This window comes from Lontra canadensis, unplaced genomic scaffold (assembly GCF_010015895.1).
Source record: "Lontra canadensis isolate GAN:19392208 unplaced genomic scaffold, GSC_riverotter_1.0 scaffold23, whole genome shotgun sequence".
Classification (NCBI taxonomy): Eukaryota; Metazoa; Chordata; class Mammalia; order Carnivora; family Mustelidae; genus Lontra; species Lontra canadensis.
The window spans coordinates 21,605,309-21,749,487 of NW_022631017.1; the positions used below are offsets into that span (position 1 = coordinate 21,605,309).

At 37.2% G+C, this 144,179-nt stretch overlaps 2 protein-coding genes across 8 annotated transcripts; one reads left to right on the forward strand and one right to left on the reverse strand.

Annotated features, from left to right (window-relative positions):
• Positions 1–1,224: 1,224 nt before the first annotated feature.
• RNF146 (ring finger protein 146) lies at positions 1,225–22,590 on the forward strand. Of its 7 annotated transcripts, XM_032862485.1 has the most exons (4): positions 1,344–1,492; positions 3,090–3,155; positions 11,730–11,837; positions 20,834–22,590. In XM_032862485.1, coding segments are annotated over exons 3-4 (1,083 nt in total). In that variant the 5' UTR covers positions 1,344–1,492; positions 3,090–3,155; positions 11,730–11,835; the 3' UTR covers positions 21,915–22,590. The 7 variants fall into 7 exon arrangements, with proteins under 7 accessions (XP_032718375.1, XP_032718374.1, XP_032718376.1 ...); XM_032862484.1 differs by lacking the exons at positions 1,344–1,492; positions 3,090–3,155 and adding an exon at positions 1,225–1,337; XM_032862483.1 differs by lacking the exons at positions 1,344–1,492; positions 3,090–3,155 and adding an exon at positions 1,241–1,325.
• A 1,532-nt stretch (positions 22,591–24,122) lies between these two features.
• On the reverse strand, positions 24,123–70,674 carry ECHDC1 (ethylmalonyl-CoA decarboxylase 1). The gene is made up of 5 exons (XM_032862490.1): positions 70,451–70,674; positions 67,358–67,500; positions 60,636–60,688; positions 59,226–59,306; positions 24,123–24,840 (listed from the first exon to the last, which is right to left on the reverse strand). The coding sequence occupies exons 1-5, from the start codon at positions 70,668–70,670 to the stop codon at positions 24,432–24,434; spliced, it is 906 nt and encodes a 301-aa protein (XP_032718381.1). The 5' UTR covers positions 70,671–70,674; the 3' UTR covers positions 24,123–24,431.
• Positions 70,675–144,179: the final 73,505 nt, after the last annotated feature.

Below are 144,179 nucleotides of genomic sequence, written 5' to 3' on the forward strand. Positions count from 1 at the left end.
CCCTGCCTGAATTCAAATCCCGGCTGTGTCTGTTTTGTAAAATGGGAATAACAATAGTACCTACCTCATAGTTTATTGTGAGCTATTATGTGTAAAGCACTTAGAATGGTGCCGTTCAGTTAGTTAGTATTATATCTTAAAGCTGGAATTTTCAAGTATATGTCAAATTTTTGGTATTATTTGTTCGTGGGGTGTGTAGGATAAAGGAGTAAGACAGAGGATTAAGCTTAAAGCTGGAGAACCTGCTCTTCAACATTATCACACTTACAGACGTTATAAAAAATATTATTTTGCTTACACTAAGCATCATTGGGCCAGATGGCAACTCTTCAAGAACCAGTTATATATCGATATATATGAATAAAAACCTTGAAATATATTGATTTCAGAAAAAAAGAGTACGTAAACATGTCTACATATATAGTCAACTAGAAATTTCCAAACTTAATGACGTCTCAAAAATGCAGCAGCACTGCAAGTAAGATACTGCCATGGAATGTTGGAATATATACTCTTTTAAAGACAAAACGCATGCTATTCCACCTTTTTACTATAAATTGAGAAAATATAATCAGTTCCGAGAAAGACAATGTACATGCTAAAATGTAATGGAGGATACCACCACGGTTTTGACAGTTAAAACCACATGAACGCAACAAGAGAAGCCATTCCTTCAATTTTAGATTCTTCCGACTAATCTCTTCCTCCAGCTACCTATGCTCTCTCTAGTCTAAGAAAAATGGGTCCAAAAGGAAATTAAGATCTATTTTTTTTTCCGATAAAATTGCTCAACCCTTCAGACGGTGAACTAACTACAACTCTCAAAGAACCCCTTCGTTGTGGCTGTTACGAGAACAAGCAGTACTCTGCCAAGGACTCTGTACCCCCAAATCCAGCTAGGCGCCCGAAGGCTTCTCTTGGGAGCGCGGGTTTCTGAGCAGTACCACCTGCTGGTTCTACACGCGTCTTCCTTGCTTTGCCCCACATCTCACTGGTGGACCGCATTCTTTCGATCTCCGGCACCTAATTACAAATAAAGCACAATACAAAGCCGTTAGAACGATCCAGGCAGAAACTCCAGGTCTCCAAAGATAGTAACAAGTAGATAACCCAACCCCTCGCTTCAGTGTTGGGTCGCGGAGAAACACCGCGCGGAAGGGATACCGCGAGCACCCCGGTACGAGGCTCTACTTCCGCCCCGCGTGGCCCCGCCCCCCTCGCGACGCGACGGGCCGTCACGTGACCGTCGCGCGCGTTCCCGGCCGCTGCGGGCTCCGAGGCCGAGGAGGAAAGACTGCGAGACGGCCGCGGCTGCGGCTAGAGAGGTTGGAGTTAGGGTGAGGTTCTTGCGGGGAAGGGTCAAAGTCAGCCACTCTGACGTCCTAGCCCAGGGAAAGGCGTGATGGCTCGCGGTGTCACCTCCAGGAGCGACGCGCTCCGGGTCGGCCCTACACTCCGGGCCTGAGAGGGGCGGTGGCGAGGTCAGGGGCCGGTACGTAGGTGGACGCCCTTGGGCCGGCGCGGCCGCGGCTCTCGGCGCCCAGGCGTGATGGGGCAGTTCAGCTCTTTCCGCCGCCCCCACCTTGGTTGCTGTCGCAGGCGAGAAGACTGTGACGGGCGCTGCGTTGTCCGCCGCCGCCGCAGCCCCTGCCCTGGGCGACGGCCCGGAGCTGGTCACGGTCGGGGTGCGAGAGGAGGAGCAGCGGCCATTACTGCGCAGCCTCTTCCGCCGGGGTCCTCGTCTCTGCCTTTGGTGGCAACCCGGTTCCTCTCCTCTTCCCTTGGTGGTGGTGTCAGGCCTCTACTGGGGGACCTTCCGTGCTCAAGATTTAAGGGCGGCTATGGTTTGAAGGGTATCCTGCGCCCTGTCTCCCGTGTGGAGGCCTCTCCCCGGGACTTGGGTCAGATCGCAGCCGGGGCGTACAGTTCCCTGTATTTTGCCTTTTTCCGGAGTGTCTTTGGCTACTTCCTTCTCTTCCCTCTCTCCCTCCTCCTCCTGCTCAGTGTCTGGGTCTTGCCTAGTAGGAAGAGCAGTCCCTCCACCTTTCCCTGATAAAGCCCAGCGCTGCGTATTCTCGTTGTTTTGATGAGTAGTAAATCTTCGGTACAATTAAGAGATCTCTTTGCCAATTGAGCCCCCCACTCAGTGCATCTTAAAAGCGGAGGCTGTTGCTTTGTTCTGGTTGCTGAGTACGAATTCTCTCTCTACCTACCCCCCCCATCCCGTCTAAAAGAGTACGGGTCTTCCATTGTTGTCGCTGTTTTATTTTCCGTAGGGATCTAGAGAAGGCTGTAAAACTGTTTTGCGTTTACACACACATTTTGGCAACTGGAGCTTTCTCTTGTTAATCATTTTCGTGTATGTTTTTATTTTTCTATCCTAAGTGCCAGTTTAGTCACACTTATCAAATTTCGAAAAGTACTTAAATTTTAAGTAATATTTTTGTAATATTGGAACAGTGTGGAATTAAGGGAAGAATAAAGCCAAGAAATGGTAGAAAAAGCATTGTCTTTATAGCTTGACATTTCAGGCGCCTGGGCACACTCCCTCCCCTCCAGTGTGTGTACTTTTTAAATAGGATGAGAAAGTATAACATTGGCACTGAAAACAGTGTATAATTACAGAAATTGGAGGACTTAAGACTTTTTGTCTTTTTAGCAAATGAATCTTTGTTTAGACTCTGAAAAAGACGTGGAATATAGGACCCATGAGGAAATTACCCACAGAAATAATAGGATTTATGATGTTGGCTCTGCTGTTTTCATGACCAGCAAATACTGTTTGTCTTGAGTGTCTGAGTGCTCCAAAAACACATGAAAATAGGTCAAGCAAATTTAAAGAGAAAACCAGAAAAGTGAGTGCTACACTAGAAATAGATTTTTGGGTGTGTTTGTTTTAGCCTTGTGTATCTTAAATTGAAACATTTTGTTAAACCCGCTCTTTGATTTAGAATTTATTTTTCAAATGGGCCAATGTAAGTTGTAGGCAAAATTAAAATAATGGTAAACATTTGAAAGTTTTTATTATTCACTGCATGTTAAAAACTTGGTAGAATTAAAATCATCAGGGAAACTATTTTTCCAAACAGCTAGTCATCAGACATCAGGATGAAAAAGGAAATGGCGTTTTTCTTTTAGGAGTCACGTGTCAACTGGTAAAGTATTTTGTTTCAGTTTCCACTGATTTGAATTGTTAGAAGACTAGGACAGATTTTTTTTTTTTTTTAATGGATCCAGAAATGATTTTTTAACTTAATATGGAAGGAAAAGTTAGTATTTAGTCTTTTCTTTTCACAATATTAGTCTGTTTATTTTATGTATTAGCCATTTACTGGCATGAAATGCCTGACGTACTGTCAGCTGAGTAGTTGAATTTTTTTTTTTCCCCCCAGTGTCGGTAACAGAGGGTGCTACCTTTTTTTTACATTCCCCTCCCTTGTTCTTGATTGTGCCTAAGGAACATGAATTTGTGAAACAACAGGTTGGACAAGGAATAATCTTTGTGGATATGGAAACCATTTTATTAACATTCTTCTACAGCCACCTGTGCCTATTTATGGAATATTTAGTGTTTATGGCTTACTACCTTTTGGATTAATTAAAATAAAACCTATTAAATTTATGTTAAAGCATTTAGAATTACAGAAAAAAGAGAGAAGGGTTAAATACCAGGGAGTTAGGACTTGACCAGGGTCACACATATAATTAGCAACAGAGCCTTTCTCATTTACAAAATGGCTACAGGCTTTGAAACGTCTGTTTGATGAGATTATTATTTTTTTTAAAGATTTTTATTTATTTATTTGACAGATCACAAGTAGGCAGAGAGGCAGGCAGAGAGAAAGAGGAGGAAGCAGGCTCCCCACTGAGCAGAGAGCCAATGCCGGGCTGGATTCCAGGACCCTGGGATCATGATCTGAGCGGAAGGCAGAAGCTTTAACCCACTGAGCCACCCTGGTGCCCCATGTTTGATGAGATTAAAAGACAGTATTTGTTCACATTCACATTTCATGTTTTGCTTAAAATAAAATGCAGAGGCCACAGTTGGTGGGGAGATGTAAAGGTTTAATGCTTGAATATGAGGAGTGTGAAGGTTATAGATTGCCATACAGTAATGTTTTATAAGGGGAGTAGTAAACAGTAAAGGAAGTAATTCTTTAAGATAGTGTAGTGTTGGGGCTCCTGGGCAGCTCACTTGGTTAAGTGTCCTACCCCTGATCCCAACTCAGGTCTTAATTTTAGGGTCCTGAGTTCAAGCTTCATTTTGGGCTTGAATAATTTCAGTGTATGGGTTATCCCCATACAGTAATAGAAGAATGTGCAAAATATAGTGGAGGGAACAATTTTGGGGAGGTAGTCAGAGAAAGTGGTAGTATAGTAGCATTCATAAGTTATAAAAGCTGGATTATACTAGGAGGAGGAAGTACAGAACTACAAAAGGGAGGTTTCGAGAAGTATGAATAATTTGGTATAAATAGACTATGAATCTGTGAGAGTGGTGGTAGGAGATAAGTAAGACTAGAGAGAGATTTAGGTTTGAGGTCAAAAGCCTTTGAATGCTGTCCTTAGGCGCTTTGCCTTTATTGTAAAGGCTGGAGAACCAATATGGGGCTTCACATATGGGAAGCCCATTTTGCCTTCTGAACATATCACTCAGAGGCTTTTCCACATGGATAAAATAAAATCATATCAAGTATTGGCCCCCATTTAGTTGAAATGATTTTTGACTAAAGACTTCTGTTTCCCAGTATGACCTGTGTTTTCTGTAAGCTGAGTTTTAGCAGGGGATGAGAGGGAAAGCTAAAAATGGAAACATTAGGGCATTTAGGTATTTCTCTCAATTTGAGACTCTTAAGAAATACTAAGATGTATCTGCTAAATTATATCCCTTCTCTCTGTTTTTTCGTTCACTGGTCTTTGGTTTTTCCTTTTTTTTTTTTTTTTTTGAGTTTCTATTCTACAATTTGGAAGTTTCATTGAAATATTTTTCTTTTCTGTCACTGCTAGCTTTTATATAGAACATTTTCTGTTTTGTGTATTTTGAATTAAAGAGTAAAAACTTTTATTAAACAGCTGTCAGTAATTGGAAAATAAAGGAAGTCTTCAAATCTTTATAATTTGATATATTTTTTAAGATTTTTATTTATTTATTTATTTGACAGAGATTACAAGTAGGCAGGGGCAGGCAGAGAGAGAGACGGGGAAGCAGGCTCTCCACTGAGCAGAGAGCCCGACGTGGGACTTGATCCCAGGACGCTGAAGGCAGAGGCTTTAACCCACTGAGCCACCCAGGCGCCCCTTATAATTTGATATTTTAGCTATTATATACTTTCCTTTTTCTTTGATAAGTTCTTTTGAAAAGATAATCATTTATTTGAATCTGTTATGTGGAGAAAAATGGTGGTTTTTTTATTTTGTGACTGACTTGAAAAGTGGAATTGTAATTAGTCCTAGATATTTTCAGAGAAGATAACCTTATATTCAGATAATAGAAGTGTGAATTTGTTGAGTGGTCACAGATTATAAATAGTATGGTATTATTTCATTTTCAGTTATACTTATTTACTAATTGGTTGAGTGGGTAAATGACTTAAATTCACGGACAATCTCTAAACTCTTAGATATTTTGAAATTTAGTCTGTCATCTTTTTCCCCTAGAATTTTTTTTTTTTAAAGATTTTATTTATTTATTTGACAGACAGAGATCACAAGTAGGCAGAGAGGCAGGCAGAGAGAGAGGGAGAAGCAGGCTCCCTGCTGAGCAGAAAGCCCGATGTGAGGCTCATCCCAGGACCCTGGGATCATGACCTGAGCTGATGGCAGAGGTCTTAACCCACTGAGCCACCCAGGCGCCCCTTTCCCCTAGAATTGTTAAGGGGCAGAAATATGTAATGTAGTTTCAAATCTTTTCTTTTTTTCTTTTTTTTTTTAAAGATTTTTTTATTTATTTGACAGAGATCACAATAGGCAGAGAGAGAGGAGGGGAAGCAGGCTTCCCGCTGAGCAGAGAGCGGGATGCGTTGCTCCATCCCAGGACACTTGGGATCATGACCTGACCCTAAGGCAGAGGCTTTAACCCACTGAGCCACCGAGGTGCCCCAAATCTTTTCTCTTCTTATATTACCTTTCTAATAGTCCTTTTCTGTAGAAATTTTCACCTAAAGAAAGTTGGTATTTGCATATCAAAATAGTGTGGTAAATTTTACTATAGTAATTCATAAATTATATTGAGTTTGGTGTATAATTTGTAAATCATTCATTGAAGCAAGAATTATGTATGTTTGAATTATTTATGTTTACCAAATTAATTCTGACTTATAGTTAGAATTCACTATTTTATCTTACATCTTTGGATGAAAGGAAAATCCTCCCTCTCCCCTCATTTAAAAAAAATCTTCGGTTACAAATTAGAAATTTTCTAAGGACTACTACATATGACCATTCTGAATATTTACATGCTATGCCCTGTCTTATGTCCACTTGGCATTATAATTCTCAGAGGTTATAGTGGATGGATTAGCTTGGGAGAATTGGTATCACTGAAACCAATCAATTTTGATTACAACACAAAATGCAGTTTTCTTTTTTATCTGGTCAGCAAAGGTGTGAAGAAAGTAACATGGAGTTCATTTTCTTAATTCAACAATTCTGGTAATAAATTGCCAGTTTAGTATGTCAAAAGATTGTTAATATGCAAGACATTCTAAACTGGCATTGCCCAATATGGTAGCCACTAGCCACATAGAGCTGTTGAGCACTTGGTAAGTGGCTAGTCTGAACTGAGTTAGTGCTGTAGGTATAAAATAAATACCAAATTTCAAAGAGTATATACACAAAAATATAAAATACCACATTAATAATTTATATGAAATACATTTGGAAGTGGTAATGTTTTAAATATTTGGGGTTAAAGTATGTAAATTAATTTTACCTGTTTTATTGTTCTTAATGTGGCTAATAGAAAATTTCAAATTATAAATGTGGCTTGCATCATATTTCTGTTTGGTGATGCTGTTCTGGACTTCTCTGAGATAGAGTACTCTGAAGAAAAGATTTCTTTTTTAAGGAAACACTTTAAAAGTGTTTTTAAAACACTTTTAAAGAAACACTTCCCATCTCCCTATATTGATAGCTTTGTGATTTGGGGTTAAATCCTTATGGGTTTGGGTTTCCTCATTTATAAAATGGGTATAGTCATATATACAGGGTTGTTTTAAGGTTATCGAGAGCTTCATGAACTTTCTAGTATGCATATGAACCACCTGGAGATCTGATTCTGTTGCTATGGAATGGGGCTCCAGATTTTTCATTTGTAAGGGACTCCCAGGTAAATGCTGATATAGTTGTTGGGGACACAGTTTGTATAGCTAGGATCTAGAATACTACATAGATTTTAGTTTATTTTCCTCCCCCTAACCGTTATCCATTTAGGGTCCACTTTGAAAATTATCCATGGGTTACAGGAATTGGAAAAGTTGCTGTAGCTTGCAAGATTTACTAAAACTGGTTTTATTCTTGGTTTTTTATCCTTGGTTTTTTATCCGCATTCTGGAGAATTCATTGCCAGTGAACAAAGCTGTAGGTGAATGATGTGCTTGTCAAAAGATAGAAAGATGGCTTGAATCTTACATTTGTAAGTGTATTAACTTCCCTCTTGTATATTTTAAGCTCTTTAAAGAAATGATTAGAACTTGATTATCTTTATATCTTTAGTGGCTGGGTGCCTTGTTCACAGAACTCAAATGATGTTATGTGAATAAATTTATTTCAGTATTTTATTTTTCTCAACAGTTACTTTAAGAAGTTATTCCTTCATCCAAGAAATAACACTTCAAGTCAACAAAACCTGATTGTTAGTTTACTGACCATTTAGAGATAAAAGACAGTCTTTATCTTCAGGAGGTTGATGGCTTAATAGAACAGTCAAAAGCAAACAAATAATTTCAGTGTATGGGTTATCCCCATACAGTAATAGGAGAATGTACAAAATATAGTAGAGGGAACGAATTTTGGGAGATAGTCCGAGAAAGTGGTAGTATAGTAAAATTCATAAGCTGTAAAAGCGCTACATTATATTAGGAGGAGGAAGTACAAAACTACAAAAGGGAGGTTTAGGGAAGTATGAGTAATTTGGTATAACTAGGTTATGAATCCGTAAGAGTGGTGGTAGGAGATAAGTAAGACTAGAGAGAGATTTAGCCTTTGAAAGCTGTCCTTGGGAGCTTTGCCTTTATTGTATAGATTGAAGAACCAAAATGGGCTTCACATATGGGAGGCCCATTGTGCCTTTTTAGCATATCTCTCAGAGGTTTAAATTTGAGGGGTGTTACTGAAGCACGATAGAACAGTAGTTCAGGTGAGAGGTAATACATGTCTAAACTAGGACACTAGCAATGGCAAGAGAGTAGAGGATAGATTCCAAATGTGTTAAGGATAAAAGTTGGCAGAATTTGGTTGGAGAGATGAGAAATGAGATGAGAGATGAGAAAAGGATTTTCTGTTTTTCTTTATCTGCATTCCTTGATTAAAGCATGGAAGCTGAGATGTCACTTTGTAAGATGTGTGCAGACATGGGGGTTTGTGGAGAATGTTTAGATGAGAGACAGATGTGAAAGACAAGTATTCTATTAAGAAAGAAGTTAAAATGGTTGGGTTCCAGATTGGGCAGGAAAAGAAATGAGACTGTCAACTGCCTAAGAAAAGAAGGCTGTCAAGAAACTAGAGGTCCTTGTGAAATTAAAGAGTTGTGGGAATGAGTAAGTTAGCTGGAGGGACCAGAGTTTGTAATCTAAGACGAAGATTACAATTTTAGAGAGGTAGCACTGTAGGTGGCTTATAGTTCCGCATGTATCATCATATTTTTTTGCTGGATGGACAGGGAGGTGAAATTCACTGAATTTAGGATAATAGGAATTGAAAACGGAGTACAGTTTTTCTCAAAGTGGATTCGATGGATTACCTGCATCACTTTCACTTAAGGTGAGATTGCTGGCTTAAACGCCATCTGTGTCTACTGGCCTAGAGTGTCCCGGGTTAGGGCCCGAGAACTTATATCTCTAATAAGCAGCCTCAGTGGGGCAAGATTAAGAACCTCTTAGTTAGGAGTTGGAATGGGTCATATTTAAACTGGCTCACAGTAATGTGTCAGAAGTTAGGATGGAGAGGATGATGAATAGTGAAAATTAAGTCACTGCCTTAAAGGTTAAGCTAGAAGAGCTGTAGGTAATTACATAGTCAGTGGTGAGCCTTCAAAGAAATACTGTTCTTGTTAAGAGTAATAATGATAGAATAGTAGAATGTTTCCTCCTGTCCTGTGTGTAAAAATGGGCAGTTTCTGTTTTGAGTAGCCTGTAGGAGAGAAATGAATGGCGTCTCCTGTGGTGCCATGGAAGTTGTAGGCACCTAAAGGGTAAAGTGAAAGGGTTTGTGGTGGGGAGTAGGGGTGTCAGGACAATGGAGTCCATATAATGTGTGGACTAAGTTTCCAAAGTCTGTATAACGAGAAGGTTATTTAGAAACTTTTTTTGAGTCAGTTACTTTTGAAAATCCTCTGGTTCTAAAACAGATGATTGTTCTGTTAAACATTAAGTAGGATAAGCTGGCTCATACTAAATCTCACCGGGAAAAATTTCTATAAAAGATAAATGATTTATCTTTAAACACTAAAACCCCTATATTGTGAGAGGCACATGGAACTGGAAGAATTTGACTCTTCCCTCTTGCTCGTACTGTGAGGCTTACAGTCTTTTTAGTCCTTATGTTTGCTTGATTCTGAGTTCTGTGTTGTGATGTGCCTCCAGCACTGGGCATTGTGAAGTGGCAGGAGAGAATACTAAAAGAAGTATTAATGGCTGAAATGTTTTGGTTGGTGCTTCTGGATTCCCTGAATAAGAGCCATCTTGGGAGAAGTTTGACTTAACGATTGTAAACTTGGATATGCATATACATAGCAGGAGGTTCTAGTTAATGTGATGGCCTTGTCTTTTCACACACTACTTTCTTGTAGAAAGGCAGTGGCTATGGAATATATTGCATGTGGGCTAATTTGTCCATATAGAACCTATTTGACTTTAAAAACATTTTTATTGTGATAAAATATAAATAACATAAAATTCACCATCTTTGCCATTTTAAATGTACAACTCATTGTCCTTAATTACATTTACAATGTTGTGCAACCATTGCTGCTTTACATTTCCACAACGACTTCATTTTAACCAGAAATTCTGTATCCATTAAGCAGTAACCCTGTTTGCTCCTCTCCCTTGCCCCTGGTAACTTACCTACTTTCTGTCTCTGAATATACCTATTTTCTTTTCTTTTCTTTTTTTTTTTTTTTAAGATTTTTATTTATTTATTTGACAGAGATCACAAGTAGGCAGAGAGAGGGGAGAACCAGGCTCCCTGCTGAGCAGAGAGCCCGATGAGGGGCTCAGTCCCAGGACCCTGAGATCATGACCTGAGCCGAAGGCAGAGGCTTAACCCACTAAGCCACCCAGGTGCCCCTGAATATGCCTATTTTCAATACTTCATTTAAGTGGAATCCTAATATTTGTCCTTTTGTATCTGGCTTATTTCACTTAGCAAAATACTTTGAAGGTGCATCCATGCATCCATGTTATAATATGTATCAGAATTTCCTTTCTTTCTATGGGTGAATAATACTCCATTGTATTTGTATACCACATTTTGTTTATTCTTCTGCTGATGGGTGCTTGGGTTGTGTCCACCTTTTGACTTTTGTGAATAATTCTGCAGAGAGCATTGGTGTACAAGTATCTGTTTCCGTCCCTGTTTTCAATTCTTTTGGGTATATACCTGGGAGTGGAATTGCTGGATTGTATGGTAATTCTGTTCAATTTTTTTGAGGAACCACCAAACTTCACAGTGGCTGGACTAGTTTTCATTCCCATCAGTAGTGTACAAGGGTTCCAGTTTTCCACATTCTTGCCAATGCTTACTGTTTTCCTTTTTTTTTTTTTTAAATTATAGCCATCCTAATAGATGTGAAGCAGCAGTTCTTGTGGTTTTGATTTACATTTCCCCTGATAACTAATAATGTTGAGCATCTTTTCATGTATTTATTGGTGGTTTCTGCATCTTCTTTGAAGAAGTATCTACTCAAATCTTTTGTCCATTCAAAAAAAATTTTTTGTCCTTTTGTTGTTGAGTTGTAGGCATTCTTTAATGTATTGTGGATATGAAATCCTTACCAGTACATGATTTGTAAAGATTCTCTCCCATTCTGTAGGTTGACTTAACTTGCTTGGCAATGTCCTTTAATGCCCAGAAGTTTTAGTTTTGATGAAGTCCACAATTTGCTTTTTCTTTTATTACCCATGCTTTTGGTATCATTCATATCTAGGAATCCATTGCAAAACCCAACTTCCTAAAGATAAACCCCTCTGTTTTCTTCTAAGGGTTGTATGGTTTTACCTCTTTTTAGGTAGTTGGTCTGTCTTGAGTTAGTTTTTGTATGTGGTGTGAAGTAGGGGTTCAACTTCATTCTTTTGCAATGGGCAGTTTCTGTTTTGAGTAGCCTGTAAGAAATGAATGGCACTTCCAGTACTGTGTTGAATAGCAGTGGTGAAAGTAGGTATCCTTGTCTTGAAATTTTCTCATTTTTAAGATAAAATTTGCCACTGAATTTTGTTAAGGGATCGTACATAATTGACTAATTTTACTGATCTTAATCTGTGTAGAAGTTGATGAAATAATTTCTTTTGCAGCACAGCATGAACCAGCAATGGAAGACAAAATACCTCACACTGTTTGACTGCCTGTGAAGATGATTGTTTATTTTTGTGACAGACAGCTGTGGGATTTGTAATAGAAATGTAAGTATGGCATCATGGTTTGTCCCAAAGATGCAGTAAATTAAATGAACTGATAAAATGCAATTAGCCAAGTATATGTTATATTTAGTTCTAATTATACAAAATGTGCATTTTGTATTGTTTTAGATGTTTTATTGAGTTAGTAATTTTATTCACGTTAAATTATTGTTAATGTAGATATCCAGAAATCTTATCAGGAGAAATTTCTATAAAAGTCAATGAAACAAGACAAAAGAATTTTCTCATAGAAGGCTAAAAACCTGGGAATTTTTAGATCTTCTAGGTTCTACTTTCTCTTTTCATACTAATTTACTTAAAAACCAACCTAGGCAGACAGTATCACATTCTATAAATATAAGGGACTTAACGGGACTTAAAAACACTAGTTATTAAAAGCTTGTTTAACTAAATTGAAGTGTTCTTTAAATTGATTTTTTAAAATAAAGATATAGAGAGTGTGGGGGAGAGAGGGACAAAGAAAGAGAGTCTTAAGCAGACTCTGCTGAGTGCAGAGCTCGACACGGGCTTGATCTCACAACCCTGAGATCACGACCTCAATTGAAACCACGAGTCAGACATTTAACCAGCTGTACCACCTAAGCGCCCTGATTAGTTGATTTTTAAAAAATTTAATGTATGACTGCATTTTAATTAATATTGAGTTCACTCTAGCCCCCAGTTTTACCAGTTGTGTTTTCCTATTGTTTAGTTTTTGTGAAATATGCTTCAAAATATTACATTACCATGATTTTGCCCATTTTGAATGTCATTCTATTCTTGATGTATATTTTTACATGATGAACATATTTCTATCTTCTAAGTTAGTATGAACACTTTTTACATGATGAACATATTTCTATCTTCCAAGTTAGTATGAACATTATCCAACCTGTAGGTATTATTTCACATGTTCTCTCAGTTTGACATGTAACTATTGCTATCTACTTCAATATGATGCTTTAATTATCTATTAAAAGTATGGCAATATCATTCTTAGTGTTGAGAATCTGATAAAAGAAAAGTGAAACCTATAAGCATTTTTCTTTAAAATTGGGGCAAATAGGGTGCCTGGGTGGCTCAGTGGGTTAAGCCGCTGCCTTCGGCTCAGGTCATGATCTTAGGGTTCTGGGATTGAGTCCTGCATCGGGCTCTCTGCTTAGCAGGGAGCCTGCTTCCCTCTTTCTCTCTCTGCCTGCCTCTCTGCCTACTTGTGATCTCTCTCTGTCAAATAAATAAATAATCTTTAAAAAATAAATAAATAAAATTGGGGCAAATATGTCTTTTATTTAATCTTATTCATATGTTATCTGCCCATGTGTGTGTTTGTGTGTGTGTGTGTGTGTTTAAATCCTGTAGGTTAAATATTATAGGTGCTGGTCATCAAGGAGCTAGACTATGGTCTAGGAAGTGAACCATAAATACTAATTAAACAGTGGAAGAAATGCCATATTGAGGTAATAATAAGATGCCTTTGGAACTGAGAGGATTTAGTCCATCTGATGGTCCAGAGTGAGAAGAACTTTTAGCTTGATCTTGAAGAATAAACAGAATTTTAACAAGCTGAGAAAATTAGGAAATATTTTTCAAGCCAAGGGAATGAGGGAGGGGCACAGCTGCCTAAATATCAGGGTATCCTAGGGGAGTCAGGGAGCAATCCCATGTGGCAAAGTGCGGTAGGGTGGAAGAGATGTCAGAGTTGGTAAAGGGAGTGAGTATTTAGTACCTACTATATTGCTAGGAGCTCACTGGGTATTTTATTTGGATTATTGAATTTAATTACTGTGAAAAATGGTAATAGCTCATTTATTGGTGAAGAAACAGAAGTAGAAAGATGAAATCATTTGCCCTAGGTCAGTGTTTTCCAAATTTCTCTGTTAAAAACTTGTTAAAAACACAGATTTTTAGACTGTAATGCAGATATGTGCTAATTTCCAGGGTAGAGCACACCAGCTAATTCTTTCTTTTGGAGAGGTTTGGGAAATGCTCTCCTAGGTCCATGTATTAAAAATAAATGATGGAGCCAGGATTCTAGCTAAGTCTGCGTTACTCTAAAGGTTTATGTCAATGTACTCAGAAGCCAGTGCTTAGGAATTTGGATTAGATAATGTAGGCAGTAGAAAACTATTGAAGATTGGAAAGAAGACTAATTAGACATGATTAAACTGAGAAAAAGGGATGAAGAGGAGAAAGAACCGAAGTCAGGGAGTCCACTTGGGAGGTTAGTACAAGAGTGTGTCCAAGAAGCCAGAATTGGGATTATAGGCTTTGGGAATGAAGGGCACACATTCTAAAGGTTTCTGTCATGGAAAAGAGAAGTGGCTAAGGAATAAGGGAGCATCCAGAATGGCTCTGAGTTTTAGGCAAGATCAAAAACAGGAAAGAGAACGAATGTTTAGGAGAGCAGAAATTTTGATTTTAGTCCTGTTTTATTTTAAGTTCTTGGAGAATACTGAGGTAAATTCTTTGAATACAGATTGGAAATACAGTTGGCATGTTCTCGATATTAGATTTTTGGAGTCATGGTAGTATATGTATTAAGTTGAAATATTCAATAGATTGTGTAGACACAGAATATAGTATGAAAATAGGACCACAGACAGCACCTTTGTGAAGAATACTGGTACTTAAGGGCAACTAGAGAAAAGAGAAAACAATAAAATAGGAAAATTGAGAGAAAGTACCATCATGGAAATGCACAGTATAAAGTTTTAGAAAAAGAGTTGGTGGTCATATCATTCAGTGCAGTGGGATCAAGTATATTGAGACAGAAAGAGATCATTAGACTAAGCATGGTAGTTGATATTGAAATTAGGGGTAGAGAATATTAGCCAAAATCTTGAGGGAATTGGGATGGTACTAACACCAGAAATTGAGGGGTTAGCTTTTCAAAACAACTAGCAGTACTCTGTCTTGAGCCAAGAGGAGTGATGATAAGGTAGAGTAAGGATAAAGATAAATTTCAGGGATTCACCCTTACCTAATTTTAGAATGATGGAGGAGTCCAGGATATCTCTAAACTAAGAAGTTGGGGAAGTTGTGTAATAGTCTTTGGGGGAATAGGGAAAGGAAGTTGTCTTGACTGAGTGAAGAGTTATTGATCGGAGGCTTGATAGTCTCTGGGAAATCAAAATAGCTATGTGTGTTGCTTACAACTTTTACACCATACATTTCACTATAAAAGTGGAAATTTTCATGAGTTTAATAGTTAACTTTTATTAAGTTTCCTCCTTGCTTGACCCGTCTTTTTTTTCAAATGTCTCCGTTGTAGCTTTTTTGGTGGTGGTGTCTCTTTATTCCCCATCTCTCTCTGACCATTTCTTAATATCTTTTGTAAGCTATTTTGCCTCATTAGTAAACACTGAAATAATCCAAGGTTCTGTGGTTGGGCCTTTTGTCTGCTCTCTCTGTAGGTTTAATTTGGGCATTCACTCATTTTCATGTCTCTTAAGAACCATGTATTGGTGACTCATCAGACTTTTTTTCAGTTTAGATTTCTTCAGAGTACCAGTCCAGTAAATTGAGCTGTCAACTACCTATCTTCATCCAGAGATCTTATAAGTATCTCAAAGTCATTATGTCTGAAACAGTACTCTCTTCTCAGATTCTGAATCTTGATGGGTATGCCACCAATGATCAGAAAGCAAATACTTTCATTTCCTAAGTATTTCTTGTATTCATTTGTTGGAACCTTACATCTGCATCCTCCCTCCCATTATCTTATATCTGAATTACTATAAATCCTAGTTTCTTTCTTGCCCCATGCCACTAAGTCTTCCTCCAAAAAGCTGTCCAAATGATTTTAATAAAACAACTAAGCCTATCACTTCCTTACATAAAACCTTTCAGTGAATTCCTTTTGCCTACTTAGGAGTCCATATGTAGACCAGCTTCATAGAGATCCTGAATCCTTTGAAATTATATGTAACATTTCATCAGATTTTTCTTAATAATGCTGTGATCTAGAAATGTTTAAGAACTGGAGCATCTGGGTGGCTCAGTTGGTTAAGCGTCCACCTTCAGCTCAAGTCTTAATCCCAGGGTCCTGAGATTGAGCCCTGCATCGGGCTTCTTGCTCACGGGGAGCCTGCTTCTCAGCCTGCTACTCCCCCTGCTTGTGCTCACTTACGCGCTCACATTCTCTCACTCTCTCAGACAAATAAAATTTTTAAAAATAAATACATAATAAATAAAATTTTTAAAACCATTGGTATTTAGAGAAAATGTTTAAGTTTATTAAGATAACATAATGTACAAGGTCTTCGCAGCATTTCCTCTTGGATAGTATATTTTATCATGGCCATAATTATGGAGGCATTCATTAGTAGCTAAGAGTGAAGACTGAAGTTAGTCCATTTGGGTTTGAAACATAGATTTGGAGTTGGCTCAGTCATTGATGAATGGAGCCTTTGGGCATATCACCTGAGCTTTCTATATCTCAGTTTCCTTATCTGTAAAATAAGGAAAATAGTGGACCCATTTTATAGGGTAATCTGAGGGTTAGGTGTAAAGTATTTCAAACGATAGTCTCCCTCAAATAAATAAAATTAAAAAAAAAAGCGGGGGGAGAGGGGTACAGGCCCTGAATGGCTCAGTCAGTTAATCATCTGCCTTGGGCTCAGGTCATGATCCTGGGGTCCTGGGATTGAGCCCTGCATCAGGCTCCCTGTTCCACAGGGAGTCTGCTTCTCCCTCCCCTCCTGCGCTCTCTCTCAAATAAATAAAATCTTAAAAAAAAAAAAAAAGAATTTCATTAACAGTTGATTTATTTAACCTAAATTGAAAGGGATGTAAGAATACTTGTGCTCCCATTCTGTATCTAATTTTAGTTCTTCCTGTTCCCAAAATGTTTAAAGTTATAATGAGGCTTAAATGAAGCAGTAGGACCTGATGAATTAAAAGATGCTTTCATATGCAGGTTTATGCTTTCATTTAATTTATTCACTTTATAATAATTTTGAGTTGAATGTGAATTATCCCAACTTTACTGGTGAGAAAACTGAAGACCCAGAAGCAGAGTGTGAGTGTGTGATTTTTTTCAAAACCTCTTACAGGTACATTAGGTACTGCTTATATTTGGCAGAATTGAAAGTAATGTACATAGACGGTTACCACAGTATAAAGTTTCTTGGAACAGACAAAAGTATTCTGAATCTTTTGCCAAATGTAAATCGAAATATGTGGTATTTAACTCTTGTCATTTTGGGAAGTACTAAGATTTTGTATTTAAGAAATACATAGGAGTTGTAGGGAGCTTAACAAAATGTATTGTGCATGGCCAGTTCTTTCTGGGGTAATAAGCATTGATTAACCAGTTGAGAAGCAAGTGCTTTCACTTACAACTTAGATTGTTAAGTGACAAGATTTTTTAAGGCAAGTGTTTATTTCAAAATACTTTGAAGCTCTTTTAAGTGCCTAACACATGTAGGAGTTCATATCTGGTAGAACTTACATAGGTTGGGAAAAAGTTACAGTTTACTAATTTGTGTAACCTAGAGTTTCTGGTAAAAGAGTTGATTGGAAATGGAATTAAAGGTTGAGAAAAGGTTTGGAAATCAAGTATTTCATAGTGATCCGTTCTTTCCACTAAGACTGTGAACCCCTTCCTTTTCTAGATGGATAAAATCTTTTCCAAAACTTGCTATCATTTTGAACCTTGTGTATTGTAGAACCAAGGACACAGGAGAAAGCAGTAAGAGAATAGATTGTTGGACTGGATGTGCTGTGATTTAAAGCCTAAGAGGATTGTTTCTCAAGTTTTGATGAGCATAAATATTTTTACTGACTATACCTTTTGTAACCACTTTAGCCAATTTTGAATGCTTGATCTTGGAAAAGGGCAGAAATTCTTATTCCTTGTTTAAAACAGCAGAATCAGTGGTACAGAGAGACTGTCATTCATTTTAAGCAGCAGTTAATTAATGGTTGCCAATCTCTGTGAGACCTTCACCTCTATTCCTCAGTCTTTTTACATATCACTGGTGCACTCCTCTATCATTTTCTGCCCTCTTAAAATATCTGGGTTGGGGCACCTGGGTGGCTCAGTGGGTTAAGTGTCTCCCTTTGGCTCAGGTCATGATCTCAGGGTCCTGGGATCCATCCCCACATCGGGCTCTCTGCTTAGTGGGGAGCCTGCTTCCCCCTCTCTCTCTGCCTTGCTCTCTGCCTACTTGTGATCTCTCTCTGTTGAATAAATAAATAAAATCTTAAAAAAAAAAAAAGATTACATTTATAAAATATTTGGGTTTCATAGTACTATGGGATAAAAATAAAATCACATGTTTCTTTAGCCGGGCACAAAAAGACTTTCATGATTTAGCTTCTGATTACCTTTGTAACCTCATGTCTTGCTGTTCCATTGCTTATATGACCCAGGGCCATGTATGTGTTTCTGCCTTCAAATTCTTCCACTCCCCAGACACCTCTGCACCCCATACTTTATAGCCATGTCTATCTTCTAACCTCTCTCTCATTATTACTTTTTTTTTTTTTTTTAAAGATTTTATTTACTTACTTGACAGAGATAGAGAGATCACAAGTAGGCAGAGAGGCAGGCAGAGGCCTGGGGGCAGGGTGGGCGGGGGAGCAGGCTCCCCGCTGAGCAGAGAGCCTGATGCGGGGCTCAATCCCAGGACCCTGAGACCATGACCTGAGCCAAAGGCAGAGGCTTAACTAACTGAGCCACCAAGGCGCCCCCTCATTATTACTTTTTATAAGCATCCCAACATGTTATTGCAGGAATTAGGCCATATTGTGATTATCTGCTTTGCTTGCATGTGTGTTTCCTTATTTAACAAAGTAGGCATGTATCTTTAGATCCTTCAGTACTCAGCATTGTGGGGCACCTGGATGGCTCAGTTGTTACATGTCTGCATTTGGCTCAGGTCCTGATCTCAGGGTCCTGGGATCGAGCCCCACATCATCCTCCCTGCTCAGCAGGAAGCCTGCTACTCTTTATCCCACTCCCCCTGCTTGTGTTCCTTCTCAGTCTCTCTCTCTGTGTCAAAGAAAGAGAGAAAGGAAAGGAAAAGGAAAAAACCTCGGCATCATATATGGACTATGGTAATTTTTAAATAAATGTTCATATGACTCAATAAGGCAGAAATTAACAAATTTTATATGAGTGTTTAAGCCCAATGTCATCCAGTTTAACAAATCTTGTGCCTTTCCCTTTCGCTTTAGGGCAGTTTCAACGTTCATGTCATTTTCTCCCTTTTTACAGGATTGTAACATTTGTGAAGCTTTAGTGATTACAAAGTATTTTTGTTTGATGTTTGTGTTTTTTGTGTTTTTTGGTTGTTCTCACTTAAGTTTTATAAACTCAGATTTGTAGGTAAGGAAATTTAGACTGGATTTAACAGTGCTGAAGAGTAAGGAAGAGGGAGACTCAGGTTTTTAGATTTCTTATCTAGCAGTGGTTTCATTGTGTAATAGCTGCCTTATTTCACATCACCTTTCTCCCTTGGCCATCTGCAATTTATCATTATAGTCTTCAGTGTGCTGCTTCTGGGTTGATTTTGAAGTGCACTGACAGAATTTTTATACATTCCCAAGGTATGTACAAGTAAATTCTTAAAAAAAATTTGTCAGCCAGGTGGTTTAAATTAATATTTAAAGTAAAATAAAAGGGACATTCGGGTAGTTCGGTTAAGCCTCTGCCTTCAGCTCAGGTCATGATCCCAGGGTCCTGGGATTGTGCCTTGCATGGGGCTCCTTGCTAAGTGGGGAGTCTGCTTCTCCCTCTACCTGCCACTCCCTCTGCTTATGCATGCTTTCTCTCTGACAAATACATAAAAATCTTAAAAAATAAAACTCAAAACATCTTTTTTTTTTTTAAAGAGTTTATTTGATAGAGCTCACAAGTAGGCAGAGAGGCAGGCGGGGGGAGGGGAGCAAGCCACTCAGGCACCCCTCGAAACATCTATTTTATATGATGGTATTATATTCTCCACTGAAAAACATTCATTTTCTTAGCTAATATTTGAGTGTTCTCTCTCTGCCAGGTCTTGTATGGGAATACAGAGACGAGCCAAAGTGATCTGTGTATTGCCTTTACAAATCCCACCTGCTTATGGGGAAGACTTAAATTAACAAAATAAACATACATATAAATGTAACACTGTAATTCTAATAAGTGCTAGGAGTGAGAAGTACATGGTAGTAAGACCTAGTCATGGAGACTTCCTCAAGAGGGATAAGATGGGTAGTAGTTAGTCCATGGGGGATGTGGAAGGCAGGAGGTAAAGAAATGTTCATATAGAGAAAACCTACTGAAGGGAGCGGCCAGTGTGGTTGGAAGCCTGATCAAGGGGAAGTCTGATAGAGATGAGGCTGGTGTGAGAGGTGGGTGGCAGGACCATTGCAGGGCCTATAGATCCTAGTCTTTATCCTAAAATCAACTTTTTAAGCAAGAGGTAAGGCTAGACCAGTTAAAAGACATTTTCAGTTATTTGATAAACAGTATTTACTTGGTGGCTAGGGAAGGGTAGAAATGCATAGTAGGTGGATTCAGGACATACTTAGGATAAAATTGGTAAGACCTGCTGATGTTTTGGTTGCAAGGAGTAGAAGGGCAGTTTCAGTGATGGATTTCTGGCTTGAACAAGCAGGTGGATAATGGTGTCCTGGAGTGGAGGGTGGAGCTTTTACGGAGTAAATAAGGAAGAAACAGATAATGAGTTCAGTTTTCCTTTTTGCCCTCAAGACATCCAGGAAGAAACCTAAAATCAACCATTAGAAATCTAGATCTAGGGCTCACTACCATGTACTTCTCATTCCTAGCACTTAGCAGAAGTGCACTGTTAACATCCATGTGTGTGTTTATTTTGTTAATGTCAGTCTTCTCCATAAGCAGGTGGGCTTTTGTTTTTGTTTTCCCATTGTCCACTATGTAGCACACGTATATAATAGGTGCTTAATAATAATCTGAATTGTCGAATTATATTGGAAGAGTTGAAAAACAATTTTAATAGTACATGTATTTTCTTTCCTTTTCTTAGGATGGCTGGCTGTGGTGAAATTGATCACTCAATAAACATGCTTTCTACGAACAGGAAAGCGAATGAGTCCTGTGCAAATACTGCACCTTCTCTAACTGTCCCTGAATGTGCCATTTGTCTGCAAACATGTGTTCACCCAGTCAGTCTGCCTTGTAAGCATGTTTTCTGCTATCTGTGTGTAAAGGGAGCTTCATGGCTTGGAAAGCGATGTGCCCTCTGTCGACAAGAAATCCCTGAAGATTTCCTTGACAAGCCAACCTTACTGTCACCAGAAGAACTCAAGGCCGCGAGTAGAGGAAATGGTGAATATGCATGGTATTACGAAGGAAGAAATGGGTGGTGGCAGTATGATGAGCGCACTAGTAGAGAACTGGAAGACGCTTTTTCCAAAGGTAAAAAGAGCACTGAAATGTTAATTGCTGGGTTTCTGTATGTTGCTGATCTTGAAAATATGGTTCAGTACAGGAGAAATGAACATGGACGTCGCAGGAAGATTAAGCGGGATATAATAGATATACCAAAGAAGGGAGTAGCTGGACTTAGGCTGGACTGTGACGCTAATACCGTAAACCTAGCGCGAGAGAGCTCTGCCGACGGAGCGGACAGCGTATCAGCACAGAGTGGAGCTTCTTCCATTCAGCCTCTAGTGTCTTCTGTAAGGCCCCTGACATCAGTAGATGGTCAGTTAACAAGCCCTGCAACACCATCCCCTGATGCAAGCGCTTCTCTGGAAGACTCTTTTGCTCATTTGCAGCTCAGCGGAGACAGCATAGCTGAAAGGAGTCACAGGGGGGAAGGAGAAGAAGATCGTGAATCGCCATCCTCAGGCAGGGTACCGGCAGCAGACACCTCCATTGAAGAAACCGAATCAGATGCCAGTAGTGATAGTGAGGATGTATCTGCGCTTGTTGCACAACACTCCTTGACCCAACAGAGACTTTTGGTTCCTAATGCAAACCAGACAGTATCTGATCGATCAGATCGATCAGGAACTGATCTATCAGTAGCAGGGGGTGGAACAGTGAATGCTGGTGTCAGATCTAGAAGGCCTGATGGACAGTGCACAGTAACTGAAGTTTAAATAAAGTCTTCCGCTCCATGCTCAAAGTTAAAATGGTTATCTGTAAATTTCTGCCCACATAACATTATACTCATCCCTGGTAGTGCATTTTTGGGAGTTGGGGTGGGAAAGGGTATGGGGAGGACAGACTTGTAATTAAAATGTCTAACATGTCTGTTGAGGAATTTATTTAATATAAGGAACTTGGCGTTAATAGTTGAGAGCGGTTTAGTAATAACCCAGTTTTCTTGAGGTCTGTTTATTTTATATATTTTTTAAATTTCTTCAGTTCTTTTGGTCAATGTGTATTATCTGTGCATTAGCAGTCCTCATCTGACTCTTGCGTTGTGTCTTATTTTTCTGCATGGATTGACATAAAACCATTACTCAAATTTGGCATCTATGAGATGTTGGTATTGGTATGAACAGGAAGCTTAATTAATGTGAGAATAAATATGAATATGGGATTTTAAAATAGATGAATAACAGCTATTAAATAGTAAAGTTACTGAAATGGAAATGTAAAGAAAACAGCTCATAACTCATGTTTCAGAATCTTGTCTGTAACATACTTCACGGCGTTTCCCATAGGCTTTGCTGTCTAGTCCTTGTAGTTTGAGGTTTCTCTTGACCTGCATTTTTCTTTTTGATTACAGAATTTATAATTTAATAAATACTAGAGTTTATCAAAAAATAATTTGTCTGTTGTTTGAGTCTGGAAAGAGGATGGAAACATTTTGACATTTGCGGTCAAGTCAGTAAACAGGTGGTGGTTTGAAATGGTTGCATTCAGCTTAGTCACCTACTCAGGAAAGTTTGTTTTTTTCAGAGAATATTTAAACAGAATCTACAAGCAATTGCATGGAATAAGTATGTATGGAAATAAACCTAAAGCTCGTGAGACTTGAATTTCTTATATAACTGATAGTAGAGACCATACATATTAGATTTTCATTGCCAGTCTTCACTAGTGGTCTGATACTAATGAATTAAATGGTAGGCTTATTTGTAAACAGCATTAGTAGACACAAATTTAGTTTACATAAAACATAGAATTTGTGATAAAATAGGAAGTCTTGGGTTAACTTGGTAATCCAGAATTTGTTTCTGAAAAATGGTAATGTGAGTTTGTCTTAATATATTTAACTCAGAACAGTAGGATCGTGTTGAAGCATATACAAGTTATTTTTAATATGTTTTTCAAATGTGAATTGAATGTTACCATAGCAAATAAAAACTGTCCTTACTTTGAAAGTATCTTTTATCTCTTGTTGTGATAGGTTAGAATTGGGAGTTAATTCTTCGACTTACATGCTTTTTAGAGCCTGTATTATAGAGATGATAAAAGTTTGAGTTGTACATTTGTATTAAGTCTACTTTTAGAATATAGCTAGTTATGGAAAAGAAAGGTCAGCTACTTTTCAGAAGAAAACAGAAATCTGATATATAATGCAAATGTTAGAAGATGCTTCATGAGTCCTTTTGACATCTTAGGAAGTTTTGATGTAAAGTTAAATTTTATTACTAAGTAAACAGTAGTACTTATTACTAGCTCAGAAATTCCAGGGCATACACATAATGGCCAATTTTGTAGAGTCAGTAGACTTTCCACATGATGACTGTTGTTTGGGAGAGAATTTAAAATAGAAAACTAAGTTATTAAAATACCAAATAAGGCTCCAAATTTGTAGGATGGTAAGGTGGAAAGCTTTTTTATTTAAAAGAAGAACCATAAAAAAATAATAAAAGGAGAGCCATTCACCAATTTTTTAAAAATTAATTTATTCTTTAATTTTTAAGTAATGTCTACACCTAGTGTGAGGCTTGAACTCACAACCCCAATATCAAGAGTCACATGCTCCACCAACTGATCCAGTTCTTTACCCTCCTAGCTGCTTAGAGCAGAAGAAAATGATTGATCATACCTTTTCTTATCTTGTCTCTGACCCCTCTCCACTTTCGTTCTTTAGCGCAATTTTCATTAAGTTATCTTGTAAATTATTTCCAGGTAAGACAGAACAAATACTATATAAAAAATAATCCAGGGGCACCTTGGTGGCTCAGTGGGTTAAGCCTCTGCCTTCAGCTCAGGTCATGATCTCAGGGTCCTGGGATCGAGTCCCACATCGGGCTCTCTGCTCAGCAGGGAGCCTGCTTCCTCCTCTCCTGCTTGCCTCTCTGCCTACTTGTGATCTCTCTCTGTCAAATAAAACCTTAAAAAAAAAAAAAATCCAGGAGTAGGTTTTGTGGAAATGTTTTTTCCTTTTAAAAAACTGGTCTTTGGTTGGTTATAGGGTAAGAAATAGCGTGGGAATTGATGACAACTTTTAAGCCAAGTGTGGGATATTTTAGCTAAATGTTTCAGATTACTTGATAATTACCTAAATATATTGGAAACTAGGTCAATAAGTTCACCTATTCAATAAATGATTAAAAACAAATCAAATACTAGTGTAGCCTTCAAAGTAATTCTGGTATTTAACTTCTATAAATGTTAATCACTGGGGTTTTACTTGTAGTACATCTTATTTTTAAAAACTATTTATTAAATTTTCCTTTCTTGGCAATAGCCTCTTTATTTGCAGGTCCACCCCAAACTGTTCCTACTAGGTCTTTTTCAATCTGTAATGCCTCCTCGAAACAAAGCTCTTTGCCTGAAGAAACGCATCTTTTCAAAGCTCTAATTACTTCTGGTGACCCTCTGGTAAACTGCTTTAGCCATTCTCGTGCCTCACCTAGACATTCAGTTTCATCTGTAGACTGCAAGACCTCTTCAGCCATTCCTATGTCTAGAGCTTTTTTTGAATCCAATTTGAGAGCTCCGCTTAACACTTTGAGAGCCTGCCTAGTACCAATGATTTTAACTAGTCGGGTAGCACCGCCCCAGCTTGGTATTACACCCAGGTCTTTGTGGACAAATCTGATCACACTCTCTGCAGTCATTAATCTGCAAAAGAGAAAAGAAAAAATAGTAATTAAGTATATGTGCTTTAGTCATAAAGTACTATTCATTATCTAACCTGAAATCTCCATAGATCTTTATAGGTAGATATGTTATATTAAAAACTGAAAGTTCAAAGAATCTGGCTAAGTATACAATTAAGTTTACTACAGTCTTTAATAATTCCCTTTGAAAATAATACCAGCATTTTAATTGTGCTACTTATCCTTTGCTTTGGGAAATAAGAATTTAGTTTTTATTTTATGTTTATTCCTAAAACCCCAAAGTATCTTTCTAAAGTGAGTGGTGGCCTAATGAGAAAATCTGGACTAAGTGAATATATGGGAGTAGGGAATGCTAGGGTCATACTGTGAAAAAAAAAAACAACAACAACAAAAAAAACCGCATAGTAAAGTTCTTAACCCAGCATCTATAGTCTTCAAGCAAATACCTACTAAGCACTACTAAGCACTACCTATGCCAGGTTGTCTAGGTGTGGGACTACAGGAATGACCAAAATAAAACCGTGTGTTCAGTTCACATTCCTGATAAGAGAAAAGACACTGAACAATATAGGACCAGCGGTGATAAGTGCTATTAGAAAAAATAAAATGGGGCAAAGGACTAGAGACTGAGGAGATGGGTGTTGGCGGTGTTAACTAATGTTAACTAGTCCTCGGAACAAGGATATGAGGTATAGTAATATCCCCATTTACAAAGGGAAACTGAAGCCACAGAGACTAAATAAATAGCCCACTCAAGGCCATTGCCACTATAGCAGAGCCAGAACTTACACCCAGGAAGGTTAGCTTATTAGGTGTGCTCTTAACCTCACAGTACAGATAACAGCATGACTAGGATGGAAACAGCATTGCCATTAAGAAAGCTGACAGTGGCAGGGGCTGGACTAAATGATGATTTCCTGTAGCAGGGATGCATTTTCCCCAAACAAGGTTTTTATTAATAGGGTGATTAAGAAGCAAAGTGGAACAAGAAAGGGGAATGTTAACACTAATCAGTGGACATAGTAAATGGCTTCATATTTGCCAGTTAAATATCCATATACTATTAACAGAATGCACAAAGCTATCCTGTGTAGGAAATACTGCCTGTGTTATTTTGATTGCACGCTTCAATGAGCTTTCACTGTAATCTGGAACAAAGGTAATGTCTGAATTTTAATTTTTTAAGAAAAATTATAGCTGTCAAACTACTCACTATGCAAAAGACAGCCTTATGTTAGTTCTGCTTTTCAAAGTGTAAAATGCTCAGCTGCAGGTGTTTTGATTCTATCAGCACCAAAAACAACAGACTCTTAGTCTTTGACTCTTTAATCAGGAAAAAATATTCCAGTAAATTCTCACAAAAGCCTATTTATTAACTCACTGGGACAGAGAACTTTCTCTTCACAGCTGTGAACTCCTACAAGGGAAAATCTGCCTCAATTATGAACAATTGCTTTTAAAGGCAAATAGCCATGAAAATAGTAGTTTTCAATAAATTTAAGTAGAAAGGAAGAAAGACAAATCTCTTATGAATTGAATCTAGCCCAAAACTGTGAGAGGAGTACTGCCTTGTTACAATAAACAGAAGAAAAATGTCAAAAATTAAAGTGGAATAGAAATTATAGAAATAATGACTTAGTAGTCTTAGAGATAGGAATACTGTTAATACTCAACACAGTTCTATAAAACTTTCACCACATAAACTGAGTGTGTCATGGTTCTAAATTACATCCTAAAATTGACACTGATTGATGTTGGCTCAGAAATATGCCTACAATACAGAAAAAGATTATGTCAGAAAATACATTCACTTAGAATCAGCTGAACATATGAAAGTTGGTTAAAGCCCAAAATGAGGGGATAATGTAGATGAGTTTATGACAACAAAAGTTATTATCTATGTAAGCACACTTATATTTGGAATTCTCTGCTTCTAAAGAAGTCTCTGCTTCTATACCATGTATTTTTTTTTCTTCTGCCATATTTTACAAGGTCAGGTATACTTTTTGAAATATTTTACAACTCTAACAAATCTTAAGATAATCTTTGTAAAACCTACCTGTTGTGAACAAACTCTGATATTCATGTTTTACACACCATGCCTAGGGTATGTTTATCTACTGACATATATTTAATGTACATTAGCAAATACTACCAAAATATTTATTAATGACAACATATCAATACACACACCCTAGGCATGATCTGTCAAAAATGGATATCAGAATTTAATCACTACAGGTAGTTTTTTTTTTTTTTAAGATTTTATTTATTTATTCGACAGAGATCACAAATAGGCAGAGAAGCAGGCAGAGAGAGAGAGAATGAAGCAGGCTCCCTGCTGAGCAGAGAGCCTGATATGGGGCTCAATGCCAGGACCCTGGGATCATGACCTGAGCTGAAGGCAGAGGCTTTAACCCACTGACCCACCCAGGGGCCCTGGTAGTTTACTTTAGCAATGAGAGATCACAAAACTCTATTAATCTAAAAATTAAAGTTTAAATATAAAATTCTAAATGTTGATAACCATAATCTACAAAGAAAATGTCCAATATCCAAAAATAGAAACAGCTTCCTGATAGACCTTACAGAATTATACACTAATTACATCTAGACTTTAGATGCAGTTATGCCACCTGTAATAAAATTTATTGCAAGCAATAATCTATACGGAAAACTGGAAGACCTAAATCTTAAAATTCTGAAGATTTAACAGCAAACTCAATTTATAAAATGATATTAAACTCCTTTATTTTGTCAAGAAAAAGAATTACAAGTATCTTCTGCTTATCACTATAGTTATTATTGGCAATGTTTAAAATCTTTGACATCTTGGTAGAAAGGGGATGAAGAAATTAATCAAATGTCAATATGCTCCTCATTACCATGTGTATGCAACAGTAAATTACCGGTAATAAAAACTATCACCTTCGACAGGTGTTGTAAAATCAGTGATGATACCTGAAAGTACTGTTAGGTGTGCTAGTACTTTCTAGTAAGTTAGCTATAAGTTGCAGGTCTTTGAACAAATGTATTCCAGAAAAACTATTTTTAAAGATTTTATTAGAGCACACTCATGCAAGCAGGGGGAGGGGCAGAGGGAGAGACCGAGAGAGAATCTCAAGTGGACTCCCTAATGAGCATGGACCCTGAGGCTGGGCTTGATCTCACAACCCAGGGATCATGATCTGAGCTGAAACCAAGAGTCAGACCCTTAACTTAGCCACCCAGGGCCCCCAAGAAAAATTTTAAAACAATTATCAAGTTTTACTTAAAAAGGAAGTTTTTAAGTAATGCTTAGAAAATGTTTTTTAAAATGTTTATTTTTTAAGTAAAAGTACTTTTAGTGAACCCTGTTATAAAGAACTGAGAAACAAACAATTATGTTGGATGACAGGAAGGCTTTGATGCGAAAGTGCACAGACTTGAACCAGACCGCCTGGCTCTGCCGCAAGACTGACTGCATGCTACACCTTGTGGAATACAGCAAAGACAGACACACGGTATAAAGAGGGTGAGGAAGATTAAACCACTCAACATCCCTGGGCTTCAGTATGCTTGCTTATAAAATAGATATTATAGCACTTATGCCATAGAATTATGAATATTAAATGAGTTAATATGAAAAGTGCTTAGAATATATTTGCAACAATTCATTTGAATAGAAGAAATCTTAAAGGGATTGCATACAACATACTTTATTTAAAAAAAAAAAGGCTCTGAATCTGCCTCAGCCACATCCATGGTAGAGCACAGTATTATACTTTTATTTGGAATATAAAAGTTACATATATTTTGTAGCCTCACAGTGCCTGACACCTCTTAAGCTATGCATACTCACTTGTATGAAGTTGATTGCATTAATAGGTCGGTCACTACAAGTAACCATTGTGTTTCTGCTAGAGATGAGGTATGAAGTTGTTTCCTGGACTAAAAAGACTTGATCCCTAAAGTACTGAAAGTAAAAGAACTATCTGTACTTACACTGTGAAGCCCAACAAATGATGGTATACTATCCTTCTTCAGTATCTGTTAACAGAGACTACAAAATATATACAATTTTTATCTACAGGTAAAGGTAGAAATAATACTGTGTTCTATAGATAAGGCTGAAACAAAAGAGTCCAAGTTGATTTAAAAAAAATAGACATATAGCTAAGGATAACTTAAGGAATACTGTGTCATATAAGTAAAAGCATAAATATTTTTACATTTTAAACAAAGCATTCGTGTTACAAATTAATAACAATGTCATAAATCTAAAGTTTGGAATCATTGATTTAAATAAGCTTTAGGGCCAGAAACTGCTAGTCCTTTTACAGTACCTTTTTTTAAAGATTTTATTTATTTGATAGAGACACAATGAGAGAGGGAACACAAGCAGGGGGAGTGGGAGAGAGAGAAGCAGGCTCCCCACTAAGGAGGGGGCCCCTGGGGCTTATGACCTGAGCTGAGGGCAGATGCTTAATGACTGGGACACCCAGACGCCCCTACAGTGCATGTTAAGAGCCAAAGGCAACAAAACAAGTTGTGGTGACATGAGGAAATATGTTATATAAAAAGTATATAAGTAGCAAGAGCATCTCTGATCACAAACAATACTATAACTCATGCTTAAACGTTAGCACTGATTTGTTTGCACATGTACTTCCCTGGCGCCTTCTCCCTCCTGCTTTCTACCTAACATCATACCCCACAACAAATTATGAAAACGAGAAGGTAAGAACCCACAGATGCTCTCCATAATTTCCCCATAATCTACTCTGTGAGTAGATTTCCTACTCTTAAGTGATTGACCTCATGAGGCTCCATTTATTCTATCCAGAGACTGCCTGAGTAAGGACGTATATGGTTGAATGAGTGAACTTTTGTATTCGTGTATGGAAGGGGTGATAGTAGAGTGAGGGAAGAGCAGACAGGAAAATGTTTTGGGATATCAACTCTGATTTTAATATTCAGTAAGTAAGCCTGCTCAGAGGTGAATTTTCTTGATATTACAGGATCTAAAGTAAGAATTTCCACATAATATGGTGGTAACTGCAAAACAAGCCAACACAGGCAATGTGATTGCTTCCTAAGGTGGACATCTCATATTCAAAGAACAGGCACTGCCACATCAGAAATGAAATTTGATTTTTAATTACTCTGGGATATGTATGTGCACACGGTGTGCACATCTGTCTCTGTGCAAGTGTATGTTATAGATATTTTGTTTTTTTATTTATAAATAAAGTTCATATGTAAAGGAAAGGGCAATCTGCAGTAGCTCCCTTGGGATAAGCATGCTTATAGCTCCCTTTCTTTGTAATATGCCTTAATCTAATGGGTAGCAGCTGGAAATGCGAATACCTGGAGCTAATCTATTATATTTAGATTAGTGACAACAGTGTTAGAGAATGGACACAAATTAGGCAGACTCTAAATTGCATAGGTGAGAATTTTATTTCACTAGGGTGATGGAGGAATAAAAATGTGTTTTTCATCCTGTATATAAACAGCTAAATCCTTGATCTTCCAAAGAGAAACAGGAAAAGACAATGTAGACAATTCACACACACACACACACACACACATCCCAACGAACATGAAAATTTGTTACCAAAAACCTTTAAAAATGCAAATTAAAATTTAATTTCTGGTTATTAAGTTAGAAAGCAGTTTTAAAAAATTATACTCAGTAAAAGACAGGATGCTCTCAAACAGGTACCCATCTATTGCTGGTATTAGTATAAAGTGGCAGAGTCCTTCCTGAAGAATAACTTGGCACTATGTATGAAAGACTTTGAACATTTTCATATCCTTTGATTAAGTACTTGAACTACTAACAGGATTTATTCTAAGGAAATAATCTGAAAGGTGGTAAAGCCTTTTATAAGGTAGTTACCACAGCATTAGTGATAATAAAGAAAAACTTGAAACAACCAAAGGAGGATATTTAGTACATCCATACTGATGGAATATTTTATACTTATAAAATTCATGTTTTCAAGTATATTTAAATATACTGCAAGACTGTTTTCATTTCTGGGATCTCTAGGGATCAATCAACTTCCAGACTTTTTCAGATGGTTGGCAAAATTAAGTTCCGTGAGATTTTAGAACTGAGGTCCCTGTTTCTATGCTGGCTTTCAACCAGGGGGTTATCTTCTTCTTCTTTTTTTTTTAAAGATTTTATTTATTTATTTGACAGACAGAGATCACAAGTAGGCGGAGAGGCGGTGGGGGGAAGCAGACTCGCTGCCGAGCAGAGCCCGACGCGGGGCTCGATGCGGGGCTCGATCCCAGGACCCTGGGATCATGACCCAAGCGGAAGGCAGAGGCTTTAACCCACTGAGCCACCCAGGCACCCCTAGGTTGTTTTCTTCTAAAGGCCACCTGCATTCCTTGGTTTAAGGTCTCTTTCTCCATCTTAGATGCCTTCTCCTGCCTCTAATCTCTCTTGCTTCCCATTCTGCCTCATGTCTTCATCTCTTAAAGGCTCATGTGATTAGACTGGATTCACACAGATAATCCAGGATGATATGTTTACAACTTCAGAACCTTAATTATATTGGCAAGGTCCCTTTTGCCAAATGTTAATACAGTTGACCCTTGAAAAACACTGGCATTAGGGACACTGACCCCATGCATAGGGGGTCCCCTCCATATAGCTGATTAATATATATTTTGTATATGTATTTTATACTATATTTTAACAAAAAAGTAAGCTAGAGACAAGAAAATATTAAGAAAAACCATAAGGAAGAGGAAATACATTTACAGTACTATAAAAAATCTGGGCGTTAAGTGGACCCATGTAATGTGAACCTGTGCTGTTCCAGGGTCAACTTATAACAAGTTCTGAGGAAGAAGAGAATGTGAGCAGACAGCTTTGTGGGGCCATTGTTCTGTCTACCAGATCACCTAAAAGCATAATGGAAGTACTTAAACTTGATTTTCCTTTCATTCCATTATGCTGTTAATTTTCCTGCACTGCAACAGCTGGCTCCCAATATCACCATCACCCCCTTTTCACCTCTCACCTTCTAGGTAACTTCTGGCTAACTATTCAAGGATTCCTTTTGTTTTATCGTTTTAGTTGTTAGTAAGTAAAGACTTCATGGGGCAAACAATCTCCATTAGGAAGAAAAAGTGAGTATTTGCTGGAATTACAGCATTATTACTCTTAGGTGAATGTTAAAAGCACTCTAAAACCTGTTGAGGAATCCAGATTTCATTAAGTGTAGACTGTAGACGTGCAGAGTTCCAGAACCCAAAACAAGACTTTTTTCCTCCAATATTAATTTCAAAAAACCAGAGTATAAAGTCATGATTGATCCCCTGCTGTGCTGTCACTTTAAAGGACAACATGGGTACAGAAATCTAATTAAGAAATTAAGACCTAACTATGGGAAAAAAGGTATGTACCATAGTTGGTAGAATTAATGTATTCTGTTAAGAACTTCTCTAATTCCAAAATATTTCAAATACACAGAAAATAACATACTCAAGTACTCACTACCCAGATTCTACAGATGTTAACATTTTGCCACATTTATTTCTGAACTCTATTCTCATCCCTTTTCCTTCTCTTCCTGACTTTTCTTTCTTTCTCCAGTGGCAGCTAATATCCTGAAGTTAGTGAGAATTATTTCCATGCATAATTTAACTTTTAATAAATATTCTATGATCAAATAGTAAACTTCTGCATGAAATAATAATATTTCAGTTTTATGTCCAGTATCACAAAAGACAGTGTACTCTGACTACGAACATGCTCAATATTTGGCAGGTAATTTTTATATTGAAAATGAATTCACCAGATTATCATAGTGTGATGACATAAACCATTAAGATAATTCAATTAACCCTGTCTACTCTGATTTATCACTTCCGCTGTTGAAGGACCTTTAGGGTTGTTTCCTGATTTTAGCTATTATGAATGGTGCCGCCATGAACATTCTAGGACCTCTCTGTAGATGAACATCTGTATGCATTTCTATTGGATTTATACTATATTAGGTTTCTTTTCATTATTTAAATCCAATTTAGTTAACATATAGTGCTGTTTGTTTTAGGGGTAGAATTTAGTGATTCATCAGTTGCATGTAACACCCAATGCTCATTACATCAAGTGCTCTCTTTAATGCCCATCACCCAGTTACCCCATCCCTCTACCCACCTCCCCTCCAACAACCCTCCATTTGTTTCCTAGAGCTAAGAGTCTCTTGCAGTTTGCCTCCCTCTTTGTTTTTGTATTTTTTTCCTTCCCTTCCCCTATATTCATCTGTTTTGTTTCTTAAATTCCACATATGAGAGAAATCATATGGTATTTGTCTTTCTTGGGCTAACTTATTTCACTTAGCATAATACCCTCTAGTTCCATCCACATTGTTGCAAATGGCAAGATTTCATTCTTTTTGGTGGTTTGGTAATATGCCATTACACACACACACACACACACACACACACACACACACACTCCACATCATCTGTTGATGGACATCTGGGCTCTTTCCATATTTTGGCTATTGTGGACATTGCTCCTCTAAACACTGGGGTGCATGCTTCCCTTAGAATCACCTTTTTTGTATTGTTTGGAGAAATACCAAAGTAATATAGTTGCTGGGTCTCGGGGTAGTTCTACTTTTAACATTTTGAGGAACCTCCATGTTTTCCAGAGTGGCTGCACCAGCGTGCATTCCCACCAACAGTACAAGAGGGTTTCCCTTTCTCCCAACCTAACACCTTTTGTTTCCTGACTTGTTAATTTTAGCCATTATCACTGATGTGAGGTGGTATTTCACTGTGGTTTTGATTTGTATTTCCCTGATGCCGCCAAGTGATGCGGAGCATTTTTTCATGTGTCTCTTGGCCATTTGTATGTCTTCTTTGGAGAAATTGTCTGTTCATGTCTTCTGCCCATTTCTTGACTGGATTTTTTTGTTTTCTGGGTGTTGAGTTTAGTAAGTTCTTTACAGACCTTGGATACTAGCCCTTTAATGTGTCATTTGTATCTTCTCCCATTCCTTACAGTTTTATTGTTTCTTTTGCTGTGCAAAAACTTTTTATCCTGATGAAGTCCCAATAGTTCATTTTTGCTTTTGTTTTCCTTGCCTTTGGAGACATGCCTCACAAGAAGTTGCTATGGCCGAGGTCAAAGAGGTTGCTGCCTGTGTTCTCCTCAAGGATTTCGATGGATTCCTGTCTAATTAGATCTTTCATCCATTTTGAATTTATTTTTGTGTATGGTGTAAAAAAGTGGTCCAGTTTCATTCTTCTGCACATGGCTGTCCAATTTTCCCAATACCATTTGTTGAAGAGGCTGTCTTTTCTCCATGGAATATTCTTCCCCGCTTTTTTGAAGATTAGTTGACCATAGAGTTGAGGGTCCATTTCTGGGTTCTCTATTCTGTTCCATTGACCTGTGTGTCCATATTTTTGTGCCAGTACCACACTGTCTTGATGATTATAGCTTTATAATACAGCTTGAAGTCCAGAACTGTGATGCTTCCTACTTTCTATTACAGTTTTATAGATTACAAAGTCCAATAAAAGACTCACTAGTTTAAAATCAAGATTTCAGTAGAGCTGCATGGGCTCCAGGGAAGTGTCCATTTCCCTACCTTTTCCAGTTTATAAAGCCTAACCAGTTTCTAGGCCTGTGACCACACTTCTCCATCTTCAAAGCCTGCACCAATGGGTTGTATCTTTCTCACACTGTATCAACTCAGAACTTGCTTCTATCACTAACCCCCCTTTTCTGACTCTGAACTTGTCAGTGTCCCTTTATAGCATTTTAGGACCCTTGTGGTTACACTGGGTCTACCCACCACGGTAGGGGATTAAACCAGGATAATCCCTCTGTTTTAAAGTCAGCTGAGTAACAACTTTATATCTATCTGCAACCTAATTCCTCCTTGCCATATAACATAACATGTTCACAGGTTCCAGGGCTTGGAAGGCCATTATTCTGTTTAGCCACAGATACACAGGAATAGAATTACTGTGTCATAGGATATGTGACATTCTACGTTAGTAGATACTGGGCATTGTCCATGGTACCAACTTATACTCCCATCAGTATTTTCTGAAAGCTGCAGTTGCTTCACATCCTTGCTAACACTTACTATATTCTATGTTTTTCATCTTAGCTTTTCTTGTGGGAGTATAATAAAAAGGTGTGATTTTAATTTGCATTTCTTTAATGGCTATTTAAATTTAGTGCTTTATGGCTTTTTTTTTTTTTTTTTTTTTTGGCCATTCAGATATCCTCTGAAAAACTGGAATTTTCTGCCCCTTTATTTTAACTGGGTTGTCTTACTGCTTTGAAGGAGTTCTTTATTTATTCTAACTATGTCTTTGGTCAGATACAAATATTGAGATAATCTCTCCCTCTGCAGGTTGCATTTTCATGCTTTTACTTATGTTTTTGATAGAAGTTATTAACTTTAATATAGTCTAATTTATCAATCTTTTTCTTTATGGTTAGTGATTATTGTTTCCTGTTTTAGAAATCTTTGATTACTTTAAGACCACAAAGATATTCTGTTTTCTTTTAAACAGCTTCAGTGTTTTACCTTTCACTTTTATATCTGCAATTCATCATGAATGGATTTTATACATATAAATACACTGACTAAAGAGACCATTCCTCCCTAATGCACGAACAGTGTCACATTTGTCTTAGATTAAATAACCATATATTTTCAATCTGTTTCTGAACTCTACTGGTCAGTTTTTGTACCACTGTATGTACAAAAAGCATCTGTTTAAATTACTTTAGTTTTATAACAGGTTTACTATCTGATAGTATAAGCCTTCTAACTTTGTTCTTTGTGACTTCCTTAGTTCTTCCGGGTATTCTGCATTTCCATATGAATTTTAGAGACTGCTGATACACCCACACACACACACACACACACGTACACACCAACTTGCTGGGATTTTTATTGGAACTACATTGAATCTGTGGATTATTTGCGGGGAGAGGTCAATCTTTACAATATTGAGTCTTTTATTCCATGGACATGGTATATTTCTATTTCACCATTTATTTAGGTACTCTTTAATTTCTCTCAGTATTGTTTTCCAGCTTTCAATGTAAAATTCTGACATGCCTTTTGATTTGTTCGTAGGTGTTAGGTTTTTTCCTAATGCTACTCTCAATGTACAGTTTTTTTTTAATTTTGTTATTTATTTGTTTGCTGCTGTAATATAGAAAGGCTATTGGCTTTTATTGACCTTGCAGCCAGAAAAGTTACAAAGTTCACTTATTAATTCTAAAAGGTTAGCTTATATATTCTTTTGGATCACAATGATGTCATATGTGAATAATAAGGTTTTATTTCTTAGAATCCAATCCTTATAACTTCTTTAATCTTGCCTTACTAAACTGTCTAGGATATCTAGTATCATTATGACCAGAAGTGGCAATAGTACTCTCCTTGTTCTTTATGTCAGAGGGAAATCTTTCAATATTTTTATCATTACGAAGATGTTTCCTGTAGGATTTTTGTAAATGTTTTTTATTAGACTAAGAAAGTTCCTTTCTAGTGTGTTAAGAGGTTTCTATCACGAATGGATGTTGAATTTTGTCAAATGCTTTTTCTGCATCTATCAGATTATAATGATCTGTCTCCCTTTTTTGCTAATATGGTATATTATACTAATTGGTTTTCTAATGTTAAACCTACCCTAAATTTCTAGAAAAAGCCCCTCGTAGTCATAATGCATTATCATTTTTATCATTAGATTAAATTTGTTAATATTTTGTTAAGAATTTTTACATTTATGTTTACAGGATTGGTCTGTAATTTGCTTTCCTATTATGTCATTTCTAGGTTTTGGAATAAATATTATACTCATTAAAAGAGCTGGAAAGTAAAACTTCTATTCAAATAAAGAGTATATGTAATATTGATGTTATTTCTTAAATGTTTGGAAAACTTCATTGATTAATCTGCTAAGTTTTAAAAACTAAAAACTTCAGGGGTTGGTCTAGAAGACTGCTGCCATTGATTCCTGATCTTTCCATGCATCTTCTCCCAAATTACAAATTAACAAGGAGTGAAAGAAAGCCATACCAACAGGATTACTCAGAGACAGAGAATAATGCATCCTTGATATTATCTTTTTTAAAAATTTTTTTATTTTTATTTATTTATTTGACAGAAAGAGAGAGATCACAAGTAGGCAGAGAGGCAGGTAGAGAGAGGGGGAAGCAGGCTCCCCGCTGAGCAGAGAGCCCGATGTGGGGCTCGATCCCATGACCCTGGGATCATGACCTGAGCCGAAGGCAGAGGCTTTAACCCACTGAGCCACCCAGGTGCCCTGAAATTATCTTTAATTACAGAAATAAACACCCACTAAAAAATGATTTCCTGCTTATGTTGCAAGCTGATGGGCACAAAGTGATAACAAGGCGGCTTAACATATCCATGTAAAACAGGACAGGAAAATGGAAGACTTTGAGCAAGTACAATTAAAATCACCCCCAGAATGAGAAAATGTGGTACTATGTTCTAAAAAAATGAGTACAATTTGGGGATTTGCAAGTTCACAGCACTGGCTATAGCAAAGGAGCTTAAAAATGAATAAGGCTAAAATTGATAGCTTGAATAAGCACAATTTCCGGAAAAAAAGACCCAGATAAGAAGAGAAGGGGTGATTCCCTTGAAGAAGTAAAAGAAAAAAATTAGAGGAGGAAAAATAAGAATTCTATAGAAACAAAAGAGATACAAGCCATGCTATCTTCTCTTCCATTTCCACTGTGTCACTATGCGTCTGTAAAAACTAAACTGTGAGAAATCGGCACTCTCAAATTAGGAATCCTAGCCACAAAATACTCAGAAATAGAAAATATCAAGTTAATTCTATAAAGAGCTACTGTAAAAATAAAGCAGAACATGTATATTCAAATGTTTCTGCTGATGAAAAGCACCTCCCTCCCCATGTAAAACCATGAAATAGAAGAAAGACTGGTAACAACCACTCCAAAATGCATTCAATATCTTCAAAGAGCACAGTTTATAGGAAAAAGAAAAACACTGAATCAGAAATTTAAATGCTTTTTTTTTAGAGAGAGTGCAGGAGAGTGTGACAGTGGTGGGGGCAGGGGGCAAATGGGGAAGGAATCTTAAACAGGCTCCCATGCGCAGCACAGAGCCCCATGCAAGGCTCAATCTCACAACCCTGAAATCATGACTTGAGCCGAAATCAAGAGTCAGACGTGTAAATGACTGAGCCACCCAGGCACCCCTTGAATCAGAAATGTAAAAATCAGGAATAGAAATCAGCCCCCCACACACCCAAAAAAAAAAAAAAAAGAAAGAAAGAAAGAAAGAAAAGAAAAGAAAGGCACAGGGGCTAGGAGATAAATGAATGAGAGTTGACTGCACTCAAGAAAGAAATAGAAGACAAAGACAAGAATAGGTTTAAATAAAAATTAAATACAGGGCACTGAAGAAAAGTAGGAAAACAACCAGGAGAATGAGAATTGGTTAAAAAAAAAAAAAAGAAAAGAAAGGAAAAGAAAAAGAAGTTAGAGCAATAATATATGAATAACTGGAACTGAAACAACAAATATTGAGAGTTCACTGGATACCTGGGGAAACTGACTCTAAAGAATCAACTCTCAGACATATCCTAATAAAATACTAGACTTTATAGATAGAGAAAACTCAGGGTCTCCAAGCAAAACACAAAAACAATAAAGAACTTATAAGGGCAAAATAATTATAATGCCATTGGACTTATCAAAAAGCAAAAAGGTACTAGACCCAGATGGTTTCATAGGGTTTACCAAATCTTTACAGACCATGTAGTTCTAATACAATACAGATCATACATATCTCATTTTCTGAGATAGAAAATGAAGAAAACTCCCCAATTTTTTAATGAAGTGTAACACTGATAACTAAATCTGGTATATATAACACAAAACATAAAATTAGACCAATATTATTTATGTATATTGTAGTGGGGTAGTCTCCAAGATGACCCCTAATGATCATTGACTGCTGGTGTTTACATCTTTGTACATGTGATCTTTTTTGCCTTGAGTGTGGCCTGGATCTAGTGACTCTCACCTAATAAGTAATACAGCAAAAGAAATGGTACGTCCCTTCCAAGATTAGTTTCCAAGATTGTGGGTTTCTATCTTGTCTATTCTCTTTCTCTCAGAACCCTCAAGTTGGGGGAAGCAAGCTTCCAGGTTATAAGTAGCCCTGTGGCAAGCCCAGACAAGCCCAAGAATCTAATAGTCCCAGCTAATAGTCGGTTAGGACCTGAGGCCTGCCAACAGCCACTTGAGTGGCTTCTGAATTTTGAATTTTGAATCAATCTTCCCTCAGCTGAGTCCTGATAACATCTTGATTATAGCCTTATGAGAGACTCTGAGCCAGAGGCACCCAGCCAAGTCATATGTAGATTTCTGACCCCTAGAAATAATAAATGTTCATGTTTTAAGCTATGTTTTGAGGTGATTTATTACTCAGCAATAAATAACTAATACAAATATCAAGCAAAAATCCTAAATATTATCAAACAGATTTCAACACCATATTAAGGAAATCACACACCCTGAGTAAAAGGGGTTTATACTTTAATTGATGTTAGAAAGCAATTATTATAATTAAGCATATTAATAGGTCTAAGAAGAACAACCATTTATCTTCATAGATGGTGAAAAGTCCATAGATGAAATTCAGTACCTCAAAACTCTTGAAAAAATAGAAATGGAAGGATAATTCTTCAGCATGAATCTATATACAAATATAAACCTCAATCCTAAAGCTAGCATCTTACTTAAAGGGAAACATTAAGGGCACCTGGGTGGCTCAGACACTTAGGAATCTGAATGGATTTCAGCTCAGATCATGATCTAAGGGTCAGGAGATCAAGTCCCCTGTCAGGCTCCACACTCAGAGGGGAGTCTGCTTGAGACTCTCTCTCTCCCTCTACCTCTGCCCCATGCCCCACCCCAATTCACACACTCTTTCTCTAAAATAAATAAATATTTTTTAAAAGGTGTGTGTGGAGGGGATACTAGAGGTATGTCCACAAAGACCAGGAACAAAGCGAGGATGGCAAATCTCTCTACTACTATTTAATATTGTACTGCAGGTATTAACTGAAACAATAAGAATAGGAAACTAGGGGCACCTGGGTGGCTCAGTAGGTTAAGCCTCTGCCTTCAGCTCAGGTCATGATCTCAGGGTCCTGGGATCAAGCCCCACATTGGGCTCTCTGCTCAGCAGGGAGCCTGCCTCCCCCTCTCTCTCTGCCTGCCTCTCTGCCTACTAGTAATCTCTGTCAAATAAATTGAAAAAAAAAAAAAAAGAACAGGAAACTATCAGAGAAATAATAATTGGGACAAATGAAACTATCTCTATTGTATAATTAGAAAACTAAAGAATCAATGATAAAACCAATTCAAACAACAGAAAATTCAGGAAGGTAGCAACATATAAAATTAACATAAAAATAATGTTCACCCTATACACAAGAAAGAAATTAGATGACATAAGCTGGTGCAGCCACTCTGGAAAACAGTATGGAGGTTCCTCAAAAAGTTGAAAATAGAGCTACCCTATGACCCAGCAATTGCACTACTAGGTATTTACCCTAAAGATACAAATGTAGTTATCTGAAGGGGCATTTGCACCTGAACGTTTTTAGCAGCAATGTCCACAACAGCCAAACTACGGAAAGAACCTAGATGTCCATCAACAGATGAATGGATAAAGAAGATGTGGTATATATATACAATGGAATACTACGCAACCATCAAAAGAAATGAAATCTTGCCATTTGCAACGATGTGGATAGAACTAGAGGGTATTATGCTGAGCGAAATAAGTCAATCAAAGAAAATTATCATATGATCTCTCTGATACGAAGAATTTGAGAGGCAGGGCAGGGGTTGTGGTGGGTAGGGAAGGAAAAAATGAAACAAGATAGGATCGGGAGGGAGACAATCCATAAAAGACTCTTAATCTCACAAAACAAACTGAGGATTGCTGGTGGGTGGGGGGTAGGGATAGGGTGGCTGGGTTATGGACATTGGAGAGGGTATGTGCTACGGTGAGTGCTGTGAAATGTGTAAGCCTGATGATTCAGACCTGTACCAGGGTAAGTAATATATTATATTAATTAAAAAAAGAAAGAAAGAAAGGAAGAAAGGAAGAAAGGAAGAAAGGAAGAAAGGAAGAAAGAAAGAAAGAAAGAAAGAAAGAGAAAGAAAGAAAATGACATAAAGGAAGGGAAAACTCAGTTTGCAATGGCAACAAGAGCAAAATACTTTGAAATAAACTTGCAATGAAATATTTTTAAATGCATTAAGAGAATTATAAAACTTCCCTGAGAGACATAAAAATAGACTTAAACAAATGTTAAGACATCTCCTGCTCTCGGTTTAGTGTGTGTCTCAACATTATCAAGATATCAGTTCTCTCTAAATTAATTTATAAATTTAATGTTAGTCAAATAAAAATATCAACACCTATTTCTATTCTGGAAGTAGATAAATTCATATGAAAGCTCCTATAAAAATAAATATGCAAGAAGAGCAAGGAAAATAAATTTAAAAAAGTATGAGCAGGGACTGGCCCTACCTCATATTAAAACATATTAAAAATAATTAGACATATTTAAAAATATATAAGAATAGTATCCTGGTACATGAATAGGCAAACAAACCAATGTAACAGAAGAGAGATCTACCAACAGATGCAACTGTAAGTGGAAATCTAGTACATGATAAGATCTAGTGTCTAGTATAAGATAAAATGAATATATAATATGTATATGATATGACAGTGATATCCACAGAAGGCCTTCTTAAAGAAATAGTATTGAGACAAAGGATCGCCATTTGGAAAACAGAGAAAATAAGATTCATTATTCACTCCATAAAAATAAACTAAAAAATGGATTAGATATATAAACATAAAACACAAAACTATACAAGTATTAGAAGAAAACATGAGTGAATTCCTCTATAATGTGAACATATGGAAAGCTTTTTAAAAAGTACTCAAATCCCAATGCAATAAAAGAAGAGATGGATAAATAGGACTACAATAAAATAAATGCTTTCATGGCAAAAATAAACAAGAAAACATAAGCAAAGTCAAAAGACACAACAACAAGCTGGACAAATACATTAAAAAAGGGCAAATATCCCGAATCATTCAAATGGCATCAAAAATGGCAAATAATCCTAATATTTAAAGAACTTATAAAAATTAAGGGTAAAAAAGCCAAATATTCTATAGAGAAATAAGCAAAAAATGAATAGGTAATTCATAAAAATTGCAAAAATGCTTCTTAACCACTGGAAATATGATCAACTCAACCTACTCTGGGAGAAATGCATGTTAAAACTATGCAGAAACACTATCCTTACCCATTAGACTGGCAAACATTCAAAAGCTTAACAGTAGCTTTTGTAGGCAAGGCTAAGTCAAACAGAACACAGAAAACTCTAAGAATTGTCTATTCCTTATGGAAAAGAATCTGGCAATATCTGATAAAGCTAAACATTCATTTAACCTTTGATTCAGCAGTACTCCTAGAATTTATCCTTAAAACATACCATTAATAAATAAATAATAATACTAAAAAAGTACAGTTATTCATTGCAACACTGTACATATGAAAAACAACTTCAAGCAACAAGGATAGGAAGAAAGAAAAAAATTAAAACTGAATACTGAAACTAAATGAACCTTATGACTAACATAATCACACTGAAGAAGGAAAAACAACAGGGAACTAGTACAAGTAACTTCTGAACACAGTGCAATACTTGGATTCTTTACCCTTAGTCTAGGAGACCAAAAAAACCCCAAAGACAACAGGCAAATCTTGAACTCTTTTTAGTAGCTTCTTTTCACAGCGGTATAGTCACAACAATTCTAAAATTAGCTCATGTGCATTATAAGATCAAGCAAATGAGTAAATACAGTGATGTTACTGGGAGCCAGGGGAATCAGTGTTGGAGGAGATACAACATGGAATGGGGGAGACAAGAACAAGCTTCATGAGAATAGACTGGATTGGGAGATTTCAAGTATAAATGCATAATCTGTAATGAATGAATGGATTAAATTAATGCATGCTCTAGCTTTGTTTGCTAAGACAGTACAGAAACAAAGACGCCAGTAGCAATGAGACCACCACCAGGCATCCAGATCTTGTTTTTTTTGTTGCTGTTTTTTGTCTTTAATACTATCCCCTACTCAAAGAACCAATGCTAAAAAAACAAAACCAAACAAACAAACAAACAAAAAACTAGTGCTTCTATGAGAAAATGTCTGAATCTAGGGTCAAGGAGAAGAAGATCTAAGATGCCTACAATCCTGTACTCGGAAAGTAGGAAGTACTCGACTGGATGAATGGATGAATGATGGGGCATTAACAAAAGGATACCGGAGCCAGCTTGAAAGGCTTCTCACTGGCCGAATCCGGGACAACTAACGCATCGAAACAATCAAGGACAGTAATGAATCATAAACCACTGAAAAAAAAACCAAAACAGGAATCTATTAATTCACACTGATGACAAATGTACACACAGACACACACACACACACACAGAGGGAAGAGGGTAAAGGGGGGATTTACCCTTCACCAATGACAACTGATACACATGGAGCGAATGGTGGAATTAGAAAAACACAAATCTGCAACCATCATAGTACAGATGGTTTCAGAAAGAATAATCAGGGAATGCAAAAAATCCAGTGAAGAAAGTCTGGTGAAAAACACAGTATTACACTTGTCTTAAAGCATCTCTCAAGGGGGAAAGGAGCATGCATACTAGGGAAACCAAACACTTTGGACACGGCGATCAAAATCAGCATCACCAATGATGGGCAGAAAAAACACTTGTGTGCATCCAGATGTGATACCCTGAGAATATAATATCACTTCTGCAGGGATGTTATCCAGGGACACAAAAACTGAACTGAATAATGAGAAAATATCAAAAGTCCTCAAAATGAAGAACAATCTATTAAAAAACAAAAAGCAAAACCTGACCTATTTTCTTTAAAATATCAATGCTGTGAATGACTAAGTCAGGCTAGAGAACTCCTCCAGAATAAAAGAGAGTGAAGAGATCCTGAAACTAAATGCAGTACATGATCCTGTAATGGAGGAAAATAATGCTATACTGAACATTAGTGTCTAACCGACAAAATTGGTAAACAGTATATTAGATAGAAGTACAGCATCAGTGTTAAATTTCTTGCATTTGACAACAGTACTGTAGTTATGTAAGACAATATTCTTGTTCTTAAAAAATATATATATATAAAATTGTGTGTGTATATATATATAACTATGTGTATGTATAAAGGATTAAAAGGGCAAGATGTTTGCAACCTACTCTCAAATTTCTCAGAAAAAATATATACACATATATATATATATAGATATACATACACATATATGAGAGACAGAAAACAAAAACAAAATATCAAAATGTTAAAAACCAGTAATCTAAGTGAATGGTATAGGGAAATTCTTTCTATCATTCCTGAACTTTCCTATAAGTTTGTAATTGTTTCCAAACAACAAAAAAATACAATTCTAGTTTCTGTCTTGCACCTAATTCAATAACAAAAAATTAAATATTAGATACATCATTAAAATATTTACATGGAAGATTAATCTGCAAAGAAAAAATATTATAAAATGAAAAAAAAAATAAAAGGAACATAACAGTAAAAAAAAAAAATTTACATGGGGGCGCCTGGGTGGCTCAGTGAGTTAAGCCTCTGCCTTCGGCTCAGGTCATGATCTCAGGGTCCTGGGCTCTAGCCCCGTGTCAGGCTCTCTGCTCATCGGGGAGCCTGCTTCTCCCTCTCTCTCTGCCTGCCTGTTGGCCTACTTGTGGTCTCAATCTCTCTGTCAAATAAATAAATAAAATCTTTTTAAAAAAATTACATGATTTCCCTTGCCAAAAATTGATGCTAAAAGCTAAGCAGTCTGAGTCCATCATTTTCTCTTTTCTAGGGTAGTTTTCAGGATTTTTCTTTTCTCTGTCCTTCCCCACCTCTACTTTTTAAAATTAACATATAATGTGTTATTTGCTCCAGGGGTACCGGTCATCAGGCTTACACATTTCACAGCACTCACCATAGCACATACCCTCCCCAATGCACATAACCCAGCCAACCTATCCCTATCCCCTCAACCCCCAGCAACTCGCAGTTTGTTTCGTGAGATTAAGAGTCTCTTATGGTTTGTCTCCCTCCTGATCCCATCTTGTTTCATTTTTTCCTCCCTACCCCCCACAACCCCCTGCCCTGCCTCTCAAACTCTTCATATCAGAGAGATCATATAATTGTCTTTGTCTGACTGACTTATTTCACTCAGCATAATACCCTCTAGTTCCATTCACGTTGTTGCAAAAGGCAAGATTTCATGTTTGTTGGCATCATAGTATTCCACGGTATATGTATACCACATCTTCTTTATCCATTCATCTTTGATGGACATCTAGGTTCTTTCCATAGTTTGGCTATTGGGGACATTGCTGCTATAAACATTAGGGTGCACAGGCCCCTTTGGATCACTACATTTGTATCTTTAGAGTAAATACCCAGTAGTGTGATTGCTGGGTCATAGGGTAGCTGTATTTTCAACTTTTTGAGGAACCTCCATACTGTTTTCCAAAGTGGCTGCACCAGCCTGCATTCCACCAACAGTGTAGGAGGGTTCCCCTTTCTCTGAATCCTCACCAACATCTGTCGTTTCCTGACTTGTTAACTTCAGTCATTCTGGCTGCCCACTCCCATTTTTGAGTGATGTGGAATAAGACAGAAAGTGGAATAAAGGAATGAGTGTTCTAAATACCTCAAAGCACATTCTGGAATCTTGAGTTTAAAGCCAATCTAAGAAACCATATTATAATTACTCTTAAAATATGGGGCACCTGGATGGTTCAGTCAGTTAAGCATCTGCCTTTGGCTCAGGTCATGATTCCAGGGTCCTGGGATCAAGCCTGCAAGCCTGCATGGAATTCCCTGCTCAGTGGGGAATCTGCTTCTACCTCTCCCTCTGTCCCTCCCCCGTCTCCCCAACCCCTGATTGTGCGCTCTCTGAAATAAATAAATATCTTTAAAAAGGTCCGCATAAGCGAACCTTTATTAATTTGACATATATAGGAATTACTACTGTTTTCCAAAAAGTAAATAAAAGTTAAAAAAAATAAAAGTAGTTTACAAAGGTAACTTAGAATAACAAAATTACCAATTTCATTCTGTGAAACGTGACAACTATATTCTCTATGCCAAGCCTGTATGTTGTAGGCAGAATGCCCCCACAAAGATGTCCACGCCCTAATCCCTGGAACATGTGTATCACGTGTACTTCACATAAGAAGAGACTTTGCAGATGTAATAAAGATTTACGTACATTAAAATAGGGAGGTTATCTGAGTGAGCCCAACTTATCCACATGAGCTCTTAAAAGAAGAGAACTTTCTCCAACTGGAGTTACAGAGATGCAGCAGAAAGGTAAATGAGGAAAAACTCAACCCACCATTGCTGTAGGGGGCCACATGGAAAACATGACAAGGCAGGCAGATATCCCCTAGGAGCAAAGACTGGTTCCCAGCTGACAGAAAGCAAGGAAAACAGGGACCTCAGGCTTATAAATGCATAGCATTGAAATCTGCCAGTTGTAATCAGGATGAGCCTGGAAGTGGTTTTCCCTGAATCTCCAAGGCCCAGTTCAGCCGACATACTGATTTTGGCCTTTTGTGAGCAGGGTTAGAGAGACCAGTTGAGCCCAGCTGGACTTCAGATCTATACATTTGTGAGATAAACTGATGTTTTAAGCCACTACATTTGTGGCAATCTGTTATGGCTGCAATAGAAAATTTATACTCAAATAGGTATTTTTTTAATTTATATTTCATTCTTAAGATTTTAATTAGTCAAGATAGGTTAAAAAATTAGAAGCAAATTATTTTATCACAGTTCTAGCTTTTTATTTCCTCACATCAATTTTATCTCTAAAAGGAAAACATAATGTTTGGATGACTAGATTCTGAGCACTGAGGAATGCCAATTTTGAATTCATAAGTTAGTGTTTTGCTTTTAAAAATGTTTTTATTTTTTATATTTTTTAAGATTTTATTTATTCATTTGACAGAGAGAGAGAGATCACAGGTAGGCAGAGAGGCAGGCAGAAAGAGAGGGGGAAGCAGGCTCCCTACTGAGCAGAGAGCCAGACTCGGGGCGGGATCCCAGGACCCTGAGATCATGACTGGAGAGGAAAGCAGAGGCTTAACCCACTGAGCCACCCAGGTGCCCCTTAAAAATGTTCTTAAAATGCCATTTTCTCCAAGAATGTTTTATATGAAAATTAGGACTCAACCGAATGCAATTTAATATAAGGGTCTATATATGCCAACTAGACCTGGGTGTTTCTGAACTATTCTGAAATATTAATTCATTATGTGTATGATCAGCTGGTGGATACAGGGTTTGGGGACAGGAAGAATGCTACAGGAGCTCATTTCTTTGGAATATTCATATTCAGTGTATCTCTCATCTTCTGAAATAGTTTTCCCATGGGTAATGGAAGAGCAGCAGAAATGAAAATCCTAGTTGAGTAAATTCCAGCCAATTCTCCAGTGTAAGAAAGTTAAACAAGCTAAAAAAGGGACAACATATATCCTTAAGGGAGAAACTTATCTTTTTAGTGGAATGCTATGAAAGCTTTTGGTGTTCTTTTAGAATAAGCAGATATTTTTAGAATAATTAAAGCAATTCGTCACGGAAGATAACTGACAAGGTACTGATAAACTTGGGGGAAAAAATCACCTAGAGTAACTTGTATTGACTTATCCCTTCCTTGTAACTGTGGCTAGTGAGGTAGTTCAGTATGCAGTCCTCCCTATCAGCCTCTAAGTTTGAAGAACTTATGTTTTGGGTAGGTAGGTTAAAAAGGGCTGAACAGCCAAAGACAGTGCTTTTCAAACTTCTTTTGGGAAGGATCAGTTCCTACCATTTGTTTTTCAACTTGTGAACTGTGAATCAAGAATTTTATAAAATACAGTAAAACTATATTACTATAAAAATGAAACAAAATCCCAAGACATAAAAGTTCTTGAATGTCAGTGTCTAGTACATATAGCTGCTAAACATATGTTTAATGAGTGATTCAACTAAATGTAATTTAATATGAGAGCCTATATATACCAAGTAGTTGCTCCACAAATGAACATGTCTTCATTGGGAAGGTGAGTGTATCTGGTATATTACTAGATCTGATGAGAGCAAGCACAGTCAGATATCTCACAACCAATAACGAACATATTTTATGAGACCCTAGGATACATGACACTCCTTTCACTTGGAGAATGAAATAGCAAGCAAGGAAAATTAGCAGTACTAAAAGACTAAGTAGTCTCTGATTATTTTTCCTGTGATTTTGCCTTTTGTCCTAAACCCTAACTACCCAAACACAGATCAGGAACAACTATGAAGGATAATGCAAAAGTCTAATTAAATGCTTACAGATGAACACAGGGCTCTACATTAAAGATATCCAGAGGATATCTATAAAGTTTAATTTGCACTTACTTTTACGTAGAGGATTTTTAAGTGTAATAATGCACATTCACATATAGCTTAGAATATTCCTTAAATATATTAAATTATATATTTATGTAATATTTACAATATATTCATAAGTATATATTTATATTATATACAAGTACCTGTATTTCAGGTTTAAGTGAGAAAAGTATTTAATCCTTTCACACATAGGACATTCTAAATTTAGTCTCACGTTGTCCATAAAGGAAGACCACTTCCTCTTCACAGAATCGAATGCAGTATCCCAATGCAATCTGCACTGATGACAGCAGAGGGCACTGTCATATGAAATGACCATTTTTCACTGTATGTAAGATTCCTCCTCAATTAAGAACTACTAGTTTTCAAAGAGGTTAGGATCTTTAAAAATTGTCTTATACACTAATACTACTTTAATATACATATTTATGTGAATACAAAGTGATATATTTCAATTGATAAATTGGAACCTGAGTCATAAATTATAAAAACGAAGAAAAATAATTTAATACTTTGAATGAATAAACTTAGTGGATCTCTCCTCTATTTCTATTATTATATGATGCCATTTATATAGAATTCAAAAAAAAATAAACATATCAGTTACAGGATAATTTCCTTTCTTAGGAAATAAAGTAAGTAAGAACTACTTTCATTAGGAAAAAAATTAATTCTCATAAAATTTAGGGTAATGGTTTCCCCTAGATGGAAATGAGAGGGCTGTTACTTAGAAGGGGTTTATAGGCGACTTCAGGAATGCTGACAATACTCCCATTCTTGACCTATATCATGGTAGCAGGTTCCCATTTTGTAACAGGTCACTAAACTCAACATTTATGCTTTATATATACAAACACCAAATATTTTAAGGCCTTACCAAAACCACTTCAGTAGTCAGAAAAATATACAAAAAAGGTAATCATAAAATAAATAGTAGAGAGGCGCCTGGGTGGCTCAGTGGGTTAAAGCCTCTGCCTTCGGCTCAAGTCATGATTCCAGGGTCCTGGGATTGAGTCCCGCAACAGGCTCTCTGCTCAGCAGGGAGCCTGCTTCCTCTCTTTCTGCCTGCCTCTCTGTCTACTTGTGATCTCTGTCAAATAAATAAATAAAATCTTTAAAAAAAAAAATAGTATACATGTAGAAAAACCTACTTGGCGAAAACAGGGGTTCTAAACCAGGGCCCATGAATGAGATTTCATGCAAAGTTTCCTAAGACAGGGTTCATAGCTTTCACTACATTCTCAAAAAACTAGAAGAACAATGTGCAATGTGAAAATATCATCTGGATATAATACAGGTCCAGCTATCTTATAAGTAACTGAGTTCCAAATGACAAAGAATAAAACATACCTAACATAGAAGACTTTCTGGTTAAGGAAATCATTATCTTCATTCATGAAGTTAAAAATTCTGATGTGCTTAATGCATAATAATTTGTGAATATGTGGAAGCAAAATGTATGACAACAATAGCATAAGGACAGAAGGAAATAAGGAATATACTGTAGTGTTCTTGTATTTTATGAAAAATAGCATAGTATTATTTAAAGGTGGGCTGTGATAAGTTTAAAATGCATCATATTAACTCTAAACCAACCAGTAAAAAAAAAAATCTATAGATATATGCATATGTGTTTGTGTATGTATATAAAATGAGAAAATATTTTTCAGTATTTTAGAAATATTTATTTTTCTATATATGCCAGATACTACAATTCCAGAAATTTGTATATTTTGCTTTTCTGTTTCATTTTTCTAGAAATATATTCTTATTTTATATATATGTACATACACACACACATATATGTGTGTATAGTATATATACACACAAACATATATTTATATATAGGCATACCTCATTTTATTATGCTTTGCTTTATTGCACTTTGCAGATACTGTGATTTTAAAAATTGAAGCTTGAGAGCAAACCTGCCATCCAGCAAGCCTATCAGCTCTGTTTTTCTGATAGGTCTGCTGCCTTCATCTCTCCGTGTTGCATTTTGATAATTCTTATAATATTTCAAACTTTTTCATCATTATTATATTTGTTATGGTAATCTGTGATCAGTGATTTGTGATGTTACTATTGTAACTGTTTTGAGGTACCATGAACCATGCCCCTATTAAGACCACAAACTTAACTGATAAATGTTGTGTGATCTGACTGATCCACCCACTGGTCATTCCCCATCTCTCTCCTCCTCTTGGGCCTCCCTGTTCTTTAACAGAAAAACTGAAATTAGGCTAATTAACAGTCCTGAAATGGCCTCAAAGTGTTCAAGTGAAAGGAAGAGTCTCATGTCTCATTTTAAACCAAAAGCTAGAAATGATTAAGCTTACTAAGAAAAGCATGTCAAAAGCTGAGGTAAGATGAAGGCTAGGCTTCTTATACCAGTTAGCCAACTTGTGAATGCAAAGGAAAATTTCTTAAAGGAAATTAAAAGTGCTACTCCACTGAAAACACAAATGTTAAGAGAGCAAAGCAGCCTTATTGTTGATACAAAGTTTCAGTGGTCACGATAGAGATCAAACCAATATAACATTCCCTTAAATCTAAGCCTAATCCAAAGCAAGGGTCTAACTCTCTTCAACTCTAGGACAGCTGAGAGAGGGGAGGAAGCTGCAGAAGAGGAGTCTAAAAAAGCTAGCAGCGACTGGTTCATGAGGTTTAAGGAAAGAAGTGATCTTTATAGCATAAAAGTGCAAGATGAAGCATTAAGCACGGAGGTAGAAGCTATAGCAAGTTAGAAGATCTAGCTAAGATAATTAATGAAGGTGGCTACACTAAACACATTTTCAATGTAGATGAAATAGCCTTCTACTGGAAGAAGATGCCATGTAGGACTTTCATAGGTAGAGAGCTTCAAGGCTTCAAAGGACAGGCTGACTGACTTGTTAGAGGCTAATGTAGCTGGTGACTCTAAGTTGAAGCCAATGTTCATTTACCATTCCAAAAATCTTAGAGGCCTTAAGAATTATGCTAAATCTACGAAATGTACTCTGTCTATACTCTGCAAATGAAGCAACAAAGCCTTACTGATGGCACATCTGTTTATGACACAATTTAATGAATATTTCAAAACCCACTGTTGAAATCTACTACTCTGAAAAAAAGATTCCTCTCAAAATATTACTGCTCACTGGTAAATGGAGCTGGTCACCCAATAGCTCGGACAAAGATGTATGGGATTAATGTTGTCTTCAAACCTACTAACACAATATCCATCTACAGCCTATGGATCAAGATATTATTTTGATTTTCAAGTCTTATTATTAAAGAAATACCAAAGTCTAGAGCTGCCATAAATAGTGATGCCTCTGATAGGTCATGACAAAGTAAATTGAAAACCTGGAAAGCATTCTCCACTCTAGATGCCATAAAGAACATTCATGATCCATGGGAAGAGGTCAAAATGTCAACATCAACAGGAGTTTGGAAAAAGCTGATTCTAACCCTCATGGATGACTTTGGAGAGGTTCAAGATTCCAGTGGAGAAAGTAACTGCAAATGTGGTGGGATTAGCAAGAGAACTAGAATTGGAAGTGGAGCCTAAAGATACGACGGAATTGCTGCAATCTCATGTTCAATGATGAACAGATGAGGAGTTGCTTCTTATGGATGAGCAAAGAAAATGGTTTCTGAGGGGTGTCTGGGTAGCTCAATTGGTTAAGTATCTGCCTTCAGCTCAGGTCATGATCCAGGGTCCAGGGATTGAGCCCTGTGTTGGGCTCCTGGCTAGCAGGGGTCTGTTTCTCCTCTGCCTCTCCCCTCCAGGTTGTCCTCTTTCTCTCTCTCAAATAATTGAAGAAAATCTTAAAAAGAAAAAAAAAAAAAAAGGAAAAGAGAATGTTTTTTGTGATGGAAACTACCCTTTGTGAAGAGGCTGTAAAGATAGCTGAAATAACAACAAAGGACTCAGAGTATCACACAAACTTAGTTGATAAAGCAGTGGCAGGGTTGGAGAGGACTGACTCCAACTTTGAAAGAAGTTCTACTGTAGGTAAAATCATCTATCAAACAGCCTTGCATGCCAAAGAGAAATAATTCATAAAAAGAAGAGTGAAGTGATGTGCCAAACTTGATTGTAGTCTTATTTTAAGAAACTGCCACAGCCACAGAAAAAGCATTGCTTTTTCCATTAATTTAAAATATATTTGAAATAAGTAACTTAAAGTACACGTAACAGTACTCAAATATCTCACAATAAATGTCAAGAGTTGCCTAAGATATCTGTCCTTTACCAGTCCCATCTTCAGCCTGATTACTGCTATGGTGTCCTTTGGTTCTATAAGTACAACAAAACTGATTTGAGTATTGACTAGAGTCATATGCATGTGATTTTTTCTACAATTTGTGAGGAAAAATGATTTTTTCAAGGAGTAAAGTGATTATTGGAGCTACTGAATACACTCCCAGAATTATTATGGCTAGAATTCAGGATGTCCCATTTTACAGGAAAACATTTTCAGGGGAATAGACCAGATTCAAATGAAGTAAGTTCATAAATGCAGTTGGCCTTTTAGGTTTAATTTCTTCCTTGGCTTTTGAATATACTTTTAATATTAATTTACAATTTATATAATAAATTGTATTTATATATACTTTAGATTTAATATACTTTTAAATTCATACAAAAACCCAGTTTTCACTGAATGAAATAGTCTTGTATTGGCAGAAGTGATCTATATCCCTTAAATATGAAGATTAGTGATCTAAAGAGGATCACAGCATTTTGTTTTGACTGGGCAGCAGATGACTCCACTCAGAAGCGGGCATCAAAGAGAACTGTTTCCAAGGTGTTAAGCCTGTCTCATGCCTTCTCTTATCTTCTAGAAAAGCCTACTGACTTACAGTTTTACACTCAATGCATTTTGATTATTTATTAAATGAATCCTGGTTTCCTGACTGGTCAGAAAACATTAAACTCATGAAGGCCTGATGCTTGTTAAAATTAAAGTACAAAAAGGAACACCCAGATTATTTTATTTTGTGTGGTATTTTATTAAATCACATTTAAAACTGTTGTACCATAACTCTAACTTTGAAAATGTGTAACTAACATTTTATCCTGTTCTAGTAATTCAAATTTCTTTATAGCTCAAGGGAACAATCTTGACAAAGAAAATTAAAATTTCAGTACAAATTATTGACCAATATAATATCTCCAGAGATAAAATTATATCCTTCTACATATATTGAGGGAGAGTTATATATTAAAAACATGAGACAGATGCTTATTTTATCTTTGACTATTACCATAAAAGTTACAAAAAACATACTAAGTAGTAAGCTTTTCTGAAAGAAAGGAATGTGAAAGGATGATTTTAGAATACTTTTAGTCATTAAATATTACTTAAAAATAAAATAAAAGCATAAACAAATCTCAACTAAAATCCCTGAGTACTCAAACAACTAAAGCAGTATCAGAGATATAGGTCTGAGTGCAAATTTGAGATTCAGCCTTTGACTACCTTTTTAAAGCTTTCTTATGTGCTAAAGCAATAGTTTTGAGTAACTAAAGATACATTAATTCCATTTTAGCTGCAAGAGCATTTTATATTTGTTTTGATTACAAAATTATTGTATGTCATCTTGGCTCTGGCGCTCTGATATGCTGCCCTTTTTTTAATGTACTGGGATGAATTTCAATAATCTGTTTAATTCTCACTTTCACGCACATACCAGAGGAAAAGCATTTAAATGATTCTCCATTTTTACCTTCAATTTTATAAGTCTGTTCATTTTTTAACACATACGACACAATATATTGTACCATCTAAATTAAGATATTTTTTTCCAAGCATCAAATTCTAATAATCAATAATCAGCTCTTCTTCCTTATTCCTTAAATACCTCAAGAATACATTAACATATATGTGTGCATATAGTTATACATTATAAATGTATTTATACACATAAGTATATGTATATATAAATGTATACCTGCATATGCATATGAAATGAAAATCAGGATTTAAAATACTACATAAACTCAGTTGATAAAGCTGTGGCAGAGTCTGAGAGGACTGACTCCAATTTTGAAAAAAGTTCTGTGGGTAAAATGCTATCAAACTACAGATATAGTGAAGAGAAGGGGCACCTGCATCCCAGTGTTCACAGCAGTAATGTCCACAATAGCTAAACTGTGGAAGGAATCGAGATGCCCTTCAACAGATGATTGGATAAAGAAGATATGATATATATATATATATATATATATATATACACACACACACACACACACACACACACAATGGAATATTACTCAGCCATCAGAAAGAATGAATACCTACCATTCACATCAACATGGATGGAACTGGAGGAAATTATGCTAAGTGAAATAAGTCAAGCAGAGAAAGACAATTATCATATGGTTTCACCCATATGTGGAACATAAGGAATAGCACAGAAGACCATAGGGGAAGGGAGTGAAAACTGAAGGTGGGAATATTAGAGAGGGACACAAACCATGAGACTATGGACTTGGGGAAACAAACTGTGGGTCTAACAGAGGAGGGAGATGGGGGGGTAGCCAGGTGATAGGTTTAAGGAGGGCTTGTTTTGTGATGAGAACTGGGTGTTATACACAACTAATGAATCATTGAACACTACATCAAAAACTAATGATGTACGATATGGTGACTAACTGAAAACTAACCAACTAACTAAATAAATAAATAAACGGCACTGTTTCCTCAAAAAAAAAAAAAAAGGCTATCAAATAGCATCGCATACTACAGAGAAATTGTTCATGAAAGAAAAAGTCCATCAGTGAAGTGAGCTTCACTGTTGTCTTATTTTAAGAAACTGCCACAGCCACCCCAACCTTCAGCCAATCACCACCCTATTCATTCGTCCAATATCAACACTGAGGCAAAACCCTCCACCAGTGAAAAGATCACAACTCACTTAAGTTCAGATGATGGTTAGCCATTTTTTACCAATAAAGTACTTTTTAATTAAGGTATGTACATTGTTTTTTCAGACATAATGCTATTGCACACAACAGACTACAAAATAATGTAAATATAACTTTTACATGTACTGGGAAATGAAAAATTCATTTGACTAGCTTTACTGCAATATTTGTTTTATTGTGATAGATGGAACCAAACCTGTAGTATCTCTAAGGTGTGCCTGTATATAGTAATATATGTAATAAATACATAAAAATATGTTAATATATATAACAAATTCACACTACTATTTAAATATTTGTTTATATATAAATGTGTTACTAGAAAAAAAATACATTTTTACATATAACACAAACAGGTATAGTCAATATTAGAGATAAAATGAGATCATAAAAAATAATCTAGAAAGAGGCAGGAAGAAAAAGTAAGAAAGAATAAACAATAGATGGGACAAATAGAAAACAAAGACTAAGATGATAGGTTTAAACCCTATTATATCAATAATGAAGAATATAAATGGTATAAGCACTCCAATTAAAAGGCAGAGATTATGAGACTGGAAAAAAAAGCAACACCCAAATATGTACTGTCTACTAACTAGAATTACCTTTAAAAAATACAGCATAGGTTAAAATGAAAGGACAGAAAAAGATATACCACACAAATATTAATCATAAGAAAGCTGGATGACTATATAAACAATAGATTCCTGATTAGATCCTGGATTAGAAAAAAGACATTAGTATGACAACTGAAAAAATTCCAATAAGGTCTTTCAATTAGTTAAAAGTTCTGTAACAATATTAATTTCTTGATTTGATAATTATACTATGGTTATGTATGATATTAACATTTGGGGAAACGAGTGAAAGGTATATAGGAATTATTTGTGTAAATTCTACAAGTTTTTCATAATTCCATAATTAATACAAATGGAAAAGCTAAAAATGTTTTTTAAAAAAACTCTGCTCTTCAAAAGACACAAAATAAAAAGGCTGAATGTTCACAATACTTATATTTGACAAAAAAATGTTACATATTTGACTTACATAAAAGGACTTTATCCATAATATATAAAAATATGTAATATGCATAGAAAGGCATACCACTGAGCAACAAAATGAACAAACCGCTGATATATGGAATAACACATATGAATCTTGAAAACAAATTGTAGTATATCTACACAAAAAAAACTTCTCAACATTAAAAAGGAATGAGGTAGTGATGCATGGTACAACACTGACGCATCTCAAAATAATTACACTGAATGAAAGAAGCCAGACATACACACACAAGTATATACTGAATGAATCTATTTATAAAAGAAAAAGCTAAAAATAAACCAAAAAACCAAATTAAATTTTTTTTTTCTTTTTTATTTGACAGAGAGAGAGAGAGAGATCACAAATAGGCAGAGAGGCAGAGAGAAAGGGAAGCAGGCTTCCTGCTGAGCAAAGAGCCCAATGTGGAGCTTGATCCCAGGACTCTGGGATCACGACCTGAGCCAAAGGCAGAGGCTTTAACTCACTGAGCCACCCAGGCACGCCACCCCCTGCCAAATCTTATTTAGAGTGAAAAAGTGATCAGTGTTTGCCTTGGATTAAGGTGGGAATTGCTTGGGCAACAGTATATGCAAACATGTGGAGTTGATAAAAATGTTCTCTATCTTGACTGTGGAGGTGGCTACACAGTACAGAATGTAAATTATACTATGATAAAAGTGATTTAAGACTTGTTAAAATGAAGGCTAGAAGAGAGAAGTCTTTGATTAAGTAATATATACCTTTAAGCATTCTTAATTATAGGTTTTTCTCTTTCTTTTTTATGGGTATCTTTTATATCACCATGACTATTTTCATAGCATTTTAGTACAATGCATAGATTACAAGATTTAGTTTATATACTTTGATAATCTGAACTTTGAAAAACATGAAAGTTTGTGATTCAAAGAAACAGAGCTGAAAGGAAATGAAGATGCTGAATTAATCAGCTATTTTTCCTCTAGTCTACTGCCCTATATGCCAGAAAGGAATGGCTTTTTCTTTAGTATCTGAAAGGGAGAGTCAGAATTTTAAACACTGAAAGTCCCCTCTTAATGTATGCTCCAACATTCTCCTTCCAGGCTCAAGTGTATGATGAACAGGAAAAAAGGAGTGAGGCCAGGATTAGCCTTAAGGTTGAAAATCATCTCTAGTGAAAGGAGAATTAATAAGTTTAAAACTATAGCAGGTCACCTGCATGGCTGAGTTGGTTAAACACCCATCTCTTGATTTTGGCTCAGGTCATGATCTCAGGGTTCTGGGATCAAGCCTCGCTTTGTGTAGCCTGCTTGAGATCCTCTCTCTCCCTCTCCATCTGCCTCTCCCCCCCAAATTGTGTGCTCTCCCTCTCTCTAAAAAATAAAATAAAAATAAGTTTAAAACTATGCCAAAATATTACCACACTGGCATTTCTGTAAAAGTGTAAGAGTAGTAAGGTAATCTTAAGACTCTAATCAATATCGTGTGTGCATCAGTGTGTACCCTGGTTAAGTGTTATGCTAAGTATCCACATATCCATTAGATCATTTATATTTATAAACATTTAGCAGAGATTATTTCTATTTTATAAAGAAACTAAGACTTAGTTATTTAAAGTCAAATACAATCGGGAGGGAGACAAACCATAAAAGACTCAATCTCACAAAACAAACTGAGGGTTGCTGGGGGATGGGAGGGTAGGGATAGGGTGGCTGGGTTATGGACATTGGGGAGGGTATGTGCTATGGTGAGTGCTGTGAAGTGTGTAAGCCTGATGATTCACAGACCTGTACCCCGGGGGCAAATAACACATTGTATATTAATAAAAACAATAAAAATAAAAAAAATAAATAAAGTCAAATACAGTTGACCCATGAACAGTATGGGGTTTAGGGGCACTTAGCATCCATGAAGTAGAAAATCTGCACAGAACTTTTGGCTTCCCAAAACTTAACTATTAACAGCTTACAGTCAACCAAAAGCCTTACTGATAACATAAACAGCGAATTAACACATATTTTGTATGTTACATGTATTATGTACTGTATTCTTACAATAAAGTAAGTCAGAGAGGGAAAGAAATGTTATTAAGAAAAACATAAGGAAGAGAGGCTCCTGGGTGGCTCAGTTGGTTAAGCATCCGACTCTTGATTTTGGCTCAGGTCATGATCTCAGGGTCCTGGGATCAAGCCCTGCTTCAGGCTCTGCACTTAGTGTAGAGTCTGCTTGGGATGCTCTCTCTCCCTCTCCCTCTGCCCCCACCCTTGGTCATTCTCTCCTTCTCTCTCTAAAATAAATAAAATCTTAAAAAAAAAAAAAGAAAGAAAGAAACCATAAGGAAGAGAAAATACATTTATAATACTCTTCTGTATTCACCTGGAGGGGAAGGGGTGGGAGAATGGGGGAGGATGGGGTAACTGGGTGATGGACACTGGGGAGGGAATGTGTTGTAATGAGCACTAGATATTATATAAGACTGATGCATCACAGACCTGTACCTCTGAAACAAATAATATATGTCAATTAACTGAATTTAAATTAAAAAAAAAATTGATAAGAAAATATTCACTAACTGTTCATCCTGTTTAAGAATATAATTAATGGGGCTCAGTGGGTTAAAGCCTCTGCCTTCGGCTCAGGTCATGATCTCAGGGTCCTGGGATCAAGCCCCACATCGGGCTCTCTGCTCATCAGGGAGCCTGTTTCCCCCTCTCTCTCTGCCTGCCTCTCTGCCTACTTGCGATCTGTCAAATAAATAAAATCTTTAAAAAAAAAAAAAGAATATAATTAATATTTATATTCGAGCAAAAAATAAGTTTGAGCATGTTGATTATATTTGTGGAAGGAGTAAAGCGATTTTCACCTTACCTGAAATCACATGCTGTAGTAACTTCTGCTCCTCCACCCAATGCCCAACCTTGAATCAGCGCAACACTTATTAAAGGGAGTCTGTTTATTGAAGGAAAAAAGGAAAAAATGGATGTTAATATTTTTCCTGTCAATATTAACTTACAAATATTACTCCAAAAAAACTTGGGATGCAGTAGAAACAGAATTATTAACTGTGTTCATAATAACAAACATACCGCAAAGGACAGTGGAACCCTGACTGTGTGTATCGTGAGGAACAAAACAGTGTAATTCTTAAGATATAATAATTCATACTAAATGCTATGTAAGTTTATCAAACTGCCTCCCTGAATCATTATTTTTAAACTATTAACTATATTTTTATATATGAATATACATAAAATATATAAAGTATATATTATAAGTACTATATGAAATATATACCTTACATATATTTTTATATATTACAAACTGCATTTTTTAACTACATATTGTAACTTTCTCCTAAATAAATGAATGTTTTCTATGTAATATACAGCTCCTATAACTCCTCAGGCACTGGCAATCAAGAATAATTCAATGTGATCTTATCTTACTCCATTTTCATTGATGTCACGTTAGATGGCAAAATTAAGGCTATATCCAAAGGGAGGAAATGTGGTAGAGAAGACTGAGCTCCAAAACTGTGTTATTATAAAGATTCCTACCAAACGCTTTTTTTATTACCTATTGAAATGATCGATAAACTAAGACTATATAAAGGAATGGGTCTGTGGTAAAAATAAATCTTTTCACCTTTCCTGTCTGCAAAGACCCACTTTGGAGGAGTGTGTGAGTATTACAAGGTAAATCCATATGCTTTGAAAGTATGGAATATTTTGTAGGTTCTAACTAAATGCAAAGCTGCACACCTAAAGTAATGGAAAATATATTAACACATTCTGCTTCCAAATAAAAGGGATCAAAAAACTTTAAGATTTATATAAGAAAAAGTCAAGTTTAATAGGGAAAGGAAGGTGAAGAGGAACTAAAGCAATGAAGAAAAGTATTTTAGAATAATGTTTTGATTCCATTACTCTTTCTAATCTCTCACATATGAAGAGCACCAAAAATAGAGTGATGGCCATCTAGACAACTAGTAAGTATGCTAAATAATATGGAATCTTAGTTTTTATAACTTTATAAGCTCTTTAGGAAAAGTGCTATGTCAAAATTTTTTTTATCTCTCCCTTCTCTTATCTTTTAAATACCTATGCATACTTCACTAATATTTAATTAAATGACTATTCTAGATAGCACAAATAAATAGTTCATCATTAAAATAAATATAATTTGAAAAGCAGGTATTTTTTAACTGGTGTAAAAGAGAACAATGAAGAGCTCTTTTTGTTTTTTTAGATTTCATATTTTAAAAAGAAGATACATTACCTCATCAATCTTGTTAAGGTGTTCTGCATGAACATACATAAGGCCAGTCCATCCTTTAAAAAAGAATAAGCATAAACACAAAGTATAATACAAGTATATTATATAAGAAATTTTTCAATTTTTTTCAGGATTTAGAAAGTAGTGAAGCCAAAAATAGACACAACTTTTTTTTAAATGAGGTTTTCACTTAAAACTCTTTGATGCTGTCAGAAATGCAAATGATGCAGTATTAGATTTTGTTGCCCTCTTAGGACCCCTTGAGCTCAGCTCTACATGAGGTTATTAGCAAAGACTTTTGCATGTGAGTCAGATCACATACAGCAGAAGAGTGTGAAGTTCTACTCAGGGTAAGTGGGAGAAGAGACATAAGATGTACCCATTTATTATCCCAAATTCTGATTCCCTAAGAATATAAAAATATGAAAAACAAATTTCTTAAAAGTACAGTTGACCCTTGAACAACACAGGTTTCAATGGCATGGACCTACTTACATATGGACTTTTTATAGTACAGGACTATGAATGTGGTGAATGTGTGAATGTGTATTTTCTTCCTTATGATTTTCTTAATAACTTTTTTTCCTGTAGCTTACTTTATTGTAAGAATATAGTATATAATATATATAACATACAAAATATGTGTTAATCAACTATTTATGTTATTGGTAAGGCTTCCACTCAACAGTAAACTATGAGAAGTTAAGTTATTGGGTAGTCAAAAGTTATATGTAGATTTTCAACTGTACAGGGTGAGGGGCCCTAACCCCTGCATTGTCCAAGGGTCAACTGTAGTCTAAACTTACTGCCTCTTCTTTGGTAACTCACATATGTTCTTCAACCTAGTGTAATCTAGTCTTCAGCCTTCCCTCAAAAGACTCCCCTCAAAGGTTTCAAATAATCTTCTATTTGTTAAATGCCTTTTCCTTATCCTTATCCTCCTGTCTCTATAACATGGGTATCTTGCTTTGAACAGTTTCTGTATTTTGAAAGCCTCTTATAGTTTCTAGCAATACTTTCCACTCTGATTATCTTCCTATTTCTTGGATTGTTCCTATCCAGTTTTCTTCTTTGCCTCTTCTTTTTTAGATAAATAAGTAATTTAATACCTGTAAATTCATGTATTCCCCAAAATCCAATCCATGATTCTCTTTCTCTTCTTTACCTACAAATTCTTCCTTGGAAGTCTCATCCATCCCCATTGCTTCAACTCTTGTTTCATGCAGACTCCCAAAACCTCCTAGAAATCTCACATTCTGCCAAGACTTCAAATTCAGCATGGCAAAATCAAATGGGAGTGGAAAGAGCTGAGTTTGGATCCTAGAGCTACTGCTTAATAATAACATGAACTGGAGCAAGTCTTAATTGAACTGAGTTTCCTCATCTAAAAGGAAGGAGTGACAAATAAAAAATACTTGTTCTATTTGACTTAAATGATGGTTGGAAAGATGAAAATGTACCTAGATACTCTGTAAATGATCACATAAATGTAAGTGAGTTCTGAGTTTATTTAAAAAAAAGAAAAAAAGGATCTTCTGGTCAATAAGGCTCAGAATTTTAGTATTTTCTTTGATTCTTCCATTTTATAGTTCACTTCCAATTATTTACCAAGTCTTTCGAAGTATTTCCAAAATAAATCCCTTCTTTTTCTATTTGCACTGCTGCTACCCTAGCTTAGACTTATGTTACTCCTACTTAACAGCCTACAACAGCCTTGTTTCCTAACTAGGAATGCATTTCCTAACTATACTGCATCAAAGTATATTATATTATACAAGGTATTTTAAGAAATGCTTAACAAACTGAGAAGAGTGCCAAATAGAAGAAATTCATTTCAGTTGGGCCAGGGTAGTTGGGAAAGCTTTATAGAGGGGAAGGGAAGATGGCATTTGCTAGGTCTACACAATAAGCCTCTAGAAGTTGACAAAATGCCTTCTTTATCCTCAGAAGCTAAAGCAATTTTTTGCATATATTTGCTTTTGAAGCTAAATGAATCAGATGAATTTTAGATGGAAAACTATGTTATTCTAGAAAACAAATGTACTCAATGAAAGGTAAAAAACCAACATAAATATAAACTTCCTAACTGAAAGCCTTTATCACAAAGGTCATTCTATATTATAAATTGAAAAGAAAATTAACACAAGCACAAAGAGCTAGAAGGTTTAAAACTAGACTGATTTATAGTCTATTAAAATCTACAGAGTAGAGGGGCGCCTCAGTGGCTTAGGTGGACATCTGCCTTCAGCTTGGGTAATGATCCTGGGGTTCTGGGATCGAGCCCCGCATCAGGCTCCCTGCTCATCAAGGAGGAGTTTCTCCCTCTCCCTCTGCTTGTGCTCTCTCTCTCTGTCAAATAAATAAATAAAATCTTAAAAAAAAATAAATCTATGCAATAGGGGTGCCTGGGTGGCTCGGTCAGTTGAACATCCAACTTGTGTGATTTTGGCTCAGGTCATGATCTCAGGGTGTTGAGATAGAGCCTTGCAGCAGGCTCCGAGCTCAGCAAAGTATCCACTTAAGATTCTCTCTCCTCTTATGGGGAGTGAAATAAGTCAAGCAGAGAAAGTCAATTATGATATGGCTTCACTTACTTGTGGAGATAAGGAATAACATGGAGGACATTAGGAGAAGGAAAGGAAAAGTGAATTGGGATAAATCAGAGGGAGAGACAAACCACGAGAGACTGTGGACTCTGAGAAAAAAACTGAGGTTTTTAGAAGGGAGGGGGGTGGAGGTGACGGGTGAACCTGGTGGTGGATATTAAGGAGGGCACTTATCGCATGGAGCACTAGTGTGGTGCATAAACAATAAATCTTGGAACACTGGAAAAATTTAAAAAATAAAAATTAAAAAAAAAAAAAGGTTCTCTCTATCCTCTCCCTCTACCTCGCCTCCTGCTCATGCTCGTTCTCTTTCTCTAAAATAAATAAATAAAATCTTTTAAAAAAATCTGTACAAGAAAGCCTGTTAAATTATCTCAATAAATTAATTTTAATAGGCTTACTTTCTATTATACTAGATTTAGAGTACTTAAAATTCTGGCAGAAGCACCTAGAATTGGTAGAAATGAAAGTGAAGCAGGTATTAGACTGTATCCTCTTATAATTCTTATCCAAGGGTGCCTGGGTGGCTCAGTTTGTTAAGCGTCTGCCTTCAGCTCAGGTCATGATCCCAGGGTCCTGGGATGAGTCCCGCATCAGGCGCCCTGCTCAGCAGGGAACCTACTTCTGTCTCTGCTTGTGCTCACTCTCCCTGACAAATAAAATCCTCAAAAAAAGAGAGAAAGGAAAAAAAAATCTCATTCAAAAGATAAGTTACACTAAAAATGTTTACAAGCAGTACAGAACAATTTGTTAACAATACAGACTCTAGAGCTAAAATGCCTAGGTTGAATCTGGGCTCTATTACTTACTAGCTAGTTTGGCTTTGAGCATGATGCCTAACGACTCTGTGCTTTAGTCTCCTCACCTATAATAATAGTACCTATCCCATTAGGGTAGTTAGTAGTGATTAAATAAATCTGACACATAAAGAACTTAGTGTCTGATATACAGTAATAGAACAAGAAGTGTTATCTAGCACTAATATTATCTATTATCTGTCTATCATAAATATTATCCAGCACTAATATTATCAATAATGCTATTATTAATATCAGTAATTGCACTGACAATCAGACAATGAATATGCTTTGGTTTTAAATGTTTCATAAAGTAGAGATTACACTGTACTAGCAGACATGACCTAGGAAGAAAAAAGATCAGATTTGTCCCCCAAAGCTACTGGGCCAAAAATGGTTAAATGCTCGGGCCCTTTCCTGGGCTGTAGGAAGAAAATAAGCCAATGAGAGATAAAACCCAGCTTATGATAGAATAAGTTGAAAAAAGGAAGCAATGAAAAGCTAGATCTGCTCTGATGAAAGAAGGCTGGGAGCTGGAAAGTAACAAAAAAAGGTTTTAAGAACTGCTGCAGACAGTGATATTTTCATCCAGCTAAATGATACCCTGAGACCCAAACCTACTCCTCCAGCTCTTATTTGTATGACAAAGATGGTAAGCACAATGCTCAGCCCAAGTTGTCAAAAGGAACTACTAACATTTTATTTACTCTGAGCCAGATTTATCCTGAGTGGAAAAATGCTCAGCCTATAAAAGTATCTTACTTGTCTTAGAACCATAAATTAGCCTTTCTCTTTTTTCCCTAAGTGCCTGTTGTATGGATTTATTAATTTCATCAAAATACATGGGAGGGTTTAGAGAAAATTAGAATAATTTGTCTATAAATTAATGAAGCTAAAATAAAACTGTACAACAGTAGTAGCAAAAGCAAAGAAGTCAGATGAGCACTTCATTTGAGGTCACTATAGAAATTTAAGCAACAGAGAAATAAGGGCCAACAGATTGGCAGAAAAGTAACTGAAAGGTCAGGGAGCCAAGGAAAAATACTACCTTTAAGCTCTAGATTAAGAATCTAAAGGTTTCTAAAACGCCAGACTTTTCCTTGAGGAATTATACCCATTCACTGCAGAATAAGTAGGTTTGTTTTCCCTTATCTTGAAGATTATAATTGGATTTTGATGATTTCTGATGATAGTCTACAAACATCTGTAGCATCAAATCCAACTCTTATAATTGGGTTAATGCATTAGATTTTTTTTTTCTACTTTATGCTTTTCTTTGTCCCATAACTTTCCAGGGCTAATGTGTGTATTATGCTAATCCATCTCCTTGCCTCAATGTTTCCAACCACGGATTAATTGCCTAATAGGGACAGCTGAAGCTCTTTTTTCTACTCATAAAACAAAAAATAACAAAATGAAACCAACTTAAGATACCAGCTACATTTTTTAAAAAGTAGACTGATAAATATAATAAAATGTTAATGGTTACTAACGCTATTATGAGTCTATCAGGGTTTCACTGTATTTACTTCTATTTATATTAGGTAATTTTCACTAATAAAATATTTTTTAAACTTTGAAAAAATACACTGGCAAAAGCATCAACATAATTATCTTTTTCAAAAAAATCCATTTAATAATCACGTTCAAATCTCTTATTATAATCAGAAGGGACTGTAATCCAATTACTAAAATCATCATCTATTCTAATTATCTCATCATCCTCAGAAAAGCAAATTCACCATATACCCAAATGCTAGTGATACATCTGCAATAACAAAGAGTAAGTGTATTAGATAAAGAAAAGCTTCACTTAGGGAAAGGATGCTCATAACTCAATGTTAAGAGTCTCAGAGTACCTCAGCTGTGTGGGGCAGATGCATTGATACATGCAGCTGCAACTCATACAGATGCGTGAAGCTCAAAAGTCCTGAGGCCATTTTAAATCTCAGTTTTACACATATTCATGGTTCTTTCACAGGCATATAGAAATCAGCATGATTCTACTTCTAGCTTTTACATGCATACAAAATAAAAATTCCTGGCCATATGATCTAAAGAGACAGAAACAGCCTTTTAACTAGAAGAAAGCAAAATAACCTTTCACTTTTTTAGGGTATTTTCCTACCTGACTTACATCAGACCCAAAATAATCTCATATAATAATCATATTATAACAGCAATAATATTATAATAATATCATTATATCTATCCAGTATCTTTTATGAACAAAGTAAGATACCTAGGAATTCAATCATTCCAGAGATGAAAAATTATAATCAAATAACTTGCAGGTCATATAGCTAATTCTGAGATGACCTTGGGGAAAAATCCATATAGTCAAATCTGCAGCTTAATGCTCTAATCATTTGAACACAGAGCAAATTTTAAGTCTAGTGGTGCTACAATGGATCATCTCCTGGATAATGTTTATTAAACTTACATCTTTGAAATAAAAATAAGAGCTAACTTTTTCAGACACTATCCTAGTATGCATTTTATATACATTATAGCATTGTGAATAGCTATAATCCTCACAATAGCTCTATGAAATACAGAATTCTCATTTCTAGATTAGGAAAATAAGACTTAGAAAGATTAAGTGATTTGCCCAATCACTTACCCAGAAGGCATTGAAACCAGAGTTCAAATCCAAGTCTATCAAAATTACCAAAAGAGAGCGCTTTCCTCACAATTTTATGTAAATACAGCTTATATACTATATAGGTCAGTATGACTTATGGAGTACCATTCAAACCTTATTACATACATACATCCCACACCTATAATTAAATGGCTATGAATACTTCTATTTTTTTCCTTTTTCTTCCCTTCTTTTTTTTGCCTTGGGTATATGAGTGGAAGTTCCTAGGTTCCTTGGAGGATAATGGACGACAACTAATAATGGAAGATAATTAGGATTCCTTTTCTTTCAGGATAATTCAGAAGCAAATGTTTTAACTGTTACCATTTGCTGAAGCCTACTATGTGCCAAAGCTTTGCTGGGTACTTTATATATGTACCTCATATAAAATTCCTCATCATGAGACGCTAAGGGTCTTCCACTTAAAAGAATTAAAACTCTTGCTGCTTTTAATGGGCTTTAGTGATTGCTCATCTTTTTGTCCCTCCTCTCCACCCACCCCCCCACTATTTCAAAGTATTTGCAACCTCATCTTTGAGAAGAAAACCAAAACCTCTGATTCTCGGAAAGCTCTTAAAGAGTAGCTATCATATTAACCATATGTAAAATATAAATATCTCAGTCACAGATATCTGATAAACATATGGAATCTAGTGCATAATTTATATAAATACTTGCCTCTGGAGTCGCTAATGCTTTCACAGCATTCAAATCAGATCCTGAGGAGAAAGTATTTCCTGCCCCACGGACAATGAGACCTTTCCCCTCTGTCCAATTTTCCAATTCAATCACTCTTTCCAGAAGTTGTAGCATCATAACACCTGCCAGAGAGATGAGGGGGAATCAAAGCACTTAAGATACTAGAAAAAGATAAATAATTTAGAAACTATCAGGAGTCAGATAGGACTCTTAGATCCTACATTTTACAAATATGAACTGAATGTCTCTCAAATGTCTGTTGTGGTGGTACCATGGGGTATACACCAAAGAGGTATCCTTGACAGTCCCTGCTTTCAAGTTTACAATATGTTAGTAACCTCTCTCTCTTTCTCACTGTCATAATTAAGAAATCACACAAATACATGGTTAGGCAGAAAATGAGAATACATCATACCTATCCTAGGAATAGGAAAATTGGAATGAATAAAGGGTATGGTGGTAAGAAAAAATTATTTCTTAGGTAAGAGCCAAATATAGACCTGACTTCACAGTAGTATACATTATCTTAGTTAACAAGCTCAACAAGGATTATAAAATAAACAAGCTCATAACAAGAGTGATGCCTATATTCCTAGCTCAGATATATAGTACTGCCCCAGAAGACTGAGATCTTAACAATCTATTGGGTATATGGTACATAAAACAAAGGTAAGATTCCTACTCTACTCAACTAAGAACTATTATAAAAGGATGTTAGGTCAGGAAAGGGACAGTACATATCATCTTGTTCCAGAGTTGACAAACTACGCTCTAACCCAAGGCATGCTATGAAAGTACATTACAGGCTGTTAATAAGATACCTACCAACAATCAATTCTATGATTTACAGATTAAAATTTTACCTTAGTATCATCCCAAAATTGTACTGGAGTTTCTTTATAATGGACAAATTTAAAATGGAAATAGCAGGGACTATAATTCTTATTACAATAATGTTAATGCTATCAATTCACAAGTAACTAATGCAGCTATCCTTTCTAATGGCTAATTATGACCTAATTAAAATAGTAGCCCTACCCAAGGATGTCCTGGATGTAATTAGAAATATAGTTCTTGCTCTCCAAAGATATATACAGTCTAGTAGCTCTTTACAAGAACAAACAAACAAACAAACAAAACAAAACAAAACCAAACCACCGCTCATTTAGGCTAAGAATAAATCTATATAAGTAAATATGGTTCTTCAATCATCCCTAATAGTTAAGCTTCTAAAAAAGTAATGTTGATTTTGAGTATGAGATATCTGTACCAGTACTTAATCTTGAACTCATCTTTTTAAACTTTGTAAACTAAGCATAAAAGTTGGAAGGAACCTTAATGGAGTACCTGGTTGGGTAATTTTCAAACCAGGGCCGTGGGGTTGCCGGCTCACTCATTTTCTCCCAGCTAACTCGATCAAACACCATTACCCAAATCAAAGCATCTCTGTTCATATTCGGTTTAAATACTAGCCATGAAATTAATATTTAGGTACATTTGAATACTATTTACTAATATAAATTATTTATATCTACTCAGTAAATTAAAACTATTATTCTAGTCTAATTTTTGAGAGCAGTCTTACCTTTCTAATTTTACTTATCCTAAGCTAATATTAAAATTGGGTTTTATTCTCTATAGCAGCTTAGATTTAGTGTTATTCTTTAGCAAAAGAAATATTTTATAATATACTGGATTAAATAAAGTATATTAAAATTAACTTCTCCTGTTTCCTTTTTTTATTTTACTTTTTAAAAATACAGCTACTAGAAATTTATTTTACATATGTAGGTCACATTTATGTTCACATTATACTTTTTTTTTTTAAGATTTTATTTATTTGACAGACAGAGATCACAAGTAGGCAGAGAGGCGTGCAGAGAAGAGAGGGGGCAAAGCAGACTCCCCACTGAACAGAGAGACCGATGTGGGGCTCAATCCCAGGACCTTGAGATCATGACCTGAGCCAAAGGCAGAGGCTTTAACCCACTGAGCCACCCAGGTGCCCCTGTGTTTGCATTATACTTCTATTGCATAACACTAATAGAGAGAAAGACATCTCTGAATTATGCTGAAAGGAAAGAAAAGTCATCTTGTGTTTTAAAGACCCACCACTAATAATTTACAAAGTTTACAGTCTATTGACTTTTGCCTATAGGTATGAAAATTTTTTATTGAGACATTTTTAAGCCCAGTATTTCAAATACTACAATATACAATTTACTCCGCATGATGATGAGTGCATAACTGAAAAACAGAAATTGTCAAAGTCATCCTAACTGGGTAGTCAGCAAGGTTTCTCATTAGCGCTTGCATAATATTATCAACCACCCATGAGGTACATCACTGACAAACAGAAACTGCCAAAATCATGTTGAAAAAAGTAGGAGCGCTAGACAGTCAGCAGTGTTACTTATTAGCTCTGTCGTAAGTTAGTAGTGTAATTCAAATTTGAACTTTGGTGATAATTTACAAAGTACCACATGTCCTGGACTTTTGGGTCCCTTAAATATGAAATTCATGAATGCCCAAGAATGCTACCTAGCAAATAGAAGGTATTTACCAGTATCTAAGTGTCAGGAATGAGGCAACACATCGGCAAGCACAGTGTTTTCACTGATTATTGGAATTACATGATTAAAATGACAGTCTTATTTCAAGTCACAGAAAAACATTTTAACTAAGTAATTTCTTTCTTCATTTATAGGTTTCTCTCTTCTGTTTTCAAAAATCTTTGAAAGCTCCTTCCCCTTGTCTCCCAGGGACATTAGCTAAACATGAACAAATGAAGTCATTACCTAGTCAGTAAAAGTCAATGGAAAAAATAATCAAGATTAATTTGAAAGTTTCCTTTCTATCAACATCCATATTGATGGATTTTTTTAAAAAGATTAAAATACAATTAGTAAAAATGTTCCTGGTTCAAGTGACAGTTTTGGGTATTGTGTGTGAGTATGCATATTGTAACAATATCACAACTTCGAAGAATTCTGTCACCAGAGTAGAGACAAAAATCATGTGATAGCAGCTTAGATTTAGTGTCATTCTTTAGTAAAACAAAGATCTCTATACCTGAGAAGGCATTCATTTTACTTGGATTATTCAGAGTAAGAATGCCAATGCCACTGTCTTCCTTCTGAAGGTCAACGGATCCACCAGGAAACTGCTGAAGTTTTTTTTTTAATTCTTCCTCATGGAACCCATGAGATGTATTATAAAGTGATATTCCCATTTGATGCAGTAATTTTTTCCTTACAGTCAAAGGTGATGCCTTCAAAAGATTTCCAGCCATTTCTGGAAAACAGAGAAAAATATGCAACAGTCAAAGTGAACACTTTTCTAATATTATATTTAATAGGTACTACTTCCCCAATTCTTTTTTTTTTTTAATTTTTATTTTTTATTAACATATAATATATTATTAGCCCCTGGGTACAGATCTGTGAACTGCCAGGTTTACACACTTCATAGTACTCACCAGAGCACATACCTTCCCCAACATTCATAACCCAACCACCCTCTCACTCTCCTCCCCCCAGCAACCCTCAGTTTGTTTTGTGGGCTTAAGATCTCTTATGGTTTTGCTCCCTCCCCATCCCATCTTGTTTAGTTTTTTCCTTCCCTACCCCCCAATTTGCCTCTCAAATTCCTCATATCAGGGAGATCATATGATAATTGTCTTTCTCTGATTGACTAACTTCACTCGGCATAATACCATCTATTTCCATCCACGTCATCGCAAATGGCAAGATTTCATTTCTTTTGATGGCTGCATAGTATTCCATTGTATATATATAACACATCTTCTTTATCTATTCATCTGTTGATGGACATCTAGGTTCTTTCCATAGTTTGGCTATTGTGGACATTGCTGATATAAACATTGGGGTGCACGTGCCCCTTCAGATCACTACATTTGTATCTTTAGGGTAAATACCCAGTAATACAATTGCTGGGTCATAGAATAGTTCTATTTTAAACTTTTTGAGGAACCTCCATGCTGTATTCCAGAGTGGCTACACCACCTTGCATTCCCACCAATATTGTAGGAGTGTTCCCCTTTCTTCGCATCCTCACCAGCAACTGTCCTTTCTTGACTTGTTAATTTTAGCCATTCTGACTGGCATGAGGTGGTATCTCATTGTGGTTTTGATTTGTATTTCCCTGACACCAAGTGATGTGGAGCACTTTTTCATGTGTCTGTTGGCCATTTGGATGTCTTCTTTGCAGAAATGTCTGTTCATTTCTTCTGCTCATTTCTTGATTGGATTATTTGTTCTTTGGGTGTTGAGTTTGGTAAGTTCTTTATAGATTTTGGATCCTAGTCCTTTATCTGATAGGTCATTTGTGAATATCTTCTCCCATTTTGTCAGTTGTCTTTTGGTTTTGTTGACTGTTTCCTTTGCTGTGCAGAATCTTTTTATCTTGATAAAGTCCCAATAGTTCATTTTTGCTCTTGATTCCCTTGACTTTGGTGATGTTTCCAGGAAGAAGTTGCTGTGGCTGAGGTCAAAGAGGTTGCTGCCTGTGTTCTCCTCAAGGATTTTGATGGATTCCTTTCTCACATTGAGGTCTTTCATCCATTTGGAGTCTATTTTCATTTGTGGTGTAGGACGTGTCCAGTTTCATTTTTCTGCATCTGGCTGTTCAATTTTCCCAACACCATTTGATGAAGAGACTGTCTATTTCCCATTGGACATTCTTTCCTGCTTTGTAAAAGAGTACTTGACTGTAGAGCTGAGGGCCTATTTCTGGGCTCTCTATTCTGTTCCACTGATCTATGTGTCTGTTTTTGCTCCAGTACCATACTGTCTCAATGATGACAGCTTTGCAGTAGAGCTTGAAGTCTGGAATTGTGATGCTACCAACTTTGGCTTTCTTTTTCAACACTCCTCTAGCTATTTGAGGTCTTTTCTGGTTCCATATAAATTTTAGGATTATTTGTTCCATTTCTTTGAAAAAAAATGGATGGCATTTTGATAGGGATGGCATTAAACGTATAGATTGCTTTAGGTAGCACAGACATTTCCACAATATTTGTTCTTCCAATCCATGAGCATGGCATATTTTTCCATTTCTTTGTGTCTTTCTCAATTTCTTTCATGAGTTCTTTATAGTTTTCTGAGTACAGATTCTTTGCCTCTTTGGTTAGGTTTATTCCTAGGTATCTTATGGTTTTGGGTGCAACTGTAAATGGGATTGACTCCTTCATTTCTCCCTCTTCTGTCTTGTTGTTGGTGTATAAAAATGCAACTGATTTCTGTGCATTGATTTTATTTCCTGACACTTAATTGAATTCCTGTACAAGTTCTAGCAGATTTGGAGGGAAGTCCTTTGGGTTTTCCACATATAGTATCATATTATCTGCAAAGAGTGATAGTTTGACTTCTTCTTTGCCAGTTTGGATGCCTTTAATTTCTTATCGTTGTCTCATTGCTGAGACTAGGACTTCTAGTGCTATGTTGAATAGCAGTGGTGATAGTGGACATCCCTGCCATGTTCTTGACCTTAGCAGAAAAGCTCTCAGTTTTCTCCATTGAGAATGATATTTGCGGTGGGTTTTTCATAGATGGCTTTGATGATATTGAGGTATGTACGCTCTATCCCTACACTTTGCAGAGTTTTGATAAAGAAAGATGCTGTACTTTGTCAAATGCTTTTTCAGCATCTATTGAGAGTATCATATAGTTCTTGTTCTTTCTCTTATTAAGGTATTATATCACATTGACTGATTTGCAGGATGTTGAACCAACCTTGCATCCCTGGAATAAATCCCACTTGGTCGTGATGAATAATCCTTTTAATGTACTGTTGGATCCTATTGGCTAGTATTTTGGTGAGAATTTTCGCATCTGTGTTCATCAAGGATACCGGTCTGTAATTCTCTTTTTTGATGGGGTCTTTGTCCGGTTTTGGGATCAAGGTAATGCTGGCCTCATAAAATGAGTTTGGAAGTTTTCCTTCCATTTCTATTTTTTTGGAAGTTTCAGAAGAATAGGAATTAATTCTTCTTTAAATGCTTGGTAGAATTCCCCTGGAAAGCCATCTGGCACTGGGCTCTTGTTTGTTGGGAGATTTTTGATGACTGCTTCAATCTGCTTCCTGGTTATGGGTCTGTTCAGGGTTTCTATTGCATCCTGGTTCAGTTGTAGTAGTTTATATGTCTCTAGGAATGCATCCATTTCTTCCAGATTGTCAAATTTGCTGGCGTATAGTTGCTCATAATATGTTCCTATAATTGTATTTCTTTGGAGTTGGTTGCAATCTCTCCTCTTTCATTCATGATTTTATTTATTTGGGTCCTTTCTCTTTTCTTTTTGATAAGTCTGGCCAGGGGTTTATCAATTTTATTAATTCTTTCAAAGAACCAGCTCCTAGTTTCATTGATTTGTTCTAGTGGGTTTTTGGGGTATTTCTATTTCATTGATTTCTTCCCTGATCTTCATTATTTCTCTTCTTCCGCTGGGTTTAGGCTTTCCTTGTTGTTCTTTCTCCAGCTCCTTTAGGTATAGGGTAAGGTTGTGTATCTGAGACCTTTCTTGTTTCTTGAGAAAGGCTTGCATCGCTATATATTCTCCTCTCAGGACTACCTTTGCTTTGTCCCACAAATTTTGAACCATTGTGTTTTTATTATCATTTGTTTCCATGAATTTTTTCAATTCTTCTTTCATTTCCTGGTTGACCCATTAATTCTTTAATAGGATGCTCTTTAGCCTCCATGTATTTGGGTTCTTTCCAAATTTCCTCTTGTGATTAAGTTCTAGCTTCAGAGCATTGTGGTCTGAAAATATGCAGGGAATGATCCCAATCTTTTGGTACTGGTTGAGACCTGATATGTGATCTATTCTGAAGAATGTTCCAAGTGCACTAGAGAAGAACATGTATTCTGTTGCTTTGGGATGGAATGTTCTGAATATATCTGTGATGTCCATATGGTCCAGTGTGTCATTTAAGGCCTTTATTTCCTTGTTGATCCTTTGTTTGGATGATCTGTCCATTTCAGAGAGGGGAGTGTTAAAGTCCCCTATTATTGTATTATTGTTGATGTGTTTCTTTGATTTTGTTATTCATTGGTTTATATAGTTGGCTGTTCCCGTGTTAGGGCATAGATATTTAAAATTGTTAGATCTTCTTGTTGGACAGACCCTTTGAGTATGATATAGTGTCCTTCCTCATCTCTTATTATAGTCTTTGGTTTAAAACCTAAATGATCTGATATAAGGATTGCCACCCCAGCTTTCTTCTGATGTCCATTAGCATGGTAAATTGTTTTCCACCCCCTCACTTTAAATCTAGAGGTGTCTTTGGGTCTAAAATGAGTATCTTGTAGACAGCATATTGATGGTTTTGTTTTTTTATCCATTCTGATACCCTGTGTCTTTTGATTGGGGCATTTAGCCCATTTACATTCAGGGTAACTACTGGGAGATATGAATTTAGTGCCATTGTATTGCCCATAAGGTGACTGTTACTGGATGCTGTCTCTGTTCCTTTCCAGTCTACTACTTTTAGGCTCTCTCTTTGTTTAGAGCACCTCTTCCAAAATTTCCTGTAGAACTGATTTGGTGTTTACAAATTCTTTCAGTTTTTGTTTGTCCTGGAAGCTTTTTATCTCTCGTTCTATTTCCAATGATAGCCACCTGGATATAGTATTCTTGGCTGCATGTTTTTCTCACTTAGTGCTATGAATATATCATGCCAGTTCTTTCTGGCCTGCCAGGTCTCTGTGGATAAGTCTGCTGCAAATCTAATATTTTTACCATTGAATGTCACAGACTTCTTTTCCCAGGCTACTTTCCGGATTTTCTCTTTGTCACTAAGACTTGTAAGTTTTACTATTAGATGATGGGGTGTGGACCTATTCTTACTGATTTTGAGGGGGGCAGTTCTCTGCACCTCCTGGATTTTGATGCTTGTTCCCTTTGCCATATTAGAGAAATTCTTTACAATAAGTCACTCCAATATACCTTCTGCTCCCCTCTCTCTTACTTCTTCTTCTGGAATCCTAATTATTCTAATATTATTTTGTCTTATGGTATCATTTATCTCTCAAATTCTCCCCCTGTGGTCCAGTAGTTGTTTATTTCTCTTTTGCTCAGCTTCTTTATTCTCTGCCATTGGTCTTCTATATCACTAATTCTCTCTTCTGCCTCATTTATCCTAGCAGTAAGAGCCACCATTTGTGACTGCACCTCATTAACAGCTTTTTTGATTTCACCTTGGTTAGATTTTAGTTCTTTTATTTCTCCAGAAAGGGCTTTTATTTCACCAGACACGGTTTCTCTATTATCTTCCACGCCTTTTTCAAGCTTGGCTAGCACCTTGAGAATCATCATTCTGAACGCTAGATCTGACATATTACCAATGTCCATACTGATTAGGTCCCTAGCCTTTGGTACTGCCTCTTGCTCTTTTTTTTTTTTTTTTTTGAGGTGAGTTTTTCTGCCTTGTCATTTTATCCAGTTAAGAATATGTGAACGAGTGGGACGCCTGGGTGGCTCAGTTGGTTAAGCGGCCGACTTTGGCTCAGGTCATGATCCCAGCAACCTGGGATCGAGTCCCACATCGGGCTCCTTGCTCAGCAGGGAGCCTGCTTCGCCCTCTGCCTCTGCCTGCCACTCTGTCTGCCTGTGCTTGCTCTCTCTCTCTAATAAATTAAAAAAAAAAAAAAGAATATGTGAACGAGAGAATAAAATACTAAAAGGGTGGCAAAGACCCCCGAAAAATGTGCATTATTCAAATCAGAAGAGAACCCAAATCATGGGGAGAGAAGAAAGGGGGTAAAAAGAAGTTCAAAAAAAATTTTTTTTTAATTAAAAAAATACATATATATAAGACTGGTGAATAGAACAGAACCACCTACTTGATTTTGGGTATATTTTGGTCTCTTAGAAGAAACTACCTCCCAAAATTTTAATGAAAGAAACACACACACACACACACGTAAACACAATGAAGGGATGGAATAGGACTGCAAAGATGAAAATTTAAAAATGAATTCTAAAAAAGAGTTGATAAGATAAGTTGGTTGGGAAAAGAAAGAAAAAGAAAGTGGAGAGAATTTGCTCAGACTGGAGACTAGAACAAAGCCCTGTGCTATATTTTGGGTATATTTTGATCTATTAGAAGTTGTATCCCAAAATTGTTTAGAAGAAAAAAACCCTATATGTATACAAAAAATAAAGTTGGATACAATGAAGGATAAAATATGACTGGAATAATGAAGGTTCAAAAAGATTTTTTTAATGAGAAAGGTATTGTTAAGATAAACTAGTTAAAAAACATTAAAAGAGGAAAGAGTAAAAGTTAAAAAAAATTAGAATAAAAAAATAAAAAAATTTTAACTTTGCAAGACTAAAGAATCATGGGGAGAAAGCCATGAATTCCATGCTTTGCTTTCCCCTCCTCTGGAATTCCACTGTTCTCCTTGATCAGTGAGTTTGGGTCTTGGCTGAATGTTCTTGCTGATCTTCTGAGGGAGGGGCCTGTTGTAGTGATTCTCAAGTGTCTTTGCCCGAGGCAGAATTGCACTGCTCTTGCCAGGGGCTGGGCTAAGTAATCTGCTCAGGTTTGCTCTTGGGAGATTTTGTTCCCTAAACGCTTTCCAAAGAGCTCTGGAGGATGGGAATGAAAATGGTGGCCTCCCAATATCAGGCCCAGAGGAGCCGAGAGCTGGGGACACCACTCCTCAGTGTACCCTTGGAGAAAAGCCCTCAATCACTCTCATCTCCCTGGTCTCCAACCACATTTCGAGCTCACCCAGCCTGTGACTGAGCATTTCTGTCTCTGGCACACAGTCCCAATTGGAGTCCTTAAACCCAGCAGATTCCTGCCTCCAGAGAAGGAAGGTGAGTCTCCCCGGATCTGCCACTTGTGGGGTCACTGCTCAAAAAGTGTGGCCGACTGTGCTATGGGTTACAGTTTAAGGTAATCCCGAGCTGTCCCAAGCTGAGAGATCACTCCTCGGCTCCGTCTCTGTAGCCGGCTTCCCCGCTCTAATACCTGCGAGGTTTGCTACACTCAAGACACCCCTGATCCTTCTGTGACCCTGTGGGGCCTGAGACCATACTGTTGTCGCAAGGGCTCCACCCCTGCTTAGCCTCTGGAGTGATGTCCCTCAGTGGAGCAGACTTTTAAAAGTTCTGATTTTGTGCTCTATTGCTCTGCTGCTTGCCGGGAGCTGGCCTCTCCCCTCAAAGTCTATCTTCCCACGGCTTCGCATTCACTTCTCCGCAAGTCCTACCTTTCAGAAAGTGGTCGATTTTCCTGGTTCTAGAATTGCTGCTCTTCTTCTCTTCGATCTCCTGTTGGATTTGTAGGTGTTTGAAATGGTTTGATAACTATCTAACTGAACTCCTGAATCCTGATGTCCTCTCAGCCTGCTACTCCTTGCCATCTTGATTCCTCTCCTACTTCCCCACTTCTTAAAAGCACTCTGAGGAGAAGGTAGGTATGGAAATCTTTCCCTTTCCCCTCCTTCCCAAACCAAATAATTCACAAAGTATACCATTTCAGTCTATCACTGAGAGATGATGATGTAGTTACAGTGCATTACTGGGATCCAATACACTGGGAAGGTTTACAAAAATGTTGCTGTTCTGTGTTTAGCACCATCTCCTGCCTCCTGGCAAGTCTTTCTCATGATAGAAGCTCTTCTTCCTCCAACTCTTTAACTTTTGCAAAATCAAAGAATAAATTCAGTCCAATGTTCCCTTGGAAACAGTCTCTATGCAGGAATGCTACAGAAGCAATCCTACTCTCTAACAGAAATTTCATTCTCAGCATTATTCTTGCCTTCTGCAATACTTTCATAGGAAACCTGAGGAATATGGGGAAAGAAATAGGAACATGTGCATGGTTTCTTGCATTCCCCATCATTTTGTCACTCTTCTCTTCTCACTGTATATATACATCCTAGATAATCTCATCTCTGCCCATAAGGATTTTTGCCCTCTGTAAACATTTTTGTTAATATAAAACATACTTTCAAAACAGTATACAAATCATAAGTTAATAGCTCAATGAATTTCACAACGTAAATACACTCAAGTCAGTAAGACCCAGATCAAGAAACAGAATGTAAAAGCAAAACAAAACAATACAAAGCTCAAAGGTCTGTTGTGCCCTCTCTCAGTCACAACTCCTTACAAGGATAATAATTACCCTAACTTCTAATACCCTAGATTAGTTTGTTGTTTTGAATTTTATACAAACTGAATAGTATATATTCTTCTGTGCCTGGTTTCAACTGTGTTTGTTACATCCATTATGGTTATTATGTGTAATTACAGTCAAATTTCCTATTCCTCCCATTGTGTTTTATTATATGAATATACCACAATTTATCTATTCTAATAGATAGATATATTTCTGTTGGCTATATCTAAAAATGGAATTATTTTGTTTGGCTGAAGCTGACATATTGATTGTTAAGCACTGAAGAATTTTGCAAGTTGGTTTTTGAAACCATTGGGGGCTTGAAATTGAGCATGGTGGGAGTATCAGCAAACTCTACATATCAATATTCACCTGTATCTCTCCCCTCTTTCCTCTCTTCCTTTCTCTCTCTCTCTCTTTCCCTCTCTCTCTCTCTCACACACACACACACACACAGCTGGATTCCCATTACTGAATCTGTTCATTTGTTCAACTTGAAAAGATACCAAAGAGTTTTCCAAAATGGTTGTACCAATATATACTGGTATTTCCACAGCTAGTGAATGTTCTAGTTGTTTCACAATCTTACCATCACCTGCTAACATCTTTTTCTTTTCCTTTTTTTTTTTTTTTTTCATTTTAGGCATTCTAAAGAGAAGTATGTCATTGTGGTTTCACTTTGCTTTTCTATGATGTCTAATGAAGTCAAGCTCCATTTTCATACTTGTTTCATACTTACTGGTTACTTGCATAAACTTTCTAAGGTAACTATTAAAGCTTTTTGCCCATTTTTTCTATTATTTGCCTTTTTATGATTGATTTATTGGAGTTCTATAGTCTGTAGCATTTAATAAAACGCATAAAACAACAAATCCCACATTACCATCTCCAGTAGAAACCTTATACCTGCGTACTCCTAACTCAAACAGAAATCTCCTTATTCCTCACCTCTAGATGTACACAGGCTTCTCAAAAATCATCGTCTAAATCTGAAGTCATACTTCTCCTAAAACCTGTTGCTCCTTCTTTATTCGTTTCCGTAAATATCTATAATATCACCAACCCTGTAGGCCACAGAAAAACATATCTCCTTCCCCTCCTTCATTTCCCATATGCAACCTACCTGTAAATGTCTTTTTCTTATCTTTCCCATGCTTTATTCCTTCTACTATCAACATAGTTCAAACCTCATTATATAACATACATGTCACCAATTAGTTTCACATTATTCCTTAAAATGAGAGCTATCTCTGTAATCTAGTCAAATTATTCCAAACATAGGGTTTTTTAGTAGCTTTCTACTAACAAAAGGATCAAGTCAAAGCTCACTTTGACTGGGCCCTTACTGGTAACTTAAGTCTCTCATAACATCTCTACACATAGTCTATGTGGACACCAAACGACTAGAATTCCACAAGTTTACCTTGCTATTTTATATTATTACATTCCCATATAATGTCTTTCCTTCCTCACTGACCTGGTACATACCTAATCATCTTTAAAACCTAAATTCCTAAATTTGCTCTTATAAGTGATTTCCTAAGCAGAGATAATTATTCCTTTTATTTATTCTATCCCAATGCATTATATGATTATTTTAGCACATTTTACACATCATTTTAATTTTATTTTTCATTTGTCTTTCTCACCAGACAGGAAGCTTCCTAAGAGCAGTTCTCTGAGGTACATACCCTTTGTCACTAGGACCTAGTATAAGTGCTCAACACAAACAAGGTATTTAAATGCTTAATGAAGAAAATAAATCATCAGGTTGCCAAATGGAATGTCACAAGTTTGTTTTTATACCTTTAGACATATCTCTCATATGTGAGTTATAAAATATCAGAAGCAGATGGAGAACAGGTCATCTAAAGATTACAATATGATCTCCCTTCTATTTTAAATTGTTTCACCTTCAAAGGGACATTTTTGTTAAAGTGGCTCAGCAGAATACTTATAACTGTCTAAGTATCTAAAAGTATTACACAGTGGAACACAATCCCCTAAACAGATATACTTTAAGAACTTGGGAACAGTATTTCAAAATTTCCTCATTAAAATGACTCTGAATACAATATGGAGGAGACCAAGATGTTCCTTAAACTCATCTAAAAAAAAGTAAATAAAATGTAATTCATATTAGACACAGTATGACCTAATGTGCTATGATACATAGGAGAGGGTTTAACAAAAAAGAATGGTAGTGAGTTAGGTGCTTGTTGTCTTTGAAAACAATATCCAAGAATAAGACCTTAATGCTATTCCTCCAATAAAAAAGGTGCCATAAGTGCTGTGGCTTTCAACTGCCACAACTTTATTCTTACTATCAAACTCCTTATGGTCTTAACAGTTAATCCTCTTTCTTTCCTACTGGAAGGATACTCACTAGTAAACATCAAGGCTATCAAACTGACATTTATTCTACATTTTATGAGCTTAATTTGTCAGAAAACAGCTTCATATTTTAATACTCATGGATGGAGAGGCAATATTTTTCCATTTTATTTTACTTTATTTCTTTTCAGTGTTCCAGCATCCAAGGCAATTTTTTTAAGTTTAATTCTGAAATGTTCCAAGATTTTTTAAAAATAGGAAAAATAATATAACAAATACCCATTCCTCATTTTTAGTAAATGTTAACGTTTACTCATATTCCCTTCAGCTCATTCTTTTTATTTTTTTAATTTTTTAAAATATTTTATTCATTTATTTATTTGCAAGATAGAGAGAGCCTGAGTGGTGGGAGAGGGGCAAAGGGAGAGGGAGAGAGAAAATCTCAATCAGACTCTGCACTGAGCACGGAGCCTGACACAGGGCTCGTTCCCAAGAGTCTAAGATCATGACCTGAGCTGAAATCAAGTCAGGCACTTAACCAAATGAGCCACCCAGGGGCCCCCAACTCATTCTTAAAAACAACAACAACAACTTTTCATTTCTGAAATTTTCTAACATTCACAAAAGTAGAAAGAATAAAATTTTCCAACATTCACAAAAGTAGAGAGTAGTATAGAGAATTTTCATCTCATAGCTTGAAAATCATCAACATTTTTGAAAACTTGTTTCATCTAATTGCCATCTCACATACAACACATACAACCCACTTCTGCTTCCCCTGAGTATTTTAAAGAAAATTTACAGGATAACTTTCAAATGTCTAAACACAAAAGCTGAGATCTTAGACCACTGGCAATCTAAGTAAGAAGCCCTTTCAGGCACTCCCTAAAAGGCATTAAGAGCACCTTAACTGGGGCGCCTGGGTGGCTCAGTTGGTTGAGTGACTGCCTTCGGCTCGGGTCATGATCCTGGAATCCTGCGATCGAGTCCCCCATCGGGCTCCCTGCTCGGTGGGGAGTCTGCTTCTCCCCCTGACCTCTCTCCTCATGCTCTCTCTCTCTCAAATAGATAAATAAAATCTTAAAAAAAAAAAAAGAGCACCTTAACTATAACAAGTTCTTTGAACCCAGAAGTTACTTAACCTAGAAGTGGAAGTTAGCATTCTGGAACTTAGTAAAATTTTTCTTAGAATCTCTCATCTATATTCAACTTGGACATTCATCTGTCCATGCAAAAGCTTTCAAAATTATTTCTAACAACTCCTGGGGTTATTCCTAACAGGGTTAAGGTTTCAAGGATTCTAACCAGAATCAAATTCTTTTAGGTTTTTATCAATTAATTCCTAAAACTTATAGGAAAAGAAGACCAGGGAAAGAGGCTCTACTTATTGTAGTTTAGGCTATAGTAGATCTAGGCATTGTCTCTCCATTTTGGAATAAAAATGACTAGAAATTTAAAAGAAAATATGCAGGCTAAGTGGAAAGGATGTGAAGTGCTCACATGGATGGAAATAAGCAGACAAGTATTTATTTAGAACAGAACATGTCCAGGGCATCTGGGTGGTTCAGTCAGTTAAGCTTCCCACTTTTGGTTTCGGCTCAGGTCATGATTTCATGATCACATGATGTCATGATCTCTTGGGTTGTGGGATCGAGTCCCAGGTTGGGAGCAGGGAATCCGCTTAAAAGAATCTATCCCTCTGCCCCTTCCCTCACTCCCTTCCTCTTCCTCTCTCTCCCTCTCTCTCAAAAAAACCCAGACATGTCCATGCTCCTTTCCTCCCCTGCCCAAAAAGTGACTATTTGTCTGTGGCTATAGTTATTAACCTATCAGTAAAGAATAATAAAAGCACAAGGGGCCCACTTATGGACTATGAGTAATACTGGTCTGAGTCCAAGTGACAAAACAGCACCTAGTAAGCAACCAAGCAAAGTAGTCAAAAAGTTACAAGTTGCAAAATAAAATATCTAAGTACTTAAAATGACCTTTAATACCTTCACCTGGTGCCAATTTTATACTCCTTTTCCAAAACTCATGTAATATGCTTACTCCTATACCATTCTCCCATCCCACCACCAGTCCTATCAGATTAGAAAATGATACAATTAAGATGACAGATTCTAGGGGCGCCTGGGTGGCTCAGTGGGTTAAAGCCTCTGCCTTCAGCTCAGGTCATGATCCCAGAGTCCTGGGATCGAGCCCCGCATAGGCCTCTCTGCTCAGCAGGGAGCCTGCTTCCTCCTCTCTCTCTCTGCCTGCCTCCCTGCCTACTTGTGGTCTCTGTCTGTCAAATAAATAAATAAAATCTTTGGGACGCCTGGGTGGCTCAGTTGGTTGGACGACTGCTTTCAGCTCAGGTCATGATCCCGGAGTCCCAGGATCAAGTCCTGCATCGGGCTCCCAGCTCCATGGGGAGTCTGCTTCTCCCTCTGACCTTCTCCTTGCTCATGCTCTCTCTCACTGCCTCTCTTTCAAATAAATAAATAAAATCTTTTAAAAAAATAAATAAATAAATAAATAAAATCTTTTAAAAAAAAAGATGACAGATTCTATAGTATGAATTAGTTTTAAGGCATGTAAAGCCTCTTGAAGATCTTGAAACCTAAAAGGAATGCTTATCAAACATAATCCTGTAACATTACAGGAAATTTTCGGTTAACTTAGGAGATATTGCAACATTTCTGAAATAAATTTCAAAATGAACAAAAGAATCCAATTATAACAAAGAAATACATAATGACGCAGAAAAAATGCAGAATAAATTTATATTATAGATGTTCCCACCCCCTTGATTAGTGCAATAAAAGGTACTTTATTGGTACTACATAAAATTATTGGACAGATGGGAAAATTACACAATACCGTAAAACTGAAGAAAATGAGGCAATCTCTAAATGTTGACAATTACTACTACATGCTACTGGCATCGCTGTGAACAATGATTCATTTGAAATAAATAATTTTCTTGCAAATATTACTGCATGTTATTGCCTATATCTATCTTATTTCTTTCCTTTGCATAGCCCCAGTTCTCAAAACTTATGCCTGATTCAAAGGCATAGGTGCCTGCTTTTCCAAAGGAGAGTAAAAGCTCTGTCTATGGAAAGGAAGTGCCTCTATAATTATGGTCATTAGTTATCTAGCATCACTAAAAATGAGCTATTCTGGTCAAATGAACTAATAATCTTTAACTGAAAGCAAAACTGTCCCGGACAAGGACAAATCCTTTTGTTGAAAGTATTCTTGATCTCAAGTACACAGAACTGCAATGTTAAATATTTCAATTAATTTCAAGATATTTTCATTTATTTTTAATAATAAGTGAATTGTATACCTCAAATGTACACCCACAGAAGTATAAATCTATGTACACATTTTCAAAGAGATTGAAAAAATTTAAAATAATGTGGCTTCAGGATGCCTGGGTGGCTCAGTGGGTTAAAGCCTCTGCCTTCAGCTCAGGTCATGATCTCAGGATCCTGGGATCGAGTCCCACATCGGGTTCTTTGCTCGGCGGGGAGCCTGCTTCCTCCTCTCTCTCTGTCTGCCTCTCTGCCTGCTTGTGATCTCTGTCTGTCAAATAAATAAATAAAATCTTAAAAAAAAAAAAATAAGGTGGCTTCTCAGGACTTTAGCATGAAACTGAAGAGGAAATAAAGTAATAAAGGTAGAAAATTTAGGTCTATGGGAAGTGGGACTGGGGAGAAAAACTTCAAAAATAAAACATTATTACTAAGTATGAAGTGATTATGAAAAAAACACAAGGATTTGGAGGCTTCCTAGATTATCACCCATATGTAAATATCAAGTTGCCTCAAGATCTCTTGAGCTGGCAAAAGAAGCCTACACTAAAAATCTCAGGATTTACTGAGAATGACAAGCATTGGGGCTTGAAACAAATTTAACAAAACCAGTATCTTCACGACAAGATGTATTCATGTTCATAAGCTCCAGCCATGTGAATAATTTTCTCATCTCCAGCAGAGGAGGAATAGAAGCAGAAAAATGTTCATCTTTAGCCTAGAAAGTTAACCTATAGCCTTCATAGTTGTGATAAGGATCAAATCTGCATTGGTAGCTACATTCTTAGGGTATCTCAAGACTGCCCAGATCTCTCACTGATAGTTAATACTGAATTTAATGATAAGCACCAGAGAAACCTTGCCACAGTAGTTTTATGACTACAAGCAGAAATTCAAAGAAGACATTTATCATCTAACACACCTGCCCCACATGTCTCCTCCTCCTTGAGCACTAAGCATATAACCACTAACTTCATAGAGTAAAGTGTAGTAGCTCTTTCTGCCCAAGGGTCCCGAGTCTGTGCTACTTAAACTAAGTTGCACCATACATGGTTCAAGAATTCTTTTTTCACCATTATGCTCCACCACCATGCAAACCAACCACTGTTTTTTTTCACTCCCCTTTCACTACCCTTAGACCCAAGTTCAGGAGTCAAAGTCCATTAGAAAAATAGTGAAATATACCAAAACGTACCATTCAAAATGAGTTGTAATGGGAACAGCCATCTTCCAGTAATTTGCCAAAATGATCAACACAAAGGAAAATAGGAAAGACAGCCACAGTCCGTTCCCTAGGCTTTCAGAAAACCTGGAGTTGCCTTTGGCCACATACATGCAAATCTACAAGAAAGGTGATATGGTAGACATCAAGGGGATGGGCACTGTTCAAAAAGGAAAGCCCCTAAAGATGTTACCATGGCAAAACTGGAAGAGTCTACAATGTTATCCAGCATGCTGTTGGCACTGCTGTAAACAAACAAGAGCAAGACTCTTTTTTTTTTTTAAGATTTTTTTAAATTTATTTATTTGACAGACAGAGATCACAAGTAGGCAGAGAGGCAGGCAGAGAGAGATGGAGAAGCAGGCTCCCCGCTGAGCAGAGAGCCCGATACAGGATTCGATCCCAGGACCTGGGATCATGACCTGAGTCGAAGGCAGAGGCTTTAACCCACTGAGCCACCAGGCACCCAAGAGCAAGATTCTTGCCAAGAGAATTCATGTATTGAGCATATTAAGCATTCAAAGAGCCAAACAGCTTCCTGAAGAATGTGAAGGAAAATGATCAGAAAAAGAAGGAAGCCAAAGAGAAAGGCGTTTGAGTTCAACTGAAGCATCAGCCCGCTCCACCCAGAAAAGCACATTTTGTAAGAACCAATGGACAGGAGCCTGAGCTGTTGGAACCTATTCCTTATGAATTCATGGCATGATGTGTAAAAAAAATTTAAAAATCTCAAGACTGTTAAAAAAAAAAAAAAGGAGTTTTGACAACTTCTTTGCTTCTCTAAGGACAAATTTTGACAATATTAGCAATTAAGATATTTTAAAAGAGGATAGTATACTTTATCAAATTATTTAAAATAGGCAATAATTCCATTCTAAGAAATAAAAAAGGACTTGAGGGGTGCCTGCCTGGCCCAACTGGTAGAGCACGTGACTCTCAATCTCAAGGTCACAAGTTCAAGCCCCACAATGGGCATGGAGCCTACTTTAAAAAAAATAAAAATAAAAATAAAAGGTTGAATAGTTTCTTTGCATGGAAATGACACCTATGTATAGGTTTTGATGGCCAAGAAATCACAGACTCGGATCCTAGTGCATAAACACACATATATATGATAAAAGCATTTGGTAAGATATAATTGGTAACAATTAAATGGTATTTATTGAGTTCTGACTAGTGACTAGTTGCTAACTGTTTCAAGGAGAAAAAAAAGTAACCTTACCCTAAAATTTTTTTTAGTTTTATCGAGGAAACAAAAGATGCACACAAAAAGCAAATATACTTCAACTATCTAATCAAAACCAGAATAAAGTTCCTCCTTTTACTTAAAATATAGTCTTGACATCATAAAAGGATTTTTTTTTCCTTCACCAATAAACTTTCATCATGAAATCTAAGCATTTTCCAAGGGACCTGGGTGGCTCAGCTGGTTAAGCATCTACCTTCGAGTCAGGTCATGATCCCAGAGTTCTGGGATCAAGGCCCACACCAGGCTCCCTGCTCAGTGGGGAGTTTGCTTCTCCCTCTCCATCTGCTCCTCCCCTGTTCATACTCTCTCTCTTTCTCTCAAATAAATAAAATCTAAGAAAAAGAAATCTAAGGATTTTCTATAGGCAAAAAAGGATCCAAAGACATTAAATCAACTGCAAAAAGTTATTATATTTTATTTGCCTTTATTCTTTCCAAGGTTTAAAATTCTAAGGAGAACCACAACAAAAATCAGGCAATATTCCAGGTCTCCTGGACAGTAACCAAAAGAAAACATAAACTCAGGCTTGCTTTTCTTTGTAGTGCCTTATGGCCAAAATATTGGCAGAGGGAGCCACCCTTAAATACTCTCATCTTACATATTTTCAGAGTGTCATTTCTTCAGAAGATTATGTTACTGCTCATCTATTAGCATGAAAATTGTATAGTTCCACTCCCCTCCGTGAAACAAATCTAGAAGAAAAAAAAAAATAAATAAAGCCCACACTTCCTTTTCACAATTAAAACTTACCTTCTGTCAAATTTTAAAACAACAAAAATACTCTCAACCAAAGTTCTCACTCTATTTTTCTTGAAATAAATACTTATTTTTAAATAAGTTATCGATTTATAAAAACCTTTAAAACTTTAGACATAATTCCATGTAACTCCATAGCTAGAACCACAAGCCTTTGAATGGACAAGAGAATATTTTGTACATAGGCTATCTGATTAAATCAAAGTATTTATGAGATGGTTATAAAACTATACAACACTATTGTTCATATACTACTTCCAGGAAGTACTATTACTTTTATTTCCTGATTTGAAACTCAGGTCACCTGGCCAGAATGAAAATACATGAAGATATTAAAAATGAAGAAAGCTATTGCCTGAGTCACCTAACACATACTAAAAAAGTTAGGTTTCGGAAAACACGTGTGTTTTTTTCTTAACCTAGGTAAGGGATACACACTTATTTTCTTTGTTGTTTCTTTATTATTGTTCTTTAAATACTTCTTATGCATTTTTCACTATATGTATGCATACAACATTTCTCAATTTTTTTTTTTTTAACTGAAGGATATCATTCCAAACTTTGGGGGCTACCTCTGCCTTTACCAGTAATCTCTCCCCATCTTCTAAATGACCATTTTCAAAACTAGTTTCCTAAATACTCTATTTCTTTACATTGAAGATAGCAAACAAAGAACACACAGCCATAAAGATACTAAACAAAGAACACAGTGGCCACATAGTCTGGCAGGTCTGACAACTACTAAAGAGTCCTTATTGAAGTACCTTAGAGAATTAGAAATGAAGCTCCAGTACATTAAAAAATTTTTAAGGGCAGGACTGCATCTTATTCACAGGCTTTAGCACACAGTTTCACATTTAATATTTGTGGAACTAAATGAACCTTAATATGGTTATTACTGTGTAGGCACTACAGTACCTACCCATCATTTTCTAAACTAAATGTAAGATCTCTATTTGCAAAATAGAAAAATTTATTTCACTGTTGGGTTTCTATGAAATCCAAGTCCAGGATATGTAGCTACAAATGTGCAAGGGTATGATTTTCCTTTCGTGTTTACAAAATGGCTTTGCATACAACACAATCTTTATTGTTTCATTAATAAAAATATCAATACTTTTTAAGAAGTGAAGTAATAAATAATAAGACATCATTCTATCTATAATATGTGTAGTTGGCAATACATATTTTACAAGGATCTGATTGGTAATATTCTTTGATCTTTGTGTAAAATTTCTCTCAGAAGAGGAATCTTAGGTCAGGTCTAGACTGTTACATTCTCTTTCTTGGGATGAGAGACAATTTACCCAGTGGTACTGAGGTTAACATCTAGTAACTGTTAGTGGCAAACTTAAAGAGGGAATCCGAGATTTGACCTACTTTGCCTCACTTTCTCTTCTTCACCTTCCAAAGGAGGATAGGGGTTTTGAGGCAAAAACAAGTAATTCAGTGTGTGGCTTTGTGTACTAAGCTACAAAGTGAAGCTATCTGCCCTGGAACTACTGCTTTTTGGATTTTCTTAGTTCTGTTCTCCTTTTTGTCTCTATGTCTGTCTGTCTGTCTGTCTCTCTCTCTCTCTAAGAGGCTTATGTGGTAAGAGGAACCTGGGGCTGCCTTTATCTTATTCCATTTAAAGAAGATCAAATAGAGTAGGGCTCAGGGTTCCTTATGCCTGCTTCCAGTCTAGGAAATAAGCTCTCAAGATCACTTAATCAGGTCAGTTCACAAAACTGAAAGGTATATATACAGAGCCAGAGCAAAAGGTAATACATCCAAGCTCTTGGCTGGATATTCTCTAAGCATGTCGTATCCCTAGAGACATCAGACATAGAATAGAAACTCAATGGAAAATTCAACTGAGGCAGAGGTCCTGATCTTCTCTATATTTACCATGCCTTCAACATTAAAAAAGGTGCCAAAATAAACTTAATAAGGACGTTGATGGCTATTTTCAGAAACTAAATTTGGCTGTTTTCCACAGTATTCTGTTTAGGGAAAAGAACAAAGAAATTAGAAAATAAACTAGAAAATAAGGAATAACACTTACAAAATCATTAGCATTTTTTTTATTGATAGCCTTTTTAATTACTGTGGAATAACAAAGTCAATGAACAATATATCTTCTCTCTTGTAAGGAGCCTGTTCTGTCCTTATATTACCTCTCCAATATCCAACAACAGAAGGGCAATTAGTATATATGCCATCAGATCTATTATTTCCTTATCTTGAAATCATTACAAAATTAAATACACATGTAACTAATATTTTTGCCTCACTAGACATCTTTGATATGCTGATTTTTCCAAGTAAATCTTGTAACAAATACTTCACATATCCTTCTGTTAATTCCATTTTTTTCTCTTCTTCCTCATTCCTATCCCCCTTCCACTACTAACTCACCCTTCTTTTCTCTCCTCTCCTCATGTTCCCTTGTCTATGCCACAGAAGAGTACCACAAAAACTTGAGGGCACTGCTTAAGCCTCTTAGGTTTGCTGACCTCAAGTTTAGAAATCCAGTTCTAGAAATATGATAATCACCTATTTATGTATACTTTCATCCCAATTCTAAATTCAACGACCAAATCAGACAAGAGTCTGATTGTCTCAGTGCTAAGGAGATGACAAAAATATCAGCCACTAATAAACTTCTATAGTATCTGAAAGTACATGTGAGCAAACAAGGTTGAGATTCAGGTTCTGTGTAAGCATGTGGTTAAGCAATCATCATTTCCGGACTCTTCCAGAATCATAAGGCAATGAAAAAGTTCTGAGGAATTTACGTTTTATAAACATTCTTCAGGACAAAGCATTTTGTTTAAATTTTGTCATGCAGGATGCTTTGCTGTTCTGCCACAGTCACATCAGCTGAGTAAGCTCTTAACCACGCCACTGGAAAAGGGAAAGAGGAGAGCCCTATGGACATCTAAGACTACATGTGTTACTCTCTTCCACTTTTGTTAAAGTTCTGCAAAGATTTTTAAAGAGTTCCCCTCCTTGCACGGGGAATAAGCTAGGTCTCTCATGAAAGCCATATGCAACCCATTTTACCATAAGTCAGAATTACTAAATCCAGAAAATTAAAACAGATGCATACTTAACAAGAAAACTATTAACCTGAGGCAAGTGGTAAACAACAAAAAAGTCAGAAATATTCTAGATTGTCACTACATGACTTGTTTTTCAAGCTTGTTTGTTTTTTTTTTTAAAGATTTTATTTATTTATTTGACAGAGAGAGATCACAAGTAGGCAGAGAGACAGGCAGAGAGAAAGGAGGAAGCAGGCTCGCTGCTGAGCAGAGAGCCCGATGCGGGGCTCGATCCCAGGACCCTGGGATCATGACCTGAGCTGAAGGCAGAGGCTCAACCCACTGAGCCACCCAGCACCCCTTGTTTTTCAAGTTTTGCTTTCATTTTAGGCTGTCATCATATAACCAACTTTTCAAGCTTCATTTACATGCCATCATACACACCCCTCTTCTTCATATAGCCAAAATGAACCTTCTCGTTTCTCAAATCCTTCAGGTTTTTGCTCTTCATTCATCACCTATATAACTGTGATTCCTCACCTATTACACTTTTCTCTTCCTCACAGTGACTCCACCGCATCTCCTTTAGTTCTTTAGACTGCATAAATACACTGTCCACTTGCACAGTATTTTTATTAAGCCTCATGTAATAAATTTTTAACTGAACATCCCCATTGCATTTTGCAAAGTAAGAAGGTCTTTACGATGCCTAGAACAGTGCCTGACAAATAATATAAATCAATAATAATCTGGCATACAAGTATTAAGAATTCATAATGCCACAGGAGGCTTGAGACTCTGCCCACAAACCAACTCTCCACCTACCCTATTTCTTACTCCCATCACTCACCCGGTTAGGATTCCTTCGCTCTCTGCAAGCTGTTTCTCTTCCCAGAATGTAACCTACTGTTACCCACTTCTCCTTCAGGTCAGGCAACAGGTCAGGGAAGGATCAGCCCATTTACTACTCCTCCCATTCCCAGAAGATTTCGTAATTACAACTCCCTCCTCCCCATTATTTCCTCTAATAGAGTGCTTCCCCGAAGGGATCTTCTGTGAAACTTGCCAATGTCCCGTTTATCTCTATACCTCCAGCATGTAGAGCAATAGCTGGTAAACATGCGGTCCTCGGATCAAAGTGGGGAAAGGAAAGGAGGAGGGAAGGGGGTCGATACAGATTGTTTTCTTCAAGTTCCTCTTCAGCCCTTTCAACCAGTAATTAACTTCTCTGTGGTTTTAATCCCCTGTATTTGTGACTCATGTGTGGGTGTGTGGAGCATTAAGGATTATCGAGGCTCTGAAGAATTTCAGGATGTAAAGAGCCCACACCAAAAAATGATCTGGACATTTTTTGTTGTTGAAAAGTCGAATGCACCAAACAAATAATGTGTTAATTAAGCAAAGTAATACACAGAGAGGACAAATTCACAAGTCCTCGGAGACCTCACCCACCCAGCACATGACCTCGAAAGTATTTAGAATTTAAATTTGTGTGCTGAAATCACGCCTCCCTATTCCGAACACATTCATCTTGAAGGTTGGCCCCGTTCCTCCGAACAGTTTTAGTCCCATTCCCGCCGCCCTCATTCACCTCTCGAAGTCTGCGCGCGGCTCTGGGAACTGCGTGCGCGCGGCTCTGGGAACTGCGTCCCCACGCCCAGCAGAGGACAGTGGGCCTCCGCGATGGCCTCACACGGAACGCGCCGCAGAGCCCGGGCGGGTCTCTGCTCGGAATTCGTGTGGGGAAGCGCTAAAGTCCACTACACAGCGACGAGCTAGAGTCCTCCCTCGCATGACATTTCAAGTACGGTCCTGCAGCCACTCACTCCGGCACGTCGCAGGACGGGCGGCGACCCCTTCCGCTCTCCCCAGACCTTCTTCCGCTTTCCGCTCCCTTCTTTCGCTCCCCCTGGCCTCTCTTCCCCTTGCCGGGGCCTCCCTTCGTTCCGCCGCGTGCGTTCCCCTGTCTCGAGTCCTGGTGCCTTTTCGCGGCTTCTTTACCTCTTTCGCACTTCTCCTTTCCCGGAGTCCTTTTCTGATGTCCAGCCGCCGTGCCTGATCCCGGAAATCCCGCCGCGCCGCGGAGGGCCCATTCTCCCGGGCTTCGGCGGGCCTGTGTAGACCCTCCCTTGGGTCGTGAGGGAACTTGGGGTTAATGGATCCGCTTCGCGTTTTCGGTTCTGTGACACAGAGTTAAGGGCTGGTCCCAAGAAGCCTGCGGACTCCGTTTATTTTTCAGGCTCCTGTATACGTGGGAAGAGTGGAGGGAGAAGAAAGCTAGGTTGGGGCATTTTGAAACAAGGGGAAAGGAAGGTACCAAAAGCTTTTACTTCTTGAACATATTTTCTGCGTCACTGAACGGGGGAAGTATTTGCCTCCTCCTCCTTCTTCTTCTTCTTCTTCTTCTTCTTCTTCTTCTTCTTCTTCTTCTTCCTTCTTCTTCTTCTTCTTCTTTCTTCTTTCTTCTTCTTTCTTCTTTCTTCTTTCTTCTTTCTTCTTCTTTCTTCTTCTTTCTTCTTTCTTCTTCTTTCTTCTTCTTTCTTCTTCTTTCTTCTCCTTTCTTCTCCTTTCTTCTCCTTTCTTCTCCTTTCTTCTTCTTCTCCTTTCTTCTCCCTTCTTCTCCCTTCTTCTTCTTCTTCCTTTCTTTCTTTCTTCTTCAGGTTTTTTTTTTTTTTTTTTTAACGATTACTCAACATATGCCCTGCGTGTGATATGATTTTTGGAAGGCTCAGAAGGCCTGGAATTCTGTGCCAATACCTATCCTATGGAGCAAACAGGACTGTCTTTGGAAGACAGCTGCAAAGGAAGGCCATTTTTCCCTGGGATTGGGATCGTTTTGTCAAAAGGAGTTTCGGAAGGTATAGATCTTAGTAAATAAGGGAACGTCTGGTGGGAGGAACAGAAAGTACCAAGAAGAGGAGATGATAAGCGAGTTTTAAGGTATGGAGAAGTGGATAGTAGGGAAGAAATGAGAACCAAGTTTGGACCGATGGGAAGAAGTCCAAATATTGAAAGTATTTCATTTCAATTTAATATGAAATGAGCAGCCATTACACCTTGGAGCAGGAAATTGTCTTGATTAAATGGTGATTTGGGAGAATTAGTTTGTAGAGTGGGGGTAACGATTGTTTATGCCATAAATTTGTATGTGGATATATGGTACTGCACAAGTTCTTTATATAGGTGTATGGGACTGCAGCTTTCCAAGGATGGCAGCGGTGGCTAAGAGGTTTGACCTTTAACATTTTTGTGTAGATTCCCCTGAGGGTGTTTTTCTTAAGTTCAAAGTATTTCTTTAGGGATGATACTAATTCATGCCTTGTCTTTTTGCCAGCATTCAGTTGCTAGTTGCTAGTTGCTAGTTGTGAAAATTTACCAACAAGCTGAGGAGATACAATGTTTTAAAAGTTTTTAGAATACACACACTATCAAAAGAGGTCCAAAGCACCTTAGGGATTTGGAGGAGACAAAGGAGGTCGGCAACTAGTGAAAATTCAAGGAAGGTGGCCCCAAAAGAGGGCGTTTATGCATTTTCAGTCCTATCACTAATATGCTAACAGAATAAACAGCATTTCTTTTTTCAGTAGTGTTTAAGTAGTGCCTTTTTACCCACAGGTGTGCAAGTGTAACAGGAGAGAATGAGAATTTGCAATGAGGTGTCGGGTGGTGTTGGGTGGTGTAACTGAACCAACATGAGTTCTCTCTTTGGTGAATTAGAAACTGCACAGGTTGAATTGTCACACAAAGAAAACTTACTTGCAGCAAATGAGATCGTGGGGAATGGCTTCCAAAGCCATTGATTCCCTGAGAGAGGGTAAATGGATTCCTTTTGTTTAGGGTTAGGATGAATATTTAGATAGGGAAGCCTTGTCATCCTATGTATAGGCAGGCATAAGGTCATGTATGAGCCTAAGGAAACATGCCTATACATTATGTGTTATGCAGATAAGGCTGAGGCTTATTCTTGGGTGTAGATTAGTATTATAATAAGGTAAAGGTCTTTGTAGGTCATTCTAGAGGTCACTCCGTAGTCCATCTGTGTAGGCACAAATCAGATTTAGCTTAAATGGTGTGGGTGATCTGGGCAGGTGGGATGGCAGGAGGTCTTGTCTGGGTGGTCCCCATCCCCTGGGAGAGTTTCCTTTGCCTGAGTCAAAGAGAAAGCTGGAAAGAAGAGCTTAGGGGAAAATATAAGACAAAAGTTAGTAAGTATAAACAAGTGGGCACTAAAGTCCAGGTCTTGGTGTCAAGCCCATAAATTGGAATCTATTTTGAGGTTAAACCACAAAAAAAAAAAAAAATTAACAAAGGTTAGTAAGTACAAGCAGGTGGGAGCTGGGAGGGCTGAGACCAAAATATCTGGTACTTGCTTCCCATATCCTGTAGAAAAAGGGAAAGGTTTTCTACTTCAAGACTTAGTCTTTCTTTTTTTCTTTTCCAGTAACATTCTGATTGTTCATCTGTATGTATAGCATTTCAGTGTACTTGCACATAAAACCTAGTGTCAAAATACATTTTACTCTAATAATGGTATGCCACACCACAAAATAAAAGGTAATGTACTGTAATATTAGCAGGTCGTACTGAGTTATTTTTTAACTACTGGCTCAATAAGCAAATATTGGATGACAATTTCTTTAATCATTTGCTTTTTTATGAAATACATATCCAGGTATTTTCCCCTTCCTTCACTTGACTGTTAAACTGCTTTCTTCCTTTTACTCCATATCATGTTTTATAGTCAAAACTTTTCAATACAGAGATCATCCACTATCTAAAAGTTACCATTAAACCTTTCCTAAGGCAAAATGGCATAAAGCAAAGAAGAAATTACTATTAATTTATGGAAAAATTTTTGAGCAACCCCAGACCCAAAATATAACCTCTTGTAGGCTTTTTTGATACTTAGAACACATCTTCTTAACAGATACACAATATAAATTGAGATAAAGCACATCATGAGGGACAGGAGCAGAAAAATGTTCACCTTTAGTCCAGAAGGTTGACCTATAGCCTGCATAGTTCTATTAAGGATCAAATATTTACTGGTTGCTCCATTCTTAAAGGCCCTTATGACTGCCTGAACATCTCACTGATAGTTAAAAATCAAACTGAGTGATAAGCACCAGAGAAATCCTACAAAAGTAGTTTTATGATTAGAAATTCGAGGAAGACATTTTATGACCTAATACTCCCTGCGTTTCCCCTGCTTCTTGAGCACAAGCATATAACCATCAGCTTCATACAGCAGAACTACATCTCTTTGTGCCCATGGGCCCTGTCCCCATGCCATAATAAAAGCACCTTTTGCATGGATGATGTCAAGAATTCTATCTTGAGAGCGCCTGGGTGGCTTAGTTGGTTAAGTGTTTGCCTTCAACTCAGGTTGTGATCCCAGGATCTTGGGATTAAGTCCCACCTTGGGCTCCCTGCTCTGCAGGGAGTCTGTTTCTCCCTCTGCCCCTCCCCCAGTTGGCTCATGCTCTCTCTCTATCTCTCTCTCTCTGTCTCGTGTCTCAGATAAATAAAAATCTTAAAAAAAAAAAAAAAAGAATTCTATCTTGACCATTTGCTCATGGCCCCACATCATCACAGATGTTCACAAATACAGTTCAAAGGTAAGGCAGCTTGATGCTGAGATGCGGAGTATAATTCCCAGGGAAGGAGATGGCAGTGCCACTCTTGTTGCTCAGGGTGCAGGCTTCCTCTACAATAACTTGCTGCAAAACCAATGCTGAATACCATTTTTGCTTGCCTCACTTCCTAAATAGTAAAGAGATATTGCCTGGTATCCTCCCAGCTATTTTTAAAAGAAGGTTGGCATTAGGAAAAAAACCTATCACATAGATATAACTGCTAATATTTGAGAATATTTTTAAAATATAGATTGATATATTCTATCTATGGGAATGTGTATCTAGTTATATGTCCACATTCATATATGTATGTATATACCTATAAAATCTATGTAATATTTAGCAAAATAAAATACATAAAGATTTCTCCACATTGGTAAGTATTTTAAATTGATGTTTAATGATTTGTTAATATTCTCTCACTTTTTAAAGTGTGCCTTTTATAAGCAGCATTTAATTCAATCTAAGAGTTTTTACCTTTTAGGGGAGTTTAAATCATTTACATTCATATAATATATAATCTTTACTCTGAAATTAATTTTAGAATATCTAAAATACATAAAATTTTTTAACTCCATTAAAATGGCAATATCAATATTTGATTTGGTTACTTTTTTGAAAACAGTTTTCATCTCCAACTATGAATATTTCAAATGATAGGGAAACGGAAAACATTTTTACTAAGTTGTATTTACTCTTTAGCAGATAGTGCTTGTGTGGTAAGCAGAATAATGGCAACACTCAAGTCCATTCATTTCTAATCCCTAGAAACTGAATAAATTATCTTGGCAGTCAAAACAGACTTTGTAAATAACTAAGTTTAGAATCCTGAGATAGAGGGGTGCCTGGGTGGCTCAGTGTATTAAAGCCTCTGCCTTCGGCCCAGGTCATGATCTTAGGGTCCTGGGATGGAACCCTGCATCGGGCTCCCTGCTCAGTGGGGAGCCTGCTTCCCCCTCTCTTTCTGCCTGCTTCTCTGCCTACTTGTGATCTGTCTGTCAAATAAATAAATAAAATCTTAAAAAAAAAAAAAAAATCCTGCTTGGCAGGGAGCCTGCTTCCCCCTCTCTCTCTGCCTGCTTCTCTGCCTACTTGTGATCTGTCAAATAAATAAATAAAATCTTGAAAAAAAAAAATCCTGAGATAGAAAGATTACCCTCGATGGTCTGCGTAGTTCTTGGCCCAAGATAGTCCAAAATTTCATGGCCAGAGTGAAACTATGCCCTCTAGATACAACAAGACTTCCCAACTAGACAGAATGCTTGGAGACAAAGTAGCAATTCACTTTGTTCTTTTAACCTAATAGTCAGAACCCAGAAAGTATACTGACCAACTAAATCATTATGTATGAACTTAATCACATCTGAAATTTGAAGGCACGTAATTGTTTCTCAGCTGTTATGGAAAAGGTCCTTTTTGAAGTATGGTTTCATTCCTAGATTCACTTAGCTCTGGAGTAGGATATTTGAGAGCCATATGCTTTGCAAGATACTTCAGCTAAAGTGTAGATATTTCTTTTCAAGGAGATGTTCAAAAAAAAAAGCTCAATACAATTTTATTAAGTGTTTTGGAGACTTATCCTAATAAGATGTCAATATATGGCAGACCCTAAAACTCTCTATAATGCTAACAGGAATGTTGCCACCATACTCTCTGTTCATTTCTTGGTGGTTATGTGGTCACCACAATTGTCCATTATTATCCACTTTGGGGTGGACAAATGAGCCAGGCTTTGTTGAGTCTTTTGTGTGAAAAAACAGAAACAAAAACTTACAGACAAGGAAAGCCAATAAGCTATTGACAAATGATTTAATACCAGAGAAGGATACACTAGGAGCTAGAAGAAGGATGTTGCGTACTTGGGGAAAACATATACCACTATGGAAATAATGTGGAGGTCCTCAAAAAATTAAAAATGTAACTACCATTTGATTCAGCAGTTTCACTTCTGGGAATACATCCAAAGGAAACAAAAATACTAACTCAAAAAGATATTTGCACGCCCATGTTCATATCAAAATTATTTATAATATTCAAGGCAATATTAGGAAATGACCTAACTATGCACTGATGGATAGATGGATAGAGAAGTTGTGAATATAGATATACATATATAATGGAATATTATTCAGTCATAAAAAAAGAAATCCTACCATTTGTGACAACATGGATGGCCCCTGAAGACATTATGCTAGGTGAAATTAGACAACAAAGGACAAAGACTGCATGATCTCATTTATATGTGTAACCTAAAAATAAACCAAATTCAGAAAAAGATACTTGTGGTTACCAGAAATAGAAGATGGGGGAAGGAAAAAATTGGAAGAAGGTGGTCAAAAGGTACAAACTTCCAGCTTGCCTGGCTGGCTCTGTCAGTAGAGCACACAACTCTTGACCTTAGGATTGTGAGTTTGAGCCCCACATTGAGTGGAGAGATTACTTTAAAAAAATAAAGTCTTGGGGCACCTGGGTGGTTCAGTCAATTAAGCGTCTGCTTTGGCTCAGGTCATGATCTCAGGGTCCTGGGATAGAGCCCCGCATCAGGCTCCCTGCTCAGCAGAGAATATGCTTCCGGCTCTCCCTCTGCCTCCTCCCAGCTCCTCAGGCTCTGTCTCTGTCTCTGTCTCTCTCAAATAAAATCTTTTAAAAAAGAGGTACAAACTTAAGTTATAAGGTAAGTGGGTACTAGGGATCTAATGTCCAACATGATGATTACAGCTAACACTGTTATATAGAAGAAAGTTAAGAAAGTAAATCCTAAGAGATGTCATCACAAGGAAATTTTTTTCCTCTTTTTTCTTCTTTTTATTCTACCTGTATGAGAAGCTGGATGTTAGCTGAACCTATTGTAGTAATCACTTCATTTCAAAAATATATGTAAATCAAACCATCATATTACTCCTTGAACACATACAGTGATGTATGTCAATTATTTCTCAATAAAACTGGAAAAATTAATTAATTAATTAATTAATTAAATTAATCTTGTGCATTGTTGGTGGGAATGTAAACTGGCACGGCCACTGGAAAACGTAGGAAGTTTCCTTACAAATTTCAAAATAGAACTATCATATGATCCAGTGATCTGCTTCTGTGTATATATCCAAAGGAAATGAAAATAGGACTCTGAAGAGATATCTGCACTGCCTTGTTCATTTCAGCATCATTCCCATTAACAAAGATATTGAAACAATCTAAATGTTCATCAGTGGGTAAATGGAGAAAGAACACATACACATACCACATCTACATAGCATGTACATACATACATACATACAATGGGTTATCATTGAGCTATGAAAAAGAAGGAAATCCTGCTGTTTGCAACATGATGGATGGATCACGAGGGCGTTATGCTAAGTGAAGTAAGTTAGAGACAGATCAATGTTGTATATCACTTACATGTGGAATCTAAAAAATATCCAAACTTATACAGACTAGAAAGATGGTTACCAGGGTCTTGTGGATGAGGAAAATGGGGGAGAAAATGGTCAAAAAGTACAAAATTTTAGTTATGTAAGATGAATAAATTCTGGAGATTTAATGTACAGCATAGTGACTATAGTTAATAATACTATGTTGTATACTTGAAATTTGCCAAGAGTAGATCTTAAGTGTTCTCACCACACACACAAAAGATAGCTATGTAAAATGATGGATACATAATTAGTTTCATTGTAATCATCATTTCACAACATAGATGCATATTAAAGTATCACACTGTATACTTTATAAAATTTTATTTGCCAATTCTATCTCCATGAAGCTAGGGAGGAAAAAAGAAAAAATGACATAAAGACATCTTCAACTATTACTGCTGAATTTCTAGTTCTCTAAATTTATTTCTTTTCCCAATTTTGTTAATTTTTTCTTCATGTATTTTGTGGCTTTAATTTTAGTTAAATATATGGTTATGAATGTTATATCTTCCTAAGGATGACACTATTACCATTCTTAAAATTCTCTCTTTATCTATCTCTTGTAACATTTTTTAAAAGACCAATTTGTCTTATGTTAGTATAGGCATTCCAGCTTTCTTCTTATTGTTTACATGATATATCTTTTCCATCATTTTACGTTCAACTTATTTGTGTCTATAAATCTAAATGTGTCTACCCTAGGCAGCATACACTTTGTTCTTGTTTTTTTCATCCAGTGCGACAATCTGCCTTTTTATCGGATTGTTTAATTCACTCACATTTCATGTTATGGATATAGTTGAGTGTTGTTTATTGTAAAATAACAATCTGCCATTTTACTTTCTGTTTTCTGTCACATAATTTTTATTCCTTTATTTTTTCTTCTTAGCTTTCCGTTAATGAATACTTTCTAGTGTTACATTTTATTTCCTTTTTTCATTGTTTTGTGGTTATTTTCTTAGTGGCTGCTGTAGGTCTTGCCATATACATTTTAACATATCAAGGTCTACTTCAGATTTATATTAACTTAATTCCAGTAACTACAGAAATGTTACTTTTTTAGAGTTATTTTTTCTGCCTTTTAGTGCCATTATTGTTATACATATTATATCTGTAAATGTTACAAACACAATAGTACATTGTTATAAGTGTTGATATATATAATTGTATGACTTTGAAAGAAGCTGAGAGAAGAAAAGAGAGCAAGTATATATTTATAGTGTTTATTATATTAACCTTCTTATTTATCATTCATGGTTCCCTTCATTTATCCCACACATTGGAGTTATGGGGTCTATGTGGGGTCATATCATTACTTCAATACAACTTTGCTCCCACCAATCTCCTCTTTGCTGTTATTAGCAAATATATTACATTTCTTTATGTTATAAACCTAACAATACACTTGTGAGTATGTAGTTTTATGTAGATGCTTTTAAAATCAAAAAAAGAAAAGGGAAGGAAGAAAGAAAGGGAAAGTAATATACATTTATAGAATATCTTATAATTACATAATTGTTTTACCAGTGCTCTTTTTCTTTGTTATTTGTCATATGATTTCCAGTTACTGTCTGAGGTCACTTCTTTCAGCCTGAAGAAGTTTTTTTTGTTTTTTTTTTTTGTTGTTGTTGTTGTTGTTTTGTTTTGTTTAGTATTTCTTGATAGTTGGGTTCTCTTACAGTGAAATCTTTTAATTTTTGTTTATTTTACATTGTCTTTATATTTCAGCTTCATTGTGCTACTTCCAGATTTCCTCTTTAGATAAAGATGTCTTTAGATAAAAATGTCCTTCAACATTTGACGATGGTGTTTCTCTGTATAACCCTTTGTGTTTTTCCTACTTGGAGTTTGTTGAGCCTCTTGGATGTGCTGACTAATTTTTTTACCAGAGATGGGAAATTTGGGTATTACTTCTTTGAATAAGTTTTTTGTGGTTTTATTTATTTGTTTACTTTTTTCTTCCTCTCTCCTCTCCTGGTTATTCCATTGTAGGTATGTTGGTGGGATTAATGTGTCATACATACTCTGAGGCTCTATTTTCCTTCATTCTTTTTGTTCTTGCAGGTTTTTAAAAAAATTTTTATTTATATTCTAGTTAGTTAACATACAGAACAATATTGGTTTTAGGACTAGAATTGAGTGATACATCACTTACATACAACACCCAGTGCTTGTCATAACAAGTGCCTTCCTTGGTATCCATCACACATCAGCCCATCCCCCACCCACTTCCCTCCATCACCCCTCAGTTTGTTCTCTCTTTTTAAGAGTCTCTTATGGTTTGTTTCCTTCTTTCTCTCTTTTTCATTCCCCCCACTCCCATATGGTCATCTGTTTTGTTTCTTAAATTCCACATATGAGTGAAATCATATGGTATTTGTCTTCTCTGACTGACTTATTTTGCTTAGCATAATACACTAGCTCCAACCACATGATTGCAAATGGTAAGACTCCATTCTTTTTTTTTTTTTTTAAGATTTTATTTATTTATTTGACAGACAGAGATCACAAGTAGGCAGAGAGGCAGGCAGAGAGAGGGGGGTAGGGGGAAGCAGGCTCCCCACTGAGCAGAGAGCCCGATGCGGGGATCGATTCCAGGACCGTGAGATCATGACTTGAGCCGAAGGCAGAGGATTTAACCCACTGAGCCACCCAGGCACCCCAAGACTCCATTCTTTTTGATGGCTGAGTAATCTAGTGTGTGTGTGTGTGTGTGTGTGTGTGTGTGTGTGCGCGCGCACGCGCACATGTATACCACATCTTCTTTACCGATTCATCAGTGATGGACATTTGGACTCTTCTCATAGTTTAGCTATTGTTGATAATGTTGCTATAAACATTGGGGTGCATGTACCGCTTCAAATCTATGTTTTTGTATCCTTTGGGTAAATACCTAGTAATTCAAATGTTGGATTTTTAACTTTTTTGAGGAACCACTGTACTGTTTTCCAGAGTTGCTGCACTCATTTGAATTCCCATCAGCAGTATAAGAAGGTTTTCCTTTCTTCACATCCTCACCATTTTTTTGGTTACACACTTTTATTGTTTTTAAGAGCACCTTTAGATTTGAGCTTTCTCGTGCTATCTTTTAAATAAAGTTACTTCCTTTGGCAGACATATAGAATTCTCTATTCAAAGACCTACCTTTTTCTTCTAAGAAAAAAAAATCTCTGAGCTGTGGAACTGGGGTAGAGACTTCTGTATGTATGGTACTCTTCCTTTAGGAAGAGGTACTGAGTATAGGCAGTCACTTCTGGCCCTCTTGGCTTCCTCTCCCTTGATGGAACTTTCACCCTACAGAAGAGCTAGTATAAAGGAAATCAAGGTCTCAGTCTAACATACACACTTATGTTAGAGCCTCTATCCTATGAATAGGGGCTAGGTCAGACAGGAGACTATTACTTCTCATGAAGTCACCTGAAATCTAAAGGATGGGAACAGACTGTGATTCAAATGCTCCAGATTCTCATTATTCTTACTGAGTTTTAGATTTTCTTGAGTAAATGTATATTTATTTATTGTAGGCCCTTATGCCAATTTCTATATACATTAAATGGTTGTGGCTTTTTAGGGCCCCTGGGTGGCTCAGTGGGTTAAGCCTCTGCCTTCAGCTCAGGTCATCTTCTCAGGGTCCTAGGATGGAGCCCCTCATTGGGCTCCCTGCTTAGTGGGGAGTCTGCTTCTGCCTGTGCCCTGATTTCTGTGCTCTCTCTCTCTTTCTCTCTCTCTCTCTCTCCTCCTCTCAAATAAATGGATAAAATCTTTAAACATAGATAAATAAATAGTTGTGGCTTTCTGGAATAATTGTTACCAATTATGCTTATTTGGCTGTAGAATGACTCCATAAAACTCCTAGTGCTGTCATTCCAGAAATGGGACTCCTAAAATTAGTTACTTTAATTACATTGGGAAGAGAGAACTAAAACGATTAAAAACTCAAATGGTAGTGGTGAAGTGAGGGCAAAGGCTATAAACTACTCTTTTAGAAGTTTTGATGCAAGGTAGGGTAGCTCTAAAAGTATAGAGAAATACAGGGGTGGAGAGGTTTTTGTTTTTGTTTGTTTGTTTTTTAAGCTTTTCCTTGAGTAAACATGGAAGGAAAGATTAATTGGAAAAGCCATTGTATATCTTTTGATTAAAAAAAAGGTATAATAGCATGTCTTGAGATGAAAGACAGGAAACTTAAAGAAGTTACGAAATCTGGCTTTGATCTTGCTAAAGCATTGATTCTCATGTATGTGCAAGGGAATTGCACAGTAGAATTTTCCAGTGCCTTTTTTTTCCCTCCCTCAGGAGCAGATCTTAATCTAAGGGCTCAATGCAAGCAGATTATTGAAAGTTACCAGGTACACAGATGAGATCAAGTGAAGAGGGAAGAGAAGGAGGTGTCATTAATGACACTACCACAGTGGGAAAGTAGAGCCTAATCCCATGAAAGCTCTGGAAAATAATGCAAAAGGCATATACAAGAATTCTCCCTTCCTAGGAAGGAGGAGAGCTATAGATCCTCACACCAGTGAGTCACTGGTAAGTGTCTCTGCGGGTATCAATTTCTGATCATTTTGGCCTGATGTCAGCTTCAGCAAAGTGGATTCTGGTAGCCTAAAGGTAGCTCTTTGACAAAGATGCAAAAACTAAATGTGGCAAATTATGCTGGTATGCATGGAAATTAGGGACAATGCATCAACAGTGCCTACTACACAAGGGAATTTTTCTTTTTCTTTTTTAAAGATTTTATTTACTTGACAGAGATCACAAGTAGGCAGAGAAGCAGGCAGAGAGAGAGGAGGAAGGGAGGAAGCAGGCTTCCCGCTGAGCAGAGAGCACGATGCGGGGCTCGATCCCAGGACTCTGGGATCATGACCTGAGCTGAAGGCAGAGGCTTTAACCCACTGAGCCACCCAGGCACCCAGGTGCCCCACACGGGAGTTTTTCAAACCCACTTGTCTGTACTCTTCTCTTTCCTCAGCCACTACCCTGAATTCTGATTACCACTGTTGAGAAAAGGTGTGTATAAACATGTCATCAAGATGCCGCAGGATTTAATAGCCTCAGCATATTAGTTAAAGGCCACAGAAGTCAAATGAGACAAAGTTTCCACTGGGACCGAATAAGAGCATTGTGAGACTGGGAGACTGGGGGGGAGGGGGGCAAAGAAAAACACCTTTTTAGATTTCTTCAGTGAATATGATTGAGTCCACAAAAAGGACCTAAGTTTCCTGAAATTGAGATGAAAATTGCAAGAATTTTAAAAGATCCAGTCAGCACTATCTTGACATGTGGTAACATTAGACGTTAAAAGGAACAGAAGCAAAGAGTGTGAGTGGAACAGTAATCACGATGTATGGGTTGATGTGAGTTAGCGTGAGGCTAAAGAGACAGGGGCTCAGAGATGCTAGAAAGAAGAGCAGAACTGAAATGAGCATGGGATTAGGCTAAATAGGGAGGTAAGGGAAGACAAAAGACACCCTAATGTACTGAGACTCCAGAAGGGGAGGGGAAATCAGAGGTTATCTGATGGCAAAGCTTAGGTGCAAGAAATATGGGAGGAAACAGATCTGGCACAAAGAATCTAGATAGAGGTAGAGCCTTGAGATTTAATCTTCAAAGTGGAGAATTCAGAGCGGTCAGACTGACTGAAGTGGAGACAAAAGGTTTTGGAAATATGCACCTTGAGAAATCATGAGCAAAGTTCTCTCATGAGTCATTTATGTGTGTAATGGCAAGGGATCAAAAGAGGAGGAAAATCCTTGACCTAGTATTAAAGTTATAAAAAGAGGGGCACCTGGGTAACAGGCCGGTTTCTCCCTCTCCCTCTGCATGCTACTCCCCTTGCTTATTGTTCTCTCTGTCAAATAAATAAAAATGAATAAAATATTTAAAAATAAATAAATAGGGGCACCTGGGTGGCTCAGTGGGTTAAGCCTCTGCCTTCAGCTCAGGTCATGATCTCAGGGTCCTGGGATCGAGCCCCACATCGGGCTCTCTGCTCAACAGGGAACCTGCTTCCCCCTCCTTCTGCCTGCCTCTCTGCCTACTTGTGATTTCTCTCTCTGTCAAATAAATAAATAAAATCTTTTTAAAAAATAAGAATAAAAAAAAATAAATAGAATGAAGTTATAAAAAGAGATGATATGCGATGTTTTGTAACCTGAAGATATTACAGTAAAGATCCGGAAAGGATGGCATAATTTTTCAAAATCGCACATCAAAATTATTTTGATATTTAACACAGAGATGTAATGTTTTACTTAGTATTACAACTTTGGTCTTTCTGACTCACACAGAAGAAATTCAACCAAAAAGAAATTATTCTTCAGTCTCAACCATTATTTTAAGATTTCCTACTGGAATGATAACCTTTTAAATTGTGTAGTAAGCTCCCATTGAATAGAATTAGACTGTCACCTGAGAAATTTAGTTGAGAGTTGACAATTCACGCAGTGAACATTCTGTTTCCATAAAGCATTTGCTCCAATACGGAAGCAGTAGGTTCAATCTTTCCTCTACAGAGGTATGTTGGGAATGATCTTTAAATTTTAAACTGTAGCTGTCCACAAGTTAATTACTTTGGAATTACCCATTGAACAACCAATTACTAAAGTGAAGCCTGTATTTCAAGATGATTTTAGGATCTTTTATGTCCTAAGAATCCCTGCCCTGGGCACTGAGAATCCCATGGAGAACAAAGACATGATTGCAGTTGTCTAAGAGGACAGCATGACAAACTGGATCAGATAGTCAAAATGTGATTACTGTGGAGAAAAAAGAAATAAAGAGGGATTTTTTTCCCCTACTTAACTTTTTAGTTTGTCAGTAAATAAATGAACATGAAGATTAGACTGACAAAGCAAATGATTTTCCTTTCAACATCTACCTGAATTCCCAGTGAATAAACTACACACAAAGTTTTACTTAATGATTTACAAACATAAGAAAAGTAATTTTGGGGGCGCCTGGGTGATCAGTGGGTTAAAGCCTCTGCCTTTGGCTCAGGTCATGATCCCAGGGTCCTGGGATCAAGCCCCACATCGGGCTCTCTGCTCAGCGGGGAACCTGCTTCCTCCTCTCTCTCTGCCTGCCTCTCTGTCTGCTTGTGATCTCTCTGTCAAATAAATAAATTAATTAAATCTTAAAAAAAAAGAAAGATAAGTAACTGTTTACTGAGAACCTACTATACACCCAAGTCGTTAATATACATGAACTCTAATTGGTGATAGCACCAAAGTAGGAAATTGCTATTTTTCATAGAAACTTGAGTTTAAGCCTTCACTCCCCCACCCCTGTCAGTTTGCCACCTTCCACTGTATGGAAATCCTCACAACACATCTCAAGAGAGGTGTCACTGATTTCATTTTATCGATAAGGAAACTGAGATCAGGTGGTTAAATAAATTGCCAAAGGCCTCACAGCTTCTAAATGCAAAAGTTATAACTTGAACCCAAATTTTGTGGGTTGTTTTCTTTATGGTGCTTCAATAATTGTTATGTTTCTCTTTTATATCTACACTACATACTGAATATACTGAATATTTTAAAAAAATCCCTTCCTCCTTTGGTTTCTTACACATTTTAGAGCTTCTTCTACCTCATTTTTTTTTCTTTACTCAGATTTATGTCCGAGTAAAAAGAAGAAAGGGTATTTTAAGACTACCCACAGATCAAGCCCCACATCGGGCTCTCTGCTCAGCAGGGAGCCTGCCTCTCCCCTCTCCTCTCTCTGCCTGCCTACTCTCTCTCTCTCTCTGTCAAATAAATAAAAAGATAAAAAAATAAAAAAAAGACTGACCACAAACATTTCTGACTGGGTGATTACACAGCCAGGCTGACATAGAGGTAGGGAGTGAGTAGAGCATTAGAAACTGATATTCCCAGCATTAGGTTCAATATTCTTAATTCCTGTTTTATATTCCCCGTGAAGGTCCTGAGCCAACTGGTCCTCAAATTCCTTTCTTGGTCTGGGTCTATTTTGCAAAAGAATGAACTTCACTGCCACTGGGTGTGTTGTCAGTGTGGGACAGCGGAGAGAAACTGAAGGGTGAGAGGAAGCCAGAAGACGTGCTCTGGCTCTGTCTCCTTGATAGCAGTGCCTTGACTGACAGCAGTTGCATTTTTTAATGGAGCTCCAGCTCCAGAAGGGTGGGTGACCTGGCCCCTCTGCTAGGACAGTGCTGCCTCTGTGTTTTGTCCCTCTGGGCTGAGATAGGGGCAATGGTGTTTTGCCATCATTGGTAGCCTCTGGATGGCCTGGCTGTCCTCTTGGGCTTCTCAGTTTTTCATCTCCTGTGTAACCATTCCCCTGCAATAAAGCCCTGCTGTTTTATTTTTATTTATTTATGTATTTTTTTAAGATTTTATTTATTTATTTGAGAGAGAGAGAGTGAGAGAGAGCATGAGAAGGGAGAGGGTCAGAGGGAGAAGCAGACTCCCTGTGGAGCTGGAAGCCTGATATGGGTCTCCATCCTGGGACTCCAGGATCATGACATGAGCTGAAGGCAGTTGCATAATCAACCGAGCTACCCAGGCACCCAGTCCTGCTGTTTTAAAAACTCAGGTGGTTTTTCATATGATATCATTTTTATGTGGAACCTAAAAAAACAAGCAAATGAATAAACAAAGAAAAAGCAGAAACAGACTCATAAATCTAGAGAACCAGCTGATGGTGGGCAAAGGGGAAGAGGAGTGGGAGATACAGTCTTCCAGTTATGGGATGAGTAAGGCAAGGGGCTAAAATGCACAGCATAGTCCACAGTATTATAATATAGTCCATGGTATTATAATATAGTTGTATAATATAATCCATGGTGTTATAATAGTATTATTGTATGGTAACTGATGGTAGCTACTACACTTGGGGTGAGCATAGCATAACAGAGAGAGTTGTTGAATCACTATATTATACACCCGAACCTGATGAAACATTGTGTGTTAACTCTATTTCAATTAAAAAAAAAAAAAAAAAAGAATTCAGGTAGTTTTTGTTTTCCTGATTGGATCTTGACACCCCAAATACTTTATACTTCCTTATAAAGACCCATGCACTTTTGATGGTATATTTAATAAGTATACATTTAATATATATACTCTGTGCACTTGTGAGTGTATATTTGATAAATATCTTCTTAGCCAACCTCTATGTTTCATGAGGGCAGAGACCAGGCCTGTCTCCTTCACCCCTGTACTGTAGTAATTGCCAGGTGAGAGGTGTTTAATACTTACTTGTTGAACAAATAAATGGATAAATAAGATGTGGCATACAGTTTTTTCTCTCTTCAAAGTATCTGTCATCTCCTCACTTATTCTCGCCCTGAAATAACAAGGTAAAATAACAAGAAAAGTGGCTGTTCTTCTGCATATTCTGACGCATCCTCACATCATTCAGGAAAGTCAACTCACACACAAAAATTAAGTAACATCTGCCTAAATGCAACACTTTTAAGTACTAAAGAATAAAAGAAAAACTTCGTGAAACCAACTTGAGAAGCCGAAAGTGGGACGTTAAACCTGATTTGGCTTTATAAAACCAGAGAAAAACCAAGTGAGCACTGAACCAGTTTCCTTTTAAATGGAAACTTGTTCTTTTCTGTCATCTTTTTCTGCCAAATGATTTGAATTTGAATGAATCATACCAATGACTCAAATGTTTTGGAAGGCATTACTATTTATTAAAGTCAGTAGGAGAGAAGGGAGAATTTATTTTGAGAGTTGAGAAATCTTAGTATGTATTATTCTGTAAGAGTACAAAGACGTGTGCACTCTTTACAAGTCACAATCACAATTTGGGCAGGTCCTATAGATTTTTCAGATATGTTTTCATGGAAGCAGAGCTGGCTGTGTATCTTCTTGGCTTTTATGGACCACCATCTAGCCTTCTTTCTTTTCCTTCTTTATGAGGACAGTGGGAGGGCAGCACAGCGGGGGTGGGAGGAGGAGAGTGTTAGAAGTTCAGTCTTTTTTGCTTGCTGTGGTTTTGAGAAAATAACTGAGTTTCTGCAAAAAGAAAGTGGAAGAAAGTGAAGTAATGCTTGAAGGAAGCAAAAATCATTTAGTCAGCACCAAAAATCAATGAGCTGAAAATGATCTCTTTGTGCAAAGAAATTGCACAATATTAAATATTTCTCTGGAATCCAAATTCTTTTTTTTTAAAAGATTTTATTTATTTATTTGACAGACAGAGATCACAAGTAGGCAGAGAGGCAGGCAGAGAGAGAGAGGAGGAAACAGACTCCCCGCTGAGCAGAGAGCCCGACAAGGGGCTCGATCCCAGGACCCCGGGATCATGATCTGAGCCAAAGGCAGAGGCTTTAACCAACTAAGCCACCCAGGCACCCCTGGAATCCAAATTCTTTTATGTAAATGCGTCTTAAAAGCTACTCTGGAGTGTTCTTATGATCAACTTAAGGGATAGAGAAACTTCCAGCTCTTTTGATGTAAACACAAAATTAAAATAGGTGCACTACAGATAGCCCAGAGAATAGCATACCCACAGCATAGCATAACAAACAGCCTTGGTGTATAGCCACAGAGGATCCATTTAAAATAGGAGGCATAAGGCAATTGAAGAACGCAAAATAAACAAATAAATAAATATAAAAATAAAATTTAATATTTTGTTGTTTAAGTTACTATTTTTAAAGGATTTCCACATATGTTATCATAAAACTCAACCAGACAAACATGGCTCTGCTTTACCTTCTAAAGTAATCAAACAACTTTCTAGTATCTAGAGCATAGTAGGCAATGGCAATTCAACTTTTTTGGCTGGTATATATACATATACATATACATATATATATATATATGTATATATATATGTGTATATATATATACATATATATATATATATATATATATGTCACACATAGGAGAGTTTTAAAAGATATGTATCTTTCAGATAAAGGCATGTTACTATGTTTACAGGAAAAATTCTCTCCAGTAGGTTCATTAAGCTACATGATAGCAACGATAGAATGTGTTGGAATCTTTGATCCTTTCAACTTGAAGATTTCATCACAGAGTGGTTATAAAGATTAGATGGAATAAGGCATGTCAAAATTGCCTTGTGACCTAGAAGTTTCTTTCCAGGTGTCATAAAGGATTAACTTGAGCCCTGAGATTCGAGGGAAGAACAGGCCACACTGTTTCATGCCTGAAAGGAATGACTTGGAGTGATTTCATTTGTTTAACTTTTGTATATCTGAACCCATCTGACTGCAGCATGTGTCTCAGTCCTGCAGCTCTGGAGAGGGACGAGGGAAGTTGTACAACATGTGTGGGTGAGAGGTAGCAGCAGAGCTGAGTGGAAAAGAGGGAGGAGAACCAGATTTTATTTTTAAGTGGTGGCTTATATTTATCCCTTGACCTACTAAGCAGTGGGATGTCCCCTCCTCTGAGTTTGTGCAGTATTTTGTCCATCCCTCTTCTCAAGTGTGTGTAATATCCTTTTTCAAAAAAGTATTTTATTTTTAAGTAATCCCTCCACCCAGCATGGAGCTCAAATTAACAACCCTCAGATCCAAAGTCACCTGTTCTACCTACTGAGCCAACCAAGTGTCCCAAGAGCAAGTACTATCATGATGGCTATTTCTCCCAGCAGAGCTGGGCATCTTGAAGACTGAATACATTTTTGTCACATGAATAAAAGTGCTGTTTCAAAATTCACTTTTTTCCAGACTAACCAACTTTTTTTTTTAAGATTTTATTTATTTATTTGACAGAGATCACAAGTAGGCAGAGAGGGAGGCAGAGAGAGAGGAGGAAGCAGGCTCTCCGCTGAGCAGAGAGCCCGATGTGGGGCTTGATCCCAGGACCCTGAGATCATGACTTGAGCCCAAGGCAGAGGCTTTAACCCACTGAGCCACCCAGTCTCCCTGAGACTATCCAACTTTGATGCCCACAGCCAAAATGAATAGCATTTACTAATTCCACCAACTCTTGACTACACATTTTGTTTTCTTTAAAAAATTTGCTATGCTAGATATAAACAAAAATGTGTTTGCTTGTACAGTCCTTGGACTTGAGGAACAGCAAATGCACTGAAGGAATTAGAGTTATAATGACAAATCACCCCAAAGTAGGAAATCATGGAACACTTAAAACTGTGGTAACATGTGAGTCTGAGTGTTAAAGGGTAGTAGTATTTTACTAGGCTTAAGTGTGGAGAAAAAGGCATTTCTGATAAGGAAGAGGATGTGCAAAGATATGGAAGGATTCAGTAGTGTGGTTCATTCAAAGCTTTAGAAATAAAGCTCTTCGGCCAAAGCAGGGAGAATTACAGGACTCCTTAATGCCCACTGAGCTGCCTTCCTTTCTCCCTTTTTCTTGATTGCGGTTGTTGAGGATTTTAGAGGGTGATAGATTGAATTACCAACCCTATTCTTTATTTCTCCCTGTACCCACCCTTTTGCTATCTGCTTTTAAAAACTTATTCAAAAGCCATGCCTTTCCCAGCTCCTTCACCTTGTCCAGTGTGGTAAGAGTAGATGTAAACCAGGCAGGAACGTGAAATGCACTTGAGAAGGAGGGTTTGCCTTTTTGAATTTTTGCTCTTCTACTCTTACTATGGTGAGAGCTTCCTGTGGGTAGCTGCTGCCTCTTTTGCCTGGATTTCAAAATGAACACTCAGCAGAGCCACACCATGTGACAATGGATCCAAGAGTGAAATCTGTGCTGATTGCTATATGCCACTGAGATTTTGTGGTTCTTTTTTACACAGTGTTGTTGTGGTACTTAGTTGGCCCGGAGCATATTAATACCTCTTTTCACAGCCTAATTTCAGAATCAATTGAGAGAGAAGGAGGGCAGGAAGAAGAGTGGGTGAGAAACAGGGAGTGAGAGAGAGAGGGGGACAGGGAAGGAGCAAAGGAGCAGATAGAGAGCAAATATCTCCTTTATTATGAAAATCCTGCCTTGAAGGATGAGGCTTAGGGGTATTTGAACCCTGGCTTCATGATACAGACCCTAGAATCACACAGCTCTCCTGCTTTAGCTGCAGCACTTTGTGCACACAAGGCTTTTCCTTGAAACTCCGCCAGGCCAAGAAAAGCAGAATGGCTCTATTTGGCAGGCAGATCCCAAAGGCAGAAAGGATGGGAAGGGTGAAATACCCATATGTAGAGCCCAGTCTCAGGTTTACCCACAGGATAATTTCTATCAATAGAAGTGCCTGATGAATGCCGCTTCTCAGAATTCTGTGAGAGTTAAATTTTAAAAAATAAATAAATAAAGCTCCAATAGAGTGCCTGATGTAGACTGCTGAGCAAACTTACTTGCTCACGTTCTTTCCCTACCCTCTCCTGCCTATATATCTATTTTTTCCCTCTTCCTTTTGGTTGTCTTCCTGTCCCTCCATCTTTCCAATTCAACTCTAAATTAATGATAATATATACTGTGTTGTATTTTACCAACGATATGTTCCTCAATTTACAGACTTAACGTATGAAGCATTTATTTCCTTCTATAGACATAGATCAAACTAAATTAAATTCCTTTCAAAAATGGGTTTGATATTCAATTGATCTTCATTATGGGGTCATTTGATCTTAACTATAAAAACTTCCATCCCTTCAATATGTTACTGTCAGATTTCTTACAGGTCTTCTATTTTTCACTTGCAGTTTTGTTTTTATAAAGAACACACTTATCCTAATTTAATATGTGTCTGAGCTTATCATGCTTTCAGTTTCAAATTTTTCAGGTTACATACTGGAACAATATGGAGGTGCTAAACAACACTGTTGTGTTTCCATTTTCAATGCTCATTTTTTTTTTTTTTGGTGGAATTTAAACACTGATGTTGAGAAATTGACATGAGAGAAATATTAAAAAGCTCAGCATTGGACCTAGGTGATGTAGTTAGTAGCAAGTAGGAAAGGAGAGGAGAGGAGAGGAGATGAAAGGAAAGGAAAGGGAGGAAGAAAGGAAGAAGAAAAAAAGGAATAAATTTAAAAGCTGTTACTTGCCAGGGTAATATACGCATGAAAGAAGTGAATAAAGACTGTTAAGAGAAAACAAAGAGACACCAGTCCCACTTGCCTCAGAACCTTGAGAGAGAAACAGGAGCACAGGTAAGGACAGCCTACAATGTAATGGGAGTGGGGTACAAAAACATTTGAGGGACGCCTGGGTAGCTCAGTGGGTTAAGCCTCTGTCTTCGGCTCAGGTCATGATCTCGGGGTCCTGGGATTGAGCCCCGCATAGGGCTCTCTGCTCAGCAGGGAGCCTGCTTCCCCTTCTCTCTCTGCCTGCCTCTCTGCCTACTTGTGATCTCTCTCTCTGTCAAATAAATAAATAAAGTCTTAAAAATTTTTTTTTGAGTCCACTAACTAGGCAGTCTATGTGTGAAGGTAAAAAATATAAAACTTCTGTAGAAGTCACAAGTTTAAAACCTTACATACCAAAATGGTTTAGGAAGACAAAACACACAGTATGAAGATTTCAATCTATCATCAACACAGATTTTGAAAGCTCTTTACTAAGGCCAAATATTTCCTAAGATTTGGGGAAAGTATATTTTTGTTTTATAGATTAGGTTTTTTTGAACATTGAATAGATCTAGCTTTTCTTTTTCCTTTTGCACATAACTCCTCTGTAGAAGGCCTGCAGCACCCTAAGCATGAGAAAAGGGAAAGGCAGAGCAGTTCCTCCTTCAAAAGCAGTAACACTTGCTTCTTTTAAGGACCTGCTTCTCTGATCTTCCCATATTTAGTAAAGTGAGGGCTAACAGAGGAAGATACATTAATAACACTGGCAGGTTTATGTAGCAATGCCCAAAGGTGAAAAATAAAGAAATTTGGATACAGTGTGCATTTTGGAGGAAACTTTCTAGATGTTTTTTCTGGGCTATTTAGGTATTTTTTTTTTTTTTTAATGTACTCCTGACAGTAGTGAATATTAATTTCCATCATATGGGACTTGCGACTTGGTCTGTCTCTGATCCGTGTGGCAGGCTTGGGTTTATTCTGGCATCCTCAAATGGCTTCAGATCATGGGGTAAACATTTTTCTTGCCCCTCTCTTGAGCACTGTGGGTGGAGGGAAGGAGGTGTGCACTGCTTTATTTTAATGAAGTACATGCCTTACATTTCCTCTTGTTTGAACAGAAAGATTTGGAGCCATCATGCCAGAATATCCAGGTGGGATTTAGGAGGGAACTCAGAGAATCTCACCTCCTAGCCTGGAGCCAGATAACTCAAAAATATCGTTGTCGTGCATATCTGATGCCCTTTGGAGTTTTAATCAGTTTTTCTAGCTGTTCTTGGTTAAGAGGGCTAGTCTACAATAAAATGCTTTGCCAATTTCAGAAATGGGAATACTATATAGATACTAATAAATATAGACAAAAAATAACTTTTTATTGTGATGAATCTTTCAGCAGGAATGGATATTGAACTTTATTGAATTTGTTTTGGTTTCTAGCGAGATAATTATATATTTTGGCTTTGACTTATTGATTGAGTCAATTAAATGAATATATATTCTAATATAAAACTATTCTAGTATTTCTTAATTAGAGTCACTTAAAATAAGTGTATTACTTTCAGGATATGACTGAATTAATCTTGCTTAATTTTTATTTAGGGATTTAAGAATGTATGTTTATAAAGACTCACTTTAATTTTTAAGTGCAAGTTTGATTTCTTCAGGGATGAAAATGTGATGAAATCCCTTTGAGTTTTAAATTTTTAAATGCTTTTTTTTGGTTAATACTTCTATTATTACTTTGGCTTTATTGCATTATATTCAGAGAACATGCCTATGCCACTTATGTTTTTTGTAATTTGAAACTTCCTTTGTGGCTCAATGATCAATTTTTGTAAATTTTCCATTGTTATTAAGAAATAAGTTGTATTGTTTATAGGGCACAAATTTGCAGAAATTGATACATTTTATTAATTATATCATCAGATTATCTAGAGATACAATTTCTGCCTACTTTATCAAGGACTGAGAAAAGTATGTTATTTTCTATTAAAATAGTGTTTTGGGTGCTTTTCCTCTTAGTTTTGAAGTTTTGTTGTTTGTTTGTATGGGGGGCTGGGATGCCTGGGTGGCTCAGTCCGTTAAGTGTCTGCCTTCGGCTAAGGTCATGATCTCAGAGTCTTGGGATTGAGTCCTGTGTTGGGCTGTCTGCTCAGTGAAGAGTCTGTTTCTCCCTCTCCCTCTGCTGCTCCCCCTGCTTGTGCTTTCTGTCTCTCTGTCAAATAAATAAATAAAATCCTTCACAGACCTGTTCCCCTGAAACAAATAATACATTATATGTTAATAAAAAATAAATAAATAAAATCTTATAAAAATAGGTTTGATATCATATATTTCAATGCAATATTTTTTAATACATGCAGATTACTCCTTAACCTATAAACACACATGCTGTTCCTTGTGAATTTTATCAATAAAAAAATGACTGCCTTCATCCTATTAAATGCAATTTCCTTGAATTCTTTCCTCCCTGCTAATTATATCATCAATTCTGCCTTTAAAATTATATCTGTCTAGTATATTGTTTATGAACAACCCTGTTTGAGGAGTTCATTAAAAAATTTGGAAAAACTCTGATGTAGATTCTTTGTAGCTCAAGTTTCTTTCTATTCAGTAGGAATTAAAGTATTTTTTATTAGACTTGTAATGCTCTTTCCTACATTTTGAAACTGGAACACCAAAAGTTAGGTGATATACTGATGAACAAATTTGAAATCTGTATCTAAGAAGCATGTCTTTATGATGAGCTAAATAAACTATGTGGTGACTCTGAACATGTAGAAGATTACAGAATGATCTTTATTAAAGGATAAAGAGTTCTGAGCAATAATTTTAGGTTACTTTAAAATTAAAATAAAATATAAAAAATCTCTGATTACCTCTACTTGGATTTAAACCGAATTAAGTATAGTAACATTAGTTGGGTTTTCTAGCAAATTAAACTGATGACCACAGTGCCTTCAGTGGAAGAGAAAAAAAGAAAAGAAAACTTAAACAATCAAGGAGTGATAAGATTTCCTGGTAGTGGGACACCTGGGTGGCTCAGTGGGTTGGGTATCTGCCTCAGGTTCAGGTCATGATTCTGGGGCCCCGGAATTGAGTCCCCCATTAGGCTCCTTGCTCAGTAGGGAGCCTGCTTCTCCCTCTGCCTGTCACTCCCCTGCTTGTGCTCTCTCTGACAAATGGATAAATAAAATCTTTAAAAAAAAAAAAAAAAAGATTTGCTGGCAGCACAAGCCTTGTATTTATCATGTTTTCTTTTGATTAATCATAAATGACTCCTCCAAAATGCAAAATAACAGAAAGTACACTATTTACAAGACTCATGATGTTGGTTGCTACATATGTTGTACCCTGTACCAGTACCAGCTAGGATTCTTGTTCTCCAATGTCATAGTACAATTACGCACTTCTACCACCAGCATATTGGGATTCCTATTTATTCACATCCTTGTCAACACTTTATATTATCAACTTCTAACTTTTATCTATCTCATAGGTGTGAAAAGTTGAAGCATCTTTGATGTGTTTATGGCCCCTTTATCTCCTTTGTGTGAACTGTCTGGATTCTTTCCCCATTTCCTAATTTTTTTCTTTTGTTGATTTGTAGGAAAACATTTTATATTCTGGATATTAACCATTTATCAATCATGCATTTTCAGGAGCTCAACAGATCTGGGAGAGTGAGCTGAGCTATCGTGTATCATAGAAGCCAATTAAAATAAGAACCCCAAAACGAGAAAGATGGGCATTTAATGATTTACTGCCATGATATGAGCAGGAGGCTACAACTGGAGAAAGCACTGACTCCTCACCTCCCTTCTATTTCTCCCCGTGGAAAGGTGCATCAGATAAGGGTCAGGTAAATCAGCCTAGACATGGGAGTCGTCTTCCTGTGGAGGCAGAACCAAACTAAATGCTCCATCAGTTTTATGAACCTTGGATGGGCAGAGGCTTAGGGGGAAGGTCTGGGAGTAGGAATGTACAGGCAGATGGAGACAAGTGTCTTCTCTCTTCCCCTCCTCTCCCTGACAAGGTGGTCTCAGCAGAGGTACTTGAAGAAGGTCTCTACCCGAGGCCCAGATACAGAAACCTAGGAATTTAAAACAAATATTCAAAGAGCACCACCCTGTGGGCCCTGAGTGCTTGACTGCAGCTCCCTCTGGAAGCCACCGAGGCCAGCATGTGCAGGCTGCACACATCCGGTATATGGAAGGCAGTTTCCTCCATGAGTCCTGTTGGGCACAGCCTTTGTAATCGCCTGTGATCAGAGCTGAAAAATCGCACATAGCGTTTTAGCCAGGAGCTGGACTCCTCTTCTGCTACAGATGTCTTGTCCCTGTATGTGGTTTATTTTGTAACTCCTTAGCGAAGTCAAACTTCTTTATTCTTTTTTTGTCCCGAAGTCATAATTCTTACACATTTCCGTATCATATTTAGGAGTTTTAATCTGATAATGATTTTTGTGTATGATATGGCTATAGCTTATTTTTCCATATTTATAGCCAATGATTTAGCACCATTTATTAAATTGTCCATATTGTCTCTGTCGGTTAGCAATGACATGTGTCATCTAAGAGCTTTCTGTTTATGTGTGCTTCTGTTTTTAGGCTTACTATTCTGTTCCTCTGGTCTTGTGTTTCATTCTGAGCCCACAGAATGTTTCAATTATTATTGCTTTATAATAAGCGTTGTTTATAATCGGGCAAATCCTTCCACCCTGTTCTTTTTCAAATTTGTCGTGGCTGTTCTTGGCCATTAGCTGTTGTGTATACATTTTCAAGCCATTTTGTCAAGTTGCATAACAAACTCGGGTGTGATTTTGAAATGAGTTCACATTAAATGTATAGGTTAAGATATGAAAGTAAATACCTTTACTGGAATGACTGGCCGGTTCAGTTGGTAGAGCTTGCCACTCTTGATATCAAGGTTGTGAGTCCAAGCCCCGTGTTGGGGGTAGAGTTTACTTAAAAATAAAATAAACATTTTTACTATATCAGAGTCTCTTCTGCATGTACTTAATATCTTTAATATCTTCTAATAACATGTTCTTATTTTCTCCACTAAGCTTATACATTTGTTTTATTAGGTTTTTTTTTTAAAAATTCACTTTATTGAGGAGGAGTCAAGATGGCGGAGAAGTAGCAGCTGAGACTACTTCAGGTTGCAGGAGATCAGCTAGATAGCTTATCTAAAGATTGCAAACACCTACAAATCCAACGGGAGATCGAAGAGAAGAAGAACAGCAATTCTAGAAACAGAAAATCAACCACTTGCTGAAAGGTAGGACTGGCGGAGAAGTGAATCCAAAGGGACGGGAAGACAGACCCCGGGGGGAGGCGCCGGCTCCCGGCAAGCGGCGGAGCAACGGAGCACAAAATCGGGACTTTTAAAAGTCTGTTCCGCTGAGGGACATCGCTCCAGAGGCTTAACTGGGGTGAAGCCCACGCGGGGCCAGTGTGGCCTCAGGTCCCGCAGGGTCACAGAAGGATCGGGGTGTCTGAGTGTCGCAGAGCTCGCAGGTATTAGAACAGGGAAGCCGGCTACAGAGACGGAGCCGAGGAGTGAGCTCACAGCTCGGGCTTACCTTGAACCGGTCGCAGGCTCGGTGAGCTCGGAGCGCAGCCGGAGGCCAGGCAGACGGGAGTAATTGGACGCTGTTCCCTGAGGGCGCACTGAGGAGTGGGACCCCTAGCTCTCGGCTCCTCTGGGCCGGAGACTGGGAGGCCGCCATCTTCCTTCCTGTCCTCCGGACTCTACGGAAAGCGCTCAGGGAACAAAAGCTCCCGAAAGCAAACCCGAGCGGATTACTCAGCCCAGCCCCTGGTAAGGGCGGTGTGACTCCGCCTGGGGCAAAGACACTTGAAAATCACTACAACAGGCCCCTCCCCCAGAAGATCAACAAGAAACCCAGCCAGGACCAAGTTCACTTACAAGGAGTGCGGTTTCAATACCAAGGAGAGCAGAGGAATTCCAGAGGAGGAGAAAGCAAAGCACGGAAATCATGGCTTTCTCCCCATGATTCTTTAGCCTTGCAGTTAATTTAATTTTTTTTTCTTTTTCAATTTTTTTCTCTTCTTCTGCTTAATTTTTTTAAACTTTTACCCTTTTCTTTTTTAATGTTTTTTAACTAGTTTATCCAATATATATATGTTTTTTCCTTTTTATATTTTTTTCATTATTGGTTTTCTTTTTTTTATTTGTTTCTTTTTTCTTTTTTATTTTATTTATTTATTTATTTATTTTTTCTTTCTGAACCTCTTTTTATCCCCTTCCCCCCCACCCCCTCACGATTTGGGATCTCTTCTGATTTGGCTAAAGCATATTTTCCTGGGGTTGTTGCCACCCTTTTAGTATTTTACTTACTCCTTCATATACTCTTATCTGGACAAAATGACAAGGCGGAAAAATTCACCACAAAAAAAAGAACAAGAGGCAGTACCAAAGGCTAAGGACCTAATCAATACAGACATTGGTAATATGTCAGATTTAGAGTTCAGAATGACGATTCTCAAGGTTCTAGCTGGGCTCGAAAAAGGCATGGAAGATATTAGAGAAACCCTCTCGGGAGATATAAAAGCCCTTTCTGGAGAAATAAAAGAACTAAAATCTAATCAAGTTGAAATAAAAAAAGCTATTAATGAGGTGCAATCAAAAATGGAGGCTCTCACTGCTAGGATAAATGAGGCAGAAGAAAGAATTAGCGATATAGAAGACCAAATGACAGAGAATAAGGAAGCTGAACAAAAGAGGGACAAACAACTACTGGACCACGAGGGCAGAATTCGAGAGATAAGTGACACCATAAGATGAAACAACATTAGAATAATTGGGATTCCAGAAGAAGAAGAAAGAGAGAGGGGAGCAGAAGGTATATTGGAGAGAATTATTGGAGAGAATTTCCCCAATATGGCAAAGGGAACAAGCATCAAAATCCAGGAGGTTCAGAGAACCCCACTCAAAATCAATAAGAATAGGTCCACACCCCGTCACCTAATAGTCAAATTTACAAGTCTTAGTGACAAGGAGAAAATCCTGAAGGCAGCCCGGGAGAAGAAGTCTGTAACATACAATGGTAAAAATATTAGATTGGCAGCAGACTTATCCACAGAGACCTGGCAGGCCAGAAAGAGCTGGCATGATATATTCAGAGTACTAAACGAGAAAAACATGCAGCCAAGAATACTATATCCAGCTAGGCTATCATTGAAAATAGAAGGAGAGATTAAAAGCTTCCAGGACAAACAAAAACTGAAAGAATTTGCAAACACCAAGCCAGCTCTACAGGAAATATTGAAAGGGGTCCTCTAAGCAAAGAGAGAACCTAAAAGTAGTAGATCAGAAAGGAACAGAAACAATATACAATAGCAGTCACCTTACAGGCAATACAATGGCACTAAATTCATATCTCTCAATAGTTACCCTGAATGTTAATGGGCTAAATGCCCCAATCAAAAGACACAGGGTATCAGAATGGATAAAAAAACTAAACCCATCTATATGTTGCCTACAAGAAACTCATTTTAAACCCGAAGACACTTTCAGATTTAAAGTGAGGGGGTGGAAAAGAATTTACCATGCTAATGGACATCAGAAGAAAGCAGGAGTGGCAATCCTTATATCAGATCACTTAGATCTTAAACCAAAGACTATAATAAGAGATGAAGATGGACACTATATCATACTCAAAGGATCTGTCCAACAAGAAGATCTAACAATTGTAAATATCTATGCCCCTAACGTGGGAGCAGCCAACTATATAAACCAATTAATAACAAAATCAAAGAAACACATCGACAATCATACAATAATAGTAGGGGACTTTAACACTCCCCTCACTGAAATGGACAGATCATCCAAGCAAAAGATCAACAAGGAAATAAAGGCCTTAAATGACACACTGGACCAGATGGACATCACAGATATATTCAGAACATTTCATCCCAAAGCAACAGAATACACATTCTTCTCTAGCGCACATGGAACATTCTCCAGAATAGATCACATCCTTGGTTCTAAATCAGGTCTTAACTGTTATCAAAAAATTGGGATCATTCCCTGCATATTTTCAGACCACAATGCTCTGAAGCTAGAACTCAATCGCAAGAGGAAATTTGGAAAGAACCCAAACATATGGCGACTAAACAGCATCCTTCTAAAGAATGAATGGGTCAACAAGGAAATTAAAGAAGAATTGAAAAAATTCATGGAAACAAATGATAATGAAAATACAACAGTGCAAAATCTGTGGGACACAACAAAGGCAGTCCTGAGAGGAAAATATATAGCGGTACAAGCCTTTCTCAAGAAACAAGAAAGGTCTCAGGTACACAACCTAACCCTACACCTAAAGGAGCTGGAGAAAGAACAAGAAAGAAACCCTAAACCCAGCAGGAGAAGAGAAATCATAAAGATCAGAGCAGAAATCAATGAAATAGAAACCAAAAAAACAATAGAACAAATCAACGAAACTAGGAGCTGGTTCTTTGAAAGAATTAATAAGATTGATAAGCCCCTGGCCAGACTTATCAAAAAGAGAAGAGAAAGGACCCAAATCAATAAAATCATGAATGAAAGAGGAGAGATCACAACTAACACCAAAGAAATACAGACAATTATAAGAACATATTATGAGCAACTCTATGCCAACAAATTTGACAATCTGGAAGAAATGGATGCATTCCTAGAGACATATAAACTACCACAACTGAACCTGGAAGAAATAGAAAGCCTGAACAGACCCATAACCAGTAAGGAGATTGAAACAGTCATCAAAAATCTCCAAACAAACAAAAGCCCAGGGCCAGACGGCTTCCCGGGGGAATTCTACCAAACATTTAAAGAAGAACTAATTCCTATTCTCCTGAGACTGTTCCAAAAAATAGAAATGGAAGGAAAACTTCCAAACTCATTTTATGAGGCCAGCCTCACCTTGATCCCCAAACCAGACAAGGATCCCATCAAAAAAGAGAACTACAGACCAATATCCTTGATGAACACAGATGCAAAAATTCTCACCAAAATACTAGCCAATAGGATTCAACAGTACATTAAAAGGATTATTCACCACGACCAAGTGGGATTTATTCCAGGGCTGCAAGGTTGGTTCAACATCCGCAAATCAATCAATGTGATACAACACATTAATAAAAGAAAAAACAGGAACCATATGATACTCTCCATAGATGCTGAAAAAGCATTTGACAAAGTACAGCATCCCTTCCTGATCAAAACTCTTCAAAGTGTAGGGATAGAGGGCACATACCTCAATATTATCAAAGCCATCTATGAAAAACCCATCGCAAATATCATTCTCAATGGAGAAAAACTGAAAGCTTTTCCGCTAAGGTCAGGAACACGGCAGGGATGTCCGTTATCACCACTGCTATTCAACATAGTACTAGAAGTCCTAGCCTCAGCAATCAGACAACAAAAAGAAATTAAAGGCATCCAAATCGGCAAAGAAGAAGTCAAACTATCACTCTTCGCAGATGATATGATACTCTATGTGGAAAACCCAAAAGACTCCACTCCAAAACTGCTAGAACTTGTACAGGAATTCAGTAATGTGTCAGGATATAAAATCAATACACAGAAATCAGTCGCATTTCTCTACACCAACAATAAGACAGAAGAAAGAGAAATTAAGGAGTCCATCCCATTTACAATTGCACCCAAAACTATAAGATACCTAGGAATAAACCTAACCAAAGAGACTAAGAATCTATACACAGAAAACTATAAAGTACTCATGAAAGAAATTGAGGAAGACACAAAGAAATGGAAAAATGTTCCATGCTCCTGGATTGGAAGAATAAATATTGTGAAAATGTCTATGCTACCTAAAGCAATCTACACATTTAATGCAATTCCTATCAAAGTACCATCCATTTTTTTCAAAGAAATGGAACAAATAATCCTAAAATTTATATGGAACCAGAAAAGACTGCGAATAGCCAAAGGAATATTGAAAAAGAAAGCCAGAGTTGGTGGCATCACAATTCCGGACTTCAAGCTCTATTACAAAGCTGTCATCATCAAGACAGCATGGTACTGGCACAAAAACAGACACATAGATCAATGGAACAGAATAGAGAGCCCAGAAATAGACCCTCAACTCTACGGTCAACTAATCTTCGACAAAGCAGGAAAGAATGTCCAATGGAAAAAAGACAGCCTCTTCAATAAATGGTGTTGGGAAAATTGGACAGCCACATGCAGAAAAATGAAATTGGATCATTTCCTTACACCACACACGAAAATAGACTCAAAATGGATGAAGGACCTCAATGTGAGAAAGGAATCCATCAACATCCTTGAGGAGAACACAGGCAGCAACCTCTTCGACCTCAGCCGCAGCAACATCTTCCTAGGAACATCGCCAAAGGCAAGGGAAGCAAGGGCAAAAAGGAACTATTGGGATTTTATCAAGATCAAAAGCTTTTGCACAGCAAAGGAAACAGTTAACAAAACCAAAAGACAACTGACAGAATGGGAGAAGATATTTGCAAACGAAATATCAGATAAAGGGCTAGTGTCCAGAATCTATAAAGAACTTAGCAAACTCAACACCCAAAGAACAAATAATCCCATCAAGAAATGGGCAGAAGACATGAACAGACATTTCTGCAAAGAAGACATCCAGATGGCCAACAGACACATGAAAAAGTGCTCCATATCACTCGGCATCAGGGAAATACAAATCAAAACCACAATGAGATACCACCTCACACCAGTCAGAATGGCTAAAATTAACAAGTCCGGAAATGACAGATGCTGGCGAGGATGCGGAGAGAGGGGAACCTTCCTACACTGTTGGTGGGAATGCAAGCTGGTGCAACCACTCTGGAAAACAGCATGGAGGTTCCTCAAAATGTTGAAAATAGAACTACCCTATGACCCAGCAATTGCACTGCTGGGTATTTACCCTAAAGATACAAACGTAGTGATCCGAAGGGGCACGTGCACCCGAATGTTTATAGCAGCAATGTCTACAATAGCCAAACTATGGAAAGAACCTAGATGTCCATCAACAGACGAATGGATAAAGAAGAAGTGGTATATATATACAATGGAATACTATGCAGCCATCAAAAGAAATGAAATCTTTCCATTTGCGACAACATGGATGGAACTAGAGGGTATCATGCTTAGCGAAATAAGTCAATCGGAGAAAGACAACTATTATATGATCTCCCTGATATGAGGGAGAGGAGATGCAACATGGGGGGTTAATGTGGTAGGAGAAGAGTAAATGAAACAAGTTGGGATTGGGAGGGAGACAAACCATAAGTGACTCTTAATCTCACAAAACAAACTGAGGGTTGCTGGGCAGAGGGGGGTTGGGGGGGGTTATGGACATTGGGTAGGGTATGTGCTATGGTGAGTGCTGTGAAGTTTGGAAACGTGGAGATTCACAGACCTGTACCCCTGGGGGGGAAAAAAAAATATATATATATATATATATATATATATATTTATAAAAAATAAAATTATTAAAAAAAAATTCACTTTATTATTTTTACTTCTCTTTGGTATTTTTATTTGTTCAGTCAATGTTATGAATGCTATCTTTAAAATTATCATTTGCAATTGTCTTTTTAATGGAGATATATATATATGTATATATATATAATTTCATCTCCAATTACTGTGCTTTTATCTGATTAAATCAGATAATTTTCTAGGGATTCTTTTCTTTATACAAACATTGTTTTCAAATATGATGTTTGGTTAATTTTGTCTCTATTTCTTTCATTTCTCTAACTGAATCCTATGGTTTTCTTTATGTTATTCAATATGTTGACAATAATGAGCATTGGTGTCTCAATCCTGATCTTAACGTGAATTAACCAGACATTTTGCTAGCCTGTATGGTAAATTTCCATAAGTTATGGTAGATTCCTTTTATGAGTAAAGAAGTTTTCTCCTATTCCTAAGTTGCTATGAATTGTGACAGTAAATGCTGAATTTCATTAATACTTTCTTCTCCATTTAAGCAGATTATCAGATATCTTTTCTCCTTCAATATATTAAAATGCTGAACCCATGGTAAACTTTGACACGCTAAAGTGTTCTTGCATTCTTGCCTGGGATTAACCCAGTTTATCATGATGTATAATTTTTAAATGCATCATTAATTCAGTTTCCTGATATGTCTTTTTTTTTTTTTTAAGATTTATTTATTTATTTGAGAGAGAGAAAGAGAGAGACCACAAGCAAGGGGAGCAGCAGGCAGAGGGAGAAGCAGACTCCCAACTGAGCAGAGAGCCTGGACAAGTGGCTGGATCCCAGGATCCTGGGATCATGACCAAAGCTAAAGGCAGCCAGTTAACAAACTGAGCCACCCAGGTGCCCCAGTTTCCTGATGGTTCTACAATTTTTGCCAGATTTCCTTTCTTGTTCTGTCCTTCACTAGTTTTCATATTAAATTTTTCCTGTTTTCTGTATATCTTTTTTTTTTTTTAAAGATTTTATTTATTTATTTGACAGACAGAGATAAGTAGGCAGAGAGGCAGGCCGGGGTGGCGGTGGGCGGGGGGCGGCGGGGAAGGGAGAGGGAGGAAACAGGCTCCCCTCTCTGCTGAGCAGAGAACCGCACGTGGGGATCTGAGCCGAAAACAGAGGCTTTAACCCACTAAGCCACTCAGGCGCCCTGTTTTCTGTATATCTTGATTTTTATGTTTCTCTTTTTTCACCATTCTGAATTTCTTTTGGATTACTGTAATTTTTAAAAAAACTTCTACTGCCTCCCCACCACACACACTGACTTGGAAATTATAAATTCTATTTCTCTTAGTTTTTCCTTTGAAAATTTTAATAAATATTACACAGAGTTCTGATTAAGTCTCTTTTACTATGTAATTGTCCACTATTTTTGTTAAATCTTTTTTTTGTGTGTGTTCCCTGAGTTAAAAATTAATATTATTGTTTTATACAAGTTTTTAAGAAAAGTGTATTCTCTTTATTTTTATCAATTTCTTCATCATTATTCCTTCTCATTTTTCTGTGACTGTTTTCTCGTTTTTGAAATATACTTTGGAATTCCTTTATTGAGGGTTTATTGGAGAAGAATGAATCCATTTTTGGTTGTTGTTCTAATATGTTTTTATTTTGTTCACATCCCTGAATAATAACTTATCTGTGTCTGTAATGACAGGTTGAAATTAGTCTGTACCAGTCCTTTGAAATGTTCTGGTTTCCATTGTTGAGATTGAGAAGTCTGTAGTGAATCTAATTCTTTGTAGGTAATCTTTTTCTTCTGACTGCTTTTAATATCATCTCATTGTCTTTGCTTTTCTTTATTTTTACCGTGATATGTTGTGGAAGAATTTTCCTTTATTCTGATTATAAGGATTTGTTCTTTATTAATTATAAACATTTATTAATTATTATCTCTTGAAATATTTCCTCTCCCTTTTCCTATTTGCTTCTTACAGAACACCATATAAATACACATATATGTATTTATGTATATAAATATAAATGTGTGTATATGTATGTGTACATATATAATATACACACACACATACATGTATGTGTATACATACATATATTTTTTCTCATTTTATCCTTCATGTGTCTTAATCTCCCTCATATTTGTTTTTATTTTTGTGTGCAATTTTTTAGAAAATTAATTTGGATCTGCCTTCCATTTCCCCAGTTTTTCTTATAAGCTACATGTAGTCTGTTATTTAAAGCACTTGAATGTATAAATTCAATGATTACATTTTTTCTACAACTTCTATTTGTTTACTTTTCAAATTTCCCAATATTTGCGATTAAATATTGGGTTAATTTCTTCATTTTTATTTCTTTCTACTTCTTCAAGCATTTAAACATTTTAATTTTGTGACTTTCATCATTCTGAGATGTGAGGTCATGTTTGGCCTTATTTTATCTGCTTGATTTTTAGACTTCTGAGAGCTTAGATTAAGTGTAAGCCCTTTAATGAGGATGTTCTGCCAGGTACCCAGGACTCTGCTAATGAGGACAGCCCCAAATTTATTTCTCAGCTTGGCACTTCCGGTTTCATGCAAGTAGTTTAAATTAGGTCCTTAAAGCTGCCCAAATCATGCCTGTGTTTACAGATTCTCAAGGGAGAATTTTTCCTCACTCACAGCACAAATTAAGACAGATACGGTTTCTGATTGTACAGATTTAGCCTTATTTACCATTTTACAGAAGGCATAAGCCTCCAAAGACCACAGCTTTGTGTGGGGGTGGGAGGGCAGAACTTAATTTTAACTCTACTTGGAATGGTCCCAGGCCTTACTTGGATCCTCTAGATAACTCAGAGCAGTAAATACCTTGAGGATTATTTCAACTCACCAGTGTAAAGCACAAACAATGTTAACCTGCCTATTGAGAAAGCATTATGTATAAATACACATTAAATAAAAAATAGAAAATGTCATATAGGAAATGGTTGGTGGGTGGCTTAGTTGGTTAAACGTCTGCCTTCGGCTCAGGTCATGATCCCAGAGTCCTGGGATGGAGCCCCAAATTGGGCTTTCTGCTCAGCAGGGAGCCCGCTTCTCCCACCCCCACTCCTCCCGCTTGTGCTCTATTTTTATCTCTGGCAAATAAATAAATAAATAAATAAATCTTATAAAAGGAAGGAAGGAAGGAAGGAAGGAAAAAAAAAAGGAAGGGTGGGCCTGGGTGGCTCAGTGGGTTAAACCTCTGCCTTTGGCTTACGTCATGATCTCAGGGTCCTGTGATGGAGCCCCACATAGGGCTCTCTGCTCAGCAGGGAGCCTGCTTTCCCCCTCTCTCTGCCTGTCTCTCTGTCTACTTGTGATCTCTCTCTCTCTGTCAAATGAATAAATAAAAATCTTTAAAAGAAAAAGGAAGGAAGGAAGAGAAAGAAAGGAAGGAATGAAGAAAGAAATGGTTGGTGGGACCAGGAATGTTTAAACTTGGACAAGTTGTGACATTTTGTTATGGTTGAGGATGAGTGGGCAGATCATTTGGTAGCTCTTCCTACTCATTTCAAATATTCAAATGGTAGAGAAGTGGAAATAGATTTCTCTGTATGACCTAAAAGAACAGTACTATATTAAGATTGATCCATCAATAAATATAACAACCATTGTTGTCTGGCACTGGAAACTATGAAGAATTGAAATGCCATCATATGATTTGTTTTCTTCCTCATTTTTCAAAAATTTAACATTAAATCATAAAACTTTAAGATCTCTGATAAATTCCTTAGATAGATTGCCGAAAGTGTCCGAAAATCATGAATAAGTTTTAAAGGCATTTGATATTTGTTTTCCAAATTGTTTTCTGGAAAGGTTAGACCAATTTATACTCCACCAGCAGTACATGACCGTGTCTGTCTCATTTCCATAATTTCTTTTCTGGGTGTATTTACTACAATTTTAAAACCAGGATCTCATGTTTGCAATCAAGAATACTTAAACTACAAGTGTCACTCATAAATTATACGCCAGATTTGTAATGATAAACAGGTGTCAAACTGATGGCTACTCATGTATTACAGTTACAATAACTTGTCATAGTCCTCCTTCTGCTGCTTCTGTTGAAAAGTCCCCTTTTCTCTTTTGCCTAGAGGAAATCCACCGATAGTTCCATATGGGATATGTTTGACACCCTCATGGTTTTAGATGTCAACTGCAACTATCATTAATTGTTTGTTCATTAATTGCTTTATTAAATTTCACAATATCTAATACAAACCTGGATATAAGATGCTCTTTGTTTTAGATGGCAACTGTAACTACCTTTTGCAGCAATAGATATAGAATCTAAAAGTAAATCCATTTTAGATTCTTTCTCGTATGACATTTTCTCTTCCTACAATAGCATGAAGTCCTTGATAGCGAAGAAATGGTATTTATTAAAGGTCAGAGACTATCATCTTTAGAATTTAAATGTTTTTATTTTTTAAACTTTGAAGGTATTGAGGTTGCAATATAAATTTCACTTAATACAAAATGATATTGTTAGGGTGGTGGGAAAACTGAAGCTACATTTGCTAATATAATATCAGTAAGTTATTTAAATAAGTAAATCAGTGATCCAGAATACTTATTGCTATCCCACGCTGAGATATACTATGCAAACTTACCCTGGGCAAAGAGAGTTGGGATTATGTGATCAAATTATCACATAAATCAAAAGCTATTTTGGGGCACCTGGGTGGCTCAGTGGGTTAAGCCTCTGCCTTTGGCTCAGGTCATGATATCAGGGTCCTGGGATCGAGCCCCGCAGTGTGCTCCTTACTGAGCAGAGAGCCTGCTTCTCTCTCTCCCTCTGCCTGTTGCTCTGCCTACTTGTGATCTCTCTGTCTGTGTCAAATAAATAAAAAAATAAATAAATAAAAAAGACCCTCAAACTCCTTAAAAAAAAAAGTGATTATTCTGCTGTCATGACTGAATCACTCTCATTCATTTAAACCTTGAAATAAACTTAAACCAACTCTTTATGTTCACAAAACATCTTCATTTAGAATTTCTTTTCTTTCTTCCTTTTTTTTTTTTAAAGAATGAAATGAAATGAAAGTCTTCTTCCCTTGTAAGTGTGTTAGGAATCAGTCTATAGGTAAGAAATATGATTTGAGTGGCAGGCAGCCTTCCTGTTCTCCCTGAAGAAACAATGCATATGCAGCCACTGACTAGACAGTTATCTCAAGGCTTCTTGATCTTGGGGCTATATGATATTTGGACACACAAGCCATATGCAACGGGAGCTCATTTCCTTTAGTAAAGCTCAGAAATCAATATGATGAAACATGGGTGCTTTTTCTTTTCTCTACTGCAGCCATCATTTGTATTTTAGAAGTGCTTCCTGTGAAATTTTTTTAAAAATTGAATTTCAGGAAAGAAAATATCATACCCAGGAAAAAAAAGCCATACTTGTAGGGAAATGTGTCTGTGCCATCTGCCTTTAAATTAATCACCAACTCTTTTTGTCTAGGTGAATGTAACAACTTGTATTTTAAAAGGCAGCAAGACACAAACAGAAAATATAATTGACCCTTACTTTGAAAATTAATTAAGTGAAATATTATTTTTTATGATCTTTCAGAAGCCTAAAGTTTATGGTCTTTTGTTCATCAGCCTCCAAGATTTAACTCAAGTTACGTGGTTGCTGAACTGGAGCTGTTCACCACTCTCATGCCACTGCCTTCTCTCCTTCTCTGTTGCCTGGTTTATAATGGTTTCTGATTCCTTGTTCTGTGATGTATTTCTGAGCGAGACCACGCTCTTTTTTTACTCTACCCTGTACAATCTCTGTTCATCCTGTTCTCCTACACAGAGAAATCTCCCATCTTTTCACCGTCAGTTGAAATGCTACACTGTCTGACTAATGCCAAGTTGCACAATGAAATTTTACCTAATATGTATACAGAAATTTACCACTCTATTTTGTGTATATCACATAACTTTACCTTTAGGATTATATTCAGGCTGTTAATTTTGTTTACTTTTTGTCTTCATTATTTTGAACTTATTTATTAATTGCTTTATCAAATTTCATAATATCTAACATATTATGGATAGAATAGGTTCTTAATAAATACTTCTTGCCAAGAAATAAATCATCGTAGTTCATTCTAAAATACATTTTGCAATGATGAAAGAGTTGAACCATTATCAATATAAAAACTTATAAATGGGATAATAAGGACAACAAAAATATAATTTTCTCTCTTGGCTATTGGAAGCCTTTTAGGATATTTTTTCAACAAAGACTAAATTAAAGAGAGTAATGTACACTCTTTGGGTTTAATTTTCCCAAGGACTGTATTTATTGGTAGAAATAGAGGTGGTGAAAGGAAAGCCCCTTGCTACCTATAGTATTTAATCCATATGTGTAGGAGAAACACAACACAGCACACCTCCCCTGAGAAGCACGTTGACCATATTGGTATCTGCAAACTCCTCAGAGACAGCCTTGGTCCCAGTCGACTTTCTATCCCCAGCGCTGAAGATGGCTTGTGCACAACAAAATATTTAAGTTTGATTGAAGTAACATGATCTTGCCCTTGGTGATGAGGTAACAACTCTTTCTCCTACCTGGCATATTAATTTTAGTTTTTTAAAAGTCCTTATTTAAATTCCGATCAGTTAACATGCAGTGTAATATTAGTTTCAAGTGTACAATATAATGACTCAATACTTTGATACATTACCCAATGCTCATCACCAAAAATGCACTCTTTAATCCCCATCACCTATTTAAACCACTCCCCCCATTTCCCCTCTGGTAATCATCAGTTTGTTCTCTGTAGTTAAGAATCTGTTTCTTGCTTTGCCTCTCTCTCTTTTTTCCCCCTTCGCTCATTTGTTTCACTTCTTAAATTCCACATATGAGTAAAATCATATGGTATTTTTCTTTCTCTGACTTATTTCACTTAACATTTGTTCTCTAGGTCCATCCATGTTGTTGCAAATGGCAAGATTTCACTCTTTTTTATGCTGAGTAATATTTGAATACTCCTGTGTGTGTTCGCACACACGTGTGTATATATCACCTTTTTTGTTTTTAAGATTTTATTTATTTATTTGTCAGAGAGAGAGAGAGAGAGTGAGCAGAGGCAGACAGAGTGGCAGAGGGAGAAGCAGGCTCCCGACGGAACAAGGAGCCCGATGTGGGACTCGATCCCAGGACGCTGGGGTCATGACCTGAGCCAAAGGCAGCTGCTTAATGAACTGAGCCACCCAGGTGTCCCTATATATCACCTTTTTTATCCATTCTTCAATCAATGGACATTTGGGCTGCTTCCATAATTTGGCTATTGTAGATAATGCTGCTATAAACTATAAACATAGGAGTGCATATATCTTTTTCAAATTAGTGTTTCCATATTCTTTGGGCAAATACCCAGGAGTGGAAATACTGGATCATATGGTAATTACATTTTTAATTTTTTGAGGAACCTCCATACTGTTTTCCACAAGGCTGTACCAGTTTGCATTTTCACCAACAGTTCACAAGGGACCTTTTCTCTCCACCTCCTCGTCAACACTTTTTCTTCTGTTTTTGATTTTAACCATTCTTACAGGTGTGAGGTGTTGTTTCATTGTAGTTTTGATTTGCATTTCCCTGATGATGAGTGATGTTGCATATTTTTTCATGTGTCTCTTGGCTATCTAGATGTCTTCTCTGGAAAAATGTCTGTTCATGTCTTCTGCCCAATTTTGGATTGGATTATTTGTTTTTTTGGCATTGAGTTCTATGTTCTTGATGTATTTTGGGTATTAACTCTTTATAAGATATGTCATTTGCAAATATCTTCTTCCTTTCCATAGGTTGTCTGTTTGTTTTCTTGACTGTTTCCTTCTCTGTGCAGAAAGTTTTTATTATGTTATAGTCTTGATAGTTTATTTTTTATTTTCTTTTCCTTTCCTCAGGAAACATTTCCAGAAAAAAGTTGCTGATATGGCTGATGTCAACATTGGTGATTCTTTCTCTCTGTAGTCATCCCTAGTTCTGTCTATCAAAGAAGCCACAGCAAGGACTGGCCATCAGACTTCACCTGCAATACCTAAAGATTTGGGTAAATCCTCTCTTTTTGAGATCTTCAAAATATCCTGAGTTTCCTGGGCCTATAAGGAAATGACCTGCCTTGCACATCTGATAAAGCTGCCAGGAATCCTGTAAGTAAGATGTCAGACTGACTTTTCCAAGGGGATTTACTCGCTCCATGAAGTCAATCTTAGATCTTTAAAATTGTCTGGTCAAATCTGAGTATATGCACATTTTTTTCAAATATGACATTTCATTCAAAGCCCCATGAATTTAACCAATGCTTCCAATTGTGTCCTGTTTTAAGGGGAACAGATTGTTATTGAACTTATGCAAATAACTATATTGTCTTTAAAATAAGAATACTTATTGAGAGTTTTTGAATTCTGGAGGGATCAGGTAAAGAGAAAAAGTAATGGTTTCATCTTTGTTCACAAAGATATACTTTACCAAATTGCTATAAATAATAAATAATTTAGGAGAAATCTGCAAAAAACAAAACATGAAAGAATCACCAATGTTTCAAACAAAAAATCATAAAAATGATAATCACCCTCATCAGTTCATTCATTCTCATGTAATTAACTGGTGTTGATCTTGATCTTTTGTCAGTAGTTTTAGAAGTCATCAATTTCTCCATTTGTGTCCTATAAATTCATACCCAGTTTAGTGGTATGATCTGAAAATTATAAGAAACCTCTACTCATTAGAGTTCTTTCCACGAATCTCCCTGAAGACAAGCACTTTTGCCAAAGCATCAGAGTTAAGACAATAACTGTGAATGGCAAATGTCTTAAAAATGTCTATGGTTAAAGATCTTGTGTGATTCATTATAATGCACTTGACAAGGAAATTCAGCTATTTCGTTGACCCACACATTTTAAGATAATAATGGAATTATGAGTGATAACATTACAAAGCAGATTTTTAGAAATTTCATATAACTTCCAAAAGACTTTTATTAATAACATATATCCATACAAGGATATCCATAAAGAAGGTTTTCCATTATTTTTAAAATAGATTTTATTTATTTATTTGAGAGAGAAAAACGGAGCATGAGCGGTGGGGAGGGACAAAAGGAGACGGAGAAGCAAACTCCCTGCTGAGCAGGGAGCCTACATGGGGCTCCATCCCAGGACCCTGAGATCATGACCTGAGCCAAAGGCAGACACTTAACTGACTGAGCCACCCAGGTGTCCCTTCATCAAGTTTTCCATTATTTTTAATGTAACAATGCTTCCTATGTAATTTAAGATATTAAGGAAGCCTAATGGCTTTAATATCTCTCTTTTTTTAATTAAAGATTTTATTTATTTATTTGACAGAGAGAGAGATTACAAGTAGGCAAAGAGGCAGGCAGAGAGAGAGGGGGAAGCAGGCTCCCTGCTGAACAGAGACCAGATGTGGGGCTCCATCACAGGACCCTGAGACCATGACCTGAGCCGAAGGCAGAGGCTTAACCCACTGAGCCACCCAGGTGCCCCTAATGTCTTCCTTTTTATAAAGAGAAAGAACAAATCTTTTGAGATGTTTTAGGAACTCTCTGCAAATTCCCAAAGGTAGTTCCAGTTAGGGTAATTTAATTGATTTTATTTAGAATTTGAACTATTGAGAAGTTTGTAAAAAAAAAAAAATCAAAAGGTTTTAAAACACTTGATTGCAAAGAATCACAGTTCACTGGAAAACAATACTTAGTAATCTGTTCAACAAAAGTGGTAATTTAAGACTTTGCAGGCAAACACAGAAAGTTTACATCGTTTTTAAAATAACAAAAAAACTTTAGCTCTTAATAGGGAAGACTCAGTTTTCACAAATAACCCAGATAAAGACAGTGATGCACAAACTTAACTGAGCAGAACTCTAAGGATGTAAATCACCAAAGAGATTTGGTAAGTAGATGTATCATAAAACATAATTTGAAAATTTCACTTTGTAAGGGCCTATTTAGCTAGAGTGGCCCCAACTCAGTTGAACAGCCATTTTGTTGTTTATATAGTAAAACTTAAATTGACCCTGTCCTGCCCCCAGGGGAACTTATTTAAAAGCAAGTCCGGGAAACCAGTCCCAGGTAGCAAAGCCCAAATACAAGGGTGGGTCAGGTCAGGTAGAGATAACAGCCCAAATGCAGGGATGAGTCGGGTCAGGTGGAGACATCCAATCAGCAGAGTGCGCTACTGTCTCTTTAGCTACCAAGGAGTGGGGGCCCCCCGCCTTTTGGGTGTCAATTCTCACCAAGGTGATAGGCTAGTTCAAATATCTACTATAGGATAAATTGTGATTCAATTGGTCACTTATGTGTGACCTAGCATGACTATGCAGCTTTCTCTGTGTGTTACAATCTCATTCACCACCTGCGTGTGGCCAGGCCCAACCACATGGCCTTTGCTCTATAAAAGTTAGTCTGTGAGGCAGGGAGGGGTCTCGCTGTCTGTAAGAGTCGTGGCCCTGGCTGGTCGGTTTGATTCTTGATGCTTGGCACAAAATAAAGCTTTGCTTGACCTTCACTTTGTATCAGTCTCGCTCCTTTAATCACGGACCCATTATTGGGAGACCCAACATTGGGGACCCAACAACTTGAAAACATTTATCACACTTACATTTATTTACTTGTTCCTAAGATCCTATCTAGATTAGTTATAAAATTTTTTATGAGGCATTAACATAGCTAGCCAGAATTTTATAACAGGTATCAATGAGTTTATTTGACTAAAAAACCCAGATAGAATAAAAGTTCTCTCTACATTGTATTTAATGATGATCTCTGAAGACATGCTTACTTTAATTAAACAAACAAACTTAAACTGGCTTTTATTTACCAAAGATTACCTCAGATCTCATGAACATGAAACACATTTGGGTTAGTTTCTATTATATTTCTGAGAGTTTAGAAATATTTAATTTGATAAGCACTTATTTTTCTTTAAGCCAATTAAATAGAGCTTTTTCATAAATTAGTTTTGGCAATACCATCCAGAGGTAGAGAAGGGGTGGGGGGAGGCACATATAGATAACACATCTCCAGACATACATAAACACACAGACAGACACCGAGACTCTATACCTTTCCCTCCAAATTGTAGCCAGGAATCAGGTATAACAATATAAAACTCACTGGTTTATAAATAACAGTTGAATTGAAATTTTGTCTTTGGCAGATAGAACAAATTAAGGTTACTTGCTCCAATGGCTAGAGCTTTTAAGAAATATCTGTGGAGAAGACTCTAGTATCTGTCCTTGACAACTAATCTTTAAAAAAAAAAAAAATTTATTTATTTATCTGAGAAAGAGAGAGTGAGAGAGGGGGAGGACAGAGGGAGAGGGAGAAACAGGGGGGTAGGGCCTCTTGTTGGTTTCGTCAGTCCTCATAAAATGTAATGGTGCTGCCTTGTAATTAAGAGAAAGAGCTTGTGAAAATAATTTTCTAGACTCAGGGTCAGATGCAACCTCTTTGGAGTTGGAAATGAAGACTGTGTCTCTTGGATCACTGTGGTCATGGAAATGTGCCATTGGCCTGTGCCAGTTTTGTGCCACAAGAGGTGGGTCTCATCTTAATGTCTTCCATGTACTGTGAGCCTTAACAGTAACTATGATGGAGGAGTGGGCACAGTGCCAGGCATTAAACATCCAAGTGAGGAAAGGGTGGGGGGCCCTGGTACAGAAATATTGCCCTAGGGTCCTTTGCCTTTCCATTTCCTGAAGATCCTCAAAAACCCTGTCAGCTTTTCCTTTGGTAGCTGGGACACTTCTTGAGGCCCTTTCCCTTTCAGAGAAAAGTGGAGGGGACTGCAGAGCTCTGATATGTTGGAAGAAATGAGCATATAGCCTGGGTGGATCTTTAAGAAGGCTATGGATTTTAGGGTCTTTAGTGATACTGGCCAGTGGACACATTTTGGCAGCCATGTGCAACATTTCAGAGCCCATTCCCAACCAATCATACGAAACTCCACAAAGACCAATAAGCTCCTCACCTACTTCCTACTGCGTAACATCTTTAAGAAAAGTTTAAATTTCAGTTAAGAAATAGTTTCTGATCTTACTTTCTACTTCTTGATTTTCCCCTGTTGCCTTATTCCTACTTATGGTTATCAGGAAATTTTGACTGATGCCACTTTGTAGACAGCCACTTTCCTTTCCAGGGTGTCCCAGTTAACCTCTTTAGAACTGGGGTCTGATCTGTGAGCAGGATATCTACATGGTCTTTGGGCAAAGCCCCGAGGCCTCCAGAGTACAATACTAGAGGTTTTTTTGTTTTTAGAAAATCTTTTTCTTTTTTTTTAAAGATTTATTTATTTATTTGACAGACAGAAATCACAAGGAGGCAGAGAGGCAGGCAGAGAGAGAGGAGGAAGCAGGCTCCCCGCTGAGCAGAGAGCCCGATGATGTGGGGCTTGATCCCAGGACCCTGGGATCATGACCTGAGCTGAAGGCAGAGGCTTTAACCCACTGAGCCACCCAGGTGCCCCAAAATACTAGAGTTTTGACACATTGTTATGCCATGGCAATACCCAGGAATACCCAGGAAGCTTCTATAGGGTTTTGCTTTATTAAGGAGGTGGTATACCTCTACGTCATTCTTTTTTTTTTTTTTTTAAAGATTTTATTTATTCACTCGACAGACAGAGATCACAAGCAGCAGAGAGGCAGGCAGAGAGAGAGAGAGAGGGAGAAGCAGGCTCCCCGCATGGCAGAGAGCCCAATATGGGGCTCGATCCCAAGACCCTGAGATCATGATCTGAGCCGAAGGCAGAGGCTTAATCCACTGAGCCATCCAGTCGCCCCCCTCCACGTCATTCTTAGGAGGCAGTAGCACCAGATGTTCGGAACATTTATATTTGTCCACTAAGTTTTTCTTAGCAACACTGTGCCAGAGATTAGACCCACAATTTTCCACTGGATCAGGGGACAAAGAGTGTGTTGAATGAAGTGGTGACCCAGGGACCATAAACGTTTGTTTTATTTTTCCTCTGGTTGTGCCAGTGGTTTCCAGTTGCAAGATTATTTTCACTCTTCTGGGTTAGGACACATATTCTTAGTACAACCCACTGACTCAGTAGTCACAGATAAAGGTCTCCCATCCTCTTTAAAGATTTTTATTTATTTATTTATTTGACAGAGAGAGAGAGAGAGAGAGAGAGAGATCACAAGTAGGCAGAGAGATGGGCAGAGAGAAAGGGGAAGCAGGCTCCCCACCGAGCAGAGAGCCCGATGTGGTACTTGATTCCAGGACCCTGAGATCATGACCTGAGCCAAAGGCAGAGGCTTAACTCACTGAGCAACCCAGGTGTCCCTCTCCCATCCTCTTTAAAGGGAGGAATCCTTTTCTTGTGCCTTTAGCCCAGAACCTTTCCTTAGGTGGTGACAATAGACTAGCAATCCAGCCTACCCTTCTTAACTGCCCTTGGCCTTGAGGCTTGGAAGACTCTCATGACATTGATCTTCAATTAAAGCTTTTGTAATTAGTAGTCTACATTCTTATGAGACCGTGAGGCCTTGATCACACCGCTCTGGGGGAAATTGTTGGATTATTATGGGCATCAACCCTTTGGCAGACAATACACAATAGAGGCACCATGCCAAAGTACATAGCAGCATGACAAGTTCCCAGCAAGAAGAGATCCTTTCCCAGATGGTAATATCCACTTGAGTTAAGCAAGCTGCAGGTAAAGGACATTCCCCTTTTTTAATTGCAATGGCAGGAATACAGTCCTCCTGATGGTGCCAATTGTTTTGTTCCAGGCTCAGCCTAATAATGAACTATGTTCTGGCTGGACCAGCCTTGTTCTCATCATAACTGCCAAACCCTTTCAGCAATAACCACCAGAAAACTTTGAAAAAGGGATTAAGACTTGCAAGTCCTGTGAAGTGCATGAAACACCCCAAATTACACAGGGACAGAGAGGGAGAGAGGATGTATGGGATGGGCCTGGGATTCTGGTTTTATTGGTGTTGGGGTAAAGGCCTAGAGTTTCACAAGCTCACTCTTTATTTGGTGAATTTAAAACATAAGAGTGGGAATTTAAAGCATGGGAAGTGGAATAAAAACAAGTGGCCCTAATGGTTAGTTATTGAAATCAACAAAGATCTCTAAAATAAAGGAGGTTCAGGGTGGGTACTTGGATCAAATAGATTTGGCTATGGTGACAATGATATTTCTACAGATACAGACATTATGAGTCCCGCCTTCCTAAGGTAGAAGCCAGAAAACCTGCACCCACAAATTTCTTTGTAACTACAATATGAGCATAAGAACTAGGTTTGACCAGTTAGATTTATGCCTTATATGTGTATATATATTAGTAGCAGAAACTTTAGAAACTTCTACAACACCAGTTATTCCTTGTTGAAAGAGATGTCAGATCTGACTGTGGTGTTAGATCTATACTGAGTTATTTTTTAGGTCTCCAAAGGCTCTCCATTCCCTTCATTCCCTTCAGATTAATACAGTGTCATTACATGATCATAATCTAGGGGTTTCTAGTCTGTAGAGCGTGGCATTGCATCAGTGCTGTTACCTAATAGAAAGGAGTTATTAGCTTGCATATAATATATTTTAATTTATTTTAAAGATTTTATTTACTTATTTGAGAAAGAGAGAGAGAGCACGCATGAGCCAGGGGCGGGGCAGAGGGAGAGGGAGAGAAGCAGATTCCTTGTTGAGCATGCAGCCCAGTGTGGGGCTCTGTGCAGGGCTCCATCCCAGGACCCTGAGACCATGACCTGAGCTGAAGTCAGCTCCTTAACTGACTGAGCCATCCAGGCGCCCCCTGTAAGGCTCACATTTTAAGCAACGTCTCAAGATACAACATTCAAAGGCAAGCAACATTTTCAACTTTTTTTACCCGTGTTAAATTAAATATAAATAATTACCTTAGCTTGTTAGAATTCCCTATTCCATGGGTACAAATCGGCTATGATTGGGAGAAAACTCTGAAATGATCATGTTTCCATACATGCTTTATATCACGTGTAGATATTTTTGAATTTATAGATTTTAATATTCTATACCCATTCAATGGATAGAAGTACAGTTTAAAGTTTACTGGAGAGTAAGTTAGAGCTCCCCCTGTTGTTGAGAAAGTGATCAGCGCATTCTGGAATTAATGGTGAAGTCCCACAGAAGAGGTCTTGCTTCCTGCCTTGAGGTGATTGATGAATTAGCACAGCAGCAGGCCTGTCTTGTTCTCTGAATTGCAACAAGAACAGTGGTTACGGTACAAAATGAAACAGAAAGAACAGTGGTAACAGCAGGAAGAGTAGTGATAGTCTCTCTTCCTATTGCTATCTCTCCATTCTGTTGGGACGTTCAGACTACTCTTTCCTGGAGAGCTGAGTGTATCTGTTTAGATAAACAACATATGTTTCATATTCTGTCTTCTCTAGGTCAAAGGTAAATCGAGGATAGATTTGTACAAAGGACATATTGTACGGGAGGCTGAATGAATAGCTTTTGAAACACTTTCTCACTTAATAAGGTAATTAAGTCTTAAGAAATTTGTTTTCACCGAGCACTTGGCCAGAAACCAGAATAACAACAATTTTTCCGGGAAAAGTCTCTGGTAATTCTCCCAGTTAGAGGGATTCTAACTGTCTCTCATTCTCCTTATTGTACAGCTACTCATCAGGACTGTGCAAGTATGAGTATGAGGTTCAGTACCATTTGTGAACTGGTACAGAGGCAGTTCTCAACAGAATGGTGACCTAATGTTCCCTAAGTCAACTTCTTGGCACCCTGCTCCAAACCAGTTTCTTGTGTGAAATACTTTGGAACTCAGTGAAATAATCGGTAAAGCCTAACAACAGTTATTATTCTACTGGATGTCGAAATTAAAAGGGATAGAGAGATTTCTTTTAACAAAATCTAAGGCTACTAAGAAGAAAGGAGGAGTAGGTGGGGAACTAATCTTTATTGATGCCTTGTCTGTGGTGCACTGTGCCAGGAGCTTGGCAGTTTATTATACTAAATCTTCAAAAAGATATTACCCATAAAAATTATTTTCATATTTCAAAGAGGATGAAACAGTTTCCTAGAAGGAAATACTGAAATAATCCCTCCCATTCCTAGTAAGGAGCAAACATAGAATTCAAAGCCAGAGACACCTGATTTTAAAAATCATGCTCTTTTTACCATGTGCCTTTCTTCAGTTTTGTAGGTTCTTTTTTATTTTATTTTATTTTATTATTTTTAAGTAAGTTCTGATAACCAATGTGGGGCTTGAATTCATGACCCGCAAGATCAAGAGTCACATGCTCTACTGACTGAGCCATCTGGGAGCCCTGTTTTTGGTTTCTTTTATAAACTTAAAAGTTCACTTAAAATTAATTCTCAGGGTTTGTAAATTACCAACTAACTAGGAATTTCCCATATGAAGCAGAGGAAAATGAATAAAGCAATATTTCTAAGAGTTGCATTCTAATGTCTGACATCAGTGGCATTCATTCTTGAAAATGGAGAGGAAACTTGAACTTACCAGTTTTTAAGATGTTGGAGAAAGGCATATACAGTAGAAAACATATTCCTAACTTATTTAATATTTCCATTATATACAAATGTCCTAGTGACACCTCTCTCTCTTTTTTTTAAAATATTTTATTTATTTATTTGACAGACAGAGATCACAAGTAGGCAGAGAAGCAGGCAGAAAGGCGGGGGGGGCGCAGGCTCCCTGCTGAGCAGAGAGCCTGATGTGGGGCTCGATCCCAGAACCCTGGGATCACGACCTGAGCCGAAGGCAGAGACTTTAACCCACTGAGCCACCCAGGCAACCCCCTAGCGACACCTCTCTTAGAATTTAATTCAACACATCAGACAGATTTTGATATTCTGTTCTTCACTGGAACTAATAAGATAAATTGCTTGAAATACCTTTTATGAAAAGAGGACAGACACAAGTCAGAAATTGTCTTTGAATGAAAACATACACTTTATGGGGTCAAGAAATCTCTGGACACTATACTGTGACAGAGTAAGGAGTACAAGGCACTAACTATAGTGTGGTGTGGAGAGTATCACACATTTTTACAATTCTGTAGCTATTTCCATGACCAAGAATGTGATGTCTTGGAGCCATCATGCAACCAGGAACCCCTCATCCATACACTAATTGGCAAGACAAATGTGTATTGCATCACAGTGACTGCATGCCAGCAAATTTTAGGTGGAAAACTTCCTAGCAGGAGGGAAAGGACAGCGCAACCCCTCTCACAGACGACTGGTTCATCACCCTGTCTCCCAAAGCTCATCATTACCTACAAAGGGTCCTTCTCTGACAAAGCCTGAGATGTGTGTAAGGCCAATAATGTTCCCTGTCAATGTGCAATGTTCTGTCAGAGAGTTATTTTGCCCGTGTAACATCAAATGGATAGGTGTTCATTCATTTTCCCATTTATTTATCACATAAAGTTTTCTTTTCTCATTTGGATGCTTGATATCCTTTAAATATGATCCAGAACTTAGTCAGAAATGAAAAATGCTCCTTTCTCATACAGCTCAAATTACCAGCATGATATCACCACCACCTGGCTATACATAATGGGACTATCAATTATCCTGCTGCTTCCCTCACACAAGGCGGATGACAAACTCCTACCCCTTTTCTCTGGAGGAAGATCTAATCCACAATGTTCTTCTATTTTTACATCTACATAAACCAAGTCTAGGGGACAGAGGAGCTATTTAGGATATTTTAGTTCTGTTGGCCATGTTGGCTCGAGGACATCTGAGAGGCCTAGCCTCCAGCACGCAAGCTGGGCTCACTGCTTGTTTCTGACACAGCTGTCTACTTATGTCAGGTGGCCTACTAAGCGTGTGGCCTCTCTCAGCTCAACTGATACAAAATTCACCTTGAGTCATTATGTTGCTATCAATCTCAGAGACTTTTATCCATGGCACAGACTAGTAATTTTTAGCTGGCAACTCACCAGCTAACATGTGTTATCAGCATAACCTGATATGACCATTATTAATATTAGAATTACAGAGTTTTAGAGCTAGAAAGAAACTTCTGGATCATTGGCATTCCTCTCCCTATTTTAGATAGGAGGAGAAAGAGACCCGACTAGGTGTTGGTGGAGATACAAGGTTCTCCCATGAAATAAGGTGAAGTTGTAAGATTTTATACAGAATAAGGCCATGAAATTCTTTGGTACATGACTCTGAGTGGTAGGCAAGGAATGATGAAAGACGGAGACAGGTTTTCCGCACTATAAAAATGTATGAAAACGAAGAATTGTCATTGGTCAAAAAGCAGCTTACAGTGAGTTGCTGACAAGAGGCGTGGCATCTTTGTGAGGAAGGCCTTTCCTGCCAGGACCTGGCTGCTGGCTTCACTTGGTAAACCAAGACTCTCAGGCCTTCTTCCTGCAATTGATTTGAGTCACTCCTAAGTCTGATCTAAGAACTCTTCTTCTAGACCCCAGGGAACTTCTATTCAAAACCAAGAACCACCCCCCCCACACACACAAACACACACACATTGATATTCTGTAAATCTGAAATGTGCAAAGATTCCTAGCTCTTATTTCCTCAAATTCTTACCTCCTCCCCACTCCCCCATAGTGGTTAGCTTTTAAATTTCATTCTACTGTTATTCAGTCATTCATTTGTTTGTTTGTGTGTCTTCTTACATTCATTCATCCCACATTTATTAAATACGTGCCTTATATGGTGCACATTCCACATTCTGGATGAGATACAAAGATGTTTAAGTTTTGTTTCCTGTTCTGAAGGATTTCACAGGCATGTAAAAAGATAAATTATGAAACCAGAATACCACAACAATGGCAGAATTGCTGTGGGAGCATAGAATAGGGTGTTGCCTACTATTCATGGGAACATCTGAGACAGAACTTGAAAGAGGAGAGAAGTTGTAATTGGTCAGAGGGAAAGAAGGAAGATCCTTGAAAGTAATAGCATGTACAAAGGCAAAGTTATATAAGGAACCTGTGATGTTTGGGAATTGGCGAGCAGTTTCATGTGGGCAGAATAAAGAGTAAATGTGATGTGATATTACCAGAAGTTGTTTGACTGGATGGATGCTGGAAAAAAGAAGCATCAAGGTTTCTAGCTTAGGAAACAGAATAGATAGCGCATATAGTAGAACATCTTTGCTAAGTTCAAAATATGGCACAGATTTCAGTTTGAGACACTTGAGAATGTGCAAAGCCAAGTCATTTGTAAAACAATTATTATTCTGCCTGTTCAGTAGTTTTTCACCAATATA

Coding starts and splice junctions, on each gene's coding strand:
- ECHDC1 (XM_032862490.1), bottom strand. CDS start 70,670: ATGGCTGGAAATCTTTTGAAGGCATCACCTTTGACTGTAAGGAAAAAA. Junction 59,307..60,635: donor ACCTTAACAAGATTGATGAG/GTAATGTATCTT, acceptor TTCAATAAACAG/ACTCCCTTTAATAAGTGTTG. Junction 24,841..59,225: donor ACTACAGCATGTGATTTCAG/GTAAGGTGAAAA, acceptor TCTCTTTTGCAG/ATTAATGACTGCAGAGAGTG.